The sequence below is a fragment of the Dipteris shenzhenensis genome, chromosome 33, assembly GCF_047967505.1.
Source record: "Dipteris shenzhenensis isolate YYH24624 ecotype China chromosome 33, Dip_SZ_1.0, whole genome shotgun sequence".
In the NCBI taxonomy this organism is placed as follows: Eukaryota; Viridiplantae; Streptophyta; class Polypodiopsida; order Gleicheniales; family Dipteridaceae; genus Dipteris; species Dipteris shenzhenensis.
The window spans coordinates 40146510-40290688 of record NC_141628.1 but is presented as its reverse complement, the minus strand read 5'-3'; the positions used below and the strand labels follow the sequence as shown (position 1 = coordinate 40290688).

The window sequence follows — 144179 nt, the reverse complement described above, 5'->3', positions numbered from 1 at the left end:
GTGTTTTGAGTGCTTTGAATTTGTTTACATAATATTGCGCTGTGGTTAGAGAATCAGACCGAATCATGTTGTGTGTTTCTACATTTGAATTGATGTTGTTAAGGATTTAATTGTTGCAGACATTCTAGTAGTGGTTGCCAAGGTCTTTCTGCAGCAGAATGAAGAAACATAGAGGACCCAATTGTGGCAACATAGCAAATAGGTTTTTTTGGAGGTAGTTCTTGTAATCAATAGAAGTTCTCAAGTGTGTAAAATCATGAAAACCTATATTTGATTGAAGAAGTTCAATATTTGTATCCACGAGAGCATCTTTTACTTACACGTTCTCCCTTGTGTTTGACCTTTATGCATACATACCCGTGCGAAAGAAAGAACTTGTCGTACCAAAATTTTCATTGTTTTAAAGAAGAGGTTTTCAATTGACATTGCGAAGCAGCGATCAACATTTGTAAGTTCCCAAAAAGTAATACTTTGGTAGGATGTGCATTCTAGAATGTTGTACTGTCGTTGATGTCCAAAAAAAAGTTGTGGGTAGGCTAGGTCTTCACAAAACTTGTCTTTGAATATACTTAAGGGTGAGAAACCTTCTGATGGAGCTACAACAATAGTTTGATTTTCAAAGTCCACAACTTGTTGACTTGCATATAATCCATGTACTAAAGTATCTATTACATGTTCATCTTCTTCTTCTTCTGGAAAGGATTCTTGCATCTCTTTTTGCAAATCATTTTCATGTTGTTGTATATTTTTAATGTGATTTTCTGAAAGATGAGTTATTTGAACGTTGAATTGTTTGTATAAAGGTGTATGTAGTAACTCCATTAAGGACATCATAGTTAAAGTTGGTCGTACAACACCACTCATGTAGCTATGCTTGTATGACAACTTGCGTTTAATTGCTACTGCAACTGTGTCATTTTGGTCTATGAACCTAGGTAATATGCTTTGAGCTCTATCAATATCTGCAAACACATTCAAAACACTTCCATGCAATCCATATTGACCTTCATAAGAGAGCTCATGAATTTGTGCGAAAGGTATGCGAATGGAAACTAAGCGTGCTTCTAGTTTGTTTAGTTTGCTTGTGGATGTTTGGATTGGAGTCATTTGAAGGTTGTTCTTGTTGAGCAATGGCATCTTCTTCTTTTATATATCTTTGTAGCAAAGGGAACACAACAAATTTTTTTGTGTTTGGTTTGATGATATTTTGATTCCATTGTTTAGAAGGAATATTGCCATATCTTCTTTAAGTTTTTTTAACTTCAAGGAAAATTTGAGTGACCCACAACAACATGCAGAACTAGGAGTATCCAAGATTTTCTTGTAATATTGTTGGCGATGTTTATTTTTGGTTCTTTTTCTTTTTCGACATCCAACTCTTCCTCTTGATGGTAATTTTTCTATTGCAGGATTGTCTTTGACTAAGATAGAAGTAGGACCAAAGACAATTCTACGAAATTTGTATATTTTGTTTAAAGTTACTTTCATTGTATAAGTAGTATTGAAATTTGTTTCTACAAGCAATGAAGCAATATCTTTTGCTTGCAAGCATGGGCTTTCATGGACTATTTGTTGTAATTTTTGTTCATCGTCTATCTCCATGTTTGGTAAGCACGTTTTTCATATGAACAAATGAAAGGAATAATTGTATGGACATAATTGATTTGGTCCAAAAATAAATGATGTCTACATTTTCAATTATTTGATCCTACAACAAATTTGCTTTCGATGTTTATACCATTGTAGCAAAGCAAGGCAAATGATGTACCAAAGATTAAGTTAAAGCGCTTTAGAATGTCAACTATTAATGCAAGAGATGATGAAGAGGTCTCTACATGTTTTTTTACATTTTCAATCGTGAGAAAGTCTTTTTGAGAAATTGATTGGAAGATTTGCCAAGGAGTAGGCAAGTTTTTACGATCCGAAACAATGCTTTAAAACAAACAATTTATCAATTGGTCAAATGTTGATGATTTTATAAATTGAAGAATACAGTTCACAACATTTGTGTTGGTAGGGTTTGCCTCAATAAATTGTTTGTCTTTTGATAGTTGTCTTTTTTGTAGAAGTACTTCAACATCCATTTCTTCTAAACCAAACCAAAGTATTTATGCACTTCAAAATAAATCAAAGAGGAAAAAAAATCAACAATATGGAAGTACAAAAGTAATAGTTCTCAAAGAATAATTCTTTTATCATGCATTTGGCTCATAAGCAATTACAAAGCCTGAGCTATTAATAGTGAAGCTTCCACTAGGCTTGCAAGTTTTGAGCTTCCCACGAGCCATCATTAGATCTTCTTCATACATTTGAATGAAAGGAATACCTAAGGATAGTATAATATCCATGTATGGGCCCCTTACATGAACAGGAACTTGTTCACCATTTCGTTGAACAATATCACCTGATAAGCTAGGAACTTTTTCAACATTTTGAGGTCCCTTGCAAGAATAGCAATATGGACAAAGAGGGTCTCTGCTCACACGGAATCCTCCACAAGTCTCGCACACATGCTCCACAAGATCGTCATTTAGATTTGTGAAGTACAAAATTCCAAATATCTGCAATTGTGTAACAAACTATAATTTAGAACTTGCTGGAACTAGAAATTGGAAAATGATAATAAGATCATATATACCTTGGTTCCATAACCTAGTTGAGAGACTTGACTAGTGAATGCTAGCTGTGAATTATCCTTGGTAGGTCCATCCGGCACATCTGCCAAGATCATAAAGTCAAAAATACAAATAGTGTTTTTTGCCTTTAAGAATGACACATTCTTTAAGATGTACATAACCACACCCTCATTGTTGAATTCTTGCACCAATTGAGTTAACGTAGATTTTCTTTCATTGACAAAAGATAACTGCACATTGCATGGATGTTGAATTTAGGTAAATGTTTATTTTGTTTTACGAAACAATAGTTTAAGATTTCAACCTGCTGCAGCTCTGTCCTCATCTCGTGGGCCGTCCGCAACAATGATTTGATCCGCCATGCCTTCTTCATTTTCCACTTTGATAATCACAATGGCAATGGTCTCCATCACATTTGAAATGCTCAACTTTCCAAAATTAATCATTTCTGAAGCCTAAGAGACATATGTGCATATGGGACGATCTGGCCACAAACGTAGATTCCCTTTAAAAGATTCTCCCCTAATGATGCAAGTTGTTGCATCCATAAGTAAAGAGAATCTACATATCCCACCTTCAGTTGGACCTCTCAAAACAATAGAGGCTCCTTCTAATCTATAGAATTCTCCAATTTGTAAGAAATTAACAAATTGGTAGATATAAGTGGAAGGAATCAACAAAGTGACTGTGTGGGAGCAAAACCTATCTGTTAAGTCTCTCTTCAAGAATATGGGATACTGTGGATAAGCTACTTTGTAAGTACCGTACTTGCAAAGCAATTTCCCGTCAAAGAGAAATCTATAAGGAGTGCAATCTGAGAGTTCAGTTATCCCAAGCAATACAAAAGAGTTTCCCCCTCCCACAAAATTCTCCTTACATGGAACTATGGCTTTGGCTATAGAAGGACAATTGTGGGGTAAGGGTTGCACATTCACAACATCATTACGTCCACTATGAGAGTTAACTTCGCCATTTTCATCTTTGCATAACAATTGTTTACTTGCTGCACTATCAAACGTGAAAAAGGTAAGAATTTACAATAAATATAATTATAAAGATAAATTTACAACAGAATATTGATGCATTTTTTAAAGAGTGCATTAAACTTGCATAATATAATTATTGTCACAAACCAACACAAATTAAGTAGGTTGAGTAAAAAAATAAGTTTTTAAAATTTACAACATCAAATTAAAAAAATATACTAAATTGGCATGTCGTTTACTTTTCAATATTTCAAAGACTTCTTATAGTTCTCATCGTACTTCAAATTCTATCTTAAAATACAATATTGTCAAACAATCAATGATTATGACATTTTCTTCTCTAATTTAGGAGATGTAGCTTTAGGTTCTCCATGGTTTGGTTTCCTAGGCACATTTGTGCGCTCAACATGAGTTGTTATAGTTGACTTAAATTTAGCATATTTTGGGTTTTCATGCACAAGCCTCTTCACTGTCTAAAAAAAACAAATAACAATTAATTGCGATTTTATTAATTGGAAATTAAACATATGCAAAGAAAAATTACCTTGTGCATATGCTTCTTGCACCACCTCCTGGAAACAATGCTTCAATGAAAGTCTTGGCGTTTTCTTAATAAGTGAATTCTTCAAAAGATTTTCTTTTGGAGGCTTACTAGGACTACCAACAATAAAGGGAGTTGATCATGGGCTAAGAGGTGATGCACTTTTGTCTACATATGAACAAGCAGAGGCAGCAGGTGTACCTAAGCAAATAAAAGTTGAAATAAAGTAAAATTTACATTTAAAAATAACCTTAATCAATGCTAACTGTTGCAAATGTAAATTTAAAATTTTTCATATTATAGAAGATCGGACTAAGTGAAAAAAAAACAAAGTTTGCATTTCGACCAAAAACTCTGAAACCCTTTTGATGACAAGCCAAGCTGGTACGTCAGAACTCAGAACCTTTAAAACCTAGAGGCTAGAGAGCTAACAATGGATTCTGTGGACAGTCCTGAGTCCACAGTCCAGTAGTTTCGCCTTCTGTAATTGCAAGTTCGCAATTATAGCAAAATCAAGACCCAGCTTGCGCATACGATTTGAAGAAGTGTTGAGCACGCACAATAACAATAAGCTAAATGCTGGATGAGTATGACTTGCGCAACAGATAAAAACAAAGGTATGATATCGTACAACTGCACAACAACGAAGAATTAGCAGAGAGAGTACGCGGCCATCTAACTAAGTGCTCGCTCTTTCACGGACGTGAATCCCAATGCGTACAAAAACAAGGCAAAGTTTCGTTTGTGCAGGAAAAACCCAGAGAACAATATAAAGATGGACGACTGTGGGCGTGCAATTGTGGGAAGGATCGCAAATTCAGAAATGTAAAGATGTTGAGCAGGTGCAACAAATACAAACAGTGGACCTACGATACCGAGAACCAACTGGACGCAGGAGAACTTACTACCATGCAGGACCAATTTCTCGATCACCGAACGAGATGTAAGAGACCCAGACCGTGCGGGTCGCATGCATTTACAGTGGATGAAAGCACTTACTTTGACAACGCGATCGACACGTTCAGCAGCGAAAGGTTTTGCGTTAACTGTAGTTGATGGAGAACCCACCGCATCAGAACAAGCTTTTGCCAAACCTGCAATCAAACATACCGAAATATCAGAACGAAAAGAAGTAATGAAATACGTTCGAATAGAAAACCAAAAAATGAAGACGCTCAAGGAAAACCTTTCGCAAAAGCACTGCTATCAGTTTCCATATAGTCTGTAGACGCTTCCATCTCACGCTGACTGAATTCGAAGAAATAGAGCACACTAGAAGATATTTCGTCGTCCCCCTGTTCGCGTTTATATAATGGCATAACTTTTAATTTTAGGTAACAAGGAGTCCGCGGTGATAAATAAAGCCACAAACACGTTTGCATGTTCCAGCAATTACACCTCGCATTGCATCGAAGCTGAATCGATGATGGATTGACGAACAAGAAGACAAATATGCACCGCAACAATTCCTCGAATTCACATCTCCGAATTTTTGAAATCTGCCTATTAAAGATTGACCTTCTGCTCGTGTAGTGAAACGGAGCTGGACCATCGCAGAAAAATGAATCCGCAGGCTTGGGAAACCGCAGAACGAAGGAAAAGCCAAACCTCTTCAATAACTTCGTTACGTGGACCATCGAATAACCGTGACGCTGAACGCATAGCTTGGAGGCTGGAGCAAAGAACAGATTGAAATTTGGAGGTGCGAACATCGAAGCATGTTGGGCATGTTGGACGTCCTCACCCATAGGTCTCACCTCTCAACTATCAGTGGGACACGTGTCACGCTCAATAATGCATGCAAGACGTGGGCCAATAGCGATGATGCAAAGTGGAGTTTAGGCCAATGGAATTCATGCATGCATGGCAGAAGTGTGGGCCAATCGCATTTACCAAGAATGACACGAGTAACGTCACCAATCAAAACTCTTCAATTTAACAAAAATAAAAAATTGGCTAATTTCTACTTTGCATATTCGTTGCCATTGCTTAGGCTACCCCGAGGGGCAGGCCAAAAATAGTGTAATGCTAGGAGAAGTATACGATGGCAAGGCTTGAGGTGCCTTATGACCACCCAAAAGAGACACTACACCCTCAGCAATTTTGTGAAACCCACAACTGTTCTTATCTGCTGAAAAAACAGTACTGTTGAAAAGAACTCTTTTAAAATCCGAAGATGGGAAAAACAAAATTCCATTACGGAAATTTTTTCATCAATGCTTTAGAGGATTATGTGTTTCCACCACCTTCTGCTTCATGTTCTTGTGGCATAAGTTCTTGCTTTGCTTACAGATCATCACTACGGCACATGTTCATGGACCTTTTTGCTCCTTTGCAATCAGTCATTGGATGCTTAATATTCACGTTGACATCACCGCTGCTGCAAACACTACTCTGTTTTTGTGTGCAGATTCTTTCACTCTAATTAAATGTTTTCTTTTGCTGCAAGTGTGCTCTGCTCCTTATTTGTATTGCAAGTGCATCCATAGTCATTCCGTTGCCAACAAATCATGTCCTAATTACATTGGTTGCTGATCGTCAGCAGTACAACTTAATTGTACCTCATCACACGTCAAATCACTGTTCTTGACATTTTTACTAGCAACTCAACAAGAACGCATCAACTGTCAAGATTCACTCCTTCAGAAACAAGTCTACACTCCTACTATACGTTCTCATGTAGCTCCTCATTCAAGACTATATATATATATATATCTTTGTAAGACTGGAATAAGTCCAATCATACAAATTTAGATTTTTTGTTGTTCTAAAGATCAAAAATCTACACAGAAAATAAAAGAGAAGGAAAAAGAGGTAAACAAAAACTTTTAAGAAAAACAAAAGGAAGACATACTTTATGTCGTCATCAGTGCCCGGGTTTCTAAAGACTAATTGCTCTTTGTGGGCTCTATTTGCATCGCATCCAAGACAGGTATATATGAAGATCTATCGCAGGTCTTAACTACTTATGATCACATCCTCTCAGATCTCTATACTGATCGTGTCGACATCAGATGCCCCCTTTACACTAGCAACTCTTAGCATTTTCTTCCCTACTTTCTGCCTTTGCAGATCACGATGCTTCTCCGCGCACCTGTCTCAGATTAGAGACTTTGGGTAGCAAAAATCCTCTTCTGCAAATTTCAATCTACAGCATCTTCTCTTGTAGGTTTCAATGTAGATCTATGCAAGTCTCATTCAGTCTAAGCCACAAGAGAAGACAAAAACCTATGCTAGTGACAAGTTATTCTCTGAGGAGGTTCATGAGGTAGCATTTGTGTCATCACATGACCCAGCACAAGGAGTGGTACTCCACCTCAACCCAGTTTCTCTATAAATGGCCGTAGCTGTTAGCGACAATTCCAAGTGTGCAATCAAAGGCAAATGTCAGATTCTGGTTTCTACATGAAACAAGACCCTCTCAGAAGTTTTGTATGTACCGTCCCTTGCAAAGATTCTGTTGTCAATGTCCTGTACGGCCAGGAACAACATGAAAGTGAAGTTCGATGACAAGCAAAGGATTATATCGGGTCGATGATCTAGAGTCCAAGGCATAGTATGGCATGGGTAGTTCAGGCATATACCAAATACTACTTCGGTTGAAAGGGATGGTAATAGGACTTCCTAAGCTGTACATGCATTCTTCAATATGCACAGCATGTATGGAAGAAAATAGAGTAGGGAACCATTTCCTCAGAGCCAGCATTGTGTCTTAGCAACATTCCAGGATCTTCCCCTGACTTCTGTGGACCCATGTCTACAAGATCATAGGGTGTAGAATTATATTTCTTGTCATTCATTGATGATTTTCACTGAGCACGATGCTGTAAACTAGAACTTAATGTACTACAGAAGTAGCCACATTTATTCACTTGCAATGGCAATTTTTTACTGCCTCTCCCCCAAAACCCCATTTTTTATTTTTACAGAACCATTGTTGTTCTGTTCCTTGTTCTTCACATGTAGAGCACCCTTTTGTCAACTGGGTTTTTATACAAAGTGCGTGTTCTGTCCAAGTTACACTTCTTTGGGGTAGAGCCAAAATATATTATATTTTTTTATAAAAGCACTTAAGTCAATTTGCACAAACACAAATAGCTGGAAACTTCTATTGTTGCAAATCATAGAGACCAGGTCATTGAAATTTAAGCTATATGTAGCATCGAGTGCATAATTATTTGACAACATCAGTCTCTGACAACAACAAGCAGCACAAGTTCTCTTCGCTCTCACAAGCTCCACAAGTGGTATCAGAGTGTTGGAATGTAGAGGACATCTCCCCACCTATGAGCCCCCATAAGAGGCGAACAAGAGGACCTATAGCAGGTAAGTATTGAGAGGGGCTACCACTTGGGCAGCACCAGTAGATCCTTCTTGTGGGTATTTTAGGGCAGCCAATGATGTCACCCTAGGCAACTCATGGGGCTACCAGAGCTGCAACCTTGTGTGCTACTATGCAAGCCTGCATAGGCCCTCATAAGGTAGATGGGCTGGGCAGGATGTTTATGTTGGATGCGGACATGCCTAAATTGAGTGTAGCAATGTTTGCACATGGGACCGGTGTAGTTGCATATATTGATATCTGGCACAAATGCATTGGTCATGTTAATGTACAGTGACTTAAATTAATGCAAGCCCAAAATATTGTTGAAGGATTGCCTAAGTTCAAGGTTGCAAAAATACATAAGGTATGTGAAGCCTGTCAATTTGGAAAACAGGCAAGGAAACCATTTCCTAGACGTGTTCAAGAGAGTAAGAGGCCATTGGAATTAATCCACTCTAATGTGTGGAATACTAAAGCTGCATCTATTGGAGGATGTTATTATTTTGTCACTTTTATTGATGACTACAACAGAAAAGTTTGGGTGTATTTTATGAAAAAGAAAAGTGAAGTGTTTGGGCATTTCAAAGCTTTTAAAGCTATGGTTGAAAAAGAAACAGGCTTCCAAATAAAATGCCTAAGGTCAGATGGAGGAGGAGAGTACGTCTCAAATGAGTTTGCAAGGTTCCTGCAGGAGCATGGCATAAAGCAGTAAGATTCATGCAGTCATACCCCACAGCAAAATGGACTTGCAAAAAGGAAAAACAGGCATATTGGAGAGGTATCTCGTGCCATGTTCAACGAAAAAGATATGCCAGACTATTATTGGGCTGAAGCAGTTGCTATAGCAGTCTACATAATGAACAGGGCTCCCACTGTAGCAATACATGGCATGATGCCAAAGGAGAGGTATATTGGTATATTTTTCATTTGAAAGTTTTTGGTTGCATTGCCTATGTTCATGTGCTAGATGAGTTGAGATCCAAGTTGGATCCAAAAACTGAGAAGTGCATCTTTATTGGTTATTCTCTGTAGTAGAAATGGTACAGATGCTATAACCCTTCTACTTGTAAGTTTACAGTGAGCAAAGATGTTTTTGATGAAATGAACAGCTAGTATAAACTAGTAAATGTGATTGATGATGTAGATGCATAAAATGCTAATGCTACATAGAATTCACAGCAGCAATCACAACATATTAGTGGACTTGTAGTGTCCTCTAGCAGTGGTTTACATACATTGCCATGGATAGGCAGATTGAGATCAGGAGGATCTCCTCAAAGCAATGCAGATAGTGGTATGCAAGTATCACGAAAAGAAAAAGAGGAAGTAGATCAGCCCATGATTGATGTGAATGCAAGTCACTCTTATGTGGATGGTGAATCCAGTGGTTCAAAACAGAGCCTTGATGATGAGTTGGGTATTCCTTTTGTTGTTACACCTAGAGTAAAGAAGACAAGGGATGTTTTGAGAGCACCTGGTAGTGAGCCTATTTTGCGCAGGTCTACCAGAGTTAAGCATCCTGTGGATAGGCTGAAATATGATGGTTTACAGCCATTCACTATGCCTATATGGTCAAAGTGATACATGAACCAGAACCCACTTCTTTTGAGCAAGCCATTAGAAAAGAAAAGCCATGGATGAAAAAATGGATGCCTTGGAAGCAAATGCTACATGGGAATTGGTGCCTGTGCCTAAAGACAAGAATGCAATTCGTTGCAAGTGGGTTTATAAGGTGAAGCACAATGCAGATGGTTCAGTGAACGGATACAAGGCAAGATTAGTTATCAAGGGGTATGCACAGTCATATGGCATTGATTATGAAGAAAAATTCAGTCCGATTGCAAGGATGGCAACCGTAAGAGCAGTCATTGCTATGGCTGCATCAAAGGAATGGTCTTTACATCAGATGGATGTAAAGAATGCCTTCTTGCATGGTGATTTGCAAGAAAACGTCTATATGGAGCAGCCACCAGGTTATGTTCATACTGTTCATCCTGAGTTTGTTTGTAGGTTGAAGAAAGCCTTGTATGGCTTGAAGCAAAGCACCCAGAGCATGGTCTGACAAGATAGGACAGTGTCTTGTCACTATTGGCTTTCATATTTCCAAGGTAGATTTCTCACTTTATGTGAGAAAAATAGAGAAAGGCATTATGCTGCTTGTCATTTATGTTGATGATTTGATCATCACAGGTGATAGTGATGAAGATATGCTTCATGTGAAAATGCTATTGAAGCAAAAGTTTGAGATGAAGGATTTGGGAGAGCTGCGTTACTTCTTGGGCATTGAGGTGATTAGATCCACAAGTGGGATATGGCTCTTGCAAAGGCAATATGGATTGGACATGCTGTTTAAATATGGGATGACAGGCTGTAAACCTATTTCAATTCCTTTGGAGCAGAATGTGAATCTGGCGCAGATGCAGATGAGCTCCTGGAAGACCCTACTATGTACATATGCATAGTAGGAAATTTGATTTATATGACTATTATTAGGCTAGATTTGAGCTATGTTGTTGGGTTGGTAAGCCAGTTTATGCAGGCTCCAAGGAAATCGCATTTGGATGCGGCTAGACGCATACTGAGGTATGTGAAGTCCACATTGCAGTATGGAATATTTTATGAGACTGGGGTTCAAGAGTGGGGTTCAGATACAATTGCATGGATACACTGATGTTGATTGGGCTGGTAGTATTTCTGATAGACGTGTTCTCTTTTGGGAGTGCTGCAGTCACTTGGAGCAGCAAGAAACAGCCTACAGTTGCCTTGTCGAGCACAATGGCTGAGTACAGGGGTGCAGCAATGGCTGCATGTGAGGTAGCTTGGTTGCATAAGCTACTTTATGATATGCATCATTCTACAGATAAACCAATTGTCATTTATTGTGACAACATGAGCAGTATACACTTGGCAAATAACCCAGTCTATCATGCTAGAACAAAGCACATTGAGGTGCATTATCACTATGTGCGGGAGAAGGTTCTAGTAGGTTTTATTGATCTAGTTTATGCTAGCATAGAGGATCAGGTAGTTGACATATTCACGAAGGCATTGGGTGCAGAAAAGCTGTGCAAGTTCAGAGACCTACTTGGTGTGTAGGAATTGGGATTGAGCTCAAGGGGGAGTGTTGAGATATCGAGCTCCACTCGTGATATGCCAGGGTGACCGTTGTGCATTATGTCACTGACTTGTTAGCTGCAGATGCGGTTGGTACACTGCCCATGAATAATAGCTGGATGACACCTATCTTTATGTACTCTAGTTAGTGGCTCAGTTAGTATGCCACCTAGGTTAGCTGAGTTTGGTTTGAGACCCACATATAGGGTTCACCTATTCCTTTTGTACTTAGAGAGAGTTCTTTTGGCTTACACAACTAAGAAGATGAAAACTATTTTCAGCCTCCACCTTTGCATGTATTCCCCCATTGTGTATGTGAGAAAGCTGCAAGTGAGAATCCTTCCTTCTCTCCCACTCTCTTCAGAGGGACACTGCTAGTGTTGAGTAGCACAAGTGAAGTGGTGCTCTACTATCCTAGAGAGAGGTCTTTCCGAAACATTTGAAGGAGCTAGTGAGAGGACTAGGAGGTACTTGAGGAGAGTGGAGAGAAGACTTCGACAAACCAAACTTGGTATAAGAAGCATTATGTGCGACGGCAGTTCACGAAGTCCTCAATGCGAGCACAAAGTGTGCCCATTGCAGCAGTTGCCAGAGCAAAAGTAACTTCATCGACACTCATTAACTTGGATCAATAGGAACCCTGGTGGCCAGCAGATCCGAACTCTGAAGAAGAAGTGCAAAGCAGAGAACAAGTGAAAGAAGAGGGTATGAAGGATGAAGGCTCCTCAAGGACTCATCAAGGTCAAGGCACCCCCTCTCCTCCTCTTACAACGATGTCTTCATTAACCACCACTTCTGTAGGAGAGGTACTCCCTCTACTCCCGACTCGACCTGTGTTGGACAATCTGCTACCTCACCTGTTATGCATAGCTCTGGGTTCCTAGCAAATATTTCTTCCACATCTATCCCACTCAGGGGTACTTTTGCTCCGGCCATGCCTTTACTTGCCATGAAGGTTTCATCCCCCTTTCCATCAACACATGTGCTGCCTTTTCCACCACCTCCTTCCTTCCCTATTGCCTACTCATCCATGACTTCAACTCCGTCCCTCTCTTTCCCTAATGCTCTCCCATCCTTTTTAACCCCCACATCTTCTATGTTCTCACCCTTTCCCTCTGCAAAATCGAAGCCCTTCGCGTATGCGGTACCATATGTGTACACTTTCTCTATGTCTACATCAATAGTGACTTCCCCATTGTGGTCCTCCACATGAGGAGCACCTGCACTCACTACAACTCCATCGGGACTCCCTACAACTCTTGCATCTGCTTCAACCTCTCGGGTGCGGATGGCCATTCTCAATCCTACAAATAGAGCTAGACTTCTTGAGCTACTCAACAAGGTCCACGTGAAGACTCAAAAGTTCAAAGGCCACCTCCTTGAGGATGCAGAAGCTCATGTGAGGAAATTCCTCACAACATGTAGAGCTAAAGGTGTGGAGAATGAGCATGCATTCCTTCACATTTTTCCCTCATCATTGGAGGATCTGCGGATGTATGGTACAGTCAATTTCTCCCTAACCACTTCTAGAAGTGGACAAACCTAAGGGAGGAATTCTTACACACTTTCAAGTTGGAAAATTCAAACACATGATTGTCCAAGAGTTATCCACTGATACCATGAAGCCTGGCGAAAGTACCTTAGAGATGTACACAAGGATGATGGTCCTGGCCATGAAGATGTCTGTGCCACCCAATGATGCCGTCATGAAGGGGTGGTTTTAAAGGCTTTTCCCTCCACCATTGATATAAGGCTGGTTGACAAACTCCCTGAGCATGCCTCAATACAAGACTTCCTGAGGGAAGCGATGAAAATGGAACGGTCCCAGTTAAGTTTCACCTTAACACCCACCCAGACCACCCAACTTCTGAGACAAGAGGGCTCACAGGCATGGCAACAACTCAAGAAGGAGTTAGAAGAAATCAAAGAAGGTCTAAAAGATAGAACAAAGGTGGATGGACCGTCACCCTTTGAAGCTCAGATAAGAAGTGGTCTCTGGTGCACCAACTACAAGGGTTCTGACCATGGCTACTCGGAATGTCCATTGAAGCGTAAGGTACCCACCCCGACCTCCTTTTGCACATTTTATGAAATTCATGGACATGATGCCTCCGAGTGTAGGTATCTTAAGGGGTTGAGAAAGCTTCTACCATAGTATCCAATTGGGGAAGCTCTAGTGGCTACAATCAACAAAGCTGCACCGACCACTTCGGGGCCAGTACCCCTAGTTTTAGCCCCTGTGAAGGCACCTGAACCACCTACCCATCCTACCATTCCACCTCCACTACTTCCTAATCCTCCTTTGGTCCAGCCTGCTACTCCCAATCAGATTGGGGCTCCATACTTCTATCCTTTTCCCTACTATGCATAGTATCAACCACCTATGTCAGGGGGTGGATATGGATCCCCTTATCAATGCGGTCGATGGGGTGGGTTTCAAGGTGGACGTGGAGGTGCAGGCTGAGGTACCAACTACCGCACACCAATCATGTGCTACAAATGTGGCTAGTACGGCCACTACTCAAATGACTATACACAATCGTTCAGGGGACCTTCTTGTACACAATGTAACACAAATGACCACTACACCAGAGATTGTCCCAATGGCAGAGGGGAATCAACATTGCAAGTCAACATGGTTGATGTAGTAGTGGCGAGGGAGGGTGACAAACCCCATTTGATTGGTGCAGTGTTGGGGGCTATGACAAGGTCACAAAATAAGAGTGAAAGTAGTAAGGATGACTCAACATCAATATCGGAGGCCTCATCAGCAACTAGTCCCAACTCAGTCACTAGAGGAGCATCCCCACCTCCTTCCTCCAAGGTGGACAGTGGGCACAGGATTACATCACCCTTGTCTTCTCCTGTAAGTGGATCAGAAAGAACCCGAAGGGCTTCACAGCTATCAAGACCTATCAATATCTCTAAAAGTACCTCAACTCCAAGTGAGCAGTCTATGCCTTCAAGGTACCAGGAGATGGTCAGGAGTGCCACCAAAGATCTTCAATCTAGTTCTGAAGATGAAGGCATCACACCTCAGTTCCCCTCCCACATCCAGAATAGTGAGGTTTGCAACGGAAGTGACAACTTTAGGACAAAAACATGAGAAGGAGTCACAGGCAGGCCCGTCCACTTTCCACTCAAGAAGCACAATGAACAAAGAGAAGGAGATGGGGGTGAAGCCCAGTAGTGCCAAAGAAAAGGGGAAATGGATGATGGAAGAGTCACTGCAGGAAACATTGATTGAGAATCCAGAGTCACCTTCTCTCCCTCGTGTGAGCTTTGACCCTCGACTAGAAGCTCGTCGGATGAAGGCACAAAAGGCTACTGCTACTATCCAGCCCTATTTTTTTATTAAAGACTTGATGGATTTTAGGCCCAACATTACCCTACGATAACTTTGTCTATTGTCTCCACATATCAAGCATCAAACTATTGATTCTTGAATCGCATGCCAGGAGGTCACCAAACAGGGCAGGCCCACACCAAAGATAGTAACAGTTCAAGATGTGGTGACACTAGACAATTGATCAGCCTATGCTTCCATCACATGTGAACAAAGTCCCAAACTCACGGTGGAAATCAATGGGGTGGAGCTGAAAGATGTCTTCGTGGATGGTGGGGTAGTCATGAACATCATGCCGAGAGGTACGCTCCAACAACTGGGTTTAAAATTGACAACTGATGTTCATTTTTAAGTGCGCATGGTAGATCACGCAAGGTGAAGCCAATGGGGGTGGTCAAAGGTGTTCACATGAAAATTGGGGGAGTTACATTCTTGTCCAATTTTATCGTACTTGATATGATGGAAGGTGATCAAACATATCCCCTACTTCTCAGTAGACCATGGTTGCGATCAGCAAGGGCCATTCAAGATTGGTCAAGTGATGAAGTTTGGTTGCCTTTGGGATCCACATCCCTGGAGATAGACATGGTGATTGGTAGGGCTCATCACAATCCTGTGGAACTTGGGGAAGAGGATTTTGAAGAAGAATTAGGGATGGTGGACGAGGAGCAATGAGCACTTGGGGATTGGCCCATACGAAAAGAAGAGTTGGCCTATGTGGAAGACTCACCCTTCTAGGATGAAACTTATGCAACAGCAACACGAGATGATGGTGAGAGTTTGACGTACTTGTTGGAACATGTTGGACCCAATGAGGAAGAAGCTATCATCTTGGATTGGATGGGGGCCCTAGGGTCCTTAGCCATCAATATGGTGGAGTTATGCCCAGAAGAGGATCCTAAACCCCATCTTAGTACTTCATGGATGGTGCAAGAGGTAAGCTAAGAAGCATCTTCACTTGGTTTGGCTAATCCAATGTATGAACGGATACCTTCTAGTCTTTGTAATAATCCCCCCATGTATCAGCGGATGATGACCACAAGTACCAGACAAGGTGGTGGAGAGGTTAGCGGGGTGATTCAAAGCCAAGTCCATGACTTAGCAATGGAGACACATGACTCGTACCAAGAAAAAGACCATGTAGTAACAACAGAGGATGAGGAATCTGATGAGACTATCAATGCCATATAGGAAGATGATGAACTGGTTGAGCATAGTGATGGTGCTGAAGGAGACACAGATGGTGATAGTACAACTGGAGACACTCATGGACCTACAGACCCACAGGATCCCTCCTATACCGAAGAACAAGATGACCACATAGTGACGCATGTTACCCGAATGTAGTTGGTGCTGGAGATGACTCTTGGAAGGATAGTTGACTCCATTGTGCATCCTATCCAACCTAGGAGGGACCAGGAGGCAGGACAACTGGAAGGAACCGTTCACTTTCATACTGGAGTCTAAAACTTCAAATGTGACGAGCAAGCCCATAGCATACATGGAGAAGAAGATGTTGTAGACCTTGCCCTACTTGACTTATACATGTCAGAAGCTAACCTTCCAATGACACAAGACGTTCTGAAGCTATATATGAGGTGGATTGACTACCGTGTAGACGAATGGTCAAGCAAAGCACAAAGAAGCAAAAAGAGAATGGCACCAAGTGCTTCCTCCACATCTCAACCATTTCAAGAGGACACCCAGCCATCCTTTTTGAGGTCTTGGATGGAAGAAATAGCAAGGGATTTCCCTTTAGATGATACTCCTATGCGCCAAGCAGTGACAACAAAGGAACCGGACAACTCCACTTCAACAAGTATAGCCCAGGTTGACCAAGCCCATTGGTGGTATCTCAACATTGGTACAAAGGATCAACCACGACATCTCAAGGTAGCAAGTTGGGTTTGGGAGCATGATTATCTCCTTGCTGCATTGTCTGATTTCTTCCAAGAGTATGTTGATGTCTTTGCCTGGTCATATAAGGATTTAAAGGGAGTACCTATTGAGTTCATGGAGCATCACATCGATATGTATCCGGAAGCAGACCCAGTGATCAGGGGACCATATCGCATGAATCCTAACTATGGCAAGGCTGTCCATGATGATATTCAAAAGACAGAGCAACCGAGGTTGATCTACCCTGTTGAATACTCTGAATGGATTAGTGCTTCTTCCTTGCCTTGCGAGGGGTTCTCCTTGGCCACACGTTGGGATAGGTTCCCTCTCCCCTTCACTGACAGGGTGCTAGAAACTATAGCTGGTCATGCTCTATACTCCTTCATGGATGGGTACAGTGGGTACAACCAGGCATGGGTGTGAGAGCAAGATCAGTTGAAGACCACCTTCATCACCCAATGGGGAATGTATGCTTACTGAATGATGCCCTTTGGTCTATGTAATGCACCGGCAACGTTTCAACATCTCATCACCAAACTCTTCCAGGAGAACATCGAACAGTTTCTTGAGGTATTCTTGGATGACTTCTCGGCATTCAATGGTAAGAATGCATCTCATCTCGACCCTATTATTCAAACTGATCACATCATTAAGTTGAGGTGGGTTTTTGATAAGTGCAAAGAAGCTAGGTTGTGCTTAAATCCTGACAAGTGCTTCTTCCTTGCCTTGCGAGGGGTTCTCCTTGGCCACATTGTCTTGGCTAAGGGAATGACTATGGACCGTTGTCTTGGCTAAGGGAATGACTATGGACCCAGCAAAGGTGGAGGTGATACTGACCTTGCCTATTCCTCTCACCCCCTGAGAAGTCAGTTCCTTTTGGGACATGTGGGTTATTATAGAAGATTCATTCGATCCTATGCCAACATAGCAGTGGCACTTATGGAACTCCTTTACCAAGAATAGTCCTTCACCTGGTCCGCACCTCAACAACTGGCATTTGAGAATGCCAAGGACCGTCTAGTGAAGGCACCCATCTTGCGGCAACCTCAATGGGATGTTGTTTTCCATGTACATGTAGATGCAAGTGGACTGGCAATTGGCACTATATTCGTCCAACCGGATGAAGAGCACAAACTGGACCTACCTATGTATTTCGTGAGCAGGCAACTCAACGGAGCAAAAAGAAATTATAGCACCACTGAACGCGAGGGTTTGGGCATGGTCTATGCCATGACAAAGTAACGGCATTATCTCTTGGGCAATAAGTTTACTATCATTACTGATCATCAAGCTCTTAAATACTTGCTGAACAAACCCACACTTAGGGGCAGACTAAGCAAGTGGATACCTCTGTTTCAAGAGTTTGACATTGACATCCTAGTGAGAGCAGGACGATTGCATCAACCTGCAATTGAATTGTCAAGGATCTCTTCAGGTGAAGCAGCCATAGGAGTTGATGATGACCTTCTAGATAAGGGCCTCTTCCGTGTCGATGTCACAGTACCAAAAGATGGCAGTCTATTTGCGATGGACTGCTTCCCACCATGGTATGCAAACATTGTACATTTGTTGTCCACAAGTGAGTTCCCCAAAGGACTGACCCCGCCACAAAAGTGGAGGCACATTGTTTAGGCTGCTCCTTTCAAACTAATTGCGGGTCAGCTGGAAAAAGACGATATTTTAAGGCAGTGTGTGCTCCCTCACAAAACACAAGCCATCCTTCAAAAGGCTCGCTTAGGAATGGGGGGAGGCCATATGGCACTAGAGGCCACGACTAGAAAGATAATGCGCTCGGGGTTGTGGTGGACAAAGCTATTCCAAGACTGCTATGCTCATGTGCGCCACTATGACTCACGTCAAAGAGGTAAACCAAAGCCTGCACAGCGCGAGTACCTTTCCCTTCAACCATCCAGCCCTATACCACCCTTCTATAAATGGGGATTGGATTTTGTTGGACCAATCTCTCCTGCCACTTAAAGAGGGAACAAGTATGTCGTGATTGCTACAAACTACGGTACCAAGTGGCATGACAGAAATCTCAGAAAGAGGGAGTTCAAAGTTGGTGACTTGGTCTTGTTATATTTGAGTAAGTTCCTAAAGCATAAACCTAAGCTCATGAGTGGGTGGACAGGTCCTTTCTACATCACCACATTATTCCAAGTGGGGTGTTGTACTCAAAGTCTCCGGGACTCCCACCAAGAGTCACACCTGGGTCACATCATGGTTACCTCAGCAACATGCCAAGTTGTTAGACCTTGGTCATACCTAGTCGCATCGTGTTCACATATGTTCACATCTTGGTCACTCTGGAACAAACATGGACATGACTTGACATGGACATGACTTGGCATGACTTGGACATGACTTGACCTGGACATGACGGGTATGACGGAAGCAATACATGACTGAAGAGTGCCAAACCTCAACCTTGACCCACCATGGTCAAAGTTAATCAGAGGGAAGTACACCTATTGGTGCACATGGGAAGCAGTCCAGCTGGTGCAATGGTGCACATGGGAAGCAGTCCAGCAGAGTGCATAGGCACACAGGTGGTACTCGTTGGTGCACAAGGGAAGCAGTCCAATAGTTAAGAGGTATAGGCGGTGCACCAACCCTCGCAACCAACTAGTGTTAGGAGCGCATGGAATAGATAGGAGAACACATGGAGCATGGGGTTCACTGACCTAGAATAGGCTGGAGTGTTGCAAAAGCCATCAAGTGCAGAGCGGCCCACAAATAGTGGAATGGCTAAGGATGGCTAAGGATGCAAGAAGACATCCAATAGGAAGAAGGAAAGGAGATTGGCAGTGGGGGGTGGAGCAGAGGAGGAGAAGATGAAGAGGGGGAAAGGGGAAAGGGGGAAGGACATTCTTGCAGGGGCGGGAGGCATGAGTGAAGGAGTGAGAGGCTAGAGTCAAAAGAGCTCGCCTCGTGTGTATCTTCTCTAGGTGTATCAGTCATCTTGCTTTCTAATGAATTATGCTACTCCCCATCTCTGCTCGCTACTCTAAAATCTCTTTCTGTTGTGTTCTCCTCCCCTCCTCTCCCTTCACCTGGTACAATGGACCTGTGTCATGTGGTTGAAGTTCTTTGCCATTTATGTCGAGGGTTGTCTTTTATGATGTTGTTCCGCTTTGGTCTTCTTCTTGCTCACATCACTTCAGCACTTGTACCGCTTGCACATTGTTAACACCATCTACTGCTTGCACATAGTTGACACCATCGACTAGCATTCGCCTACGTACCATCAATTACACTTATGGCATGTCTTACTCGCTTCTCGCACCAGTGGCCCTAGGCCTCCGGTAATAGTTATGGAAGTGTTTGTCTGAGGGGGGGTTTCCTAACACTTCCGAAAGTATTACCGAAGGCCTAGGGCCACTGGTGCGAGAAGCAAGTAAGACATGCCATAAGTGTCACTGATGGTACGTAGGTGAGTGCTAGTCGATGGTGTCAACTATGTGTAAGCGGTAGATGGTGTCAGCCATGTGCAAGCGGTACAAGTGCTGAAATGATGTGAGCAAGAACAAGACCAAAGCGGAACAACATCATAAAAGACAACCCTCGACATAAACGGCAAAGAACTTCAACCACATGACAGGTCCATTGTACTAGGTGAAGGGAGAGGAGGGGAGGAGAACACAATGGAAAGATTTTAGAGTAGCGAGCAAAGATGGGGAGTAGCATAATTCATTAGAAAGCAAGATGACTGATACACCCGGAGAAGATACACACGAGGCGAGCTCTTGACCCTAGCCTCTCACTCCTTCACTCATGCCTCCTGCCCCTGCCAGAATCTCCCTCCCCCCTTTCCCCTTTTCTCCCACGTCACCTTTTTCCTCCTCTACTTCACCCCCCGCTGCCAATCTCCTTTCCTTCTTCCTATTGGATGTCTTCTTGCATCCTTAGCCATCCTTAGCCATTCCATCATTTGTGGGCCGCTCTGCCCTTGATGGCTTCCGCAATACTCCAGCCTATTCTAGGTCAGTGAATCTCGTGCTCCATGTGTTCTCTTGTCTATTCCATGCGCTCCTGACACTAGTTGGTTGCGAGGTTGGCGCACCACCTATACCTCTTAACTGTTGGACTACTTCCCCTGTGCACCAATGAGTACCACCTATGCGCCTATGCACTCTGTTGGACTGCTTCCCATGTGCACCATTGTGCCAGCTGGACTGCTTCCCATGTGCACCAACAGGTGTATCCCGTGTACCATTGCACCAGAACTTCCCTCTTATCAACTTTGACCATGGTGGGTCGAGGTTGAGGTTTGGCACTCTTCAGTCATGTATTGCTTCCGTCATACCCAATTCATGTCCAAGTCATGCCAAGTCATGTCCATGTTTGTTCCAGAGTGACAAAGATGTGAACATATGTGAACACGATGCAACTAGGTATGACCAAGTCTAACAACTTGGCATGTTGCTGAGGTGACCATGATGTGACCCAGGTGTGACTCTTTGTGGGAGTCCTGGAGACTTTGAGTACAATAGATCCCCCGCCACTATCATTCACCATCCCGGTGAATGATTGAGGGTCTGTGTGAGAGAAAGTTAAGTATAAATTACAAATAAGAAAGTGACCTTGTGGCTAACATCCCAAAACTGAAAAGAAAGGGCTCATGGCCTTACAATTGTAAAACTGAAATAAAGCTGGCTCATGGCCATACAACTCCAAAATTCCTTTATTTACATGAGAACTACAGAATTCACTGATGGAGGGGAGGGGGGATGCTATCGTTGATGGAGGGGCTGCTGTAGGAGAATTCGCTGATGGAGGGGAGGGGGGACTGCTCTCGTTGATGGAGGGGCTGCTGCAGGAGAATTCGCTGATGGGGAGGGAGCTGCGTATGGTTTCGTTGGAGGGGGACAGCCATGAAGACACAACCAAAGAGAGCCAAAGTTAGCAAGGTAAGCCAAAAATAGCATGAGTGGGTTGTAAGATGCGATGGATGAGCTGATCCCAAGGATCTACACTGAGTTTAGCCAAGTGCTAAATATAGCATTGGTGGGAATTGGGAGGTGAAATGAAGGACCTACGTTGAATTTGACGGAGGTAAGATGAAGGACCTATGCTGAATTTGGCGCTAAATATAGCCCTGGTGGGAGGTGGGAGGTGAGGGAAGAAGCGGTGTGGGCAAGAGGCAATATTTGAATGAAAAAGGTGGGAGGCAATATTTGAATGAAAAAGGTGGTAAATTTTGAATTTGAATTATATACCTCCTATATAGGCCAGTGGACGAGTGTGTCATAGGGGTGAATGAGGGTGAAGGAGGGATGAAGAAGACTAAGCCTAAGGCTTCAATTGTTAGATTTAACGGTAGGAACTTCGCAAGCTGGGTGAACCAAGGATGAACAAGGGGTGACATTGGTGTGCACATGGGTGACTGAGGGGTGAACAAGGAGCGACAAGTGGTGACCTAGGGTGAACAGGGGAGGAACAAGGGGTGACATAGGGAGGAACTTGGGGAGGTGACATAGGAATGAACAAGGGTGAACTAGGAGTGAACAGGGGTGAGTTGGAGGTGAACCTGGATGACCTAGAGGTGAACATGGGTGACAGAGAGGTGAACATGGGGAGATGAAATAGGAGTGAACAGGGGTGACCCGGAGGTGAACATGGGTGACCTAGAGGTGAACATGGGGAGGTGACATAGGAGTGAACATGGGTGACCTAGGAGTGAACAGGGGTGACTTGGAGGTGAACATGGGTGACTAGTGTGGTGACAAGACATTGAAACATGGCCGGTGCATTGCATAGACCAAAAGGCATCATCCAGTAAGCATAAGTTCCCCATTGGGTGACAAAGGTAGTCTTTAACTGATCTTGCTCTCGCACCCGAACCTAGTTATACCCACTGTATCCATCCATGAAGGAGTAGAGAGCATGACCAGCTACGGTTTCTAGCACCCTGTCAGTGAAGGGGAGAGGAAACCTATCCCGACGTGAGGCGGTATTCAAACTCCTATAGTCGACACAAACTCAGAGTTTGTCACTCTCTCTTTTGGGCACCGCTACAATGCCACTAAGCCATTCGGAGTAGTCAACATGGTAGATCAACCCTGCTTGCTCCATCTTTTGAATATCAGCATGGACAACCTTGCCATAGTTAGGATTCATGCAATATGGTCCCCTGATCACTGGCTCTGCTTCTAGATATAGATCGATGCAATGTTCCATGAACTCAGTGGGTACTCCCTTTAAATCCTTATATGACCAGGCAAAGACATTGACATACTCTTGAAAAAAATTAGACAATGCAGCAAGGAGATAGTCATGTTCCCAAACCCAACTGGCTACCTTAAGATGTCGTGGTTGGTCCTTTGTCCCAATGTTAAGATACCTCCAATCCTTGGCATGGTCAACCTGAGGTATGCTTCCTGATGTGGAGTTGTTTGGTTCTTTTACTCCCACTGTTGGGTGCATAGGAGAATCATCCAAAGAAAAATCCCCCACTACTTCCATCCAAGAGCTCGAATAGGACAGTTGGGTGTGAAATGGTTGAGATGTAGAGGCAGCACTTGGTCCCTTTCTCTTTTTTCCTTTTTGTGCTTACTTGAGCATTCCTCTGTATGGTAGTCCAACGTTGAGTAGAACAAGGTCCATGACATCTTCTTCTCCCTGTATGCTATGGGCTTGCCTTGAAGGTCTGAAGTTCCAGACTCCAGTGTGAATGTGGATGGCTCCTTTTAGTTGTCTAGTCTCTTGACCCCTCCTGGTCAGGTTGCACAATGGATTCAATAACCCTTCCAAGAGTCATTTCCGGCACCGCCTACCTTTGAGTGACATCAGTAAGTAGGTGGTCATCCTCTTCTTCTACAAATCCATGAGTGTCTTCTCCAATACCATCATTGTGCTTAGCCAGCCCATCATCTATGTGGTCATCCTCTTCTTCCACAAATTAATGAATGTCCTCTTCAGTACCATCATTATGCTCTGTCAACTTATCATCTTCTTGTATAGCATCCTCTTCCTCCTCTGTTGTGACCCCATGGTCTTTTTCTTGGTGTGAGGCATCCATGTCGTGTGCCTCCATTGCTTCCATTGCTACTTCATGGTCTTGTCTTTGAGTCACCCTGTTGGCCTCCCCACCACTTGGTCTGGTACTTGTGGTCATCATTCGCTGATACATGTGGGGATTATTAAAAAGACCAAAAGGCATCCGTTCATACATGAGATCAGCCAAACCAAGTGGTGGAGAGGCTTCCTGGCTCACCTCTTCCACATTTTGTGAAGTACCAAGATGGGCTTCAAGATCCTCTTTTGGACACAACTCCACCATGTTGATGGCTAAGGATCCCAGGGCCCCCATCTAATCCAAGATGACAGCTTCTTCCTCATCTGGTCCAGCATGTTCCAACAAGTACATCAAGCTCTCACCATCATCTCGTGCTGCTATTACATAGGTTTCACCTTGGAAGGGTGAGTCCTCCACATAGGCTAGCTCTTCTTTCAATAGGAGCCAATCCCCAAGTGCCCATCACTCCTCTTCCACCCCTTCTTCTTCAAAATCCTCTTCCCCAAGTTCCACAGGTCGGTGATGAGCCCTTCCAATAACTATGTCTATTTCTAAGGATGTGGATCCTAAAGGCAGTTGAACTTCATCACTTGACCAATCTTGAATGGCCTTTGCTGAGCATAACCATGGTCTACCGAGAAGTAGAGGATAAGTCTGCCCACCCTCTGTCATATAAAATACGATAAAATTGGACAAGAATGTAACTCCCCCAATTTTCATGTGCACCTTTGACAACCCCCATAAGCTTCACCTTGCGTTGATCCACCATGCACACTTGAAAATGTACATCAGTTGTCAATTTCAAACCCAATTGTTGAAGAGTACCTCTCGACATGATGTTCATTGTTGCCCCACCATCCAAGAAAACATCTTTCGGCTCCACCCCATTGATATCCACTGCGGACTTGGGACTTTGTTCACATGTGAGGGTAGCATAGGCTGAGCAATTGTCTAGTGTTGCTCCATCTTGAACTGTTACTGTCTCTGGTGTGGGCCCGCCCTGAATAGATCCCCTTTGGCGCCCTCTTGGCATGTGATTCAAGAATGCAATAGTCTGATGCTTGATATGTGGAGAAAATTGACAGAGTTGTCGTAAGGTGATATTGGGCCCAAAATCCATCAAGTCATCCATCAAAGCATAAGGCTGGACACTAGCAGTAACCTTTTGTGCCTTCATCCGCCGAGCTTCTGGCCGAGGGTCAAAGCTCACGCGAGGGAGAGGAGGTGCCTCTAGATTCTCAATCAATATTTCCCGTGGTGACTCTCCCATCACCCATTTCCCCTTTTCTTGGGCACTACTGGGCTTCACCCCTTTTTCCTTCTCTTGCTTCATTGTGCTTCCTGAGTGGAAAGTGGATGGGCCTGCCTGTGACTCCTCAGATTTTTGCCCTAAAGTTGTCACTTCCGTTGCAAACCTCACTATTCAGGACTTGCGGGAAGGGAATTGAGGTGTGACATCTTCATCTTCAGAACTCGATTGAAGATCTTTGGTGACATTCCTGACCACCTCCTGATACCTTGAAGGCATAGATTGCTCACTTGTAGTTGAGGTAGTTTTAGAGCTATTGATAGGTCTTGATGGCTCTGGGGCCCTTCGCGTTCTTTCTAATCTAGTTACAGGAGAGGATGAGGGTGATCCATTCATGTGCCCACTGTCCACCTTGGAGGAAGGAGGTGGGGATGCTCCTCTAGTGACTGAGCTGGTATTAGTTGGTGATGAGGCCTCTGATATTGATGTTGAGTCATCCTTACTACTGTCACCCTTCGTTTGTGACCTAGTCACAGCTCCCAACACTGCACCAATCAAATGGTGTTTGTCACCCTCCCCCGCCACTACTACATCAACCATGTTGACTTGCGATGTTGATTCCCTTCTGCCATTGGGACAATCTCTAGTGTAGTGGTCATTTGTGTTGCACTGTGTACAAGAGTGTCCCCCGAATGGTTGTGTATAATCATCTTGGTAATGGTCGTACTCGCCACATCTATAGCACATGATGGGCCTGCAGAAGTTGGTACCTCTGCTCCACATCCACCTCGGAACCCATCCCATCGACCGTAGATATAAGGGGGTCCATATCCACCCCCTGACATAGGTGGTTGATACTGTGCATAGTAGGGCAGAAGATAGAAGTATGGAGCCCCAAATTCACTAGGAGTAGGAGCTTGGAGCAAAGGAGGATTAGGAAGTAGTGGAGGTGGAATGATAGGATGGGTGGGTGGTTCAGGTGCCTTCACAGGGGGCTGAAGCTAGGGGTACTAGCCTTGAAGTGGTCGGTGCAGCTTTGTTGATTGTAGCTACCAGTGGTTCTCCAATTGGATACTCCGGTAGAAGCTTTCTCAACCCCTTAAGATACCTACACTCAGAGACATCATGTCCATGAATTTCACAAAATGTGCAAAAGGAGGTCGGGGTGGGTACCTTACGCTTCGATGGACATTCCCAGTAGCCATGGCCAGAACCCTTGCAATCGGTGCACCAGAGACCACTTCTTATCTGAGCTTCAAAGGGTGATGGTCCATCCACTTTTGTTCTGTCTTTCAAACCTTCTTTGATTTCTTCTAATTCCTTCTTGAGTTGGTGCCATGCCTGTCAGCCCTCTTCTCTCAGAAGTTGGGTGGTCTGGGCGGGTGTTGAGGCGAAACTTAACTGGGACCGTTCCATCTTCACCGCTTCCCTCAGGAATTCTTGTAGTGAGGCATGCTCAGGGAGTTTGTCAACCAGCCCTATAGCAATGGTGGAGGGTAAAGCCTTCAAAAACCACCCCTTCATGACAGTGTCATTGGGTGGCATCGACATCTTCATGGCCAGGACCCTCATTCTTGTGTATATCTCTGAGAGACTTTTGCCAGGCTTCATGGTATCAGTGGATAACTCTTAGACAATCATGTGTTCGAATTTTTCCAACTTGAAAGTGCATAAGAATTCCTCCCTTAGGTCTGTCCACATCTGGAAGTGGTCAAGGGGAAATTGATTGTACCTTACATCGACAGCATCCTCCAATGATGAGGGGAAGATTTGAAGGAACGCATGCTCATTCTCCACACCTTTAGCTCTACATGCTGTGAGGAATTTCCTCACATGAGCTTCCGCATCCTCATGGATGTGGCCTTTGAACTTTTGAGTCTTCACGTGGACCTTGTTCAGTAGCTCGAGAAGTCTAGCTCTGTCTGCAAGACTGAGAACAGCCATCCCCACCCGAGAGGCTGAAGCAGATGCAAGAGTTGGAGGGAGTCCTGATGGAGCGGTAATGAGTGTGGGTGCTCCAGAGGAGGAGACTACACCAACAACACCTCCTGTGGAAGACCACAATGGGGAAGTCACTACTGATGGAGCCATTGAGGAAGTGTACACAGATGGTCCTGCATATGCAGAGGGTCTCGGTGTTGTAGAGGGAAAGGGTGCGAACATAAAAGATGTGGGGGTTAAAAAGGATGAGAGAGCATTTGGGAAAGAGAGGGACAAAGTTGAAGTCATGGATGAGTAGGTAGCAGGGAAGGGGCGGGGTGGTGGAAAAGGTAGTAGGGTGTGGATGGAAAGGGAGATGAAACCATCATGGCAGGTAAAGGTATGGCCAGAGTAAAAGTACCCCCCAATGGGATAGATGTGGAAGAAGGATTAGCTAGGAGCCCGAAGCTATGCATAATAGATGAGGTAGCAGCTTGTCCAGATGAGGCAGGAGTAGATGGAGTGAGTCACCACTCTGATAGAAGAGGTGGTTGATGAAGACATCATTACAAGAGGAGAGGGGCTGCCTTGACCTTGATGACTCCTTGGGGAGCCCTCGTCCTTCATAACCTCTTCTTTCACCTGTTCTCTGCTTTGCACTTCTTCTTCTCCGCAGTTTGGATCTGACCACCAGGAGTCCAAGTCAATGAGAGTGTCGATGAAGTTACTTGCTCTGGCTACTCCTCCAATGGGCTCACTTTGTGCTCGAGTTGAGGAGTTCGCAAACTTACATCGCATGTAATGCTTCTTGTACTGCGTTTGGTTTGCCAGAAGTCTTTTCTCCGCTCTCCTCAATTACCTCCTAGTTCTCTCGCTAGCTCCTTTAAATGTTTCAGAACTACTTGGCATAAGACCTCTCTCTAGGACCCAGGATCACCACTTCACTTGTGCTACTCATCACCAGCAGTGTCCCACTGTGATCGCCATAAACTGTCTGAGGGGGGGGTTCCTAACACTTCTGAAAGTATTATCGAAGGCCTAGGGCCACTCGTGCGAGAAGTGAGTAAGACATGCCATAAGTGTCACTGATGGTATGTAGGCGAGTGCTAGTCAATGGTGTCAACTATGTGCAAGCAGTAGATGGTGTCAACCATGTGCAAGCGGTACAAGTGCTGAAGTGATGTGAGCAAGAAGAAGACCAAAGCGGAACAACATCGTAAAAGACAACCCTCGACATAAATGGCAAAGAACTTCAAGCACATGACACAGGTCCGTTGTACCAGGTGAAAGGAGAGGAGGGGAGGAGAACACAACGGAAAGAGATTTTAGAGTAGCGAGCAGAGATGGGGAGTAGCATAATTCATTAGAAAGCAAGATGACTAATACACCCGGAGAAGATACACACGAGGTGAGCTCTTGACTCTAGCCTCTCACTCCTTCACTCACGCCTCCCACCCCTACTAGAATGTCCCTCCCCCCTTTCCCCTTTTCCCCCTCTTCACCTTCTCCTCCTCTACTCCACCCCTCGCTGCCAATCTCCTTTCCTTCTTCCTATTGGATGTCTTCTTGCATCCTTGGCCATCCTTAGCCATTCCACCGTTTGTGGGCTGCTCTACCCTTGATGGCTTCCATAACACTCCAGCCTGTTCTAGGTCAGTGAATCCCATGCTCCATGTGTTCTCCTGTCTATTCCATGCGCTCCTGACACTAGTTCGTTGCGAGGGTTGGTGCACCACCTATACCTCTTAACTGTTGGACTGCTTCCCCTGTGCACCAATGAGTACCACCTATGCACCTATGCACTCTGTTGGACTACTTCCCATGTGCACCATTGCGCCATCTGGACTGCTTTCTGTGCACCAATAGGTGTATCTCGTGTACCATTGCGCCAGTACTTCCCTCTGATCAACTTTGACCATGGTGGGTCGAGGTTGAGGTTTGGCACTCTTCAGTCATGTATTGCTTCCGTCATACCCAAGTCATGTCCAGGTCAAGTCATGTCCAAGTCATGCCAAGTCATGTCCATGTTTGTTCCAGAGTGACCAAGATGTGAACATATGTGAACATGATGCGACTAGGTAATGCGACTAGGTATGACCAAGGTCTAACAACTTGGCATGTTGCTGAGGTGACCATGATGTGACCCAGGTGTGACTCTTGGTGGGAGTCTCGGAGACTTTGAGTACAACAGGGGGTGTTTACTTGGCCACCTTGGAAGGGAAAAGGTTAGCAACACCTATAAATGGATCAAGGGTATGGAAGTATTATGTTGAATAAGCATATCTCTTATGGTGATTCTTGTATTACCCTTACTTTAAATAAATAAATAAAAAGGGGGTGTTCTCTCTCCTTCACTTTGGTCATAAGATGACAATCTTCTGAAGTATTATGTTCAATAAGCTTATCTCTTATGGTGATTCTTGTATTACCCTTGCTTTAAAGAAATTAAAAAAAGGGGGTGTACTCTCTCCTTCACTTTGGTCATAAGATGGCAATCTTCTCATTCTTTTCACCCTATTACCCTGTTCTACACTTTGGTCATAAGATGACAATCTTCTCATTCTTTTCACCCTGTTACCCTATTCTAGGTAACCCTGTCATCCCCTTTCAAGCTCTTCACTCTTGTCACTAGTCATCCCAATGACAACCTGTTCACCCTCCTTCACCATGCTCACTCTTGTCACCCTACTTCACCATGTTCACTCTTTCAATAGGTCATTCCAGTGACATCCTTGTCACTCTGCACTGGGTCATTCCAGTGACATCCTTGTCATTCCTTGTCACTCATCATAAGATGACAATCTTCTCATTCTTTTCACCTTGTTACCCTATTCTAGGTAACCCATGTCATCCCCTTTCAAGCTCTTCACTCTGGTCACTGGTCATCCCAATGACAACCTGTTCACCCTACTTCACCATGCTCACTCGTCACTGGGTCATTTCAGTGACATCCTTGTCACTTTGCACTAGGTCATTCCAGTGACATCCTTGTCACTCCTTATCACTCTACTTCACTGAGCACTCCAAGGTTCACTTTGTCACCCTGCTTCACCATGTCCACTCTTGTCGCTGGGTCATTCCAATAACCTTGACACTCTCCACCATGTTCACTCTTGTCACCCTGCTTCACCATGTCCACTCTTGTCACCCTGCTTCACCATGTCCACTCTTGTCACCCTGCTTCACCATGTTCACTCTTGTCATCTTGCTTCACCATGACCACTCTTGTTGTCACTGGGTCATTCCAATGACAACCTTGAAAAACTCCTTCACCATGTTCACCTCCTTCACCATGTTCACTCTTGTCACCTGCTTCACCATGTTCACTCTTGTCATCCTACTTCACCATGACCACTCTTGTCACTAGGTCATTCCAATGACAACCTTTACACCCTCCTTCACCATGTTTACCTGCTTCACCATGTTCACTCTTGTCACCCTGCTTCACCATGTTCACTCTTGTCATCCTACTTCACCATGACCACTCTTGTCACTGGGTCATTCCAATGACAACCTTGACACCCTCCTTCACCATGTTCACCTTGCTTCACCATGTTCATTCTTGTCACCATGTCCACCCTTGTCACCATGTTCACTCGTCACCTCATTTCCCATGGACTCATGTCCCTTGGTCTTGCAATGATCACTTTGCCATGTCCCTCTGTCTCCATCATCACTTGGTCACTTGGTCTTCCCAATGACATGCTTGTCACTTGGTCATCCCAGTGACAACCTTGTCACCTTGTCATCCCAGTCACAACCTTGTCACCTTGTCGTCTCAGTGACAACCTTGTCACCTTGTCACCCCAGTGACAACCTTGTCATGTTGGTCCTAGTGACAACCATGTCACCTTGTCGTCTCAGTGACAACATGTCACCTTGTCATCTCAGTGACAAACTTGTCACCCGGTCGTCTGAGTGACAACCTTGTCACCTCATCGTCCCAATGACAACCTTGTCACCTCGTCGTTGTCTCAGTGACCACCTTGTCACCTTGTCGTCTCCATGACCAGCTTGTCACCTTGTCCTCTCAGTGACCACCTTGTCACCTTGTTGTCTCAGTGACCACCTTGTCACCTTATCATCTCCATGACCACCTTGTCACCTTGTCATCTCCATGACCACCATGTCACATTGTCGTCTCCATGACCACCTTGTCACTTTGTCGTCTCCGTGGCCACCTTGTCACCTTTTCGTCTCCGTGACCACCTTGTCACCTTGTCGTCTTAGTGACCACCTTATCACCTTGTCATCTTCGTGACAACTTTGTCACCTCGTTATTCCATGAAAACTTGGTCACCCCCTTCTCAATGGGTCCTCCTCTAACAATCTAGTCATTCCAATGACACCCTTGTCACCCTCAGTATATCATGGTCTCTTGGGACAACTTTCACTATTTTTGGCAACTCTTGCTCAAATTGGCGAGAACTCGCTATGTTAGGCAATCTCTAGCTGATTTGGGATAAAGTTGGCTATTTTTATGCACCTCGCTATTTTTAGCTCACCCCCTCTATTTTAGCCACCGCTCCATCTTTGAATGCTTTTCTTGCATCATTTGGCAGCCAACGTTGCTCCTTTCTCTTCTACCACATCTCCCTCTCCTTGCACCACTTGCTCCAAGCTCTCCCTCTCCTTGCGCACTTGCTCCAAGCTCTACTCTCTCCTTGTGCCACCTGCCTTCCTTCCCTAACCTCCTCCTCTCTTCCTACGCAGCCCCCTTTATTCCTATCAGCTCTTCCTCTCTTCCTACCTATGCCATCAGCCCCCCTCCATCTCCTATGTAGCCCCTACACCATCAACCCCCCCTCCATCTCCTACGCAGATCCTTCCCTCCCTTACCTCTCTTACGCAACCCCCTCCTCTCTCAAACTTCTCCCTCTCTCGCCTCTCCAACAATGCACTCCCTCCCTCCCTTGCCTCTCCAACACCTCCCCCTCCCTCCCTCTCCATCGCACCCCCTCCCTCCCTCGCCTCTCCAATAGCTCTCCCTCCCTCTCCATCGCGCCCCCTCCCTCCCTCTCCTCTCTTCTCCATCACAAGCCCCCCCTTCCCTCCCTCTCCATCGCACCCCCCTCCCTCCCTCACCTCTCCATCCCTGTCTCGCCTCTCCTTCGCGCCCCCTCCCTTCCTCTCCTCTCCATCGCAACCCTCACCTCTCCATCGCACCTTCCCTCCCTCCCTAATCTCTCCATTGTGCCCCTCCTCCCCTTGCCTCTCCACCGGACAGCCCCCCTCCCTGCATCACGTCTCCTTTGAATAGCCCTCCTCTCTCACCTCTGCATCGAATAGCCCCCCTCTCTCGCCTCTCCATCAATAAACAACCCCCCTCTCTCGCCTCTCCATCGACAGCCCCCACCTTCTTGGTTCTCTGTTGCATCACGGAGCCGCTTCCACTCAAGCAAATTCATGCCACAATCACATCCTAAGTGCAAGCCTTGCCTACTGAAGGACACTCCCTTTACGCCTTGAGCTCGCACCCGCGGGTCTTCTCCCCTTCCCACGTAGGATTCCCAAGGCACAGCTTCTAGGAACTCCCCTGAAGACATTCCACGTCCAAAATGCCCTCAACCAGACATCATAGTGATTTCGGATGAGGATCGTTTCCATCCCTCACAGCAGGCTTCACCCATCTCCTCTCACAGTGCTTCAACATCTAGTTTTGATCACGGTGGTTCGGACTACTCTCCTCTAGCAGGATCTGAAGCCCTCGACCACACCTCCCCTTCTCGCCCCACATCAACTCATTCTAGGGTGAAGGTGGTATACAAACTTCTGCTCGATCCCAATCTCTCGCTCTCATCTATCTTCATAATTAGCCTCCATGCACACATTTGATGCTACCAATTTTGATGAAGCCATACCACATAGTGGTAATGACATCCTTATGGAAGCGCACACCTACTTAGTAGACTTACTAAAGAATAATGGATTTAAGGGATTTAAATGGCAAAAACGTACTCTTATCCTTACTTAAACAATTAACCCTCCCTTCTCTTTTGATCTATTTTTGCATATCAACCTTTACATCTTGACTAATGCATTTGTCAAAGTTGGTAGTTTTATTGCCAAACAAACCCTAGGAATACCAATGGGATATTCATGTTCCCCATCTTGGTGCAATATCTACCTTCTCAAATTTGAGATTGGCTTTGTCAAACGACTAACAAAGCTCAAAAGAGGGGACATTGCGGAGGCTTTCCTTTTTTCATTCCGATATATTGATGACCTTAACTTTTGTAATAACCCCTTCATCACCCAATGCCTTTACCCCAATCAACCTCGGTCACATGACAATGCGATGTGGATCTAGCCGCTTGATGTTATTAAGCTAAAATCCACCTCGCATATGATAGGAAATATTACCACTCACACCACTTTTCTTAACACTTCCTTCACTTTAATGAGACCTTTCATTGGCCTTTTTACCTCTTGTATTGCCTAGAAAAAGGATAAATTACAAGTTCCAAATATATCCTTTATTCACCTTCATAGCAATAGAGCCTTAGACAACTACTACAAAGTGTGCATCTCCCAAATTATACCTATCATTTATTCTACTTCAGATCCATCCCTTGCATGGCTAGACATTTTAAAGATGATTCATCTCTTTTGTGCTAATGGATTTCATCGACATAAGATCCAAAAACTTATTTTCAACTTCATTGCTACCAACAATTTTCTTGGCACTCGAATTAACACTTCATGATGGGTATCCTATGTGGCATCCTCCCAAGGTCAGGGAGGGTACACACACACACACACACACACACACATACATATGCACACACAAAAGGTTTTTTTAACCTTGAAAATCGTTATTGGAGAGAACTAGGATGGGACATCTTTGCAAACACGTAATGTACCTATTGATACTTTGATAGTACATTTCTAATAATTATTTTTGGAATTACATACATGAGCCAGTCCAAAACTTGTTATGACGTCTTTTTGACAATCTATTCCTCATGAAAATAGATAATGCTTCTAAGTATCTTTTCGTGATTGGGGATTAAATCCAAAACTCATGTAAAATCTTCCCCTAGCCCTACAACAGTCCTACACACACACACACACACACACTTTTTATCCCACTCATACCTCCTCACACACATACAGATGAGTTTACACACACTAGCGAGTCCAATGTCTTTGACAAGTCCTAATCCAATCCTCACATGAATTTAATGAGCAAAAATTTCTTCTAACGTTGTTTGGGAGTTAAAACTCATGTGATTTCCCTTCTTCCCCTATCCCTACTCCTTACCCCCTTGCTTATGGTTCTACAACAGTGTATGCCACCCTATGGACTTGTGGAGGAAACCTATGGGTTTTGACGGTATCTAAGAACTCATAAATTTGAACATTACTTGAGATTCTTTTGGATAGATCAAAAGATGGGAAAGGATGTCATCTTTGGCCTAATATCCAGTGCATATGGAGGACATCAATTGTAGGGTGGTGCTACCTACTACTATAGAACTCCCTCTCCCTTCATACTATTGCACCATTCTCCCTACTCCTCTACTCGACACTCACGGTTACTCCTCCACTTCCAAAGCTTTCCCCACCACCAATGGCTTCACCTCAGGTATGTTCGATTTCACGATGCAGCCTCTCTTGCTTATTCCTTCCCCTCATACTGCTACCTACTCGCTTTCTATGTGATTATGCATGGCTTGGAACTCTGGGTGCTCATGTTCTCTCCCACGATCCCTGCTACCACAATGCTGCTTGCTTACTGCCAAGATCTCCTACTGAGTCGTACCCTCCTATTTGCTCCTTCTGACGTGTATATGTTGTGCGACAATCATATGCTCCAGACCTGTGCATGTCCTGGTCGCCTTGTCTACCCACCTTTGTCACATTCCTGCGCAAGGTCTAGCTGCGCCACTCCTAGTGACTCATGTCCCAAACTTGGGATTGTAGTGCAAGGCTGATCCCTTATGATGTCTTTGGTCTCAACACCTCGCAAGCATGGGCACCTCACCGGCCATCCTGCCATGCGTAGCCGTGAGTGCAACTGATGGTTGCTTCTCACTGATGCTTATCGCCTCCTTTTTGTTAAAAGCGGATGGCTTGGCCCTCCGAATTCCCTCCAACCCGCCTACAGTCCTCACGCACAGATTTATATGCATGCTCCTCTCAACCTTCGTTACGTATACCACTAAGTACTAGCTTCTATGTAACGTTACATTTAATGTTACATTTTTACTTAGCCCTTTAGTTATGGTTATCTAACTTTCTAGCTTGCGTACCGTTCTTTTGTTACAAGGGAAAGCTTCTTTTCAGACTAGGTTGACCTACTCATTAGTTTATTTAATGTTTCAAGAGCGTAGTCATTAAGTTAGGTAGTTAATAATAGAGTAGTCATCGCCTTATTTCCTTCAAGGTAGTTATTTGCCTATGCCCCCCAACAAATTTCTTTTCAAGTAATTTACTCTAATCTCTATTTTTAATCCATAAGTTATGTACTTCTTGGGCCAATTAGAGATGTCTTATGTACTTAGTTGGTTAATTAGAGACGTCTTTGTATGCATTTTGAGAGACATCCTTGTGATAAAGATACTCGTCTAGTGCTTGTAGCTTTACGATTATGTGTACGTGCAAACTTTTTTTCTTGGCCACCATTTTAATTTTTTCACATACTTTTGCATAAATACTATGATTTTTTACAATGCTATAGCGGCAAGTTTTCCCTAAATAGATAATGGATAGTTTTTTGTGGGGTTATAATTTTCCTTATATTGGTATAGTGGGCACTTTGTAGATAATTGTTAGTGTTTTAATGCTTACTTACCATATGTACTGATGACGAATGTATGTCTCCTTTTTAGGACAAATCTGGTACTTGTGCCCCTCGCAAGACGGCCCGGATGTCCATTAACACAGATCGTACCATTATTGCCTTTGTCAATAAAAAAATGAAGGAAGCTAGAAAAGAAGGATTGATATTGCATCATGCTTACACAATTGCTAGAACACGACCCTACCTTCCTCAGAAAACCAATAAATGTTAAAGTAAGATTACACTGGTCGTGACCTAACTTGAGCTTGTCTCTTCCATGATCTATTGAGATACTTTTTTTGCCTACCTTGTTTGAAGCATCCCCCGTTGCAACATGCACTTGCCATAAGTTTTTTTGCTCTAATGTATTCCCCGGGTCGAGTCACAAGTTTTTCATGTGTAAGCAACTACTTGTTATTTGTTGCTTTATTATAAGTTCCTAACGCACTGATGGAGTTAATCTTTTCATGCCTCGTCTATGGAAGGCTAGATGATTTTGTTTAAATACAATTGTCCCTTCTAGTGCCTCCTATTTGCAAAACTAATTATGCCTCCTCTATGGAAGGCTAGGCCATTGCCTTTTTTATAACATTCTATTGCCTCCTACATGGAAGGCTTAAATTATTTTTTTAAATCATGCCTCCTTTATGGAAGGCTAGGAACAATTTGTTTTCAAAATAATTATCCTTAGTAATGCCTCCTACATGGAAGGTGAGCACATCCTGTCACCTGTGCCTAAATAATTCATAATACCAACTAAGCTATGATACAATTTAATATGCAGATGTATGTCTGGATGGGCCTCTTACCTTTTACTTGGAAAGCTTACCTTTTTTATGCCTCTTCCATGAAATGCTAGGTCGCTGTATTTTGTTACAAATTTCCTTTTTAATGGCGTTCTCTGCCTCCTATATGGAAGGCTAGGAAATTAAGTTTCAAAATTATTGTCCTTCCGAATGCCTCCTAAATGGCATGCTAACACTTCTGTCTTCAACATTTCATGATGTCCCCCTAGCCTTTATACTATGTAATGTGCAATTATGAATGTGGATGTGTCTCTTTCTCCTAGGTAAAGCAATAACAAGCTGGGGTGTGCAGGCATTACCTGTCTACCCATTTAAAACTTTGTGTTTCTAACAACTGGTATTCTCTGGATGGTGGTGGGTAAGTGGACCTCGACCATGGAGTATTGGACACCTGAAAGATTCAACCTTGATTTCTTGATGTACTTGCAAGATTTATGTACTATTGGAATATGTGTGTGTGTGTGTGTATGCATATGTGAGGGAGTACAAATTGGATAAAAGTGTGTGTGTACCCTCCCTGACCTTGGGAGGATGCCACATAGGATACCCATCATGTGGTATCCTGCCCCGCACCAAACCAAGATAAGAGTGGGGAAGTGTTAATTCGAGCGCCAAGAAAATTGTTGGTAGCAATGAAGTTGAAAATAAGTTTTTGGATCTTATGTCAATGAAATCCATTAGCACAAAAGAGATGAATCAACTTTGAAATGTCTAGCCATGCAAGGGATGGATCTGAAGTAGAATAAATGATAGGTATAATATGGGAGATGCACACTTTGTAGCAGTTGTCTGAGGGTCTATTGCTATGAAGGTGAATAAAGGATATATTTGGAACTGGTAATTTATCCTTTTTCTAGGCAATACAAGAGGTAAAAAGGCCAATGAAAGATCTGATTAAAGTGAAGGAAGTGTTGAGAAAAGTGGTGTGAGTGGTAATATTTCCTATCATATGTGAGGTGGATTTTAGCTTAATAACATCAAGCGGCTAGATCCACATCGCATTGTCGTGTAACTGAGGTTGATTGGGGTCAAGGCATTGGGTGATGAAGGGGTTATTACAAAAGTTAAGGTCATCAATATATCGGAATGAAAAAAGGAAAGCCTCCGCAATGTCCCATCTTTTGAGCTTTGTTAGTCGTTTGACAAAGGCAATCTCAAATTTGAGAAGGTAGATATTGCACCAAGATGGGGAACATGAATATCCCATTGGTATTCCTAGGGTTTGTTTGGCAATAAAGTTGCCAACTTTGACAAATGCATTAGTTAAGATGTAAAGGTTGATATGCAGGGTTAATTGTTTTAGTAAGGATGAGAGTACGTTTTCGCCATTTAAATCCCTTAAATTCATTATTCTTTAGTAAGTCTACTAAGTAGGTGAGGGCTTCCATAAGGATGTCATTACACTATGTGGTATGGCTTCATTAAAAGTGGTAACATTGAGGTTAGTTATGAAGACAGATGAGAGCGAGAGATTGGGATCGAGTATAAGTTTGATAGTATGACTAAAAAGAGTGCACTCTCTGACGGAGGGTACCTTGAGAGAGGTCCTTGCATTTCCGTAGTGGGAACCACATTTCACTACTATGAAAATACGGCTGAAGCATGGTAGCCTCACATTGTAAGGTTGGACCTATTCAATGGGAAATATAAAAAATCCTAGTCCACATTTATGGAGGTGTCTTCTTCATAAATGAGTCCTTTGACAATAGCAACATTAATGTCCCATTATGTTGGAAAGGGAAGAGATGAATGTGAGAGTTTGGCAACATTCCAAATGGGTAAAGGTCTAGGTTGAGCTAATGCTAGATAAAATGAATCTTCTCATTTTTTCTGGAAAAAAGAGAGTATTATGTTGAGGTAATACTAGATAAAGTGAAGTGGCACACAGGTTTTGATGAGCTGGTAGCTCGTTGTGTGGGGCAGACTTCTTCTCTTGTCATTTGTAGCCAAGTAACATACTACTTCTTCTCGTTGCCAGATAACACACTATTGCTTCATGCGCGAGCTTATTGGCCATTGCTGCTTGCCAAAATTTCTTATTGGTCCATGGATTCATGGGCAAGGTAGAGATGAGAGCTTCACCTGTAGGGTTATTGGTTGCTAGGTGTAGACGACGTCACGCGCAAGGCTATTGGCCATTACAAACCGCCAAGATTTTCTATTGGTCCATCGATGCCTGACCGACGCATGGGCAAGGGGAGGGGTAGGCGGGGGAATCGAGAAGGGTTCCTTCGTTCTGCGGGGAATAAGAATGGTGAAATCGTTCTGAGCCACATCGACGAGCAACCGGGGAGTGCGGTGTTGTCGCAGGACAACAAGGGCCAAGTGGAGGGGGGCCACGTGGTGGGAGGGGAGGGGGGACAATGGGTGCACGTTGTCCAAACACAAGGGGAGCGTGACACACTCTGATTTTCTTTCTCTTCTTCTTCTTCTTCTTTCTTGGGATTTGTTGAGAGGACAGAACTTTGTCTCTCTCCATTTCCCAAAAATAGCTTCAAATCCATTCTGTTTGTCGGATTTCCGTCTGTTCTCAGTGTTCTCTCTCCCTCAATTCCGACACTCTTTCCTCACTCTCGGCTTCTCCGCCGCTTTTCCTGGATTCCCTCCGTCGCCTCACGCATTTCCGTCCCTTAATCCGCTCCCAAAACTCGCACCGGACAGCGTAGTTGCCTCCCCTCGCTCTCTTGGCCCATACGACATCATAATCGATAGTGGTTTCCATTTTAATCTGTTGCTCCACCAGTGGCGGATTTTCGCACTGTCACCGCTTCGAGCAGACATGGATTGTTTAAATATCCTGTACGTGATTTTTGTTCTGGGTTTTGCACTTTCGTCGGTCGATAGTGTCGTGCGTCGTCGATTATTCGAGCCTGCTAGGGCTCATTCTATACGTCTTGAAGACTGCATGGATGCTTGATTTCTCATATGGAATTAACATCATCTGTTACAGGGAAGCTAAGAGTTCTTGGGGAACATTGGTAGACGCTTGCATTTCTGTGTTGCTCGTGGTTTTCGGCGGGACTATGTCTGGGCTTACCTTGGGTCTTATGTCGCTGGATCTTGTCGAACTAGAGGTCCTTCAAAGAAGTGGCTCGCCTCGAGAACAAAAACAAGCAGGTGTGTTGGCTATTGTCTCTACCCTGTCTACAAGTAACCTGGAGCCCCTCCAAATCCGATGTTCAAAGAGTTCTAGAAGAGAAGAAGTAGTGGGCCGTTGCATCACTCGCACGAATTTAAAGAAGGCAGAGGGTATCAAATCCGGTTTTTATATCGAAACATCGCAGGGCCTTTATCATATTCATAACGCTAGGGTAATTTTTAGCGTACATCAAGGAGCTAGCTACTTTTGGGACGAGAGGGCTTCTTGCTGGCCTGGACAATAGTCTCCATTTCTTGTATATACAGAGATTGTAGTGCTCGCCACCCGATTATAGAGGGAGTACGTTATAGAGATCTGGAGTTCTCGTGAGACAACACTTCGTTGAACAAAATTTAACAATCGTTCTTTTGATTAAACTTTGAAGAAAACATCTTGACAAAATCAACATAAAAAATCATCCGTGCTTGGAGCATTTATGCTTCTTTCACAAGTCCTACAAACCGTACAGATACTTCGGGGGTAATATTCACAGGGTCCATCTTTACCTTGTGACTTCAAGGGCTATGTGGCAGTATCCATTCTAGAGCGGCAATGATACCCGTGTCAATTCCAGCAGGTGCAGACGACATCTCTTCTCTTTAATTCTTTATTCAACATTTTTGGGTTAATCTCAGTCACTTCGACCGGCGGATGGTTTCACTTAAATCCTGGGTACTTATGGGTGCATCTTTAAGATGGCACTGCACATAAGGGTACAGGTCTTGTTCATAAGACAAAAGGCTGAAGCTCTTTCAGAGTTCTTGGAAGTGAAGCAACTTGCCAAGAATCAATCCAATAAGAAGACAAAAGTGCTAAAGGTCAGACTGTGGAGGTGAATGCAAGTCAAAAGTCTTTATTGAGTATTGAAAGAGCCCAGGTGCAAAGTGCAAAGGTTAGATAGTGGGGGTGAATACATGTTTAAGTCGTTAGGGTATTGCAAGACTCAAGGTGGAAAGTGGCAATTCAGTATTGCTCACACATCCCAGTAAAACAGAGTAGTTGGGAGGAAGCATTGACAACTTGTAATGCGTAGGCTTAAGGGGGAAAGTTTGCTAATGACTTTCTGCTAGAAGCAGTCAACACGGTGGCCTACACCTCAACTCTTATAAGAGAATTGTAGGCAACCTGCATGGCTGCCATATGTCTGAAGGAGTGCCGAGTGTGGGGGGTCCCAATCCCCCGTCTCCTAGCCACGCATGCCTCTCTCTTCCGAAAAATCCCAGGAGGGATATGAGAGAGAGGGTTTCAAGTGCCATTATATTCAAGGATGTCCAAAGTCCCCATATGCTTTTGGGATTAATCTTCTCAAATACATGTGTCACTGCTGCAGTTTTCTGCCTTGTGGAGCAGCAGGGAGGCTAAGAGATTGTCTAGAGGTGCCACCGTGCCTCAGCATTGGCTGCATGCGAAGCAACAGGGAGGCCCATCGATTTAGCAGCCTAATCTGCAGATCACCTTCCCGGGTGAAGAGCAGTCCATTTCAGAGGTTCATTCAATGTGCCTTGTGCCTCATCCATTGGCTGCAGATGGAAGGAACAAGGAGGTCAAGGATCTGGACACAGCAGTACCTCACCGTAGGTTGCAGATGGAAGCAGCAAGCAGGTGTGTGAAGGGCGTCTACTCAGCCCAGAGAGCATGCAGGGTGACAATTTTGAAGGGGAGGAGGTAGGAAAACAATTTTGTGGGGCCAGGGGTCCACATCTAGGCAGTACCTTATCTGCTAGATGGTGGCCTTCTGTCACCTTTGTCCAAGTATTTGTCCATCTTGGGTGTAATACATATTTATTGTTTCTACTCTCACGTGCATGGTTCATTAACTGTCTGCATCTATCTATATCCACTCGTGTACACAATAAGGCAAAGGAGTGAGTTTTGAGTCAGCACTGTATGTTTTTGGGCAATGTTTTTCACAATCTTTCGCTGCAGGAGTGTTGGCTATAGCATGTAACCTCTGCCTAATATGGTGTTAAACCCCGGAGGAAGACTCACAAGTGCGGGAAGCTCGAAGGTGAGAACCTTTGGAAGGAGATCTCAATTCAGGCTTGTACAAATTATCTCCTACGTGTGAAGGACAGGTACCCTTGCGAGGAGGAGAGTGATTGCGTATTAGACAGGTTTACTTCATTTTACTGGTCCTCACTCCACCTCCAAAGCCATTCACATCCTTGTCTTGGCCAATACACTACCCATCCCAAGCTTTGGTGACTTGGGAAAGCTTGATGGTACAAGTAATCCGTTCTGGAAGATGAAGGTCCAGGGCAATGATTTGGGAGATTATGACGGGAGTGGAGCTAGGTTCAGGACATCAAGAATGCTGAAGGGTAGGGGTGACACCAACAGATCCTGATGCAGTCAGAGATTGGTACTGCATGATGTAGAGGCCCTAGCCAGAATCATTGGTACAATTGCAGGCTCGGTCCTCCCCATATTTGGCTTGCAGATACAATGCTTCAAGCATGACTATTCTAAAGGACATGTATGAGATCAACAACATAGCTAAAATACTTGATCCTGAGACAAAATCTAAACATACATATGGATGAGGGGGACCCAGTACAAGAACACATCACCAAGATGAAGGTAGTAATGGATCAGCTCTCAGTAGCTGGTTAGCAAAAAAATTTGTTTCAAATAGCCATGCTTTTTGCTTGGCATGCTCCCTGGGAGCTACACAGGTTGTGTAACAACCATGATTGTGGGGCAACGGTCAACATTATTTGCATTTAAGAGCTAGTGCTCCTGCTCCTGCAAAGGAAGTTCGACGAGTCTGAGGTAGGAAAGGGCAAGCCCAACAAGAAGCGAAATACCAAATCTGATAACGAAGATGACTCTTCAAGTAGTGGAAGCAAGGAAAAGAAGAAGTGCTGTCCTGAGACCAGCCAGGGCATTATGCAAAGCATTACAGAAAGAACAGAAAAGGAGGATCCTAGTCAAGAATTATAGAGGAGTCAAAGGCAACAGCAAATGTGGCAACAGAAAACAGGAAAACTTTTCTTGGTGACAACTCCAAGTGTGCCAAGATTAGGTCTGTAGGTTCAGGTGAACCTGTTCTTAAGTTTGACATTGAGAGATGGCTTGATGAGTTAGAGGGATTAGAGGCCTTTGTGAAGGTGGAAGGCAGTAATGTTTGATTAGGATGTTCTGAGAACAAAGCTAACGCCAATTGCAAAAGGGTGGTGTTTTTGTGGAAACTTAAAGGATCAGAGCTAGAGGGGTACAGGGACACTGAAGATGGAAGTACAGGCTTACACATGGATGCTGTGGATTTCCTTGGGAGTTACCTGGCTTGTCATCAAAGCAAGCGTTTGTACGGGTGGGTCAAATGATATGAATATTCCCTTTGCATCTATTCAGAGTTTGGTTGCTTGTATTGGGCATATTGTTCGCCATGTGTTTCTCAGGACTTGAGAGAATGGAAAGAGAAGACCTTCCTGGCAAACAGAGAGGGAAGACTCATTGTGGAGGTCATTGTTGCCTACTGCATCACTATTGTCAAGAATGGTGACGATTGCTTCGAGGAGCATGACTTGTTGACATGGACAGCAGTCTCAAAGGCTACTTGGCGGCGGATGCTGGAAGAAACAAAGCAAGTTACTCTTTGCTTAGTTCTCAACTCTGGCTTCTTCTCGAGCAATTAAGATACTCATTTTCAAATGTCATCGTGGACAACCTAGCATAACAAATGGATGTGGCTCATAGAGTTATAATATTCTCGTATGGAGTACTGACACAAACTCAGTATGAAGACTTTGGATAAATGGATGCTCAAGTATGTGTGGGTGTGTGGATTTGTATATGTGAGAGCATTTTTTATCCTATGGGCTGCATCCACTGTTGGGCGCTGACGACGTCAGTGGGGATGTCATAGTAGCTAGTCCGTGCTATGCGTGATGGAGTTCAAGAAGTAGGAATGCATGCATTTCGCTAACCTCGGTTTAAGTGTTGGAATTTGTTTGTGCAATGTGTAGGACCCAAGAGAGTGAAAAAAGGACCCAAGATTACAAAAAGTAGTTCCCACAAGGCTCTAAAGCAAGGACAAGGCGGCACTCTTTGCCCACAAGATTAGAAAGGCACCTAAAGCCTCCTATTTAGGATGAAAAGCCTAAAAGCTTGGCTTTATGTAAAAGTAGCTTTTAGAAAGCAGACCCTAGCTTTTTGCTAGGCCTAGTCTATAAAAGAAAGGCTCGAGGACTCCTAGATGTATTCAGATTTGTACTCAGCTTCATGCTCTTTTTAGAGCCAATTGTATAAAGTATTTTCTATTGCAACAAAGACCTTCGGGGGGGTCCAGCCCTTATTTCTGGGCCCTAGTGCTGGGTTTTGTTATCTCTCCCCCTCCCAGAGCTCTTTCTACTGCTGCGAATTGTGTCTTCTCCTCCTAGACCAAATTGCGATTTGTTCCAGCTTCATAATCTTGCAATGATTGCACATGTGTGTCCAAAGAGAGATTTTGCAGCGATTTCTGTTCCGGCCATCTGAATTTGCTATGATTAGGATTTCTAGCCCTTCAATTTGCTCCAGCAAGGTGATCTTAGTATTGGTAAAGGTTTCAGTGGTATTAGAGTGCGGTTTTGCTACTTTCCTTGGTGGCAATGGTCCAAAGGCTCCCCGAACTGATCTGAATAGACTTCCAGCAGCGGCAGGCGCATGATGTAGGTGCAAGATAGCTGTGTGGGATAACAACGAGCTTCAAGACGTCACATTGGGCTAAATTCACTTTATTATTTTGAGTATTTTGGCCCATACTCCAGACTAGTGGTTGAACCATACAACCAAAAGCCACACCCACCCATGCTTCATCGTGCATCGGGCCGGCTTCCGTCTTAACTCGTAGGCGTTTACCTCCTTGGAAGGAGTAGGAGTTTTGCAGTTGATTGCTTCAGGCCCAGTCAAGTTTGATTCAGTGGGTTCAATTTTCCATCTCCCACATCATGGTTTTAGAATGAGGCATCGCAGCTACAAGACAGCCCAGTAAGAGATGTCCTATTGCACCTGATGAAGATCTAGATGAAGAATTCATAAAGGGAAGAATTGAGAGTTCCGATCCCTGAGAAAGATACCTTGATTTCAGCACGTGTTCAAGGAGATGATGTCTCAGCATGTTCCATCGTCCCATCGGGAAGGAATTGATCGAATATCTCCCTCAGTTTCTAAAGAATCTCCTAGGCAGCATCGTGCCTCAAGAAAGCGTTCCCACAGTTCTCCTTCAATTCAAAGGTATTCAGATTCGAGGAAAAGAGGAAGGAGCTCAAAGCCTCATAGAAGACGAAGCAGAAAGCACGGACAGAGATCTTCCAGCTCTAGTCCATCTTCATCCAGTTCCTCTTCATCCCGAGAGCATTCATCTTCTGGGCGCAAATAGAGGAAGACCAGATCAAGATGAAAGGAATTCAAAGAAGGAGGTGAGTCTGCAAATTTTCTACTTTTGATGGAAGCTCTTGACTTTAGAGGAAGACCAGATCAAGGCGAAAGGAATTCAAAGAAGAAGGTGAGTCTGCCAAATTTTCTACTTTTGATGGAAGCTCTTGACTTCATCCGATAGTTCGACATAGCTTTATCATGGGAAGTCAAAATTGAAGATTAAAAGTCTCCATCTTACAAGCAATGCCAGAGCATGGTGGGGAGCTCTTTTAGTGGTAGATGAAGCACCCAAGAAGTGGAAGAGTTTCAAGAAGCAATATTTCGAGCAATTTTTCCCAAAGAATTTTTATGATAATGCATATACAACTTGGGAGGGTGTATCCACCATGACAGCCACGGATACGGTTGAGACTTGCAATCAGAAGTTCTTTTCAGCATACCTCCAGATTACTCCCTTCAAGGAAATTTCAGAGAAGACAAAGATGCGGAAGTACCGGGCTGGTCTACATCCAAGTATTCACACCCAAGTGAGCATTGTACGCAAGACAAAACTGTGCGATTTAATGCACTCAGCCCTAGTGGTTGAGGAAACGAAGAAAGATTTGCTATGGACAATGGCTGCCTCAAAAGGCAAAGATGGAGACACCTTTAAAAGAAACATAACCCCGGCAGTTCAGGGAGAAAGACAACTCCAGTTTTAGAAGCCGAGGGGTCCATTGAAGCCCTACAAAGGAAAGCCGAAGTTTTCACCAAAGCAAATAGAGGCCTTCCAAAAGGAGGGAAAGTGTTTCAATTGTGGAAAAGAAGGGCATTTGGCTGCCCAGTGCCCTGAAAAGCCTTCGGGTTTGAGGGAGCATAAAACACCAAAAGAACCTTAAAAGCCTTTGGTGGCAGGAATCCCTGATATGTTGGGAAGAGCTATTGATTCAGAAGCTCAAGAACTTTGTCTCCCATGGGGTAAAGCAAGAGACTAGAATGATTTGATCTTTATTCGATCCAGGTGCTGCAGATAATTTCATATCAGAAGATCTAGCTTTGAGGCTAGAAATCAAGATTGAAGAGTTGGGACCAGCTCTAGATGCAGAACATGTTTTTGAAGGGAACCAGTTAAAGTTACTCCATTGATTGGAAAACTCAGACTTCATATTCAGGACTATGTGGACCGTGAGGAGTTCTATGTTTCACCCCTCAAACATCATGATGTCATTTTGGGTATGCCATGGTTCCACAGAAAGGAAATAAATTTGGAAACCAAGGCAAGAACACTCTGTTTCATGCACAAAAACAAAGAGCATAAAATTTTGGCGAAAGAAAGAGGCGAGACAATCCTAGTTGTATCTAATATTTCTTTGCTAAGTCAATAAAATCAGCTATTTCTGCGTACTTTGTTAGAGAGAAGAAGAAGAAGAAGAAGAAGAAGAAGAAGAAGAAGAAGAATATATTATCGTCCTCTGAAGACCAAAAATCGGCCTATGGGACCTGAGCAATACAAAATCCTCGTACACAAAGACTTTTCCCTTGGAGGGGAGGGTATTAAGAGAAACTACCTTTATGTCTTAGGTGAGTTCTTGTGCTTGAAAAGCTTATAGACAAACGTTCCTAAAGCTGGGGGTGACCCGCTATGTAGCATATCAGAGAGAGAGAGAGAGAGAGAGAGAGAGAGAGAGAGAGAGAGAGAGAGAGAGAGAGATTTTATCAGAGTCTTGGGAAGACCGATGGGTCTATGAGACTGAAAGAAAACCTGGTACAAACCACAGTAAGGGTGGAGCTACTAAACGAGCATCATCACCCGTTCTGAGTCCTAAGTCTGATCATACATACTCATGAATGAAGGCCGTGAGGCATCTCTGATCTAGGTAGGCAAGGAATCTGAAAGGGGCCCGAAGCCGTCTCTGAAGAGACAGTGGTAGCGACCTCGGATCTCGTAGTACACTGGGCACTTGAAAATAAAATGCTCCTCTGACTCAATCTCCTGACAGTCGCACAATGTGCATATGCGATGCTCCCTAGGGATTCCCTCTGCTTTGCCGCTCTCTATGCGGAGGCGGTGTGATGATACCCGAAACTGTTCGATGGAGATCCGTAGTGAGTGAGGCATGTGTAGCTCAGTGTACCCCGGTGGTGTGATGAATCCCTCCTCCGAAATATGAAGACAGTGATCTCTGTAGAAGCTCAGCTTCACTGGAAGCTCCCTCGGCTCCAACCAGGTCCTAAAGGTGTGTAGCTACAGGGGATCCTCTCGAATGACCTGGTTGGTGTGTGGCCCGATCGGGATGGTGGGTGGGAGTGCCGGGGAATCATCCAAACTGTAGTGAAAAGCTCGTCCCCCTCTGCTGCCAACCTCATGGAGGAATCGAGAGCCAACCATGGCAACCTCTGTCTCCTTGATGTGCAGTCCCCATATGATCTAACCCGGTGTAGATATGTGATGGTCTGAAAGGCTGAATCTAGCTTGAGTGGAGAAGCACCAAACTCGGCCTGAATGATATGATGTGGTAATAAAGATGGTTTCCCCCGGATCATCCGTGAGAGCATAAGGATTTGCAGGTGCTCCACCCGTGTCCACTCTATATCTGACATGTCAAGTCCCCAACAAGGGCTGCCATACATACCGGCTGGTCGGACCAAGGAGTCGAAGAGAAGAGACTTGGTCCGAGGGTCTTGGAAGTGGGAGTGGAAGCATTGTCTCTCTAGCTGAGCCAGTGAGGCGTATCCCCTGCTCAGTCTGGCTTGCATCACCGGTCTCATCGTGAAGATCGGGCCGGAGAAGATGACCCCCAAGTAAGTGTATGAGAATACGATCTCAATTGGTGACCCACCAAAAGTGAACTGCTTCCGGTGCATGTTTGCTCGAGAGGTGTTAAAGATCATGACCTTGGTCTTGCCAAGGTTGGCCTCCAAATCATGGGATAAACAAAAAGCCTGCAGTGCATCCAGGTGTCGCTGGAGCCCCTCGGGTGTGGATGTGCCACGTCATTTGCATAAAGAAGAATCTTGATGATGATCCCGGCAAGTGAGCAACCGGTTCCTCTAGAAGCCCCCTGAAAGTCTCAAGCTCGTCGATGTAGAGGCCAAATAGGGTTGGTGATAAGGGACAACTGTTAGAAATGACCCAACAGAGGGTACGCACAGCGGAAGACTGATAGTAATGCCGAAGAGCTCGCACAGTGTGCGTGTGGGATGTGGAATCACAAACTTCTTTACTTAATGTGCATAAAATAGATGTGTAGACTCATCAGTAGACAATGAACCAGCCAGATAGAGAAACCACCAAACTAATATATTTCCGTCCAAAACTATGGACACAATACAAAAGATATAGATCTAGAGTCCCACCAATGGTGTGGTCCTTTGATCTTACCACAAGGTCCTTCTCCTATCTGCCAGTAGACTCGAGCCCGCGTGCTCCACCTCGAGCTTCTGTAGACTATCCGTCCAGATCCCTTCCACCTTGCTGTCTTTGCACCAGCCTAGGTGGGCAGCTCTCCCAGCTCTTAGTCTGCAGCTCCTTGTGCTCCCTTCACCTCCTGAACATAGGCCCAAGGGAAGCTCCATTGCTGCTCCTATCTGCCAGCTGTTTGCTGCTGCAAGTGATGATGAAATGAGGCAAGTGCCTCTCCTTTCATAGGACACAAGGCCCTTTCAAATGGACCGACCAGCCAGCTCCGACTGGGCCGACCGGACTGACCTAGTTGGCTCAGCCCAACCAGGTCCATTAGGGCCCTTTGCTGGCCCCTTTCAGTGCGGGGTGCAGCCCATAGGACCCGCCCTTTTCTAGGCCCTTCGCAGGCCCCATAACCTGTCCGTACACCTGCGCTCCTGACCCGCCTGTACCGCACCTTTGCTCCAGCTCTCTGGTCATTTGCATCTGCTCTGTACCTTGCTTCCAGCCCTCCGTACTGGCCCGTACAGTTGTGCTGTCCGCCTGCACATCTGCTGCAGATACTTGCAGCCCAAAGACCTCACTCCAGGCTCTCCAGGATGCTCTTGAGCAGTGCTGCCCACATGACAGCCTTGCTGCTGTCCATGTGGCAGCCATCTCTTCACTCTTGGCTGTGAGGTGCTGCCCATGTGGCAGCCCCCTCCCTTTTACTTCTCTGGGCATCTTCTGCCCTAGGTCTCCCTCCCCCATGCGCTCATCATATGGGGGCTTACAGATGGGGAGGTGACCTTTCCAATAACAACCCTGTTTGACCCCTATGGTGCTCAAGATCTCATATGTCCAACCTGCGCCTGTCGGAACTCGGCCTGAGACTCTCTCATAAAGTGCCATGACTGCCCAGATGATCTCTTGGTCAAATCCCAGTGCTTGTAGGCTTGTGATGAGTCGAGCTCGAGGTACTGTGTCAAAGGCTTTGTGGAAATCCACAAAGCAGCAATATACCCTCTCCTTCCGTGATCTGGCCTCCTCTATGACACTCCTGAGTTTGAGTATGTGATCCATAGTCCCATGGTCTTGCCTGAAACCGGCTTGATTCTCTGCTTTGAGTCCTCTCATCTCTTTGGACAGGTTGACCGACGCATCCAATACTGAAAATGCTATTGAAGCAGAAGTTCGAGATGAAGGATTTGGGAGAGCTGCGTTATTTCTTGGGCATTGAGGTGATTAGATCACCAAGTGGGATACGGCTCTTGCAGAGGTAGTATGGATTGGACATGCTGTCCAAATATGGGATGACAGGCTGTAAGCCTATTTCAGTTCCTTTGGAGCAGAATGTGAAGCTACGTGCAGATGCAGGTGAGCTTCTGGAAGACCCTACTATGTACAGACGCATAGTAGGAAGTTTGATTTATATGACTATTACCAGGCCAGATTTGAGCTATGTTGTTGGATTGGTAAGTCAGTTTATGCAGGCTCCAAGGAAACCGCATTTGGATGCGGCTAGATGCATACTCAGGTATGCGAAGTCTACATTGCAGTATGGACTATTTTATGAGACATCACATGTCCAATCATGATAGTCCTGTAGTTACTCAGGTCCATGGGATCCCTTGCCTTGTGGATGGGGATCATAGTTACCAGCCGAAACGGAAACGGAAGAAATGAAAGAAACGGAAACGGAAGAAATGGAAGAAACGGAGTTTTTGGGCCCCGCCGAAACGGCAATATAATACAATTTATGTATAAAAATTTATTTTTCATACATAATATAATTATCAATAGAGTGCAAATCATACATAATACAAATTACAATTATCTGTACTTGAAGCTTCAGCCTTCAAGCATCAATTCATCATTCATGCCTCTATGATTCTAAATTCTTGAATGATGCTTCAATAATCTGAAATCAACATGTATGATGTATCATGAGTCATGACTAACAAGTTTGGCATTACAACTTACAAGAATCTGAAATTTAGAAGTTTGAAGTACTTTAAAGTTTAAACTTAGCACACAAGTTGAAACTTGAAACTTGAAACTTGAAAGTATCCAATGTCCAGACTCCATAGATGATCATGATTCATGATCCACAAATTTCATGATCATGACTCATGAGTCATGTAAGACTCAAAATAAAAGCACCCATGGATGATATAAAAAAAAGCAGCAGGACTACTGATCATCTGCATCATCCATGGACTCCTCGTCATCGTCATCCTCTGCGTTCTCAGATAAGCTTGAGGCATCTGTGTCACTGTCTGAAGAAGAATCATCAACATCAGGATCAGGACCATCGGGTGTAACTGAAGTACTAGCACCATCTCCAGATGGTTGAGTGTATGATCGTGTGTGGTGTGCTGGTGCGGACAGCTCCTCATACAACATGGTGTATATGTCCAGCTCCTCCGGTGGGATATCTAGTATGGCCTTCCTCTTCTCCACGTCCACCTTGTCTACATTCACTTGGCGAGGTTCGGGGCAGCTGGCGGCGAACTCAAAGAGACGGAGGTTGCAATGACAAAACACCAACCGCTCCAATTGAGCCGTGCTCAATCTGTTCCTCTTCTTTGTGTGAAAGAGGGCCCAAGTGCTCCAGTTCCTCTCACAAGGACCGGAACTGCAGTCCTGTGAGAGAACACGTATAGCAAGGCGTTTTTGCCATAAGCCAATTAAGCAGAGATAAGTATGAGGAACTTGATAACTTTAAACATATTTGTAGTAGATAAAACTTCAAATTACTTAACGACTAAGCTCTAACTAGTGGCGTTGGAACTTGTCTCTTAGACTCTTACCAAAGTAGGAGTACAGTTGCCATATTTCTCCCACCAGGAGACAGGTTGCAACCGTGTCTCTCGGAGCCTAGCCGTAGGTCGACCAAAGGAGAGGCTGTGATTGCGGAACAATAGAAGTTCATCCTCCATTCTTTGTTGCATCTCCAAGTCACCACCCGTCCAATTTTGTAGATACTGTTGCATCCCCTCCTCCAACTCGTAATTCTCATATTGCTCTTGACTGCGCCAAAGCAGATGCAATACATGTGCCACCGCATGGATTGGGCGGTGAAACCAATTCCACCGCTTATTCCATATAGCATGGATGGACTCAGCCCTAAATCATGCCACAAGAAATTAGAATGCATTATGCATGCAAAATTCATAGACTATAGATAATAGTACATACATAATATATATCTGAAAATTCTAGGCTTCATGATAACAAATTGCAATTTAGTAACTGCAATAATTATACATATTGCAAAAGTAAAAAGTCTTACTTATCAGGCGATAGGGAAGTGTTTCTGTTGAGGGCCTCTCCAATCTTGTCCATAAACTCATACAAGAGCCGAATGTACTTTCCTCCATGTCCGTGATGCGAAGCACCGTGTAGATAGGATTAATCGATTTGATTAATGCCTCCGCCTGATTCCACCAAGACTCATCCATGATCATGCGAAAAAATTTGATAGACTTTGCTTGGCCTCTATCATCCCAATCTCCCCACTCCCAAGACACAACCGTGCGCAACAAGCCCTGGCGCACTCGCACAAGCCTCTCCACCACTATGAACATGTAAGCAAACCTTGTGGCTGGAGGTTTCAATAGCTCAAGGTCACTGTAAGCCCGATAGATGCTGAGGACTTTGGGTCTCTTTGTGACAAACTTCACGATACTGCGGGCTGTGGAGAAGATGGCATCAATCCAAGGTATCTTCCCTAGGTCCTCGATCAAAAGATCAAGGCAATGTGAGGCACAGGGTGTCCACACAATCTTAGGGAACTCATCTTCTAACATGGCACCCATTGACACACAATTGCTGCCATTATCTGTCACCACCTGCACCACATGCTCAACACCTATCTCCATAATGGCTGCCCGTAAATGCTCCCAAATATATAACCCTGTAATCACTGTACCTGCAGTGGAAGCGTCTATGGCTCTCAAGAACATGGTTCCCTTGCAAGAAGACACTAAAATATTGTACACATTCCTCTTGCGTGCATCTGACCATCCATCGCTTAAGAGTGTGCATCCATATATATATATATATATATATATATAAGAGTGTGCATCCATATATATATATATATATATATCCATATGTTTTCCAAGTCTCTTTCAAGGGCTTCATTTGGTCTTCCACACATTCCCTCTCTCTTCTTAGCTCGCTTGTCCGCAAGGCCTCATATGTAGGCCCTTCCCATTCATACCCAATGCGGCTTACGGCTCTCATGGCCTTCATCGTGTAGTCTTTGCCACATGAAAGGGTATTGCACACTGTATGAAGAGCTTTGTGAGCTCACTAGTGGCCTCCTTCACTGCTTGCTTTTGCAAGCGTGCTTGAATGCTAGACCTTTGCAGTGATCCTCTTTTCCCCGCACTAGCATCCACACTAATTGATCCATGTGGCAAGGGTGTTCTTGTAGCACTAGGACCCGCGCTCGATGTAGTTGATGCCCCTCTACTTCTCTTTGCAGAACCCAATGTGCTGGCATCATCCAATGGCTCAGTGTCAACAGTCTCTTCTTCATCTTGCAGCCCTTGTCCTCCACTTTTTGCAGCTAAGGCTGCCATACGCACACGCTTCCATTCTGTTAGGCCACCTTTCACTGGAGTAGGCACGAACTCACAAGGTCCTACATCCTTGCTGGGAACACCTGCTAGATGGTCTTTCACCCGTGTGACAAACCCCGTTTAGCTTATGCCGCAATAGTTGCATCTCCACTTCTTGGAGCCACCACCTCCTTTATAACTATCCAGGAGGGAGACATGGACCCAATAAGCATCTCTCGGCATTGAGGAGGATGGAGAGGTGAGATGGAGGATGGAGAGGTCACAAGTGAGAAAGGATGGAGAGGTAGAAGGAGGATGGAGAGCTCAGAGGTAAAAGAGGATGGAGAGGTGGAAGGAGCCTGGAGGATTAGTAGTAGAAGTGAAGGAGGATGGAGAGGAGGAGGATGGAGAGGTTACAAGTAAGATGAAAGAGAGGATGGAGAGAAGAAGGATGGAGTCTGGAGAGCAGGCTGCCAAGCTGCAGCTTGCAGGATGGAGAAGATGGAGCAAAGGATGAAGAGGATGGAGAGAGAAGGATGGAGGTACAGAGTCCAATAGCAAAGGATGGAGGGATGGAGAGAGCTTAGAGAAGGTGGAGAGAGCAGCAAGGATGCACAGGAGGAGTGGAATGGGCAGGAGGCGGCGAAAGATGAAGATAGGCAGCGAAATCACGTCTTTTAGGGTTTAGGGTAAATCAGGTTTTACGAAACGGCGTTTTCGTTTCGTCGTTTCCGTTTCCGGCCACGAAACGGCCGTTTCGTGCAACTATGATGGGGGTGATGGTGTTGAGTGTCCAAGTGCGGGGGAAGCCCAGGCAAACAGTGTCATTGAATAGCTTTGCTAGGATCAGGGCTAACGTGTCGATCCCATATGCGATAAACTCAGTGCATAGCCCCTCATGGTCCTTAGCTCGCCCATTGTGCAGTTTCAATGTCGCGTCCTTGACTTCCTGTCATGAGGGCGTGAAATTCTAAGTACTTTAATCTACTATAAGACCGTGACAACTTTGGTTTTAAAAGTCCAAGGTGGGCTTAATAATGTGTAATTAAACGCGGCATGGTGCCTAGCACATAAGCGTAATTAATCCCTAGGCCCAAAGGCATTCCAAGGAATTAAAAGAGTGGTTGTTGGGAAATGATGATGTGGCATTTTTAATGGGCCCCCTAGAGGGCCATGTACCTTTAGTGGCCCCCCTAGAGTTCCAGGTGGCTCTAGTGCCTTCTACATGCTCCTTTGCCATTCCTGGACCTTCCTGGGCCTTCTAAACTTCACATGTGTGGTTTTCTCTCTCATCTTCTTCCTTTGTTGAGATTTTGGACTGGTTTTTCAGCCTCCTCCAGCTGAATTCCGTTTTTCTTCATAACTCCTCACCCGTTTGGATTCCTCGACTTCCGTTTGGCCCGATGGCTTCCCCCCTGCCTCCCCTTCGTAGTGATATGCTTTTCCCTCCTGCGTTTGGTAGAATGGGCAAAGCTGAGCACTTCTTTTGCTGGTCGAATTTGCAAAAGTGACTTTTTCTGGACCTTTTTGCTTCTACTGCCTCCTGGGCTTCTCCTCTTGCAAAGCTACAGCTTTCTGTTGAATTTCGAGTAGTCCCACGCGCTGGTTGACTGGTTTTTCTCAATTTTGGAGGACTTTCCAGCGATGAAACTTCTCCAAAACCTTCTCAATGCATTCCTCTCTGAAGCACCCTTCTTTTGAGCCCAAGAACTCCCATTTCTTTGCGATAGAAGTGCTTCTTTCGCATTTTTCAGTGGAATTCTTGCTAGTCGGCTCTTGTAAATGCTCTTTCTTCATGCCTTTGCACTCCTCTTTGGCTGAGAATGCAATTGGGCATTGGCTACTATGTCCTCTTGGCGATTGAGGACTTGGTTCGAGTTTTCAGGGCTTGGTGAGTTGTGATTTTGCTGCTGCAATTTCTTTTTGCCATAAGCTATTGGTTGGCCTCGTATGCCGCCTCTTTCTTGGCTCAGAGGTGCCCAGGCAGTGCTACATGAGTCATTCTTTGGTTGGGTACTTTGCTGATCTTATTTTGGAGCTTTGAAAAGCTTTGTGAATACATCTGGAAACCACTCAAAGAGAGTGCAGCTGGGGTGCAGTGTGATTGCATCTGGACAGCCAATGGAATTGCACTCGGAAAAGAGAATGCCTTTGGATTGAGCCTATGGGTTAAGTGCTCTTATGTGATGGTGTTCTATGCTTGAAAGCCTTGCGAAGGCTTAGTGAATTGGGGCTGCGTGCTCAGTTGCAGGGAAGGTCTCCCAGATGCAACTTGTAATCATTTCACAGTGAAATATAAAGAAATACCGAAAGGGGCACCACGGTGTTTGGGGCCAATCAGGTGCACTTGTCTATGTTTGTTGAGTAGGGGCATTCTAGATCCATCCCTTTTTCAGTGGTTTTGTTTTTGAACAAATGGGTAAATGCCAAATGGTGATCATGCAATGGTTAATGGTTGTGATATATGCTTTGTGAGCTGTAAATAAGTGCTGAAGTGATTAAAGGTTTAGTTCCACTGCCCTCTGAGTGATTAGAGGCCGGTTCCATTGGTTCCGTTGCTGGGATACCACACTCTTTCTCAAGAGGTGGGCCTCGGTAGTTTGGTGGAAGGATATCGTTGCTGCACTTTTTGATAGCTGAATATTACAACCATAAACATGGTGAGTACCCATGAGCAAGAGAGCTCCACAACTCCTCAAAGGAGAAGGCAGGAAAGCCTTAATGATCCAGCTAGTGTACAGTTGCAAGGAGCACAACAAATGCCTTTTGAGCAGGCCACACATGAAGCTACAACTGAGCTCAACGGTGATACTAGTTCTAGCAGTGAGTCAGATGATGCTACTATGTTGAATGCACAACTTGCAAGTGCAGTGACTGCTTTGACTCAGTTGGCTCAAAATTTGGCTCAGATTGTGCAAACAAATGCCAAGAAGAAGAAGAAATCAAGAAAGCACAAGCACGGAAAGAGTGAGTACACACATGCATCAGCTTCTCATGGCGGACCGCACACTCATGCATCAGTTTCCCATGAGGGACAGCCATAAAAAATGACTCAGAAAGTGACTTCCAAGAGAGAGGAATCACCCAAAAGAACACTTGAGAAAGAGGTACAAAAAGTACAGCCAGTGCAACAGTATGAGCAGCCAGCACAAGGCCTTGGTTTGGGTACTTCTACTCCTCAAAATAATAATGTGCAGTCCAAAAATGTGGCTCAACCACCTCAGCCATATTTGAGGCAGCAACCTGAATATTTTGGTACAGATTCTATCTTTGATGCTATGTTGATTTCACCGCCAATTGGGCATAGAAAGCAAGCCATGTATGACAATGTGGGAATGCAGCCAGGCATGCAAGCCACATCATATGCTCCCATGCCTAATGTTCAGCCAAGCATGACTCTCCCTAGTGAAGGGAATGCTGCAAATATACAGCCATCTTTGGGACAGCCAATATCAAATGTATATAAAGAATTTAAGGATGGTGGTTCTCATGTCAAGTTTGAGACATATAATGGAGTACAAGACATGTACAAAGCCCTCACATTCCTTCAACAGTTTGATGCTGCATTTCTTGGGGGTTTGTTTACAGAAGCATCCAAGATGAGGAAGTTTGTCACATCTTTGAAAGGCAATGCACTTAAGTGGTACACCAATCTTATGCTTCATGGAGATGCACCTGTACTTGGCTGGAATTTAAGCAAGTGTTCTCTTCTACTTGGCTTACTCCAACTTTTGAAGTTGAAGTACTTTCACACTGGCATGACTTGTCATACAAACTTTGCAAGAATCTTGATGATTACACCCAGAGGTTTTGGGATGTTTTGTTGCCATTGAGCTCTTACAGGCATGTTTCTTTGAAACAGCAAATAGAGAGGTACTGTTGTGGTTTGCCTAGTGAGCTACGTGATTATTGCATCAAAACCAAGGTGGGTTCTATGACTCAATTAATTGAGAATGCAAGGACAGCATATGCATGGATGCAGGAGAAGAATTTGGGCTTTATGTATAGAGAAACGATAGGGTTTGCAGTGGAGCGATAAAAAATAGACGATACTCAGACAGGGCTGAGGTGAATCAGAAAGATGATTCCATGTAGAGAAACTGTAGACGTGTAGCTCGATGATGATGAAGATGATGAAGGGCTGGAGCTGCCCCTAGGTGGTGAGGAGCAGATTTGGAGCAGCAGCTGGAGGTCCAGGGCTAGATCTGGAGAAGAGGAATAGAGGGGCAGAGGATGGAGTAGGCAGAAGAGGAGCAGATCTGGAGTAGGAGGGGCTGCAGCAAAGAATGGTAGAGGTGAAGAGCAGCTGCAGGTCCTGTCTCAGAGAATGAGGGGGAGAGGTAGTCTTTTATAGGCTTGACCCAGGCAGTCGGCCAGCTGGTCGGTGGGCTGGTCGGCCAGTTCTGGGTCGGCCAGACCAGCTGGTCGGCCTGAATCTGGCAGATAGCATGGCTCTGCTGGCTGCTGGTTTGTTTGCCCCTAAATTGGGGATTGTAGTTGCTTAACACCGCCTCTCAATTGCCAATTTGGAGGAGCAGACATTGTGTGCTTGGAGCGTCGTGTAGAGATGTTGACGGTGGTGGTGGCAATCCCTGCGAAATGCCCAAGAGATGCAATGCAAAAAAAAATGTAGAGAAGGTCACAAGAGGAGTGCCCTTGCAAGGGAATTGTTCACTTCCTCAAGTGCCTGAGTTACACTTATGATCAGCAGAAACAAGAACACCGTGAAGCTCGAGAAAATAAGCCACCCCCTCTCACCGCCGAAAGGTGGAGGGAAAAGCAAAGGTAAAGAACAAATATCTCGTAGCAGCACTGATAATCCAGAGATGGTGGGATTCCCCCAAAGGAAGAGATCGGACCTGAACGGTGAGCCAGTGAGTGCCCGATCTTGGACCTCGGGAGAGAGGAGTCTATCCCCGCCTGCATGCATGTAGAACATTCGAAACATCAAGACACATCTGAACAGAAAGGATCCCGCCTAGGGAGAACTTGTAGATCCTGGAAGTTGATGCCAATGGAGATCTGGTAGAGGTGAAGGATCATGACCTCCTTGTTCGAAGGAATGGGGAGTGTCAAGCCTGAAACCGAAAAGGGAGGGAGGGATGGGAGTAGAAGATGGAGGTTAGAAAGGGAGGGAGGGATGGGAGTAGAAGATGGAGTTTAGAAAGGGAGGGAGGGATGGGAGTAGAAGATGGAGTTCTCTCCCGTAGTAAATGCGTGTCAGAGTTAACTATCCCGTCAACCTGACAGCCGTTGACTCGTGGCCTTAGAGCTATTTTGTTGACCATTGCTATCTCGTTATTCCGCCGATTGTTGCTCTACCAGTATTCCACTGCCCAGTGTGATACCTTACCCCCATGCCCGTGGTCATATCCATATTTTGCAAACCATGGTGTTATGCCTATCATGTTGCCCATTGCTATTTTTATTTCGTCGATCGTCGTCGTTCGCGATATGCCTATTTTGTTACCTGGCGCTATTTTTCATCCCCACGCCCGTCGCCATAACTATATTGCCGACCGGTACGTTGATCATTATCCGGCCAACCTCCTTATCTCATCGCCTGTTGTCTTAACCTTATCCCTATTCCCGTAGGGATATCACTTGTGTCTTATCCCACCAAACACATGGCAAGATTTATCCCGCTGATCATCTTACGATACGCCTACTCCACCACCTGTCGCTATAATTATCCCACCGCCCGTCACTATACGAGTATCCCACCATCCGATGTGATACCCTATCCCTATGACCGTCTCCATAGAGATATCCCCACGACTGTTGGGATACCTCTGGGGTAGCCCGAGAATTTAAAAAATTCCAAAACCTCAGTTTAGCCTGTGCGCGCCTAGTTAGAGGTCTCCCACATGCACTTGAGTGTGAAGATAGTGGGAGAGAGGGAAGGAGTCTCACTTGCGGCTTTCTCACATACACAATGGGGGAATACACACAAAGGTGGAGGCTGAAAACGTTTTCCTCTTCTTAGTTGTGAAAACCAAAAGAACTCTAGTACAAAAAAATAGAAGAACCCTATATGTGGGTCTCAAACCAAACTCAGCTAACTAAGGTGGCATACTAATTGAGCCACGAACTAGAGTACATAAAGATAGCTGTCAATCAGCTATTATTCATGGGCGGTGTACCAACCGCATCTGCAGCTAACAAGTCGATGACATAAATGCACAACGGTCACCCTGGCATATCACGAGTGGAGCTGAAACCGGCCTCTAATCACTCAGAGGGCAGTGGAACTAAACCTTTAATCACTTCAGCACTTATTTACAGCTCACAAAGCATATATCACAACCATTAACCATTGCATGATCACCATTTGGCATTTACCCATTTGTTCACAAACAAAACCACTGAAAAAGGGATGGAGGCTAGAATGCCCCTGCTCAACAGACATAGACAAGTGCACCCGATTGGCCCCAAGCACCGTGGCGCCTCTTTCGGTATTTCTTTATATTTCACTGTGAAATGATTACAAGTTGCATCTGGGAGACCTTCCCTGCAACTGAGCACGCAGCCCCAATTCACTAAGCCTTCGCAAGGCTTTCAAGCATATAACACCATCACATAAGTGCACTTAACCCATAGGCTCAACCCAAAGGCATTCTCTTTTCCGAGTGCAATTCCATTGGCTGTCCAGATGCAATCACACTGCACCCCAGCTGCACTCTCTTTGAGTGGTTTCCAGATGTATTCACAAAGCTTTTCAAAGCTCCAAAATAAGATCAGCAAAGTACCCAACCAAAGAATGACTCATGTAGCACTGCCTGGGCACCTGTGAGCCAAGAAAGAGGCGGCACACGAGGCCAACCAATAGCTTATGGCAAAAGAAATTGCAGTAGCACAATCACAACTCACCAAGCCGTGAAGACTCGAACCAAGTCCTCAATCGCCAAGAGGACATAGTAGCCAATGCCCAATTGCATTCTCAGCCAAAGAGGAGTGCAAAGGCATGAAGAAAGAGCATTTACAAGAGCCGACCAGCAAGAATTCCACTGAAAAATGCGAAAAGAAGCACTTCTGTCGCGAAGAAGTGGGAGTTCTTGGGCTCAAAAGAAGCGTGCTTCAAAGAGGAATGCATTGAGAAGGTTTTGGAGAAGTTTCATCGCCAGAAAGTCCTCCAAGACTGAGAAAAACCAGTCAACCAGCGCGTCGGATCACTCGAAATTCAACAGAAAGCTGTAGCTTTGCAAGAGGAGAGGCCCAGGAGGCGGTAGAAGCAAAAAGGTCCAGAAAAAGCCACTTTTGCAAATTCGGCCAGCAAAAGAAGTGCTCAGCTCTGCCCGTTCTACCAAACGCACGGAGGGAAAAGCATATCACTACGAAGGGGAGGCAGAGGGGAAGCCATCGGGCCAAACGGAAGTCGAGGAATCCAAACGGGTGAGGAGTTATGAAGAAAAACGGAATTCAGCTGGAGGAGGCTGAAAAACCAGTCCAAAATCTCAACAAAGGAAGAAGATGAGAGAGAAAACCACACATGTGAAGTTTAGAAGGCCCAGGAAGGTCCAGGAATGGCAAAGGAGCATGTAGAAGGCACTAGAGCCACCTGGAACTCTAGGGGGGCCACTAAAGGTACATGGCCCTCTAGGGGGCCCATTAAAAATGCCACATCATCATTTCCCAACAACCACTCTTTTAATTCCTTGGAATGCCTTTGGGCCTAGGGATTAATTACGCTTATGTGCTAGGCACCATGCCGCGTTTAATTACACATTATTAAGCCCACGCTTGGACTTTTAAAACCAAAGTTGTCACGGTCTTGTAGTACATTAAAGTACTTAGAATTTCACGCCCCCGTGACAGGAGCTCGATATCTCAACATAGGAGTGATGCTCTCCGTACCTATGGCCTCCATGAAGAAGCATGATCTTTAGATCACCAGAGATCTGGGGTCTTTAGATCACCATCGCTCTGATACCATATAGAGAAACGATAGGGTTTGCAGTGGAGCGATAAAAAATAGACGATACTCAGACACAACTGAAGAACGGAACTAAGAAAACATAGTGCCTGTCGGTAATATGAAAAACTGAATACAAGAACCTCAAGCGGTTGTGTCTCAAGGACTGTGGCTGAGGTGAATCAGAAAGATGATTCCATGTAGAGAAACTATAGAAAAGATAGCAACAGAGGGAGCGAAACGCAGTCATGCGTGTAGCTTGATGATGAAGGGCTGGAGCCTCTCTGCTGACGAGGATAGGAGCACCACATCATCAGCGTACATAAATATCTGGAGCAAATAACCGGCAAGAGAGCAACCATCACCTCCTGGTATCCTTATAAAAGTCTCAAGCTCGTCTATGTAGAGGCCAAACAAGGTCGGTAAGTGGACAACCTTGTTTGACCCCAGTGGTGCTCAGGATCTTCCATCCTCCCCCTATTCGAACCCTGCCAAAAACACTCTCATAAAGTGCCATAACATACCAAACTATCTCTGACCCATACCGCAGCTCCTGTAATTGCCTGATGAGGCATGCTCGAGGCACTGTATCGAAGGCTTTGCGGAAATCCACAAAGCAGCAATATACCCTTTGTCTCTGTGTCCTAGCCTCCTCTATGACACTCATAAGTGTAAGGATATGATCCATGGTCCCGTGGTTATGTCAAAAGCCTGCCTAGTCCCTACATCTTTGCATAGGGACTGACCTCCATATCTAGCACCGAAGCATATATCTTGGACATGACATGCCTGATCATAATGGTCCTGTAGTTACTTGGATCCATGGGATCCCCTGCCTTGTGGATAAGTGTGATACTGTTGAGGGTCCAAGTACGTGGGATCGAGACAAACTGCTTCATTAAATAGCTTTGCAAGGATAGGGGCTAGGATATCAATCCCGCATGCAACAAACTCGGTGCATAATTCCTCATGATCCTTCGCTCGGCTATTTATGAAGCATCATGACCGCATCTTCGATGCCTTCCTTAATGGAGAGAGTGCAAGAGGTAGGTCGTGGTGTGTGCGAGAGTTCAGGTGTGGGCTGGTCGAGGATGTCATAAAGTGTGCGGGCGTAGTTGTGCCAAACTTGAGTGTCTGTGAGTGGTGAGGGGGGGCGCCATTCAAGAAACCGTCGCCAAAAGTCTTTGGGATTATTACTGAAAAGAATGTTCAGTAATTCATCCTTGTTTTGGTGGACAAAGTTTTGTTTCTTTTGGCGAACTAGATGGCGATGCTCACGTAACATGCCTGGTTCACTGGGTAGGCCATGTTGGGATTCGAATCGGAGTTGTCGGCGAAGAGCTTTACTTCCACCGTCATACCACCTATTACATGGCACAGACCCTAAAGGCAGTGGATGGTTGGAACGTGTGGTGTACGGAAGGCATGAAGGGCAGCTTCGTGCAGTGATCGGCTAAATCAATGCGGCTCGGTCCTCTAGGAGGGATATATGGTCGATATAGTGAGTAGAGTGTAGAGCCGTGCAGAGTATATGGGTGAGAGGGTGTGGTCAAAGTGTATGTCGTGATAGGTAGTGTTGGAGGGAGGTGTGGTGAGTGGTAGAGCAAGGCAGTGAGTGGTGATATTGAAGAAGAGATATGTCCAGGTGGTGATGACGAAATGGAGAAGTGTGTGATGTGTGATGTGAAGTTAAGGGATCCCAAGATATAATCAACTACCCTAGACCCTCCTCCATGTGGAAAGCAAGTGAAGCCGTTGGAGGAGGGCCATCGCTCAAGACCATTATAGATAATGAGATCGTGTGCTGTACCTAGATCCAGTAGTGCATGTCCATAAGAAGTGATATGGGCCCGTCTATGAGCAGACACTCGTGACATGCTAGCGTCAGCAATGTCTACGTTGGGAAGTAAAACAACATCCTCTCGAAAATCCAGTAGTGGCAGTTGGCGTGCTCCTGTCCTCATGTTGAAGTCCCCCACTAGTAGAACATCTCTGCGGCTTGAGAAATCCATGATATCAGGGTAGAGGGATGTATATGGTGATGTCTCAGCCTCCTCCATATCTGCCCTGGCAAAGTGTGAGGTCTCTGGTGGGAAGTAGCAGATCGTTATGAAGAGATTACGGCTAGTGATGCGTCGTAGTCGGATCCAAGGAAACCTAGAATGTGGATCTCTCCTCTCCATTGATATCGCCCCAATAAGAGACTCCCAAGTGTATCCACTGACCACCGGTAAGGGGAGCTCTGAGCTCTGATGCGTCCCTGTGTAGAAGACTATGTCTTCTCCTGTGTATGACTCCGAGAAATTCCGAGGCTCGGACCAGAGGGTACCATTACAGTTCCAAACGGTGCAGGCAAGGGTCTCAATATCCTGAGTCTCATAGACCCCGCCCCCTCTGTGGAGGAGCGATCAGGTGGTCAACGGGGTCTGGTGATGAGGCGTCCATCCCGCACTACTGCCCACTTCCCATCATGTAGCTGCAAAAGAGTTCGTGTCTCCTCTATCTGTAAAAAAGTCAAGTCCTCATCCATAGATATAGTGGGGTGATCATGTAGAGCTGATTTACGACGCAAAGCTGCCGGGCGTGCCTGAGTGTCTCTGAAACGTATAACAAGAGGCTGCTCTCTGTTGGGATCTCTCCCCACTCGCCATGCTCCCACAATAGTATGGTCACCACGAAGGTGGTCGTGTGGCCCATCGGTGCAGTCTCTATCCGTGGGATCCCTCGGACTCTCATATTGAGAGCCTTGGTGGCCCTCTGCTACTGCTCCAAAAGGGTAGCTGAAACAGGCTCCCGCTTCACCACATCTACCCATTTGGAATTCTCTGCTATGGCCGACTGCATGGTGGCTATCTGAGCCTCCACGACTGCTGCAGGTGTACCCCCCAAGGCTGCGTTCAAGGAAGAAAACTCCTTCTTGAGCTCCATCATGTCCTGTCTGAGCTCCTGGATGAGATTGGCCTACTGCTGAATAACAGTCACCTGCTCCTGGGTGAAACAGGCCTGCTCTTGTGCAAACCGGGTCAACTCCGCTTCACGTGCCCGAATGCTATGTACTTCTATGAGGGGATTCTAGGAGAGAATCCCATAGATCTAGCGGGTCTGCGAATGAGTAGCTTGGACCTCTCGGGATCTCGGATTGGTAGAGGCCTGGTGCAAAGGTAGAGAAGTGGGGCTGGATGGTAGATGGTGAGCTGGTAATGTGAGCAGAGAGTGGGGATATAAATGATGAGGGGATTCCAGTAGAGTACTGGAAAGAGGGCTGGCTCAGAGGGAGAGGTGAGAGGGAAGAGAAAGAGTACTGTAAACCAGTATGCGAATCTGGGAGTGGGTGATCATTGATGGAACGGTCGTCAGTGTAGCAGTCGATATGGCTGTCGAGGTAGAGGCTCCTGCTGTAACTGTCGAAGTTGATGATGAGGATCCCATGGTGGAGGCGGGTGGTGGTTTTGTTCTCTTATGTTTTCTGAAACTCTTTGCTTAGTCACTTCCTTCCTTTCTTCTTTCTGGGAATACAATCGTCCTTTTCCATAACTGTTGCATCTGAAAACAGCAAGTCGTCTACCTCTCTCAGATCATCATCGCCCCGAACATCCCTCCTACTGAAACCAATATGCAGAGTTAATGCTATCCTTCCATGCCACATAATTCCCTGTTGAGGAACTCCCAGAAGCAATCAGCAATGACATGCACTGTCCAATGCTAAAGCATTGCAAACCAGTCCCAAGCGACCATCCGGGGGAAAATGCAGGAAAGACAGCACGTATCCTAATGATGAGGTTCCTAGCAACAGATTGGCGAGCGTATTTATCATGAACCCCATGTCTTATGCTGTTTTCTATCCCAAAGCTATGCATATTCCCTCTTCTCCTGAGTGCCATACTCCTAGCATCGAATATCCAGTCCAGCCACTTGAAACGTTGAAGAATGTAAGTGTCAAGTTAAAGAGGATGTTTCTTTGGGGTGTTTAGACTTAATGTCTGTAGGCAATCTTGAGTGGATCTTTTTGAGAGTCTCAACGTCACCTAAAGCCTTTATTAAAAGTCTGATCTGACGCCCAAGGGGTGGACTTTATTGAATTGTCCAACCTTATGAGTGACTATCATGAGATTGAAACTGCTCTATGTTGTGTTTTTAGAGGATGAGTTTGGGCATGTTCCTGGATTCATCTAGATATATTTACTTGAGACAAAGATCTAGTGTTCGAGCTTGCGCTTCTTTGATCTTGCAACTGCTTCAATCTATAGTCTGAGGTTATGCATAGCGACCAAATTGGATTACGCGGAGTCCTTCTCCTTGTTCTTCCATTTGCTAGAAGGCGTATGCTTTCACTGAACATGAAAAAGAATGTGGAGGAATTGCACGATGAGTCTTTCAATCAGGGCTAATTAGGGCCTGTGTGTAGATTCCTTCAGGAATTATGTTCATTTGCATTTTCAAAAACTTGAGGGATCCGAATCTATGCAAGTAGTGGTGTATGCGTATGCATATAGTTATTGTATAGGCTTATGCACAAACCTGCACAAACAAAACAAATTTTCAGAGTTAGGCTGACATGTTATCGTATCACCTCCGTCTATGACTTATACTAACCATATGTAAATATTTATCTGCAGCATCCATTCTTCCCGTGGTTCAAAAGCAGCACCAGCTTTTAGTAACACTTCTGTTATGCAATGCTATTGCAATGGAGGTATGATGGTTCTCTTTCTCTGAAACTGAGCCTATTTGATTCGGTAAGGCTTAAATTGTGCTGATTTGAAGATGTGCCTTCTACCAGGGTAACTGTTCTGGCAGTGAATGCACGTCTTCAAGTCTAAATTGTTATTCATTTTTAGATGAACCTTTTAAGAAATTTATGTTTTCTACCTAGGCATAGCCAGCTATGTGGGTTTGTCTTGATGTTCCCACAGCAATTAAGGATATTGTAAAGGCAGAGGGAGACATGAAAGTTTCATAGATTTAGATAGGCTTTGGTAGGACAGTGGTACTGGTGAATTGTATTCTACGCAGATTATAATGTGATGAATCTTGTAGATAAACTGGATTTATCATGCAGGCTCTTCCGATCTTTTTGGATAACATCTTCAACACTGTGGTTGCTGTCATTTTGTCTGTCACATTTGTGCTGGCTTTTGGAGAGGTATATAATCTCACCTCTGTTGATTCTTGTTTTCAAGTTTTTAAGTTTCAAGTTTCATGAATTTTCGATAAGTTTTTGACATGTTTACTTAAGCCTGAGCCAATGCCATTTTGTGGGATTGATGGGAGATGAAGAAACCACTAACAAACAGATTATGTCTAATGGTAAACTATAAAGGATCCGCTGCGCTACAGAGGCATTAATGGCCTTATGGTCCTGAATGATGTAAAGAAGAGCTGTCAAGGAAAACTTATAGTCCATGGGTGCTCCCTTATTACTATTTGTTCTCTTAGATATCTTGCCATTTGTGGGACTGATGGTAGATGAAGCAACCACTAACAAACTGATAGTTTGTCTTGTGATTGCTTCAGAGATATCCCACTGCATAGATGTCATCACTAGTAGGGATAAGCCCTCATGGTGCCAAGACATACTCATAGATATGATACTTTCCTCTCAAATGCTTGAGCTCAGTACCTAATGCATTGAGATTTCTTACCTTCTCCTACGACTTTATTTCTAGCTGTAAGATCAATAGATCATTGTATTCGTTCAAGTCTAGTTATAATCTCGTTTTAAGAGGGTATCAAAACTAACTGGTCCATAAGAGCTTGGATTGACAGTGTTATTACACTTGAGGAGGATTCAATTCTTTAGAGTTCGAATTAAGTTGAGCATTTTATTATTGTACACTTTATACTTGGTAGGCATACTTTGAAATACATCCAGAGAACAAGTTGGGTGATTGTGATACTTTCGGTTTTCTCAGCCACTTCAAAGACTTCAAGATTCAGCTTTAAGAATGGCGATTGGGGGCTTTGATGTTCTTCACCTTATATCTGATTTTAGTTCTGCCGAGTAGAGGAACTTCCCTATCATTCTTCGGTATGCTTTAAATAGTCTTCTCTTTTTAAAAAAGATTCCAAAAAACTTAACAGACAAATCCACCAAAATATAATGACTCTCTAGTACCCAGGTTGAGTTTAAGTTGAGCTTTCCTCTATTTTAGTTTTGTGTTTCCTCTACTTTATTAGAGATAATCACATCAAGGAATGTTTTGTTGGTGATTACCTTTAACTATAGTCAACCAACAGTTAAGCATACAGCCCTATTGCCAGTTGTGGCAAATGCAGATGCAACACAGAGTATCTGGATGTATGATGCCATAGGTATAATCTATGGTGTACCAGGCCAACACAGATTATCCATCAACTAGCTGGGACCATCTGCATTACTTATTGGTAGCCTAACATGTCAATAATGTTACTAAGTGAAACATAGCTTTTACGAAGGCTGCTAACAGTGACTACTTTTAGGGAAACTATGAAACTGTATAGTAGAAATGACAGAGAGGGAAGTAGCGATGAAAGGATAGATCACTCTTACCTGAAGAGGGCATGGGATTTAGCAGCTCCCACGTGGTTGGCTAGCTTGGAGCTAGGTGCAATCAATCCTCCTTGCATGTGCAGTCAATAGGCTGATGCTTAGAAAGTACCGACTTTCATAGAATGAAATGTGATTGCGTTGGTGTTGAATGCCCTGAAAGTACAGCGGAAGCCCCTTATATAGTTTTAGAAAAGTGGGCTAGCACCGGATTGCTTATGGGATATTACAACCACGTGGCAAGCCCTCATAAAAACCTAGTGTTACTACTTAATGTACAGAAAAGTACTAAAGTAGCTACAATTAGTGGAACCCTTTATTGCTAACAGGGCCCATTGTCTAGCTGACTGCTACCTTAGCATGCACTACTGTTACGATCTCCTCCTACTTATAAAAATTTTGTCCTCAAAATGGACACAAGTAATACAACGGAGTAGGGGAATAAACATGCTCATGTACTGTAACCAGTTGTGGATGGAAAGGGATCCAAAGCTCAAGAGATAGGGAAAATCCTGCATAATATTCTCAGGCTGCCCTGTTGAGTCTTCCTCTGGTAACCATTTTGACTTAATGTAGTACTCCACCAAAACCTTATTTCTGAGGATTTTGTCTCTATAGCCCAATATCTTTTCTGGTATGTACTCTTTTTGCCCAGATTCATCCATAGGAGGCAATTTTTCTGCAATTGGAATATCTGCTCCCACATGCTTTTTAAGCAAGGATATATGGAATACATCATGGATCTTGGTGGAAGGAGGCAGGTCCAACTGGTAGGCTAAATCACCGACCCTTTTAAGAAATTTGTTGCTCCCTTTCAGTGAGGCATACCTATGCGTGTGCAGTCTGAGATATATCCACTCGTCCTCCTGAAATTCACCATACCTTCTTTTCTGATCAGCATACTCCTTCATTTGAGATTGTGAAGATAATCTTGGGCCAACTGTAAGATGACTTGCATTCTGTGCACCTCATGCATGCTGATCAAGAAGGATTTCGTTTTGAATTGTAGAAGGCAATTTGAAGGATTTGGTTTTGACATCCATACAAATGCCTTGTGGAGTTATAACAGAGTTCTGCTAGGCACAACCATCTGTCCCAGGACATTTGTGTTTCAAAGCAAAAGTGCCTCAAGTACTCTTCCACCCACTTATTGCAGTTTGGCCATCTGATCGGGGATGGTATGCTGTGCTAGGTGCCAATTTTGTTCCTATTTGTGAGAAAGATGCTTCCAAAAACCACTCAAACTTTGCATCCCTGTCACTTACTCTCTCTTGTTGGAGAACATTCAACCTGAATATGTTCTCCACAAATTGATTGGCCACTTGTGAGGAGGTATAAGACTGGGCTGTCTTGGTCATCCTATCTTCAACCACAAAAATACTGCTCCCATCCCTGGGCAGACCAGTAATGAAATCCATGTTGATTCGTGTCCACTTACCTTCAGGAATAGGTAAGGGGTGTAAGAGACCTGCGGGATGAATGTTTTCAGTTCTGTTTTCCTGACAATGCTCACAGCTCTTGACATAATGCACTACATCCTTCCATAACCCCTTCCAATAAAAGCTCCGTTTCACCTCGCCCAGCCCAATGTGCCCTGCCATGGGAAAACTATGCATTTTTGCCAAAATCAGATTCTTGAAGGAGGAATAAGGAACCAAATAAACTCTGTCCAAGTACCATAGGAGTCCATTCTTCAGGTTATACTGTGGGTAATCCATGCAATGTAGGTCGTGAAGGGCCATAAAAATAATAGCAGACTCAGGGTGTTCCCGATACTCTTCCAAGATATCATGAGTCCAATCCATATAGACTGCATGGCCTTGACATGACCACAATCTAGATAGAGCATCAGCTATCACATTCTCTTTCCCTCTTTTATATTTGATATCAAAGTCATACCCTTGTGCAAACTCCAACCACCTTTGTCTAGAAATACCTCAATGACATATGGTCTGTCCTTACCTTAAAGTGGCTACCATATATGTAGTGATGCCATTTGTTGATAGCATGTAGCTAGTCCCTGCTATGCATGATGGAGTTTATGGTTTTCAATCTTATGAGTGACTATCGTGAGATTGAAACTGCACTATGTTGTGTTTTTAGAGGATGAGTTTGGGAATGTTCCTGGATTCATCTAGGTATATGCCATTTGTTGATAGCATGTATGATAGCAAGCATCTCCTTATCATTGGTCGCGAATATTTACTCCTTATCACTCAGTTTCCTGCTCTATAAGAAATTACTCCATGACCTTGTTTGAAAACCAGCTCCTATATTGAGGCATGGTTACATGATGTATTCCGCTTTGAGCTTGCTCTCGCGGGTTTTTTCTCTTACTTAATAGAAGTCTCTTTCTTGAAAAAAAAAAAAACCCAGCTCCTATGCCTTTTCCACTTGCATCCACCACAAAGCTGGACATGTCAAAATTGGGGCTGTCATGAGGGCTTTCTTAAGATCATTGAAGGCTAATTGAGCACAAGGGTCCCATACAAAAGCTTGCTCTTATAAGCAATTACTCCATGGCCTTGTTTGAAAACCAGCTCCTATGCCTTTTCCACTTGCATCCACCACAAAGCTGGACATGCCAAGATTGGGGCTGTCATGAGGGATTTCTTAAGCTCATTGAAGGCTAATTGAGCACAAGGGTCCCATACAAAAGCTCCTTTCTTGAGCAAATCAGTAAGTGCAGCTGCTCTTTTGGCATAATTCTTGATGAATCTTCTGTAAAGTGATGTCAAGCCAAGAAATCTTCTTAACTGAGTGAGTGTAGAAGGGACTGGCTACTGTTTAATCACTTGTGCCTTGGAAGGATCCACTGAAATACCTTCAGGAGTGATAATGTAGCCTAGGTATTCCACCTTTTGCACCATACAAGAGCACTTGGAGGGCTTGGCATAAAGTTGGTGCATTCTGACAGCCTCCAAAACTTTGGCAATATGCTGTAGATGATCCTCTTTATTCCTATTGTATACGAGGATATCATCAAAGGATACCAACACAAAGTTGGAGAGGTAAGGACAAAGGATTAAGTTCATCAAATATTGGATGGTAGCAGGGGATTTAATGAGTTCAAAAGGCATCACTTTGAACTCATAATGCCCTCTTTCCGTTCTGAAAGCAGTTTTATATTCATCACCCTCCTTAATTCTTAGTTGGTGGTACTTTGACCTGAGGTCTATCTTAGAGTAGTATTTAAATCCCTTTAGTTCATCCAAGAAGTCATCCACCCTAGGGATTGGGAATCTGTTTTTAATAGTGTCATTTTATTGAGCTGTCTATATAGTCAATGCATAGTCTGAAAGCACCATTGTTCTGTTTCACTAGAGAAACAGGGGATGCAAATGGGGATTGACTATGGGTGATGATCCATACTAGACGACTTCTGGAAAGTCCCCAATATGTTTCTCCTTGGAGTTGTGTTTGGGCTCATATAATTCTGCTAGCTGCATAGCCCATCCAAGGACTTGGGCCTAGATATGAAGCAATAGATGATTGTAGCCCATGTATAAACCTGATCATCCTCTTCTTATCATTAACTCCTTTCACAAAAACAAGGAGAGGTTCCAAAATTGTTTAATATAGTGCTTGACTGAACCATTCTGCGACAAATCATACCAATGGCACACATATTGATCCACAATCAAAGGTGAGGGAAAGGTAACAACTCCTCCCATGTAGCCAAAGCGGGTCTGAGTCCACTGTCAACTTCTAATGTAATGCCTCCACCATGTGTGAGCATATTTCTCAAGATGTACTGCTGCAAACTGAAAGTTGGCAGCATCATCTCTAGGGCTTAATTTGAAGTAATCCTCCAGCTTGCTTAGCCATTCGTGTAACTCATTAGTTGAAGTAGTCTCCCCCTTGAACTTCTGCAAAATAATATTGTCCTTATAGTCCTTGCCGATACTTGATCCTTGTTCCATCTCCTTCTGAATAAATCTATGATGTATCACGCTCAGATGTATCATCGAGGAGGCGAGGGCACGGAAGCAGAGGGTTTATTGCTGCTTTGTGGATTTTCGCAAGGCATTTGACACGGTTCCGAGAGCCCGCCTCATACGGCACCTACGAGATTTGGGTTATGACCAAGAGATCATCTGGGCTGTCATGGCACTTTACGAGAGAGTTTCAGGTAGAATTCGTGCAGGATCTGGATGGGCAGACGAGATCATGAGCACCATCGGGGTCAAACAAGGGTGTCCTTTGTCGCCTACCTTGTTTGGCCTCTACATTGACAAGCTTGAGACAGTGATGCAGACACAGGGGGGTGTAGGTTGCTCTCTTGCGGGCACGCTGATCTAGATATTGCTCTACGCAGATGATGTAGCTCTCGTCTTCCTGGGCAGAGGGGCTCCAGAGACACCTAGACGCACTACAGTCCTTTCGTGAGTCTCATGATTTGAAGGTCAACCTGGGTAAAACCAAGGTCGTGATCTTCAAAACATCTCGAGCCATCATGCGTCAGGAGCAGTTCACATTTGAGGGGTCACCTGTTGAGATAGTTTCATCATACATTTATCTTGGGGTTATCTTTTCTAGACCCAACTTCACTATGAGACCCGCAATGCAAACACGCTTGAGCAGAGGGCAGACTAGAGAGGCAGTGCTTCTGCTCGCACTTTTAGGATCCACGCACCAAGGGTTTGCTTTTTGACTCCTTGGTTCGCCCAACGGGGATATACGGTAACCCTTGTTGGGGGCCAGACTTGTCGGATACAGAGTGGACCCATGTGGAGAGGGGCTGCAGGTTCTCATGTTATCACGGATGATTCGTGGTAAGCCATCCATTCCTCATCAGATCATTCAGGTTGAGTTTGGGTCACCTCCTTTACAGCTAGATGCTGCATTTCAGGTCATCACGTACCTGTACTGAGTTAGGGAATATGGGGATTACACCTCGGGGCGTAGCAAGCTACCATGGATAGCTCTATTCTCTTCTGTGGCACTTGCAGCAGGCGGGACTAGAGGTGCTGGTATGCACGTACAGAGAGATGGTTTGAGCGACTGGGGCTTCACATGGATAGACTACCTCCCTTCCAGTACAACATGGATGCTCCGTTCTCTCCCCTCCTATCACACGAGGTCAACCAGGTTATCTGTGAGGATCTACTACAGCTACACACATTTCGGACCTGGTTGGGACCGAGTGAACTCCCAGTGAAGCTTAGCTTCTACAGAGATCACTTCTTACATATCACAGCGGAGGGTTTCATTGACCCACCAGGATACACACAGATTCACCTACCCCACTCGCTAAGAATCTCTCTTGGGCAGCAGTTCCGGGTCTCTTCACACAGACTTCGCATTGAGAGCGGTAGAGCAGAGCGACTACCCAGGGAGAGGCGCCTATGCACACTGTGTGACATGCAAGAGGTTGAGACAGAGGAGCATTTCATCTTTAGGTGTCCTGTTTAGTATGAGATCCGAGGGCGTTTCCATTGCCTCTTCAGGGATAGCTATGTTAGAATTATAGATATAATTCAGCAGTGACCAATGTAATTTAATAAGCTAGTTAGGGGCACTTTTTTCCTCCTTAAGAGGTTTTTTCCCCTAACCATAGTTAGTGCACTAACCATAACCATAGTTAGTGCACTAACTATGGTTAGTGACTACTAAGGTTTTGTCACTAGGACAAAACCTTATCTCTCGCTCTTTGAGTTGTTCTCTTTACACTCTTCTATTGCAACTCAGCTCTCAAGCTTTCAGCTCTCAAGCTCTCACTCTCTTGCTCTCTCTCTCTCTCCAATCTCTCACATTTGGTATTAGAGTAATTGATCCTGCTCCTTGCTTCTTCCCCGTTCAGCTCCAGCCTACAGCCCACGCTCCTGCTGCTACCTTCCGTACCTTCAGTACCTTGCCGTACCGTACCTGCCGCGTCCGTACCTGCGTGGCCGTCGTACAGCTCGTCGTCCGTACAAGTGAAGCGACGTACAGTCTGCATTTCCATTCCGTACAGCGAATCTTCAGCCGTACAGTCCGTCGCCAGACTGTACGGTTCGCCGTACAGTTCCGTATGGCTCGCTGTCACCATTCGCACCTGCACGTACCTGCTTTCGTACTTGCCGTACGGTTCGCTGTCACCATCCATACCTGCGCGTACAAGCCATACAACAGGTCATTGTCCCTACTTCCGTATAGGCTCTGCTTTCGTACAGGTCCTGATTCCGTACAGTCTGCGTCATAGCCGTACGGTTCTGTGTAACTATCCGTACAATATGTACTTTGTCGTACATTCGCACGTGTGGGAGATCCGTACGTGCTTTTTTGTACTCAGTCGTACATTCGTACTTGGTCGTCTGTACTCACTGTACTAGCAGACACTTGCAGTTCTTTGCTGTCATTTGGGTATTTTCAGGTTCTCAGTTACTTGCGAAGCAAACATTGCAGATAGATCTGCAGATTTGGTCTGAAATTTGGGGCTCTTGGTCAGAAATTGCAAATTTGGGGCTTTTAGTGAATTTGCCCCTTCCTGATTGCAATTTCAAGCTTGAAATTTGGGGCTTTCAGTTTTGCAGTACAATTTCTTGAAGAAATTTGGGGATTTTGTGATTACACAGCAATTTTGCAGTAAAATTTGGGGCTTTTGCAGACAGAGGGTAATTCTTGCAACATTTGGGGCTTTTGATCAATTTGCCCCTTTCTAGTTGCAATTTCGGGCCTATTTTGGGGCTTTTGTGTTGGGAGAGCAATTTCTGGAGATTTCAGCTCATACTGCCTTTCTTGAAGTGTTTTGCAGCACTTTTGGCGGATTCTGGAAAGTTTTTGATGCTTGGACAGATTTCTGACAGTGCAAGTATAGAAATCTGAGTTGCATTTACAGCCTGTCCTTGGCTGTGTTTTTTGGGAGTTGTGCATTCCATTCCCAGTAAGGGAATTCAGTTTTGTATCTGCTTAAATCTCTTTCTCAGATAGGGCCCAGCAAAATCAGAATGACTTCCAGTTCGGTGGTCTTTCACAGGAAGACAAGTTGGATGGTACCAACTTCTTCCTCTGGAGTTTTATGGTACGCAATATTCTGATTTCTCGCAATTTATGGGATTATGTGAATGGGGGTGAGATCCGACCATCAGGTATGGCACCTAATACCCCTCCTTAGCAAGGAGGTGGAAGAGGTCGTGCACAGGGTGCAGCTGCAGAACAAGTTGTTGGTGCAGCTATAGCCACTACTCCAGATTAGAAGAGATGGGATTCACGGGATGCCTTAGCTTTGTCATGCATCTCTCTTTCAGTGAAAAGATTTATCATTCCGCATATCCGGTCGTGTAAGACCTCGAAGGCAGCGTGGGATATTTTAGAAAGCATATATGCAGCCCGGAATGATGCAAGGGTATCTTTCTTGAAAAGAGAGTTAAGTAATACACATATGGAAGAGGGTGACTCCATGTCAGTCCACCTCACAAAGTTACAGGATCTCAAAGAGTAATTATTGAACATAGATGAGATTATTCCTGATTTAGAGATGATTACTACCACTCTGAATTCTCTTCCTGAGTCTTATCTCAGGTTTCATACCTCGCTGAACGTATCATTGAGGGGGGGTGCAAATCCTCTCACTTTTCATGAGTTGATAGGACTTCTGCTTCAGGAAGAGCAGACCAGGAAAAATTTGGCTTCACGTGCAGGTGAACAAGCTATGCTCTCAAAGTTTAAATAAAAAACAAAGGGACAGGCAAAGACATCAGTAAATCAGCCTTCTAGTGGGTCAGGACAGCCTTCACATAAGGCTAAAAATGATGCAAGTAAGCCCAAGAAGAAGGGTTTTTGTCACCACTGCAAAAAGCCAGGTCATCACATTGCAGAATGCAGGAAAAGGCTTGCAAAAGAGAAGAAAAACAGTTCCGGTATGGCTGTTTCACGGTATGGCTGTTTCAGATCAGCTCCTCATGCATCTGACAGTGGGGATGCTGCAGCCAACTTTGTTGTACAGGATTATGCCTTTTTATCTTGCATTTGAGATTCTAGGCTGGCTGCTCCAGATGCTCGGGATAGTACAGCCACTTGTAATGATGATACATATGCATTTTTGACTTGCAGTTATGACTCTTCTACGGATGCATCTGCTTTCAGTGTCAATGAAACACTGAACACTTGGTATTTTGACAGCGGTGCATCCAAGCACATCACTTCTAGGACGTGTCTTTTTACTTCCTTGCATCCACCTCCCGTTGGTAAGAAAGTCACTTGTGCCAATAACTCATCATATTCAGTACGTGGCACAGGAGATGTTGAGCTTACTGCCATTGATGGCTCAGTTTTCAGACTTTCAGATGTCTTATATGTGCCTGGTATCACCAAAAATCTTCTTTCAGTGTCCACTCTTAACAGAGCTGGATTTCAGGTCATCTTTGAGGATGACAAATGTGCTGTCCGAGACAGGGAAGATGATTATGCCTTAAGATTATCTGGTACTCTGCTGCGTGGGCTTTTTCAGCTTGATCTTTTTGAGAAAGGAGCAGCCCATGCTCTTGCAGTTTCTACCCCTACTGCTGCCATACAGAATGCAGAATTATGGCATGTCCGATATGGCCACATGCACTACAACAGCTTGATGACACTTCAGAAGCATTCTATGGTTGATGCATTGCCACCTCTTGAGATACCTCCTCCACATGCCTGTGAAGAGTGTATTTTAGGCAAGATGCATAGATTTCCCTTCAAAAGGGATGGTTCAGTTAAAGCTGTCCGCAAATTACAGCTTATACACAGTGATGTCTGTGGTCCCATGAGGACTCCATCATTGCATGGTCATCTCTACTTTGTTACCTTTATTGATGATTACTCCAATTTCACTTGGGTCTTTGGGCTGAAGCGCAAATCAGAAGTGTTCATGGTGTTTAAACACTTTTCAGCCATGGTTGAAAATGAAACCGGACAAGATACAGACATTGCGCACAGATAGAGGTGGGGAATACTTGTTTGCAGATTTTGATGCTTTTCTGAAAGGCAAGGGTATTGTGCATCAGCTCACAGTGAGGCTGACCCCTCAGCAAAATGGCAAAGCTGAAAGGAAAAGTAGAACTCTCATGGAGATGGACAGATGTATGCTGAAAAGCAAACACATGCCTCACAAATTATGGCTTGAGGGTCTGATGTGTGCCAATTACATTTTGAATCGGGCTCCCACTAAGGCTTTAAAAACAAAAACTCCCTATGAGGTCTGGAATGGGAGAAAGCCTTCAGTGGATCATTTCCGAGTCTTTGGATGCCTTGCTTATGCTCATGTGCCAGTTGAATTTAGGCACAAGTTGTCAGATAAAGCCATTAAGTGCATATTTGTTGGGTATAGTGCAGAAAGCAAGGGGTACCGTCTCTACAATCCTGCTACACGCAAGATCATTGTCAGTAGAGATGTGATTTTTGCAGAAAATTCAGCTCACACTCAGGCTGAATTTCAAATGCCTTCTTCTTTAGAGGATGTCTTTGAGGGGTTGCTACCCATTGCCTTGGGTTCCCCTGCTGATATTTCTGATGCAAATCAGAATTTACAGCCACCTCCTGATGCTTTAGTTCCGCCACAGGATGTCTTGCCACCTCCACAGGCAGTGGAACAGGTGGTGCAGCAAGAAATTGCAGACATACATGCAGCAAAAACAGTCCCAAACTGGCTATTACAGACTCTCAGGGAGAGTAAAATTGATGCTCCGTTACTTGGCAGGACTCGCAGTGTAGCAAGGCACATGGAAGGTGCTAATTCAGTGGAATCAGCATATGCAGGTACTCTTCTTGATGAGGAGGAGCCTGCCACATTCGAAGAGGCAAAGGACAATGTGCATTGGATGAATGCCATGCACGATGAGTTGCAGTCCATTGAAAAAAATCAGACTTGGGATGTTGTAGACTTGCCACTAGATAAACATGCCATTGGCACACGATGGGTTTTCAAGGTCAAACAGAAGCCAGAGGGCTCCATTGACAGATACAAGGCAAGGTTGGTTGCTAAAGGCTATGCTCAGAAAAAGGGCATAGATTATGAGGAGACATTCGCTCCTACATCCCGGATGACCACCATCCGATCAGTTATTGCAATGGCTGCACATTTTGAGTGGAATGTTCATCAGTTGGACATAAAAACAGCCTTCTTAGATGGAGACTTGCTGGAAGAGGTGTATGTCAAACAACCTCCAGGCTGTGAAATTACAGGAAATGCACTTCAAGTATGCAAGCTAAACAAAGCTTTGTATGGGCTGAAACAGGCCCCTCGTGCATGGTATGCCAAGATTCATGCCTTTTTGACCAGCAAGGGGCTGCACAATAGTCCTACTGAGAGCACCCTCTACATCAAGATGGATGGGGGGGAAATTTTAGTCATCCTTCTTTATGTCGATGACTTTCTGCTCACAGGGTCCAATGAAGACAAAATTGCAGATTTCAAAGCTGATTTGCAGACCAACTTTGACATGTCAGATTTGGGGCTGCTTCACTTTTATTTGGGGATCCAGTTCTCTCATGAGACACGTGGCACTGTTATGTCTCAGTCCAAGTATGTGCAGAAACTCTTGGACAGATTTAACATGCATGATTGTAAGCCCATAGCCACTCCCATGGAGCCGGGGCTGAAACTCACAATGCATGATGCAGGAGAATTAGTTGATGCCACACTTTACAGTCAGGCTGTTGGATGCCTCATATATCTCTGCAACACTAGACCTGATATTCAGTTTGCAGTATCTCAAGTGAGCAGGTACATGCACAGCCCAAAAACTATGCATTGGCAGGCAGTTAAGCGCATCTTCCGTTATTTGCAGGGCACGAAGTCTTTTGGCTTGCTATTTCCCAGGGGGGGTGACTTGCACATGCATGCCTACAGTGATTCAGGTTGGGCTGGTGATTATGACACTAGGCAGTCCACTAGTGGCAATTGTTTCTTTTTGGGTAAATTTTGCATTTCTTGGCTAAGCAAGAAACAATCTACAGTGGCTACCTCATCATTTGAAGCTGAGTACAGGGCAGCTTTCACAGCAACAGTTGAATGTGTCTGGCTGCGACGTCTATTTGCTGATCTTCATATGTCTTTGGAGGGTCCTTCTCCAATTCTCACTGATAGTCAGAGTGCCATTGCAGTGGCAAAGAATCCAGTGTTTCATGCTCGCACGAAGCACATTGAGGTTCACTATCACTACGTCAGAGAGAAGTTGCATGCAGGAGAGATCAGTATGATCTTTGTGTCCACACATGACAACATTGCAGATATTTTCACCAAAGCACTACCACATGAAAAGCTTGAGGCATTTCGCAGTGCCCTAAACTTATATCCGTTTGGTGATTGATCAGCCTTGTACATGACATTGGCACTGCAGGGGGTGTTAGAATTATAGATATAATTCAGCAGTGACCAATGTAATTTAATAAGCTAGTTAGGGACACTTTTCCCTCCTTAAGAGGTTTTTTCCCTTAACCGCAGTTAGTTCACTAACTATGGTTAGTGACTACTAAGGTTTTGTCATCCAAAACCTTATCTCTCACTCTTTGAGTTGTTCTCTTTACACTCTTCTATTGCAACTCAGCTCTCAAGCTTTCAGCTCTCAAGCTCTCACTCTCTTGCTCTCTCTCTCTCACAAGATCATTCTAGCAGAGTTCGGCGCCTCACCCCTACAGCTTGATGCGGCTTTCCAGGATATCACTTATCTCCACAGAGTCAGGGATTTCAGCTCCTCCGCCGACGGTCGCCTCCGCCTACCTTGGCTAGCCCTATCCTCCTCTATGGCCTTATCCGTTGATGGGGACCAGTGATGCTGGTATAGTCGTCTTTCCAGTTGGTTCACTTGACTGGGCCTCGACTTAGACCGGTTGTCTCCTTTTCAGTACAGCCTCGACGCTCCACCATCTCCCCTCTCCCCCACTGACCAGGAGGTCAACCGGCTCATTCGAGCGGATCTGCTTCAGCTCCACCCCTGGCGGACATGGTTTCTTCACTCCGAGCTTCCTGTGAAGCTCGACTTCTACCGCCAACACTGCCTCCAGATCTCACAGGAGGGCTTCATCACACCTCCGGGTTACACACAGCTTCATCTACTACATGCGCTCTGGATCTCCCTCGGTCAGCTTAGGGTTTCATCACACCGATTACGGACCCACGAGAGGGCCGCCTTTGCCCACTTTGTGACTTGCAGGAGATCGAGTCGGAGGAGCACTTTGCTTTCAGATGTCCTATCTATTATGCCATCCAAGGCTGGTACCACTGCCTCTTCCGCGACGGATTCGGCCCCCTCCCACACATGCTGCAGTTCTCGGATCAGTGATGCCTAGCCGCTTTCTTACATGAGATGACTTGCCACCGAGATACCTCTCTCCGAGCACGGCAACACGTGCAGCACACACAACGTGAGGACACCCAGTGGCCCATCACTGATTTCTTCCAGTCACAGGATACCTCTCCTCAGTCTAGCCGACGACGCGGACGTGAGCGAGAGCCAAAGCCACGAGAGCTGCGCCAGCGGACAGACTCGCACATTCGGGTCCATGACATCTCGTCTCTACTCTCTGCGCGTCCCACCGGGGTTACTGTTGCCCTCATCCACAGGGCCACCCGCCCCCCCTCCCACGACCGAGCTCGACTAGGCCGCGTGACGTCAGAGGCCAATCATCTATCGCAGGGTTTTTTCCGGCCTCCCATTTGACGGCCCCTCTATGATTGATTTCTGATGATCACCACCTGCACATATATTTTGTATCTCCCCCCGGCCCCATTTTTGGTGCCCTCCCCTTCTTTTTTGTATCATCTGGAGGTTGACACATATTTTTTGTATCAGGACTAGACACACCGTCCTTCATAACCTCTTTTTTGTAGAAACGGTTGGCTGGCCCGTTTTGAGACCGCCACCGTTATGCTCATTGTATCAGTTATCTTTAGTCTCATAGACCTTCACGGTCTTTCGAAGACTTTAATAAACTTTCTTTCTTTCTTTCTCTCTCCAATCTCTCACAAGCTATGGGATTTTGGCCCGTTTCCTCTCCTACCCGGACCAGTGGTGTTTGGCAGGTTTCATTCATGAGGCACTTAGACACCGCGAGAGGATACTCCGAGCACGGAGACAGGAGCAGAATTCTTTCTTGGTTGATCCCTCTCAGAGCTCTATCATGGAGTTCTTTAAGCTAGATCACATGGACCCCCACGAGATGAGGCCTCCACATGACCGTGACCCGGAGCCTGTGACCCGACAGAGGGTCGACACACAAATCACACTTGGGGACATCCCCTCCTTGTTTCGAGTCGGAGCCCGACCGACGGGGGTCACAGTAGCCTTGGTCAGACACAGAGCTACGACTAGGAGACGTGCCAGGACCGCAGCTCTCTATTGCCGACTTCATGCCTCCACTGCCTCATCCATCCTGATATTTTGATGCCGCTGATGATGATGATGTTGAGATTGATATATAGTCGACCATGGACATGACTATGTTGTACTCTAGGACTTAGTACTGCCATTTTGCATTTTTGCATTTTGCATTGGTATGGATGCTCGTTTAGTAGCTCCACTACCACAGCTTGTTGTGTCAGGATTTTCACAGTCTCATAGACCCATCGGTCTTCCGAAGACTTTAATAAACTTTCTTTCTTTCTCTCTTTACGTATAGTCTTCACATACTGTGTGAAGGTCATATCTTCTCTCACATCAGGGTCTAACTGATTGTAGGAAATAGTTGTCGAGACAGAAATTCACCTCTCTTGAGGATGCTTCATATACTTTGGAAAAGCTAGGCACACCATCAGGGCCTGTTCCATGAGCTGGACTATATTCTGAACCTCTAGTATGAGAGATTGTTGTGGATGTGCCCTTTTGGCTTCAGCCATGAACTCACACTTGCTTGGATTCATTCAAGTCTGACCGAGATCCATAGGCCTCTTAGGTTGCCCATCCTTGGCACACTCCTTTTCTTTCTCCTCCGAATACTATTTCAGCTTTTGCATTGGATGACCAGCCTCATCCTTTACGGATGCCCCACTTGGGGCACGCGATATGTGTAGGTTTTACTGGGAAAGGCTAGAGACTATTACATAAACGTTTTCTGATAGGGGAGTCAGGGGTTAAGGCACAGACACCCTACACCATCCTACTAGCCGAAACATGTATGCTACCTCTAGAGGGGGAAGCATTATGTGAATTCATGGCTTAGCTCAACAAAGTTGAGAAGATGGATGCCAGTAGGATATAGAGAGGGAATGGAGTGGATGGAAGCTATATAGATCATGGGATGGCACAGAGAGGGAATGGGGTGGATGGAACCATGGGGTATAACAACCGCTGATATACCAGAAGATGCATGTGAAATAAGGGAGATTGTGATGCAGAAAATGCAGTTTTATAAACAGAAAATTGACCCGTAAACAAAAATGCAGTTTTATAAACAGAAAATTAACTAAATGGACGGCTGTGAAGTGTACAAATACCTTGCGGAGTACATATCAACATTTAAAAGGCTAGTTTACATGATCTCAAGCTAGAGAGGGGCAGATGGGCAAGACCCAGATCCCAGAGAGGAAAGAACCTGCAAAATCTGCTCCATAGTGGAAGTAGAAAATGAACAGCATGTACTTTGTAGAGCCTATGCACACATCAAAGAAGGCTATGGGGACAGCAGAGATCTTAAATATCTGCTGGAGCGGCCAACTAAAAAGCTAGGAAGCTACTTGAAAGAGATTTTGGAACATCGTAATAAGGTATTGGGTCTTAGCACACAAGCTAGCCCAACAAGTACTCAATACATGGCAAGTTTGTAATATTTTCTCTCACTAGATGTAGGGATCGCTATTAGTTGATAGTGATCGCGAGTCCCATAGATCCCAAAGGGTCTCCCGCGGACTTTAATAGTCATATCATATCATCTCTCTCTCTCTCTCTCTCTTTCTCTCTCTCTCTCTCTCTCTCATGACCCGGTTCACCTCGTGGTAGGCTGAGCAGAATCGATGGAGCCTCAAGGCTCTATTGAAACGGTGGTAGTCTATCCATATGTAGTCGCAAGCCCTCAAACCATTTGGGTGCCCGAGCATGCCAGCTCCTCTGATCCCCCTTTACCTCCAATGCAATGGATGAAGTCAAGGCCAGCCATGGCAATCTGTGCATCGCATTGCCTAAGTCCCTAACTCTATGGAGGTAAGTGACTTCCGGAAAGACTCATCGAGCTGTAGAGGGGTAGCCCAAAACTTTGCTAATAAAATATGATGTAGGACCGATGTCTTGCTATAGATCATCCGATCAAGAAGCATACCCTATAGTCTCTCTATGTAGGACTAGTCTGTCTCCGAGAGAGAAAGAAAGAAAGAAAGAACAAAGTTTATTAGAAGTCTTTGAAAGATTGAAGGTTCTATAAGATTGAAAGAAACGTGATACAATGAGCTGGAAGGGTGGAGTCTCTAATCGGGCATCATCACCCACAATAGGCACAATATATGCAAATCATAAAAGATCTAATATATGAGAGAGATTTGGATCCGTGGCTAGGGTGGAAGCTCAGGGGGCAGTGAGCACTGACATTGGTTTGTGAGTGTGACCTGCTGTGGTCTCCTAGCAGCAGCCCTACGTCTGACAAGAGGCATTGTAACTCCTATCGGTCCTAGCCCTGATCTAGTGAACATGGATGGAAGATCCCCAAGCATGACGCGTGCGTCAACCCGTTGTTGAGTTTGTCATGTCGTTGGCTTTGGATATCGGCCTCATTGACTACGGGTGATTTGCGGGTCCATACGATCTGGCTGGGAAAACTGAGTGATCATGCTCTGGATAGAGTCTGGCTGCATGCCCTGATCTCGCCTTTGTATCTTGAACAAGTGCTCTTTGTGTCCAACGATCTCATGGATGAAGGGGGCAAGGCATCTCTATTTTGGATAAGAGAAGAAGCTGGAGAAGGGTTCGAAACCATCTTTGAAGAGACAGGTACAATGACCTCGAATCTCATAGTACACAGGACACAACAGAGAGACAAAGAGAGAGAGAGAGAGAGAGAGAGAGAGAGAGAGAGAGAGAGAGAGAGTTTATTAAAGTCTTCGAAAGATCGATGGGTCTATGAGAGTGTGAAAATCTTGATACTACAAGCTGTGGTAGTGGAGCTACTAAACGAGCATCCATACCAATGCAAAATGCAAAAATGCAGAATGGCAGTACTAAGTCCTAAGTACAACATAGTCATGTCGATGGTCGACTATATATCAATCTCAGCATCATCATCAATATCATCATCATCATCGGCGGCAGCAAGATATCAGGATGGATGAGGTAGTGGAGGCATGAGGTCAGTGGAGGCATGAGGTTGGCAATAGAGTGCTGTTGGCTACTCAGAGGTGCGGTCCTGGCACGTCTCTTGGTCGTAGCTCTGCGTTTGACCAGGGCTATTGTGACCCCCGTCGGTCGGGCTCCGACTCGAAACAAGGATGGGACGTCCCCAAGTGTGATTTGTGCGTCGACCCTCTGTCTGAGCTGTCGGGTCACAGGCTCTGGGTCACGGTCATGTCGAGGCCTCGTCTCGTGGGGGTCCATGTGATCTAGCTGAAAGAACTCCGTGATAGAGCTCTGAGAGGGATCAGCTGAGGAAGAAGTCTGCTCCTGTCTCCGTGTTCGGAGTATCCTCTCGCGGTGTTTAAGTGTCTCATGAATGAAACCTGCCAAACACCACTGGTTTGGGTAGGAGAGGTGCTTGAGTTGCCGTGTCACTGGCTTTGGGTCCTGATCATGCCTAGGACCTAGAGGTGTGATCTTCGTATGCCCTGCTCAATATAAGTAGGTAATGACCTGAAATGCTGCATCGAGCTGCAATGGTGAAGATTCAAACTTAGCTTGAATGATCCGGTGAGCAACTGATGGCTCACTGGCAATCATTAGTGATAGCATAAGAATATGTAGTCGCTCCACATGAGCCCACTCAGTATCTGACAAGTCCGGCCCCCAACAAGGGCTGCCCATCCCTGCCGGTCGAACCAAAGAGTCAAAGAGTAGACATTTGGTCCGAGGGTCCTGAAAATGTGAACGTAAGCGATACCTCTCCAACCTGGCTAATGAGGTCCGGAAAAGATAATCCCCAGGTAGGTATATGATGAAACAATCTCAACCGGTGACTTGTCAAAAGTAAACTGCTCCCGATGCATTGTGACCCGAGATGTGTTGAGATCATGACCTTGTTTTTACCAAGTTTCACCTTCAAATCATGTGACTCATAGAAAGACTGTAGTGCATCTAATTGCCTGAATCAAAGTGTCGGCAAGAGAGCATCCAGCCTCCCCTAGTGTCTGCATGACTGCCTCAAGCTCATCGATGTAGAGGCCAAACAAGGTGGGTGATAAAGGACATCCTTGTTTTGACCCCAATCGTACTCAGAGTCTCATCCAGCAACCTGACATGTCCTCTATGCCCATGCCCACTACCTGCCTTTTGTTTACTACGTAGAATGTACGGTTGCACTTCGCCGGCTCCACAACCGGAAAGCACAGGATCATGAGGTGCTATAGACAGATCATTTTGCACATGGGCAAGAGGTTCTAGCCCCGATTCTTGCACAGATGTTCAACCACGCAGTTTGTCACGGCTTCCCACTAGCATGGAGCAGCACCACTATCGTACCGATACTCAGCGTAGGAGATCTCATGGACATTGGGAACTATCGCACCCTCATGATTGGCCACACATTGGCCAAGATCTATGGTGGATCGGTACTAGAGAGGGAGATCAGCAATCATAGAGGCACAGGGGCAGCGAGCACTAGGACAGGCAGAATTCAGGAGGCAGCACTCTAGTCTACACGACATTTTCACTTTGAGGGCTATCATTGAGGTTGTTGGCTCTGAAAACAAGGTATGCCGGCTGAGAAAAGCCCTTTATGGGCACCCCGGGCATGGTATGCTAAAGTTCATGCACACTTACTGTCCCTTGGTTTTCAGAATAGCCCCACAGAGCCCACTCTTTATGTCCGTGGGAGTGGATCTGATTTTCTAGTGCTGATTTTATATGTGGATGACATGCTGATCACGGGCCCTGACACTCAGCATATTGCAGCTTTCAAGGCTGATTTGCAGCAAGCTTTTGAAGTGTCAGACATGGCACAGCTGCACTATTATTTGGTCATTCAATTTGCTCATGTTGAAGGGGGTATCATAATGTCACAATCCAAGTATATTGGACAGCTCCTTGATCGTTTTTAGTTTGAGGATTGCAAGCCAATCTCTACTCCAGTGGACCCTGGCTTGAAATTTTCGGCTCATGATGGGAGCCCACCATGTGATATCACTTTTTACCAGTAGGCTGTTGGATGTCTCATTTACTTATGCCACACGAGACTTGACTTACAGTATGCAGTATCCCAGCTCAGCAGGTTCATGCACATGCCTAGTTCACAGCATTGGTAGGCAGTGAAGAGAGTCTTTAGATATCTCAGAGGCACTCAGGATTTAGCATTGGTAGGCAGTGAAGAGAGTCTTTTATGATGATCAGGGTTCACTTACCATGCATGCTTACACGGATGGTGACTGGGCAGGTTGTTCCAACACAAGAGTGTAACATACCGCCATCTGTTTTTTACTTGGCAGTTCATGTATCTCTTGGCTAAGCAAGAAGCAACCAACAGTTGCCTCATCCAGCTGTGAGACTGAGTACAGGGCAGCCTTCACCGCTACAATAGAGTGTGTCTGGCTTTGACAGTAACTTACAGATCTTGATGTTCGCCAAACATCCTCCACTATGGTCTACACTGACAGCGGATGCGTCAATTTTACGAGCAAAAACCTATGAGCAGGTTTATATGAGCGTGTTTTTCAAGAGATTTTAAAAATAGTATTTCTTTAGGAAACATGGTTTACACTTTTATTTTCATTAGAACTAGATCCCTTTATCATTAAAAAAACAGACTAGTCACTCATTCATCTTTACATAACATAAATCTTCTTATTCATAGACATCCTTTTGTACCCTTGTTATTATCTTAAAAAAGTATTGAAAAATAATTCATTTAAGAAACGTCCCTCATAATCACTCTCAATATAATAATATTATACATAAATAATTACTTATTAAACACATTTATATCATATGGCAATATCTTTCAAGTGTTTTTATAGTATTAATAACAAGATATTTATGGACATGTTTCTACAGAAGTTTAAATTACTGTAAATAAGTATTAACTTGGGCTTATATATCACTCTCATAAAATACATGTAATATTTAATACTATATATGCAAGGTTTTCCAAAATATAACCCCATAGATGTGCTCAAATGGGGTTTTCCGATCAATTTGAGTGGCTGAATGACTATATTTGGACATTGGATGTGAAAGTTATGTCACTTTTAAAAGTGTTGTCCAGTAGTTTCGCCAGCGAAACTACCTTGAAAGACCTTGTTCAAAGGGGTTTCGCTGGCGAAACTACCTTGATGGCTTGCTTCAAGGAGTTTTCTTTGGAGAAACCCTTTCATGAAGATAGGTTGAGAGAGGTTTTTCAATGTCACCCCCTATTAAGTAAAAAGTTGTAAGAAGGATCATAAGGGAATTTTCATAGAGAAGTCTACTCTACATGTGGATTTCTTCAAAAGCCATCCCATTATGTTCTCACCATTCCCAAAGATTCACATAAATATTCGTGTATAAAATAGGCAATCATATAATACTTCTCATATTTCTAAGTGAAACTATGTTTTCTTCTGATCCATTTTTGTCATATTTTTGCATAGTTGGAAGCTCTTTTTTTCCTTCGCTCGGACGCTCGGAAGATTTCGCTTGGAAAATGCTCGTCCCCATTGACAACTAGAGTGCTTTGGCCATTGCGCGTTATCCAGTGTTTCATGCGCGTACCAAGCACATTGAAGTTCACTATCATTATGTTCGAGAGTGGTTGTCAGCAAGAGACATAGAGTTGTCCTACCTTCCCATAGAGGACAACATAGCAGATATGTTTACAAAGGCACTTCCTCGTCCTAAGTCGAAGTCTTTGGACAGGCTTTACACTTGGTTCCCTTTGTTACATGATCTGGCATACTTTGATGAACATGTGCCATGATGACCAAAAAATACCAAGTATTCTGAGACGTTTCCAGAATACTTCAGCCCATACCATGGAGGGGGGTTTGTAGGCCATCTTCTCCCGGTCGTATTGATTCCCTTTGGGCCCTAGTATGTGGCATGTAGCTTTAGTTATTGGCACTTAGGTCACCTAGTACTTTTAGTGTCTTATGACACCTAGTACTAGTGGTACCACTAGGACACTAGGTCCTAGGGTTCTCTTCTATAGTACTTTGCACTTTTATTTTTATTCTACTAGTTGATGTGACGGCTTCCACTTCTTACTCCACTCTTGTGCATCCTTTTGCTTCCGTGAGCCTACAATAGAGTGCTGTCGGCCACTCATGGGTGCGGCCTTGGCACGTCTCTTGGTCATAGCTCTGCGCCTAACAAGGGCTACAGTAACCCCTGTCGGTCGGGCTCCGACTCTAAACAGGGAGGGGATATCCCTAAGTGTAATTTGCGCGTCAACCTTCTGTGTGAGCTGTTGGGTCATTAGCTCTGGGTCTCGATTGTGTTGAGGCCTCGTCTCATCTTTGATGCATAAATCTTGGACATGACATGCCAATCATAATGGTCGTGTAATTGTCCGGGCTCACGGGATCCCTTGCCTTGTGAATGGGTGAGATAGTGTTAATGGTCCAAGTGCGTGGAAATTCCAAACAAATAGCTTCATTAAAGAGCTTTGCTAAGCTCGGGGCTAGGAGGTTAATGCAATGAACTCAGTGCATAGTCCCTCATGATCCTTCGCTTGACCATTATAAAGTTTTATTGCGGCATCCTTTACCCCCCCCTCAGTGAAGAGGGTGTAGGATGTGGAGTGTGGCATATGTGAGAGTTTAGGAATGATAGCTTTCCTCAAAGGAGACCGCCCGAGACGAGGGGTCACTCTGAACATAGCTCAGCGGATCCAGAGATCGAGGAGACCATGTCTCCCTCCGCCACCACATCTTGAGGCATCCAGATAGATGCAGATTCGAGACATTTTGCTGGTCATAGAAGAGCCACCACATTGCAGGGTTTCGAATTCTGAGTTCTAGTTCTACCTCTCACCCTAGGTCACATAGAAAATGATATGATAGAAATGATATGACATGTTTTGTACTTGATTTTGCTTGAGCTATTGAGCTCTTTATTTATGTCAACAGAGTATGCGCTTTACACCAGCCCTTGTGGCTTGTATGAGTTTTTCCCTTTTGGTGTATTCCACACTTCGTCCCATAGGCCCGCGAGGCATCCCACGGACGTTAATCTTCTCTCTCTCTCTCTCTCACACACACACACAACAAGGGAAAAGAAGTGATGCTTGAATGGACAGAAGTTGTTAAACAGGGATCAGGAGCTCCTTAAAAAGACCTCATTTCTGATACACTAGAGGAAGAGAAAAGAAGGGCCGGTAAAGCAATGAATGCCCTAGTTAGAGGCTTCACAGTGGGAGACACCCCAATGGCAAATGCCGAAGCCTTATTTGCCAAGATGGGAGTCAGCCTTTACATGCGAGGCAGCTTGGAGAGTAGGGAAGACGGAGATACCAACAAGACCCTTAGTGCTGAATTTCTAGACTGCAATAGATAGGTCCAACCTTGTGAGCATGGGAGCATCGTTGAAGGGGACCAAAATCTACTTGGATGATGACCTCACCCTTCTACAACAGGAGCACAAAAGGGAAGGCATGACACGTGTAATGGCAGCAAGGGAAGCAAGGAAATGGGCTGCGTATAGGGATGGCAAAGCGATTATCCGGGAAAGCGCTGACAGGGGGGAGAAGGGAGAAGGGGAGAAGGAAGAAGGGGAACTATGACGGTGCCAGAGACGGGATTGCACAAAACAAGCTGACTATGGCTGGGAACTGCTGTAATGGTACCCTTTGGTTCGACCCAAGTGGCTTCTCGTAGACATACATAGATAGAGACATCATCTTCTACACTGAGACACATGAGAGCCCAGAGAGAGGGCTGCCCACATTGATAGGATACACTTGGGAGTCAGCTCATCGGAGAGAACTGAGAAGAGATAGTGGAGTACAAGGCTCTGGAGACGTAGCTGTCCTTTTCAAGGCACAGTTGAGACCACTCATATCTGTGGTACGAAGAGAGGAACATGCACGTCATATGTGGATACGAGTCTAGTTGCTAGATGCTTGACCGATCTTCATTGTAGTATGCTACTTCCCTCCAAACATGTCATCATATGCTCATGAGGCCACTACAGAGGCACACTACACTTATGAGACGATACATGATGATAGCATAGAGTTCTCCAGACAAGGAGACACCCTCCTTCTGGGGGACTTCAATGCAAGGACAAGGGATAGGCAAGTGGGCTTACTAGACTTCACATATGAGAGAGACCCCCACATAATTTTGGAGTTAGATGCAGCAGAGCTTGGGATCCAGAGACATTATGCAGATACCTCACATGTGACAGCATACAGGCGACACCTACTTGAGTTGAGAGCTGTCCACGATCTCATCATCTACAATGGCCTTCACAGAGTGCCGTCATCTAGGGGATTTACCTATTTCCCACATGGAGGCGGGACTAGCATAGTGACTACCTACTGGGCCCATTGGCTTTGTCTCACGGATACATGACCTCACTGTTACCCCCCTGCCCCCCCTCCCCCCCCTCAGAGCTGACCCCTCATATCTGGCCTTCTGTGTTCTTGCTACTATGCTAGCTACAAGGAGAGCTCCTACCACAGCCCGTACCCAGATCCACTTCGACTGTGCCCTTCATACTGTGTATGTGAGTGACGTAGCCAGAGAGCTTCCGACCCTCTTGGATGATGATTTAGACCTCGTCCACACTTCAGGCATCGTTGTCACAGTGATATAGGATGCTGCCACCAGATCCTTTCTTACAACTCGATCTGCAGGGGTACAAGATGGGAAGATGCCTCAAAACCCCTGTTTTGATGATGAGTGCAGAGAGATGCAAGCCCACCTCACATGGGAGCGATCCTCAGGTCAGTTGACGTCATATGAGGCACAACAGATCTTTCAACGGCTGACACGCCGCAAGAGACGAGCCTTACTTACACACAGGATAAATGAGATCATAAGATCGTTTCGAGGAGGAGACCCAACCATTGGATGGGGACTTCTTTCGAAGGAGAAGCCACCCATTCACATTACTGATCTGGGATTATGGCACACTTATGCATGCTCCTTATACGATGTCCAGAGGCAGACACCACCAGACATGTCCTCTATGCCCATGCCCACTACCTGCCATTTGTTTACTATGCGCACTTCGCCGGCTCCACAACCGGAAAGCACAGGATCATGAGGTCCTACAGACAGAGCATTTCGCACATGGGCAAGAGGTTCTAGCCCCAATTCTTGCACAGATGTTCAACCATGCAGTTTGTCACGGCTTCCCACCAGCATGGAGTAGCACCACTATTGTACCGATACACAAAGCAGGAGACCTCATGGACACTGGGAACTATCGCACCCTCATGATTGGCCACACATTGGCCAAGATCTATGGTGGATCGGTACTAGAGAGGGAGATCAGCAATCATAGAGGCACAGGGGCAGCGAGCACTAGGACAGGCAGGATTCAGGAGGCAGCACTCTACTCTAGACCACATTTTCACTTTGAGGGCTATCATTGAGGAGGTGAGGTCCAGACATCAGAAACTCTACACATGTTTCGTAGACTTTCGAAAGGCCTTCGACACTGTCCCATGATCCCATTTGATAAGAAGACTATAGGAGATGCAGATTCCAGAGACGCGGATCTGGGGTGTGATGAGCCTATATGAGTATGTCAAAGGTAGGGTCTGTGCTTTTGGTGGTCTATTGGATTGGGTCGAGAGCACAATTGGGGTGAAGCAGGGCTGCCCTCTCTCACCGACTCTCTTTGGACTCTACATCGATGAGATCACATCCTTCATAGATTGCCTAGGGGGCAAGGGTTCATTACTTAGTGATCTCCTCATACAGATATTGTTGTACGGTGATGATATAGTCCTTATATCCTCTTCAGCGGAGGGGCTGCAGAGAGATCTAGAGGCCTTGGAGGTGTTCTGCAGATAGAGAGACCTGACGGTCAACCTGGGGAAAACCAAGGTTATGGTCTTCAACACCTCATGAGCAGTGCTTCACTGACTTAGTTTCACTTATCATGGCGAGCCAATGGAGATACTGCAGTCATACACATATTTGGGAGCAGTCTTCATAGGACCCAACTTCACGACGTGCTTTGGCTCAACTAGATCTCTCTGCAGCCCCTCCGCTGAAGAGGATATAAGGACCCAACTTCACGTCGTGCTTTGGCTAGACTAGAGCGACAGTGTTTCCAAGCGCACTTCTAGGATCCAACGACGAAGGGCTGGCTTTTTGACACACTGGTGCGACCGACTGCCATGTATGCAGCACCCTTCTAGAGATGCGATCTCCCGAGGATAGATTGGAGGAGCTTTGAGCGACTATAGGTGATGATGGGTTCCGGGATGATTCGGTGTAAGCCCTCAATCCCACATGAAATAGTGTAGGCAGAGTTCGCCATGACACCTCTCCAGGTTGATGCCACCTTTCAGACAATGACATTCATTGACATAGTCTAGGACTTACCTCACTGGAGACTTTCGAGGCTGGCCCTAGAGTCATCTAGACGGCTAGCAGAGAGTGGGGCAGACACGTGGTATGCACGCATATTTGCATGGCTTGCCAAGCACAGTATCCAGATGAACAAGCTTCCCCTGTTTCAATATAGCATGGATGCGCCTCCTGAGATGATCCCACGAGATGAGATCAACCGTATCATATGGTTATACCTACTCCACCTTCATACATCTCGGACTTTGTGGGGGGGGGGGGGGTGGGGACTAGGAGCTCCCCACCAAGACCTAGTTCTACCGCGACCACTTCTTGAGAGAATTAGAGGAGGGATTCATGATCAGACCCTAGTATCTCAAGGACAGAGGAGTCTCCCATGCACTGAGGATTGCCGTTGGTCAGATGCGGGTTTTGTCCCATCAGTTGAGGATCAAGGCAGGGAGAGCAGCAGGTATACCCAGAGAGCAGCGGGTCTGCATGCTATGTATGCTGGGGGTGGTTGAGATAGAGGAGCATTTTCTTTGTGTTTGCCCAGCCTACAATGAGATTCGGGAGGGGAGTGGGTTCGGTCCTCTATCACGACTGATCCATTTCCATGACCAGATCTGTATTGGGCTCTATCCGATGGAGATGCATCGGCACAGGGAGACTATTGTTGACATAGAGGTTGACCCGCACAGCAACGCGTCACAGACTTCTATACATTTGAGTCAGCCCCAGGACATAGTGGAGTGGAGGAGGAGGAGCTAGCTGACATGAGAGCAGTCTGGATTAGCAGCCAACACGATATCATCGAGAGAGGGATGCAGAGACCACATGCGAGACAGAGTCACTAGAGCACATTCTATTGAGGTCCGACCTATCGTAGCTTTCCTTAGGGGGGACCGACAGAGACGAGGGGTCACTCTGGACATAGCCTAGAGAGTTCAGAGAGCGAGGAGACCATAGCGCGAGACAGCTCGATAGACGCAGACACGAGATATCTTTGCAGCTCGCTAGAGAGCCATCGCTATGTCAGTCTTCGATTTATTCTGTTTCTGAGTCCCAGCTCTGAGACGGACTTGTTTTTCAGTTTGTACCGGATACTGGATAGATTGATCTCTCCCCGTCGCACTGCACCCTCCACCCCACTGAGTTCTTACTCCACCTATCATGATTACGCTTCGACCGCGACCACTCACCTACTTACTATGGCCGTCTGTACATACTGCTCGCATATATTGACTTCATATCCCTATTAGAGGACCGTGCTGCCTTGGTCAGCCGCTGACTACACGAGGCTTCCCTTCACACTTTCCCTCCCGCTTCACAGCGTCTGGAAGATTGTTTTTGGTTTCGAATCTGAGTTGACGGCGTAAAGCCTTACACTTGGATCTCAATCGAATGTGCTTTAGTCGCTCTCCGTGTCACGGGTTGCCTTTGCAATACTCTCTTGGCAATGCACACTGATCTGTCGTAGCAGGGTCTCCTTGTGTCGGTGCATCTCAAGTAGATAGAGCCCAGTGTAGACCTGGTCATGGAAGTGGATCAATCGTGACAGTGGACTGAACCCACTTCCATCCTGATAGAGATAGTGGTATCGCCCTTGGATCTCGTAGTAGGTTGGGCAGGCACAGAGAAAGTGCTCCTATGTCTCAATCACTCCTAGTGTGCATAGTATGCAGATCCGCTTGCTCTCTAGGTATGCGTGTTGCTCTGCCTGTCTCAATCCTCAACTAATGAATTGGAACGAGCATCTGCCCAATGGTGATCCTCAGTGCGTGTGAAGACTCCTCTGTCCTCGAGATATTGGGGTCCGATGATGAGTCTATCCTCCGAGACTCTCAAGAAGTGGTCATGGTAGAACTAGGTCTTGGTGGGGAGTTGCTGGTCTCCCCCCCAAGTCCGAGATGTGTGGAGCTGGTGGAGATCTAGCCGTGTGATATGGTTAATCTCATCAACTCAGGGGGTGCATCCATACTGTATTGAAAGGGAGGGAGCCTGTCCATCTGAATTTCGTGTTTGGTAACCCATGTGGATGTACGTGCATACCACGTGTCCGCCTCGTTCTCAGCTATTCGTTGGGATGACTCTAGAGCCAGCCTCGGTAGTCTCCATTGGGGTGAGTTCTAGACTCTATGAATGAATGTCATTGTCTGGAAGATGGCATCCATCCGTAGTGGTGTCATGGAGAACTCTGCTTGTACTATCTCATGCGGGATTGAGGGCTTGCTCCAAATCATCCTAGATCCCATAGTCACATGTAGCGGCTCGAATTTCCTCCACTTTGCTATCGGTAGGTCACACCCCCATATCGATGTTGCATACATGGCAGTCGGTCGCATAACATATCGAAGGGCCAGCACTTCATCGGTGGATCTTGAAAGTGTGCCTGGAAGCACTGTCTCTCCAATTAGGCTAGAGCACCCACCCCCGTGTGAGTCGTGCATGGGCTGCATGTGTTATAGTGAAAAGGGGTCTTGTGAAGACTTCTCCTAAAAAGGTGTAGGACTGCACTCTCTCCACTGGCTTGTCTCGATAAGTGAAGCTGAGTCGACGGAGCACTACATGTGAGGTGTTGACGACCATAACCTTGGTCTTCTGAAGGTTGACTGCCAGGGAAGAGAGAGAGAGAGAGAGAGAGAGAGAGAGAGAGTATAGTAATGTCCACGGGACAGCAAAAACCTGCTAATACATCTGTTTAGGGAACGCGCAGAGCAGCTCCCAAAGAGTGCATAAACCAACTCTGAATTATCATAAGGGGTCCCTTTCAGCTTGTAAGATTGGCAAAGGAGCTTAATGTGTGCTGAGTGCAATAATGGCGTGCCCTTTAGAGTGACGAATATTAGTTGTGGAATCTGTCCCATCTTCATCCTCGTCTTCCAGCCATGTAATACCAGGGGGGGTGGCTGCTTTGATTTTTCCCAAAGTCTCACTGTGTGTATCCTCCTCTTTTGAACCAGCCTTTAGGAAAGCCTCCTCTTCTAATCTTTAGTGCATTGCTGCGTTTGGCTTCATATTCCTTGATCTCAAACTGAATGTGAGTTTTATTTGCTTTTGTATCCGCAGTAGCCTTGCAGCTCTGCATTACCTCGTCGATTACGACTTCTTCAAGAAGCTCGATTCGAGCATCCATGGAAATAATGAGCTCCTTCTTGGCTTCTTGGATTTGCTCTCGAATCTCTTGAATTGGGTCAGGTTTGCCCTCAAGAGTGGCCAGCCTGGTTTCAACCTTGCTGAGCTGGTCCTTCAAGGCAGAATTTTCTTCTCATAGCTTGTCGATCTTTGCTAATAGGAACACCTCCCATGAGCTTGAGCTTGAACTAGTTAACGGCTTTGGTTTGTATTACCAAAGCATTGGCGAAGGATTTACATGGCATCTTGCTTGTGACAAGTTGGGGAGACATCTGTGCCAATGGTGGATATGTCGAAGGGCCATGTCTCAGCACTAACCGCCATGGCCTGGATGTGCCCCACACCAAGCTAGGTGTTAGGGCAATGAGGTGGGTGTGGGCAAGCAACAGCAGAGCCAGAGCAGACAACAAAGAGCAAAAGGGTGGGAGGCTTGTATGGGAGGGGCTTGGGAAACGCGAGTGGAAGGCATGAGCAAAGTGAGAGGGAAAGGGGCGAGCTGAAAATGACCGGAGCTGGGCGATGACTTGTTGGAGAGGAGATGAGTGGAGACTGTTGGAGCAGGTGTGGAAGTCAAGTGTTGTAGAGTTGGTGATACTTATCCGACTCCCGCTTCACTTGTGTCGAAAAACCACTTGAAATGACCTCTTCTTCCTTCTCTTTTACCCTTTTTTCCTTGTTTTTATGCTGTAAACTGGTACACTCCGTTTGGGGCCTGGGCTACTTATTTTGAGTGGATTGGAGCTCTAGATCCCGTTATAGGGGGCACTTGATGGGTGGAACACCCCCTTAAAATCTTGTTCCGATTTGACTTTTCGTTGGGGAGAACGGGGGGGGGTTCTTTTCCTCATGGTTTAAGGGTTTTAAGGGTCTATTCGCACGAGGGAGTCACCCCGTTAGGACACCCGTTCCCTGTCCAAAGACCAAAAAAATCAGAGAAATCCCTTACCTCAAGGGCTCCAGATTTCAGGGTTTCCAAGATCAGAGAGAGCCTTTGTAGCTAGCCAGCCTTCCGTCGGCCTTTCAGATCTCGGTCAATCCACTGTTTCACGTGCAGGTCTGACGGAAGGCCGTCCGGATTTCGGTCAATACACTGTTTTGTGTGCAGATGTGCAAGTCTTATGCTGTGGGGTTGTCGCTTGCCTTGCCTCTCGTCCGGCTCTCCACACACGTCGCCTTCCTGCGGCGCTCTCCCGCTGTGCCTCCCGTGCGGTCTCCCTTGCGCGCTACCTTCTCGTACATCTCCCTTCCGTGAACGCTGCGTTGGCTGCTGTCCTACACGCTTGCACCCTCCCTCGTGCTTGCTTCTTCTCCTTCTCTTCCCGTCCCGATAGTGGATCGTCAAAGCTCTGATACCAAATGTAAAGAACTGATTTCTCAAGAATGCAAATGTGTGCAATGCATGCAGAATTTGAATGCCAATTGGCCTTCCAATGGGGAAGAGCACCCTTGTGAGAGTATTTATTTCTATTTCAACCTACATGCAAGGTGGGAGAGAGATGGCGGATGAATGCAAGGTGAATAGAGAATGCTACGTGAGATTCACAATGAAAGGGTGAGACCCTTTCATTAATGTCTCTTGAGATCACTCAAGTTCCATCTTCCCATTTACACCTGCCCTCATCCTATGACCCATGCATCTACCATTTAATGCACCTTAGTGCACCCTTCCCTTCCTATTGCCCCTAGGACCTAGACACATGTGTGCATATCTTTATTAATAAAATAAGTATCACATGTTCAAATTTGATGCCGTCTGAAGCGGTAGCTGCAGCTCGACTAGTTCTATCTACTCAGATGATCCACCACCATAACAAATCGCTCGGTGTCCATCATAAATACATATACATGTTACACCATTGGTGTATAATATATAATAATGTTTTAATGTCTACCAATCGCGGATTAGTGATTTCTCTTGTCATGACAGATGAGGCGATGGAGGCATGAAATCAGGGATAGAGTGCTATCGGTTGCTCACGAGTGCGGCCCTTTGACGTCTCCTTGTCATAGCTCTGCGCCTAACAATTGCCACAGTAACCCCCGGCGGTCAGGCTCCGACTCTGAACAGAGAGGGGATATCCCCAAGTGTAATCTGCCCGTGAGTCCTCTATCGAAGCCGTCGGGTCACTGGCTCTTGGTCACGATCATGTTGAGGCCTCGTCTCGTGGGGGTCCATGTGATCTAGTAGGAAGAACTTCAGAATAGAGCTCTGAGAGGGATCTTCCACCTACGAGAGGATACTTCAATGGTGGAGACAGAAGCAGACTTCTTCCTACCTGACTATCTCATGGGTGAAGCCTGCCAAACATCTCTGGTCTAGGTACGAGAGGAATCGGAACAAAACCCTAGAGCTGTCTCTGAAGAGGCAATAGAATCGCCCTCGGATCTCATCGTAAACAAGGCACTTGAAGATGAAGTGCTCCTCCGTCTCAACCTCCTACATGTCACATAATGTGCATATGCGCCTCTCCTTGTGTAGGCCCTCTGCTCTACCGCTCTCGATACGAAGTCTATGTGAAGAGACTTGGAACTACTCGAGAGAGAGAGAGAGAGAGAGAGAGAGAGAGAGAGGGAGAGAGAGGGGAGAGAGAGAGAGAGAGAGAGAGAGAGAGAGAGAGGAAAGAAAGAAATTTTATTAGAGTCTTCGGGAAAGAGAGAAATTTTATTAGAGTCTTCGGAAGACTGATGGGTCTATGAGACTGAAAGAAAACCTGATACAAATCACAGTAAGGGTGGACCTATTGAAACGAGCATCATCACCCGTGCTGAATCCTAAGTCTGATCATACATAATCAAATACATCTGGATGTAACAATGCAAAGAAAAGGGCTGGAGCAGAGCGAAATCTTCCATATGTCATGTCCCCCTGGCTGGTGCATAGCCGATGATGGGACGCTGGTGCTCGTCAAGGGGTGCCGTGCGTCTCGGTCTCCTGGACGAGGCTCGACGCAAGACTAGAGCCACCGTGACTCCTGTGGGACGTATCCCAGGTCTAAACAATGACGGGAGGTCCCCTAGAGTGATCTGTGTCTCTTTGATGTCTCGTGTGTCGTGCTGCGATCATCGGGTCGGGGTCTCTGTCACGTCGGCAGCTAGAGACTGGACGATCAATGTCACTCGATGGGAAGAACTCTGTGATCCTGCTCTAAGAGGTGTCTGATGATGTGGCGAAGCCCTGTCGTCTGAGTAAGTACTCTCTATGTCGGACTCCCTCGTGAATGAAGGCCGCGAGGCATCTCTGATCTGGGTAGGCGAGGAATGTGGAAAGGAGCCCGGAGCCGTCTCTAAAGAGGTAGTGGTAGCGACCTCGGATCTCGTAGTACACTGGGCACCTGAAAATAAAATGCTCCTCTAACTCAATGTCTTGACAGTCGCACAATATGCATAAGCGATGCTCCCTAGGAATCCCCTCTGCTCTGCCGCTCTCCATGCGGAGGCGGTGTGATGATACCCGAAACTGTCCGATGGAGATCCGTAGTGAGTGAGGCATATGAAGCTCAGTGTACCCCGGTGGTGTGATGAATCCCTCCTCCAAAATGCGAAGATAGTAATCTCTGTAGAAACTCAGCTTCATTGGAAGCTCCCCCGGCTCCAACCAGGTCCTAAAGGTGTGTAGCTGCAAGAGATCCTCTCAAATGACCTAGTTGGTATGTGGCCCAATCGGGATGGTGGGTGGGAGTACCGGAGGGGCATCTAAACTGTACTGAAAAGGAGGTATCCTATCGATGTGGAACCCTAGTCTCACAAACCATCTGTGAGTCCGTGCATACCAGCATCGCTCGTCTCCCTGTGCTGCCAACCTCATGGAGGAATGGAGAGCCAACCATGGCAACCTCTGTCTCCCTGATGTACAGTCCCCATATGATCTAACTCTGTGTAGATATGTGATGGTCTGAAAGGCTGCATGTAGTTGGAGTGGAGAAGCACCAAACGCAGCTTGAATGATGTGAGGTGGTACATACGGTTTCCCCCCGATCATCCGTGAGAGCATGAGGATGTGTAAGCGCTCCACCCGTGTCCACTCTATCTCTGACATGTCAGGCCCCCAACAAGGGCTGCCATACTTACCGGCTGGGTGGACCAAGGAGTCGAAGAGAAGAGCCTTGGTCCGAGGGTCTTGGAAGTGGGAGTGAAAGCACTGTCTCTCTAGCCGAGCCAGTCAGGCGTATCCCCTGCTCAGTCTGGCTTGCATCGCTGGTCTCATCGTGAAGATCGGGCCGGAGAAGATGACCCCCAAGTAAGTGTATGAAGATACGATCTCAACTGGACCCACCCAAAGTAAAAGTAAACTGCTTCCGTTGCATGTTTGCTCGAGAGGTGTTAAAGATCACGACCTTGGTCTTCTCAAGGTTGATCTCCAAATCATGGAATAAACAAAAAGCCTGCAGTGCATCCAGGTGTCGCTGGAGCCCCTCGGGTGTGGAGGACAAGAGTGCCACGCCATCTGCATAAAGAAGAATCCTGATGATGATCCCGACAAGTGAGCAACCGGTCCCTTTGAATGTCCCCATGAAAGTCTCAAGCTCATCGATGTAGAGGCCAAACAGGGTCGGTGATAAGGGACAACCTTGTTTGCCCCTATGGTACTCAGGATCTCATCTGTCCAACCTGCGCCCCTCCATCTCTGTGACTGGGGTCCCTCCAGGTGCTGCTTTGAGGGTCCCGAGCTCCTCTCGAATTTGTGGATAAGGGTGCCTTGCTCGTGTATAATGCGGGCTTGCTCCTGGGTGTATTGGGCCTGCTCCTGGGTGTAATGTGTCAGCTCTGCTTGACGGGCCCGGGTGTTGTGTATCTCAGCTAATAGGGAGTCCCAAGCATCTGGCGGGGGCCTAAGATGTCCTGGTCCAGGTGGGAATTGGATCTCGAGAGGGGTTGGAATGAAGGTGGGCTGCTGAGGTTGTACTGAGGGTGGGGACAGTATGATCTGGGCAGGGGAGTGATATGTAGGAGTAGCGAGGTCAGACGAGGCGATGAAGGGTGGCTGATTGAGAGGTAGAGGTGATACGAGGGGAAAGTACTGAGGAGCCGTGGCTGGTGGGGCGAGTGGTGAGGCTACTGGAGAGGAGACCTGTGATGATGATGCAGGAGAGGGGGAGGAGAGAGGTGGCGTAGACGGTGAGGCGGATGATGGTGGTGAAATAGTGGTGGTAACTATAGAGGTCGAGGATGTGGTGAGCGGCATGGGCTTTGGGTGGGCCCCTTTCTTCTTGGCCGCGGTGCTGTCCACTGTCAAAGTGCTCCGGTTGCTGCGTTTGTTGAAGTCCTCTTGATTGAGTTGCCTTTGTGTTTTCGCCTTGTCACCGTTCCCCTTCCCCATCTCCACGCGTATGCAGATTTGGATCGAGGGGTCTCCCGCCTAGTCTCATGTCCTCATCCCCTTGTTCCCTTCATTATGGGGGCAAAGAAGGGACTGCAGGAGGTCGAAGCTGCTGTCCCCCCCCGCTCCCCTTGGAAGGGAAAAAAAAAACCGGGGGGGGGAGGGGGGGTAGCGAGGGGGTACGGAGGGGATAGCGGGGGGGTTAGCGGAGGGGGTAGCGGGGGGTAGAGAGGGGTAGCGGAGGGGGTAGCGAGAGGGGTAGCCGGGGGGGGGGGGTGTTTTGCGAGGTAGCGGGGGGTAGCGAGGTAGCGGGGGGGTTAGCGAGAGGATAGTGAGGTAGCGGGTGGGTAGCGAGGTAGCGGGGGGGTTAGCGAGAAGGGTAGCAGGGGGTAGCGAGGTAGCGGGGGGGTTAGCGGAGGGGGGTAGCGGGGGGGTAGGTAGCGGAGGGGGTAGTGGGGGGTAGCGGAGGGGGTTAGTGAGGGGGTGGTGGGGGGGTAGCAGGGGTAGCAGAGGGGGTAGCGGGGGGGGGGTTAGTAGAGGTAGCGGGGGGGGTAGCAGAGGTAGCGAGGGGGTATAGATGGGTTAGTGGAGGGGGTAGCACAGGGAGAGAGCAGGGGGTAGCGTAGGGAGAGAGAGGGGTAGCGCAGGGGAGAGAGAGGGCTAGCGGGAGAGGCTAAGGGAGCGGAGAGAGATGTATTAACGTCTGCAACAGGCCTCGCGGGCCTATGAGACAAGGTGCAAAACCAAAGGGTAGCTCATACAAGCCACTGAGGGCTGAAGCAAAGGGCTCACTAAGACCCTTGTTGAAAGCTAAATTGCTAAACTAGTGAACAAAATACCATAGTAAATAACAGAAGAGTATTGGGTACTGCTCAGGTTCCATATATCCAGTACCTGCTCAGGTTCCATATATCCAGGTAACCTGGTGGCTCTTTGATGAGATGTATCATGTGACGAGCTCTCGTATCTGTGTCTGTCGAGCTGTCTCTCGATGCGGTGGAGGGTGTGGTCTCCTTGATCTTTGGATCCGGTGGGCTACGTCAAGGGTGATCCCTCGTCTTTGGCGGTCACCTCTGAGGAGGGTTGAAATAGATCGAGCCTCGATCGTGTGTGCTGTGGTCCCTCTCTGTGTCGCACGTGGAGTGTGTGTCTCCTTGTCTGGCAGCATGGTGGTGGGCACTCCCACAGCTAATCCATGATTTGCTCATCTCATCAAGCTCCTCTCCCTCAGCCTCACCGGCAGCTGACTTAGATGCATAGATGTCTGTAACAAGTGTTTGTGCTTTGTTGATGTCGGTGACCGGTGGCATCAGTCCCTGCTGCTCTCGAGCCTCTCACATCAGTATATCTTTCTCTCGTCCCATCTCAATCAGAGAGAGCCCCACACAAACCTGATCGGGAAAATGGATCAGCCGTGTAAGTGGACCAAGCCATGCCCCTCCTGAAAGAGGCAGTGATATCGCCTTCGGATCTCATAGTAGACTGGGCAGATACATAGAAAATGCTCCTCTGTCTCGATCTCCTCCATCTGGCATAGTGTGCAGATACTCTGCTCTCTGAGTATATCTGCAGCTCTGTGTGTGTGTGTGTGAGAGAGAAAGAAAGAAAGAAAGAAATTTTATTAAAGGTCCACGGAAGGCCATACATGGCCTATGGGACACAAAATCATCCGAAAGGAAAATACATCATCAACGATGCGCCAACTAGGTGGCCTCATCGTAATACCGCTAAGATGCCAAAAATGGCTACAAAAATCCTAGATACAAAATGAAATGAAATAGAGTACCAAAATTGCCTAGATACAAAATGTAAAATATGGAATATGAGGAACATCGTCTTCCCTAAGGGGTCTGTGATCCAAAGAAATGATGGAAGTCATGGCCATCGACCATGCCTCCTGCCATGAGTGTGAAGATCTGGGCAAGTGTCAAATGGGCTGCTGGCGGTGCCAAGTCTCCATGGAGCAATCTCCTCCGAAAATCTGCCATCATCCTCCGTCGTCTAGAAATAAAGCGACGGGTACAGTTGACAGACTTTATACATTAATAGTTATGTATGTAGTATTTTATTACCTTACGTATTATGCATTTTACATGTATAAATAGAGCATGTTTCTAGGTGAAGTCATATCATATTTAAGGTACATTTCACAAAACTTTAATGGTAACACTGGATGTATGAGTCAGCATGAGATTTAAATTTTAATCAATAATCTGTCAGCAGTATGAAGGCTGGTTATGTTGTGGAATAGGACACAAAGGTAATAGTGATGAAGTGTTGGAAAGAGTTGGCATTATGACTTTTGATAGAGATACCAGTCTTTTTTTCCTTTATGATGTTTTGGTCCTTATTTAACAATTGTGCTTGACTGTGTTTTTTTGCTCTGTATAGATTATCCCACAGGCAATATGCTCTAGGTTTGGGCTTGCAATTGGAGCAAATTTGGTTTGGTGTGTTCGGGTCCTAATGATAATTTGCTTTCCAGTTGCTTATCCTGTTGGAAAGGTAACTGTTGCCTCTGACATCCTATAGACCAAATGTATGAAGATTGGGTTTTCCCCTTGGGCTTGAATCTTTTTCTAGAGGTCCCTCAAATGAATAATTATTCTGTTTGTGTATGTGCTTACATGTTCTTAATGTGGCAGAAGATATGTTGTTTGTATGTGATGGTGTAGAAAGAATGAACAGAATGAACTTCTAGATATAAAGTTTTAAATAGTTGACAAGGACCAGGAAAGGTATGATGAATGCAGTTATGTGAACCAAGTTTCATCCATTCAGTAAAATTACTTGTTTGTGTTTTGACATAATTTCAGCCTTCCTACAAACAGCCAAACTGTTGGAAAACTTGTACTTTTAGGGCTGTTGTTCCTTATTCTCAAGATTGTTATTATTGTATTGTGAAAGCTAAAAAATGCTTTAGGCTATAACTTATGATACTTTTCGCTTTGCAATGCCTTGAATCAGTCTTTGCGAAACAATGTGTTGATGTGTCTGCAACCTGTTCTGCAGTACTGGGAGTCTACATTTTGAATTGCAACACTTTGCCAAAGACTTCACTCTTTTTGTCAGTAGATCATATGCATGGAAATAGAGTAAATATCAGGGGTACAGAGCAGTTAATGCCAGGAAAAGGTGACCTGGGCTATACAGATGACAAAAAAAGCAGCTGTACTGTCATGGCAGATTATTATAACAAGATGAGTGTAGGGAGAATGACAACAAAGCTGACGTAAGCTATGCGCTTGTAGTGAGGGGAAGGGATGTCAGAAGGAGAAATTGACTTGTAGCAGGGGAAATCCTGACGTCTGAGTTCATTGTTTGCTTAGAAAGAATTTCAGCTGGGTGCTAAGAGCTTTACACCATAAAGGTGACTTTTCAGTGGTTACCAGAAATGTTTCAAAATTTGAAATATTTTGGAGTTTTGAAACATTTCAAAAAAAGGAAGTTTCCTTTAGGCATAGTAAATATGCACCGTATAATCCCATAGGTCATTGAATTGCAAAAAAATATGGCTGGAAAGAGGTTGAAACATGCAGCAGTGTATGCTTGGAATTTGACATGCGCAAAAAGTACGCTTGCAAAGTGAGACTCGAGGAAGAAAAGCTCAAACTTGAGACTTGGCAGGTCGAGTACCAAGTCTGTGTTTCCTGTTTCTTTGCCTAATGTGGAAACAGCTTGAAAAAGGTCCACAGTATTAACCAAAGTTGGCTGAGGATTCTTCATAGCAGATCTTCTGAAATGTGGGACAACATCCATGAAATCCTTTGAGCACGATAATAAAAATACATATTCTGCTCAGTTTCTTATTTTCCCACAAAAGATTTTGTCACAGATCACCTTTTTAAAATTTTATGATCTTTATATTATAATCAAATCTCTGCCTATTTGTCTGTTTGGAAACTGCATGCAAGTTCACATTTCTAAGATTTGAGAAATTTCTGTGTGTCTTCAGTTGTTGGATCTTTTGCTAGGGCATAATGATGCGGGTTTATTTAGGAGAGCTCAATTGAAGGCACTTGTATCCATTCATGGGAAAGAGGTATGGTACATAGAATAATGCGAAGGTCCATGAATTGTTGTTGATTTGCTCTGAAATCATCCCTATTTGTATCTGATGTTATTATTTGTCCAACTGCCCCAGAAAGTAACACTATGTTGCTTTCTAATTCGTGATTGTGAGGGAATGGAGATGAGAGTAGGGTGCAAGTCATTAAGAATAAACGTTCAATTAAGATAAAAGGATCTCTCTTGCTCCAAATTCCCCTCTCCACAATTCATATTTACTTAAAAATATTTTTTTCAGAGATGGTATGACAGAATAACCAAATTTCCAAGGATTTTCTCTAAAAGTTGTCTGCTGTATTGTTAAGATAGGAAGGGAAAGGTGGGGAGCTTTCTCATGATGAAACCACTATTATCAGTGGAGCCCTTGATCTAACCTTGAAGGTAATCATAGAGGCATAGGGTTGTACTTCTTGCCAACCAAAGTGTGGCATATATACCAGGTACTACTAGCCAATGACTAATTTTGTTGTAATTGTTGTATGTTTTTCTCTTGTTGTTTTGTTTAGACTGCAGAAGAGGCCATGACACCTATAGAGTCTACCTTTTCGCTGGATATTGATTCCAAATTAGATTGGTTCTCTCTCTCTATCTCTCTCTCTCTCTCTCTCTCTCTCTCTCTCTCTCTCTGTCGCTCTCTCTCTCTCTTCTACACATGCACACGCACAAAGAAAGCTCCTTCCTATAGATTGCATTGTCGTGGTTGGTAGCACCATGAATGAATGTCAAAGAAAAATGCTATCCTTATTCCTAGTGTTCATGAAAAATAATATTAAGTCATGGTTGGATATATAGTTGTAAGCTCACTGTTTACTCATATTAAATCTTAAGAGATTTACCTGTTAAGACTTAAAAAGATTGCTTCAATCATGCTCTTATCTCTTGATGATAAGAATTTGGACATTAGAAAAGACGATGTTCTATATTCTCTATCCTAATAGGTGGCAAGGCCAGGGATTCATATGGACTCAGAGATTTTATCATTGATTTGCTGCAAAACCTGTTTAACCTTACAAAGCAGCATGATTTCCCAAAAGAGTGGCATGCGAATCAGAAACTTTTATTTGCCAGAGGAGATAGTTGTTGTAATGATGGGCCGAATCATGGCTTAGCTTTTGCTATCATCTGTAGCCCTCAATTTATGAGGGGGCTGAGAGAAGGGAACGAGAACAAAGATATAAATCTGATCCAAGAAGGCATATATTATTTTGGATAATCTAGTTAGATTGAGAGGTTGGATGGAGGGACGTAGACGCCATGGACACTATTGTTGTTTCCTATTGTTGTTTGTGGACTTGCTATCACCTGTAGCTATCAATTGATAAGGGGTCTGGGCTCATCCCAGAAGGAATATAATTTTGTGGACCATCTAGTTAGATTGAGAGGTTGGATGGAAGGATGTACACTCCGTGGACACTAGTATTGTTCCCTATTGCTGTTTGTGGACTTGGAAAAAAGGTGTTCGATATGTTTCCGAGAAAACCCTATTGAAAAAGGGTGGAAGTATTGGGGGTTCCAATGAATGAATAAGCTTTTTGGAAAGACACTTGAAGTTCTCTAATTTGTATCAGACTCTATCTCAGCTTCCAATGTACACATATCTTGGTGATAATGTTTTAAATGAAGGGCACTGGCTCAGACTGTTGGGTCTGCTTGGTTCAAAATTATTGTCTAGGATCCCACTGTAGCTATCAATTGATGAGGAGGCTGACAGAAAGGGAATGTGAACAAAGGTATAAGTCTGATCCAAGTAGGCATATATTATTTTGAATAATCTAGCTATATGGAGAGGTTGGATGGAGGGACGTAGACTCCATGGACAGTAATGTTGTTTCCTATTGCTGTTTATTGACTTGCTATCACCTGTAGCTATCAATTGATAAGGGATTTGAGCTCATCCAAGAAGGCATATAATTTTGTGGACCATCTAGTTAGATTGAGAGGTTGGATGGAAGGATATAGACTCCGTGGACACTAGTATTGTTTCCGACTGCTTTTTGTGCTTGAAAAAAGGTGTTCTATATGTTTCCAAAAAAATCCTATTGAAAAAGGGTGGAAGTATTGGGGGTTCCAATGAATGATTAAGGGTTTTGGAGAGACAGTTGAAGCCCCGTTGATTTGTATCAGACTCTATCTCAGCTTCCAATGTACACAGATCTTGGTGATAATGTTTTATGAAATGAAGGGCACTGGCTCAGACCATTGGGTCTGCTCGGTTCAAAATTATTCTCTAGGATCCCACTGTACTTCTCTGAGAGGGTACCCTGACATTCTCACAGCTATTGTGCATGATCTCGTAGCTTGCCTAGCTTTAGGACAATAGCCATTGCTTGGTCCTACAATTTGATCACTGTGATCCTCTGCCCTTGCACCTTGTCATCACTGGCTCAGACCATTGGGTCTGCTCAGTTTAAAATTATTCTCTAGGATCCCATTGTACTTCTCTGAGAGGGTACCCTGACATTCTCACAGCTATTGTGCATGATCTCGTAGTTTGCCTAGCTTTAGGACAATAGCCATTGCTTGGTCCTACAATTTGATCACTGTTATCCTCTGCCCTTGCACCTTGTCATCTAAGATATCTTTATCTTAAGAAGGGGGTTTGAGTTGGAGTACATCATCCTCTTTTATAGTGTAGAACAGGGGTAGTTTGCCCACCATGTGACTGATAGTAGTGAACCTAAGGGGGACTCTAGTTTGGAAGAGCTGTCCTGCTAATATGCTGGTTTGTGTGGCATAGTCTTCAGTCAGGCTTGGAATGGCTGCATGAATCCCCCCTATTTTACATCCTACTCGTCTTAGGTATATATAGGGAGTTCCAAGACCCTAGGAATTGGGCTGGTCTACTATCCCACTGCACTAGTTGATGTCTGTGTTGGGACAGACGGAAGCAAGTGCTGTCTCAACTGGCTTGTATTGAGAGAACTCTCTTGTAAACCACATGAAGCAATAGCACAACAACTGGTCTGGGCGCATTGTAACACCTATCAAAGTATCGGTATTTGAGGTTGCTGCCTTACACTATTGTCCATGCATGTTAGCCCGCAGTGATTCAGCTCATAGGGGGGGCAAAGATACTGTACATGGTATACATGGATTTACGGACTTTGCTAGGGGTTTTGAGGGTGAATAGGTCAGGTTAGTACAATGGCGCGCAAGGGGCAAGCCAAAGCATTAGCATTGACGAGGTAACTCCGACTCTTAAGAACTCTACCTCTTAAGCAATCTAGTTCAGTGGCCTATATGCGACTTGGCTCAACGAGAGCACAGATTCTAGATCGAGAGGTTCCCACCCTTGGCTTGTTTGGTAAAAACGTGATTTTATGCATGGTCTTGTTCTCACACTTATCCATAAGGTGTAATGTACGGTAAGCATCCACTATCCTGGATGTACCTCAGCAGTTTAAGGGCGAATTTGGCTTCAAAGATTTCTTGCATAGTACAAGACGATTTAGTTCCTATTGGTTGTGACAAGCAATCATGCATTGCATGATGGAGTTTATGGTTTTCAACCTTATGAGTGACTATCTTGAGATCATAATTGCACTATGTGTTGTGTTTCTGGAGGATGAGTTTGGGCATGTTCCTCGATTCATCTATCTATCTATCTATATGTGTGTGTGTATCAAGATCCTCACAGTTGTAAAGTTTTGAAATGCCCATAAAGAACTTCGAAATGCATAATACCTTTGATGTACTTGAGGATTATTTTGGCTCCCTGCGAATGGATGGCCTTAGGAATGGCATGTGCTAACTGACAATTCGCTACATACGAAATCGTGGCCTGATGGTTGTAAGATTAATCAATCTGCCCATTAACTGCTTGTAGGAAGTGGCATTCACATTCGGCTCATCCACGTCAAGATGCAATTCAATCCTGTCTTCATGGGAGTAAAAATCGGCTTGCTGCCTTGCATGTGGGGTTTCGGCAAGCCTTTAGCATACTTTGTATTACCGACAAAAATGCCCTTAGCTATGCCAAAGATCTGTAGTGAGCTGTTTGGATGTGGAACTTGCAGTTATTCTCTTAATCACTTTCCCATCAAATTTGACCACCTGAGCCCGTGAATCTGTTAAGTGGATACTTTATGGAACATTTACGGTTTGTAAAGAGGACATCATTCCCATCATCACAGATAGCTGAATAGGAAGCAAGTTCTTTCGAAGGCTTGGTACATACTTGATATTCTTCAAATACTTCATTTTCATGTGAAGCCGACACTGGAATTGTGTCATTACCCTTGATTTAATCTTGTAAGCATTTACAACTTCTACCATACCCCTTGTGGATTTATCTAAGACTAAAACAAATCCCCCTGTCTTGTCATGTGCTTGCTAATACCTGAGAACCATAATCTGGAGAAGTAGATTCTTAGAGTAAGCAACTCTCATCTGATGCCTTGAGATGTTTATGCCTAGGCTTCGTTTGAGAAGCATCACCATAGTAATCGTAGACTTGTAAATCTTCTAACTGCTCAGTGGACTGTTCATCAGATTCAAGAGCATTCGATGGATATCCCAAACCTGCATGATCAAATGATACTATAGGGCACTCAAACGAAAACACATTTGGCATAGCTTGTGGTTGCAAACAAATATCACCATCTTGAGGTGCATATTCATCATCAAACTGGCTGTGCATCCAAAGTCATATCGTGTTCAATAATCATACCACTCTTAGCAGAAAAAGCATGTGCACTACATTGGGTTAAGAGTTAGTTTCCCAAAGCATGTGCACTACATTGGGTTAAGAGTTAGTTTCCCTAATGGAGAGCAATGAGACATACACTTAAATGCTGAAGGTGCTGATTCTTGCCACCAAAGACACTGAAATCATTGTTGAAAGCATGCATGCATGTTTGCATAAAATCTCGAAAAAACTTAGTATAATTCTCTAAAGGTTGCCAGGGCATTTTTTAGGGCCGAAATTCATAAGTTGGAAGCAAAGGCTCCCCACACTGTTCCATAAAGAGATGTTCTAATGCATAAATGGATTGTTCTGCTCTGCATTTATGGAAATATCTTGGACTACATGTGCTTGCTGTGCTTGACCTTGATATGCCTTCTTTTTTCTGCATTCCCTTTCATAATGCCCCACTTTCCCACATAGTGACACTTGCTCTCACCCCTTCATTGAGCGGAAGCTGCCTTCCTCTTCAGTTGTCAAAGTTGATCTCTGGATGGGTGGCTTGATCACCAAGGCATACACCTCCTAGCTTCAGATCTCACCTTCCTTTGGAACCTTGGCTCTAAGATCTTTCTTCCAGGCACACCATTGTCTCTCTGACACCATGGCAGAATTATATTGTGTATGCAACGAAGGAATGTCAAGGACCAAAGGAAATTGTAATCCAACTTCAAGCAATACCTTGTACACAAACATATGTAAAAGATGCTAAGACCTGGAAGGTAACATGCAGCAGAACAGCCAAAATCTTCATGTGTAGATAGATGACTCAACTACAAAAGCTGCACTTCAATGGGCTGCTGGGGGCTAACACAGAGAAATTGCTCTGCCTCCACTTCCATAACTTCCCCCAAGAATTTGGGGATCTCTCTTTTGGTTCAGCTTCGATGCATTAGTATTGGAGACAGTCTTTTTAGCTCTTGAACCAGAGCAGTCTTTTATATTATATTTTCGATTTGGAGATACATAACACAGAGCAGAAACCTTGGTTGCTTTTGTTGAACACAATTGCTTCCCTGGGATTCTCTTTGCCCAAAGTATGGCACTCCCTTGTGCACTGGTAACTGCTCTCACTGCTCTCTTCAGGTTGCTGCTCTGTTCTAAGCACTCACTTGTGCTCTCCTAGATAGTGTAGGTCTGCACCAAGTAGTGCCTGAGGAAACCTCACTGACTAAACTGATTTGCCCCTCAAAAGGGGCCTTATATGGTCCGCAAAGCCCTCCTCGGTCAGCCAATTGGTGCTCACATCTGGGACGACCAGATTTGGCTAACCAACCCCAGGTGACCAATACCCTGTACAGATTGCCGACTGGCAGTCTAGAGACTGCTGATCTAGGCAGTCTCTGCTTCCTATAAATGGCCCCGCATTGCAGGCACCCTGAGCTGGAGGTATGCCAGCCCATCTGCCCTACGAGGGCCTATGCAGGCTTGCACAGCAGCACACAAGGTTGCAGCTCTGCCAGCCCCATGTACTGCATCATTGGCTGCCCTAAAATACCCACAAGAAGGATCTGCTGGTGCTTCACAAGTGGCAGCCCCTCTCAATCCCTACCTGCTACAGGTCCTCTTGTCCTCCTCTTACAAGTGGGAAGATGACCTCTACTTTCCAACACTCTGATACCACTTGTGGAGCTTGTGAGAGCGGAGAGAACGTGTGCTGCTTGCTGTTGTTGAATAATTATGCAATCGATGCTACCTATAGCTTAAATTGCAATGACCTGGTCTCTATGATTTGCGACAAGAGCTTCCAGCTATGTGTGTTTGTGCAAGTTGAGTTCAGTGCTTTTATAAAAGAATAAAATATATTTTGGCTAAACCCCAAAGAAGTGTAACTTGGACAGAACACGAACTTTGTATAAAAGCCCAGGTGACAAAAGGGTGCTCAACGTGTGAAGAACAAGGAACAGAACACCAATGGTTCTGTAAAAATGAAAAATGGGTTTTTTTTTGGCAAGAAAAGTACTTCATTAAGTATGAATAAAAACGGCAGAGCAAGCTCAAGCGCGGGAGTACATCATGTCAAGCATGAGAAAAAACAGCTCAGAATGAGCAAACAAAAATCCTAGGTGGTGGCTGAAAATGCCACCTCATCCTTGAAGGAGAGTCAGAGAAGAAAGGACAATCCTTCTGAGAAAGGCAACCCTCCTAGCAGTAGCAGTCCTGAAGGTTCCCTGTATGTTCGCCCAAATGGGGGGGGAAGGGGTTTTGGGGTAGAGGCAGTAGAAAATTGCCATTGCAAGTGAATAGATGTGGCTAGTTTACAGCATCCTGCTCAGTGGCAGCGGTAGTCACAGTGAGAGGTTAAAAAGGATATGGCAGAAACTGAGTGGAAAGCTAGCTTTTCTGGAAATATAGAATATAATTTTAATCCGTCTTGTTTATTTTGGAAATTTCTTTGTTATTCTATACTCTTTAATATCGTGCTGGCTGTTTCTTTGTTGCTGTTATGCCTGGAAATAACTTGAAACTTTGTTTTAAGATTATAAATATCAATAGATGAAACTGTGTTGCAACATTGATTTTACAGGGAGGCCATGGGAAGGATATTGGCCACTGGTCACAGTCGTGTTCCAGTCTATTCTGGAAATCCTAAAAATATCATCGGACTGCTGCTGGTACAATGAGTTGATACTGAAATGGTTGTAAATCTTTAGCTGCAGTGTCCCTGAATATTACCCTTTTAATGTTTCTCCAACCAAGATGTATCCTGCATTCTTTGCCAGGTAAAAAGTCTGCTAACTGTCCGTGCTGAGGCTGAGACCCCTCTTAGTGCTGTGTCTATCAGGAGAATACCACGGTACATGTTAGAACATTCAATGGACATCATTAAAAAGCTTATAGCATGAGGCAAAGTTGGTTTCACCAGCATGCCATCTGTCATCCTTTCTACCTTCTTATCATATACACATTGCAACATATCATTTTTCTGTTCCATCTAGTAATTTTGGGAATCTGTAGAGTGCCTGCAGATATGCCATTGTATGACATACTCAACGAGTTTCAAAAAGGACAAAGTCACATGGCAGCTGTAGTGAGAAGGAACGTGGTCAAGAAGCATACTACGGTGGACAATCATGACAAGAATCGAGCATTAAATGAGGATTCAACATCAGATGATGCAGAGACAAAAGAAGTTACTCAAGTAGACACCAGCATAAATGGGCCTGAATTGGAAATTTATGTTGATAATCGACTACCTGATAGTGCTCTAAACTCGGTTAAAGATGATGCACAGGACCAGGCAACAAGGCAAGCAACTGTAATGGTCTCAGATGATCTAGAAGAGGGCGAAGTCATTGGCATTATCACCCTTGAAGATGTTATTGAAGAGCTGCTTCAAGTAAGTTTTAAAACTGTCCTCATTCGCTCTGTGACAGTACATTGTAGCTTGATGTTATATGAGGTCATGGTATCTCAATTCTTAGATTATACTTTTGATATTCAGAAATAAAAGGCAGGGTATTAGGCGCTGAAGTAGATTCACCGCTTGACCCTTTTTTTCAAGCTCCACACTATGTGAGAGGGTTAAGTTGACTGATTGGAGAGGCTAGGGAGTGCGTACGGTAAGGTGGAAGCATGTAGGAGACTGTGGAGGAGGCTGGGCTGAGTGGAGATAGACAGACGTTGCTTGATGACTGAGTGTAAAGTGAGGGGATGAGGAGGTTATATAGATAAGACGAGGCGGTTTGTAGTGGCGGTTAGATCTGTCCACAAACCACCCTGGACTCTTGCAGAGAAACTCCCTCCAGATTCAATCTAGAAGCCGCCTATGTAGAACAATGTAGAACTACCTCAGTGACCAATCTAGAACTATCTAAAAGCCGCTTAGCATGCCTTATCACGCTTCCTGAAAACAGCCTCCTTTGAGATGGAAAACCTCCCCACAATAGTGTCCTAATGTCAGGGCATAATCTTCCGTACAACTTTTACCTTTTAGGTACTTACATTATTATCTCTATCACTCCCCAGGTGCCTGCCCCTAATCTGGGCAGAGCTATCACACGAAGAGTGAAAGAAATAGAGAAGAAGCCCCGCGGGCAAGGCCCACGGATCAATCTAGATGCTTGAGCTGGAAGACGTGCGCCCTGAGCTAGAAAGGTTGGCAAGCGGGGGAGTTTACCTTTACTTCACGGGGTATATTCTCCTCCATGGAGGAGTTTAAAGAATTTATGGTCTATGAATGCGGGCTTCCAAGAGAATCTTACACATCAAGATTTCTGGGCAAAGGTTTCTTCCTGCTTCAGTGTGTCTCGGAGGCAATTAGAAGCGAGCTAGTGGGGAGAGGATTCCAATTCTCTAGTGCACCTGTTCTGGTCCTGCCCTGGTCCTTGGACTTCAACGCCAATCTGTTTCTACTCCATGATTGCTCCATATTTCTTTTGGTTGACTGCTCACAGAGGACTACCGATAGGTCCTTGGTTAGAGCAGATGAGGGTGGATGGGTACTGTGAGAGCTGCATAGTGGGGGTCTTGGAGACGATTCTGCACTGTCTCCGGAGCTGCCAGAGTGCTCAGAGGATCTGGCTAGGCTTGGATGCAGACTATCCACCCAGAATTTACCTGGGGCATGGCGGCTGACGGACGGGGCCATGCCTTCATGACAGAGCATTTGTTGGATCGAGCTGCATGAGGCGATCCTCCTTTCCTGACATCGTCCTCCCTTGGCTCCTGAGGATGGTGTGTGGGAGACAGTGGCCGCATCATGGCGTGGAACATTTGGGTTACGCATTGCAGCCTAGTGAGGGGAGGTCATCGAGTTCCATCAGGGGCCACTCTGGTTGCTATTTGGTAGGATATCATCTGCACTCTAGGTGGGCTGAAAGGACGATTTTTTCTTGCCAAAGTGGGCCAGCCAGCCTTCAAAAACTTGCCATCTTGGGCAGATGATGGTGGGCTGGGCCAATATAAGAAGGGCCTCCTCTCCCTTATTCCACACAAAATCCCATGCTCTGTTTCTGTACCTTCTCCCTCCTTGGTGCAACAGCCCTCCTCCCTCTCTACAGCAGCCACTTTCACTCTCTACAGTTTCAGCTTCTCTCTTTGCAGAAATCTGCCCCTTTCTTCACCTCTGGAGCAGCAGCAATACCCCTTTCTCTCCCCCCTGTGTGGAAGCAGCAACAACACTCTCTCTCCATGCCCACTCTAAGGTTTTCTCTCTGCTCCCTGCATTACTTTTTCAGAGTTTTTCTCTCTCCAGCCCCAAGATCCCATCCATCTAAGCAAGAGGGGCTGCAATTTGCACCAAGGGCTCCATAACCAAGGGAGCAGAAGTGGAAGGGGAGTTTGAATCTGAGATTTTTCTATTTGCGGTACATTTTTCGCATTAGGATTTCCTCTCGTGCATGCAACTAATGTGGGATGAAATTGTGATTGAGGTACCCATGGAGTCCAGTGCCCACTACTTAAGTTTTTGAGTCATAACTTCTGTATAGCTCAGCCTAAGCACTTTTGTCCTACAGTTGTAAATAAGACCTTTGTCTATGTCCAAGTCAAGAGTTTGAGTCCAAGGTTGTGATGCATTGCATCTTGGTCTTGTATCTCCATTTCAAGCAATAAAAAGAGCTTGGAAGAGAGGGGGGGGGGGGGGGTGGGTCTTAGTTCAAGTGCAAATTTCAAGGGGTTCTGCAAATATCAAATTGTGTATATCTCTTGGTTGCTATTCTCAATTGAGCTGTTCTACAAACTCTCATTTATGCAACTTCCATTCCAACATGATCTCTTAGTCTACAAAATAAATCTGTAAATTCCTTCGTCTAAGTTGTTCAAAAGCACAGGGTGGTTTCATTGTTATCATTTTTTGGTTATTTTAAATAATTTATTATGCATATATTTGCTTTGGGATGCTTTTGACCTGCAATTAACACTTTAAAATATGGTTCTATATAGGAAGAAATTGTCGATGAGACTGATGAGTACGTGGATGTGCATAAGAGGTATGCCTAAATCTCTTTTTGCTGCAAGATTCCACAATTGATGGAATTCACAAGAATATTTAACATGGCTGATCATGTGTGTGTGTGTGTGTGTCTGTGTAGAGAGAGAGGGAGAGAGACATGTACCATTTGCTGCCCCTAAAATAAAGTTACATGGATTTTACCGAAACAAAAGTGTGTGTAGAGAGAGAGAGAGTGTGTTGTGTGTGGAGAGCCTCAACTCCGGCTATGGTGATGAAACTTCCTGTCCTGCTGTTCTCTCAGCCCCATGTCGGCCTCTAGAGCACTTTCCCCCCTCGTTGACAATTCTGATGTCATCGCATCTCAGATACACTCTTGTATATGCTGCTGCGATTACTTCAGAGCCCTGTCACAGGCCTTTCTATTGCTGCGCTCCGAATCCAGGGACCCTTGGCTAATTGTGGGACACCTCCGTTCAATCCACTCCTCTGCTGCGCTGCTTTTCTGCTCTCTCTTCGCCCTCATTTCTCAGCTCTTTCCGTTTGCGTTGAAGTTTAGGACCTGTTAGGAAATTGTTCTACAATCCTTCTATCCCCCTTAGTTACAGCCTTGATCCCCACCTTCTTGATTTCGCCCTCTCTCTCTCTCTCTGCAAGTACGTCCCTCTGCGCTATGTTTTTTTGGCTAGTTCTTCCTTTGTCTACTTCGTTTTTGTCTTATACCTCAGATCTCTAGTTTGTTTCCTCTTCAGTTTAAGATGGCAGCATATGGATACGAGAAGACTTTCAGGAAAGGATATGTTTCCAATCCATTAACAAATGGGAAACGAAAGGACAGCCAGGGATTTTGCCTGTCAGAGAACCAAAAAGAAACTCCCACTGGGAAAGCTGAATGACCAAAAGCTAGAGATTCAACATGCAAGACTAAATGACGAATCATGGCAGCCCATGGTTGAGAATCTTGCAAAAACTGTAGCATGAGTTTCTCCTTATGGGCAAGAATGTGCAAATGGATATTGAGAATATTAAGACCTCCATGCATCTTTGGAGAACAAAGCTGCTGTACCTGAAGCAAACGCAAGATTTTTTTGCCATGGTGAGAACATCAGAAGATTTTCAGAACCTCAGACATAAAAGAGGCAAGATCAGCCTTGCTGAACATAATAAGAGGCAAGTAGAATTGAATATACGCCATCAGAATAGATTGCACAATTCGAACATGCAGAGGCCAAGTTGCCAATTTCCAATACTCCAGCTTTTTCTTGAGAGCTGCGAGAATCCAATCAGATTGTTGATGAGGAGAAAGTGTCCAACTCAAAGGATAACCAGGATGACGAACCAATCGAGATGGTGGGATGATTTCTCCAAGCCATAAAAGAGAGTGCCATTCCTTGGAATGTAAAGGCAACAATTTTGATTTCTGAAAATTTACATGAAGCCCGGCAGCTAAACCATATAAAGAAAGAGCTTGCATTAGCTCAGAAAGATCCTACTCTATATTGTGGGGAGTGAAAAAAGAATCATCTGCATAAGCTTGAGCAAGCAATGGTTTACTGTCATGAATTTCCAAACCATGTAGCTTATCCGTAGCTACGAGATGATCCATATACTGAAGCATGGGGTGCGTGGCTATAGCATACAGGAGCGCACTAAGTGGACAGCCTTGACGCACTGAACAACGAAGAGTCCATGCTTTAGAGATATCCCCAGAAAGAACGCAAGCAGTTTGACTGTCACTATAAAGCCAATATATGATATGCTGCAATTTCTACCCAAATCCCAAAGCATGCATTGTCTGAGAGATGAAGTAAGCCTTGGCAATATCAACTTGCAGTAAAAGAACATCCTGCTCTGTGTATTTGGCAAACTCAATTCCAACATAAGCATTTGCGATATTATCAGTGATATGCATGCGAGGAACAAAACCTTATTGTGCAAGATGTAAGCCATCATGCAAGTATCCTTTAATACGATCAACCACCATTTTAGTGATGATTTTATAATTGACAGGCATAAGAGAAATGGGTCGCCAATTAGCCAATGATTCACAAATCTGCTTTTTGGGAAGAAGCTTTACTAGCCCTTTTTTTCCAAGAAACTGGCATATGTTGCTGTTCCTAGGCATGGTTGATCATACGCAGCAAAATGGGCTTGAGAAGGAGAAGATCTCAATATTCAAGAAAAAATTCCACTATAAGGCCATCCCATCCCGGAGATTTCCATTTACCACATGATTGAACAACAGTGGGCAATTCTGTTTCAGTGAAAGGGCATTCAAGCTCAAGAGCTTGTGCACGAAACAATAGGAAAAACATGCTGTAGTAATTGAGTCCGAGCTGCCAATACTGCCGGAGAAAGAGAATCAGCCTGTCCAAACTGCCTGGAAAAATGATGAGCACAAGCTGCAGCAAGTTGAGCTCGAGAGGAAGTCCAATGTCTATCAGAAAGCAGAGTACGACAAATATTGGTAGCTTGTCGCTTATGATGTAAGCTCTTAAAAAAACCCTTCGACGAGCAACCTTTATCCAAGAAAGCTCGCTGACAAGCTCGTCTCCCATTTGGCAATTTTTCTATGATCATTACTTTGCAAACAATGTCTAGCTTGGCATAAAGATGTGCTTTCTTCAAGAGACAAAGAAAAAAAATGACTGAGTTCATTCAAAGACTGACATGTAGATTTTGCCCGAGCAACCATATCCCTCAATGTTTTGAGAAATTTTTTTTCATAATCGCAAATAACTGATTGCATACGAGCAACAAATGCATCCCATCATGAGTCACGAGTCATGATGATGAAATTTGTGGATCATGAATCATGATCATCTATGGAGTCTGGACATTGAATACTTTCAAGTTTCAAGTTTCAACTTGTGTGCTAAGTTTAAACTTTTAAGTACTTCAAACTTCTAAATTTCAGATTCTTGTAATGCCAAACTTGTTAGTCATGACTCATGATACATGTTGATTTCAGATTATTGAAGCATCATTCAAGAATTTAGAATCATAGAGGCATGAATCATGAATGATGCATTGAAGCTTGAAGGTTGAAGCCTGAAGCTTCAGCCTTCAAGTATAGATAATTGTAATTTGTATTATGTATGATTTGCACTCTATTGATAATTATATTATGTATAAAAAATAAATTTTTATACATAAATTGTATCATATTGCCGTTTCTTCCGTTTCCGTTTCGACGGGGCCCGGAAACTCCGTTTCTTCCGTTTCCGTTTCGGCTGGTAACTATGGTACGGACAAGCACCCGTAGTGTGGGAGCACAAGGGCTGCCGCAGGAACCAAGAAAAGGAGCAGGAAGGGGCGCGCAGGATGCTGGCTGCAAGCTGTTCTCTCCTCTCACTTTTTTCTTTTTGTGAGAAGAAATCTTTTATTGCTGTAAAATAATTACAATAGTTACTTCAAAAACGAAGTAACTACTACTCAACTAAAGATCTCAGTATAAGCTGTATACACATCTTGATCAATCAAACGAGTCTGAACACAATCGTAGAATGATTGCTGCAGAGATCGTTTGAAAAAAAGGAAGGATAAAAATAGTGGATCACCAAAGACTCTATGATTTCTGTCCATCCATAAAGTCCATAGTGTCCAGTAGCGCACCCATATAAAAAATAAATCAAAACCCTGTCTCGCTGGATGAAAACCAAACAACCATAAAAGTCTGCCAAAAGTAACAGTAGGAAAGCTCGCTTGAAGCCTCTGTCGGATGAGAGCGATGAAATCACAAGTATGTGGACAGAACCAAAAAATGTGAAGCACAGATTCAGTAGAGTGCTGGCATCTGTGACAAACAGCCGGAGCAATATGTCTGTGTGCGAGTAACTGGCCAGATGGAAAAATGCCAAGGAGAACTCGCCAAAGGAAAAGCTGTTGCCGAGGAGGGACTTTGTAATGCCAAAGGAGACGCAGCCTTTTTCTCCCCACTACTTCATTGGGCGATCCATATGCCAAAGAGTATTTGCTCTGTGAGAAATCCAAGGTGGAGGTGATAACACTTTGTACAGAGATGACACTGTGATATGTGAGAGCTTCAAGGGACGGGCGTCTGAGGAAGAAGAGCTTAAAATCCAATCCTCAAGCCTATTCTGAAGTTCCAAACGAGGTACCGGCAAGTACGGTTGAAGCATTGCTGAAATCCTATGCCATAAAGGACGATAATGAGCTCCCAAGCCGTATTTGCTAGCAGCCATAGAAAAGGATAAAATTGTGCCATCATCCTGAAGTACATCCGCCACAGATGAAATGCCTTTGAAGGAGAGAAAATAAGAACGTCTGGGTTCTTGTATGGCCAAAGGAGGGTGGAATACTTTAGACCAAAAAATAAACCCTCAAAGAGTTTCCCGACAGAGAATCTTTGCCATGCCATTCCAAGTGGGATAAGACATGTTTCCAATCAAGAAGCAGGCGAGAGACAAAAGGGCAGCCTTTGATCTTGCCTTGGATAGAACCAAATAAGAAATCCCACTGGGTAGGTTGCCAATGCCCAAAGGCAGAGGTATGAATATGTAACAAGAGAGAGCGGATCATGAAAGCCCAAGGCTGATCTCCTTGCATAAATTGCATCATCATTTTCCCTCTGCGAGCAAGTAAATGCATTTGAATATTGAGAATGTTCAGACCCCCGTGCATTTTTGGAGATCTCTCCTCTCACACACACACTCCACTACACACACACGCACTACACTAAATGTTCTCTCCTCTCACACACACACTCCACTACACACACACGCATCGTGCGCGCACACATTTTTTTGGTGAGAATTTTTGGCTTTATATTACAGAGTCAGCATCTCAAAGCAAGATGTACTCAAATACATCAAGATAAGATCTCAATATAGGACAAATATACATCTAGACCCTGTTTGCAGGCAATCATAAAAAGATTGCTGCAAAGAGTGCCTGAAGAAAGAGTAAGGTGAGAAAATTGGATCACCAAAAACTCTACGATTTTTGTCTTTCCACAGAGTCCAAAGTGCCCAATATCTAACCCAAAGAAAAAACAAATCAAAATCCTGTCTAGGTGGGTGAATCCCAAACAACCAGAAGCATTTTCCAAAAAGAAAACTTGGAAATTTGGTTCTCAAACGCTGGCGCGAGCACACACACGCACGCATGTAAACACACGGTGTTTGAGTGCCTAGTAAATCACTGCTATGCGTGATGGAGTTTATGGTTTTCAACCTTACGAGTGACTATCATGAGATTGAAACTGCACTCTGTGTTATGTCTTTAGAGGATGAGTTTCCTAGTAAATCAGTTTGCACTTCTTGCTTGGCTCAATTCAATGAATCTTCTACTTGCTAAGTTTAGGGTTAAACCCCTTGGCAGTGTCATGTTTACTCAGTTTGAAACCTGTGTTTTTGAGACCTATGTCAAATTGAGTGACTGCTGGTTTGTGTGTTGCATCCACAAGAGACCATTGTAGGCCATCCTTTGGTGGTTCTAGTGATGCCCTATAGGCCATGGTATGTGCTTGTAGGCATAAATACACTTATAGTGTTAGTGTCTTTTAGGCCACATAGGACACTTAGTCCTATGTGACACCTAGGACACTTAATCCTAGGTCTAAGTACTTGTACCTTGTACTCCTTTGTTTTTGATTATCTAATCCAAGTTTAACGTGACGGCTAAGGCTTGTGCTATGTTTTGCTATCTGTACTCTCTCTCTCTCTCTCTCAAGCGATCCTACAATGGTATCAGAGCTGGTTTTTACTCGTCTTCCTGCCCCCGGACTCCCTACATCACCTTCTGTACGGACTTTCACACAGGCCCGTACTGTGCCGTACATCTTTCGTACAAGCATACAGAAGGTCTCGTACAGTCCGTACATACTTGCGCCATACATCCTGTTTGAGTTTCGTAAACATACCTGAGCAGCCTTACAGAGGTGAACATGCATCGTCGTACTTGTCAGTACGTTTTCGTATAGGTATCGCACCTGCATTCGTACAGATTCGTACTTGCCATCATACTTGCGCATTACAGCTCCGTACCTGAGCAGGTGTACAACTCCGTACTTGCCCTGCATACTTGTCCGTACTGCAAGCCGTACATGCATGTGGGAACGTACTGTTCCGTACAGTTTTCGTACTAGCGTACCATTGTACCTGCACCAGCTCCGTACTTCAACCGTACAACTTCAACCGTACATCGTACAGTGCAGTTGATCTGTACTTGATCCGTACAGTTACTGCACACTGTACTTGAGCTGTCCGTACAGCTAGTACATCTTTCAAGGTCCCCGTACAGGTGGTTGCACGTGCAAGGTTACATTCTGGACATTGGTATTTTTTCGGGTCTTCAGTTCATTTCAGCTTCTTTGGTTGCAAATTCCTGCAAGAACATTGGGGCTTTGGGATTTGGTCTGCAATCTCTTCTTGTTTGCAGTACATTGGGTCAGATTGTAGGACAGTGAGTCACTTTTGTAGGACATTGAGTCAGATTTGCATACATTGGGTCACATTTGCAAAAATTTCAGCAAAATTTGGGGCTTTTCTGCATTTGCTCTTTTTTTGGGCCTATTTGCCCTCAATAAATTTGGGGCTTTTGCCAGATTTGCTGTTTTTGCAGTGAACATTGCCTGCTACAGTCACATTTGGGTCAGATCTGCATTTGCCCTTTAATTTGGGTCGGAAATTTGCAGATATTTGCTGTCATTTTTGGACAGCCAGCTTTTTGCAGTAATAGCCTTGAGGCTTTTGGGTTTTCAGGTCTTTTTCAGGGTATCACATTTGCTATGGCTGGGAACAATCAAGATTTATTTGGAGTTCTTCGTGAAGATGATAAGTTGGATGGCACCAACTATCCGATGTGGTCTTATCTCATGAAACATATTCTTGTTGCAAAGCATTTGTGGAATATTGTTTCTGGGGCTGATCTGAGGCCAGCCAATGCTAGAGTGGTTGCCTCTACTGCTGGTCCTTTTGCAGGGGTTACTACTCCTGATGCCTCTTCCTCTAGCACTCCTGCTGCTGCTCTTCCAACTCAAAAACAGTCAAGATGGGATGCAAGAGATGCAAATGCACATTCATGCATTGCTTTATCATGCAAGAGAATCATTATTCCACACATCCGGTCTTGCAGGACAGCAAAGGATGCTTGGGATAAATTGGCTTCTCTCTATCAGATTCGCAATGAATCTCGTGTTGCATATTTGAGTAGGGAATTACAAGTCGTCAGTATGAATGAAGGTGAGTCTATGGATGCATACCTGACAAAGGTCAAGGACCTCATGGAACAGCTTGCCAACATTGATGAGGTGGTGCCAAATTCACAGCTTGTCAGTACCACATTGAATGGACTACCAGATACATATCAAGGGTTTGCTACACCCCTTCGATTAGTGGCCATGGGTAATCCAGACCACTATTCTTTTGATCAGCTAGTGACTTTGCTTTTGCAGGAAGAGCCAAGTCCCGATCATGCTTTTGCTTCACAGCAGACAGGAAGAGGCAAGGCTTCCAAGCCTATGGGCAAGCCAAAATCTGCGCATAGCAGCTGCAATTCCTCCCATGCATCTAAAAATACAGCAGATAAGTCAAAGAAGAAAAGATGCAACTATTGTTGCAAGCCTGGACATGAAATTTCAGAGTGCAGGAAGCGCATTGCTTCGGAGAAAAAGAAAGCAGGATTGAAAGTTAATGCCTCACATGCTATTGAATCCCATGAGCCAGAAGATGCTTCACATGCACATGCTCTTCAGGATGATTGGGCATGGGCCGTCCATTGCTCATTTGATCCCTCCAAAGCTGATGCATTCTTTACTGCTAATGATGCTCAGTCCTGGTACTTTGATAGTGGTGCTTCCAAGCATGTCACATCTTGCAGACAGTTGTTTCATTCTTTAGCTGATGCACCTCGAGGGGGGACTATCACATGTGCTAATAATGCTTCATATGCTGTTAAAGGAATTAGAGATGTGCAGCTCACATCCATTTCAAGCCATCCTGTTACTCTGACAAATGTTCTTTTTGTGCATGGAATTCAAGTCAACTTGATTTCAATTTCAGCAATTGCCACTGTAGGTTTCAGAGTTATTTTTGATGGCTACAGATGCCTAGTTTATGATCTTCGTGATGACAATGCCATAGTTCTCACTGGCACTTTGCAAAAGGGGCTTTATCACCTTGATAATCACTCAGCTGCACTTTCTATTGAAGCATTTGCAATTTCAGATTCACAGCTTGCTGAAACTCATCTTTGGCATGAGAGAATGGGTCATCTCAATTATAGAGCTCTTGCAAAGCTACATTCACAGCAGATGGCAAATGATGTACCTCAAACTCACACATTTCCAAACATGTGTATGAGGGTTGTCTTTTGGGTAAGATGCATTGGTTTCCTTTTCAAAAGAACTGTCCAAAACTCTCACAAAGGAAATTGCAGCTAGTATACAGTGATGTCTGTGGCCCAATGAGGACAAATGCCATTGGGGGGTATAAGTATTTCATGACTCTCATTAATGATTTCACAAGATATTTATGGGTATATTCTTTAAAAGCCAAATCTGAAGTTTTCTTATGCTTTCAGAGATGGCTGAATATGGTTGAGAATGAATCAGGATGCAAGCTTGTCACCCTCAACATAGATAGGGGGGGAGAGTATATGTCAAAGGAGTTTGATGCATTTCTGTCTTCACGGGGCATTATTCACTCATGCACTACTCCTTACACTCCTTAGCAGAATCCTGTTTTTGAAAGGAAAAACAGGTCCACAATGGAGATGGCCAGATGCATGCGTAAGGCCAAGTCTTTGCCCAATAAATTTTGGCTTGATGCAGTAATGTGTGCCAACTATGTGTTGAATAGATCACCTACACGGGCATTGAAGACGGTTACACCTTATGAAGCATGGAAAGGAAGGAAGCCTTCACTTTCACACATGAGAGTTTTTGGGTCTCTTGCATATGTTCATGTACCATCTCAGCTGAGACATAAGCTTGATGACAAGGCAATCAAATGCATATTTATTGGTTACATCCAGGAGAGCAGAGGGTATTGGTTATATCAACGGGATACTCAGCAAATTGCAGCTTTCAAGGCTGATTTGCAGCAGATTTTTGACATGTCAGACATGGGACAGCTCCATTATTATTTGGGCATTCAGTTTGCTCATGTTGAGGGGGGTATCATGATGTCTCAGTCCAAGTATATTGGACAGCTCCTTGATTGTTTTGAGTTTGAGGATTGCAAGCCAATCTCTACTCCAGTGGACCGTGGCTTCAAATTCTCAGCTCATGATGGGAGCCCACCATGCGATATCACTCTTTATCAGCAGGCTGTTGGATGCCTTATGTATTTATGTCACACCAGACCTGACTTGCAGTATGCAGTATCCCAGCTCAGCAGATTCATGCACATGCCGAGTTCACAGCATTGGCAGGCAGTGAAGAGAGTCTTCAGATATCTCAGAGGCACTCAGGATTTAGCCCTCTTCTATGGTGATCAGGGTTCACTTACCATGCATGCTTACACGGATAGTGACTGGGCAGGATGTTCCAACACCAGAGTGTCACATACTGGCAATTGTTTTTTGCTTGGCAATTCATGTATCTCTTGGCTCAACAAGAAGCAACCAACAGTTGCCACGCCTAACTGTGAGGCTGAGTACAGGGCAGCTTTCATCGCTACAGTAGAGTGTGTTTGGCTTCAAGAGTTACTTACATATCTTGGTATTCGCTAGACATCCTCCACTATTGTCTACATTGACAGCCAGAGTGCTTTGGCCATTGCGCGTAACCCAATGTTTCATGCGCGTACCAAGCATATTGAAGTTCACTATCATTATGTTTGGGAGCGGTTGTCAGCAGGAGACATAGTTGTCCTATCTTCCCACATAGAACAACATAGCGGATATGTTTACAAAGGCACTTCCTCGTTTCAGTTCGAAGTCTTTCGACAGGTTTTACACTTGGTTCCCTTTGTTACATGATCTGACATCCCTTGTACATTCATAGGTGGCTATATCCTTTTGGATGAACATGTGCCACCATGACCAGAAAATACCAGGTATTCTGAGACGATTCCAGAGTACTTCGGCCCATCCCATGGAGGGGGGGTTTGTAGGCCATCCTTTGGTGGTTCTAGTGGTGCCCTATAGGCCATGGTATGTGCTGTGTAGGCATAAATAAAGACACTTATAGTGTTAGTGTCTTTTAGGCCACATAGGACACTTAGTCCTATGTGACACTTCGGACACTTAGTCCTAGGTCTAGGTACTTGTACCTTGTACTCCTTTGTTTTTGATTATCTAATCCAAGTTTAACGTGACGGCTAAGGCTTGTGGTACGTTTTGCTATCTGTACTCTCTCTTAAGCGATCCTACACCCATGGCATACTGAATTTGTGACTTGCAAATACCATGTTTGTTTTGCCATATTTCAATGTCCACACAAAGATGCAATACGTCTGAACCTGTCGTGCCAAAAATGCTCGACAAATCTTTGAAGTAGCAGAGAAGCCTCTAGACAAGGAAAACTTATGTATCTTATGATACCAAGGATGGGAATCACATGTTTTTTACTTGTAATGAAAAACCTCTCGATTATATTTATTCTTGTGAAGATATATCTATAATGTTTGGAAGGTTTTGGGCTCTATTTTTGGAGGTACATTGAGAACTGCAACACTCCGATGTACTTCAGTGGTTTTCTTCTTCGAGTGAACTCTTCGAGTGAACTCTTGAAGCATGAGCAAAAGATTCAAGAACTGATAGTTATACTTTTGGATTAAATGTCTGATGCGAGCAAAACCATGCTGTAAATGCATTTTGGAATGCTCTTCAAGTGTGAGATGTCTGAAGTGAATTCCTTGGAGTGTGAGATGCCTGAAGCAAATTCATCATTTTCGTCCGCCATGTGTGGTTAGATTCTTGGCTCCTAGGTGTTTTTCCCTCCTTGTCTTTTTTTGGATTAAAAACTGGAGCATTACTCAACTCAATGAAACTTTCTTCAAGCTTGTTCGAGGTTTTCATCTTCCCATTGAACTTCTAGACGACGACTTTCTTTCGGATTGTCACTGGTTGTTTGTCCAAAAAGTGTTATGGCTATAAATTGCTCTCAGATTTTTGCTAGTGATAATGGTACACGACATGAAAATGTAACATGAAAATAATGAGGTGACAGTTACATTTGCAAAAGTTGGTGGTACTTGCCTTGTAGAAGGTCTGAAGTGTTTAAGTTCAAACATAGATAATGTAGAGATGTAGTACTTCTCATTACAAATTTGATTCCCTAAAGTCCAAGGGGAGACGAGAGGGCAGTTGTGTGCTATAGGCCCTCCATATTTTGCGGGATTCACCTTGCTTGTATACTCATCTCCTTGGTACTTGCCATACATTTCATGAACTAATCGCAGAACATATTTTAATGCTGCATGTTTTTATCTGCAGAATAAGGGTTGCGGCAGCAGGAGCAGCAGTCTCTGTGATTCCGCACAGAGCTTCTTCAGCTGCGCGACTGTTGACTGTAAGAGTGAGTGTTAGGTTCACACAAATCAACCTAAAAGTGCAAGCATTCATGAGGACCTGGGGAGTTGCAAATCTCAGGCTCTTTAATTAAGTGTTTTCTTCTTCTTGTTGTCTTTGCACAGTCTGCAAGGCATGCAGCACAAAGTCAGAAATATTTGGGAGATGTTTCAAGCAAGCCTGTTAAGGTGTCCGTTTCGAAAAAATCAAGTAGCCTCACACAGCCTTTATTGGAGAAAAGATAACACGAGGCTGCATTTCTTTGGTTAAATTTTGTTGGCTGAGAAGGGTATTCTGTGGTGAGTTTTTTCTTCTTCACAATCTGAAGATCTCTGTGATTATATGCCTTAGGATATTGCAATGCTCTTGGAAAATAGTCATCCAACCTGCTTTACACCCTGTTCCGAATTACATACTTGCCCTGAAATTCCATGAGCATGACTAAGTTCTCTTGGATAGTGAAGCTGTTATTCCAGTGTATGATGAGTTAGGGATCAACAATATAGAGTGAAGCTGAGATTCCCTCAAACAACGAAACAACAAAACTAACTTGGAGGTAGAAAAGAATTATTGTTCTCCAATGATTTTGGTTATCCCATAGATCTTGACAGATTTCCAGTGAACTTCGTAGAGCACTTAAATCTTTCTCCATGTAATTTTTCTATGAAACTCAAGGTATTTCTTTGGCCGCGTAGAAAAGTATCATTTCTCCATTTTTCTATATCTTGCCAACCATTTGACTGGAACTATCTTTTCTCCCGAAGATTCTCTATTGCTGCTGGGATACGGACGTGCCCAGTTGTTGACGAGCATTAATCAAAAACCATATTTTCAATAAAGCAGGATATAAATGCTGATTTTGGTACCTTGAGGCTACTTGCAAATGTTGGCTAGTTGATTTATTTGTATTAAATTGGCTCTGTGGAGGCATTTATCAGCCAATAGTTCTTAAGGTGGAGCTGAAGAGGCAAAAATAAATAGAAGCAGATATCCTTAATGAATAAATTGGAATGTCAATAACATTAAGAGTTTTTCAATTACGTGATGCACATAGTTTCCTAAACTGGCTTTCACAAATCTTTGGGTATAATTATCTAGCATAAACGTTGATAACTTTGTCCAACAGGCCTCGATTTAGTATTGATAATGGCTGAATGGGTCATTCTCGAACTTCTAAATCACTCATTTTCAAGATTCTCCAAAACTAAATAGAGAATAACTCTAATCTTTCATTTAAATTTGTAAATTAACACAAAGACAAATGTGCACAAATTTTAAATGCCATACGGTTTTGGTAATATTTTAGACATAGAAACTCGCTGATGTTTAGCAGTGATAGCTAGTGCTCACCTTCATTGGATAAGCCTGCGCTTACTTTTGGAGAACTAGTGGAAATTAAGCATGTTCAGCTGTGTATAATTCTATCGGTTTTGACCTGTGGCTATTTATGGGTGTTGTAAAGTAACTAAGGTGTGAGTTTATGGTTCAAGCTATGCAAGGAAAGGTATAATAAAGTTGGATACTTGTCCAAAACGCTTGTGCATGAGCATTGTAAATATTCTTAGCTATGGATTTATCTAATATTTTTTATAAACTCAAAGCTTCTCTATATGTGACAATTGCCCTCGTTAAGACATAAGTGTTTTGCACCTCAAGCTATTTTAATCGTGATACATTTCCATTTGCTCAACTTTTGTCAGATCTTCTTTGTTATGCCTTTTTAGAGCAATTTCATGCACACATTGAGGCATTTGTTGTGAATAGTGAGGCTGTATTCCATTGTTTTTTGGTGCTTGCTGCTCGAAGTTGTGGTGGCTAATAGTTTTGGCCAACTATTATCCAGGGAAGTGAGAATGCTACTCGACCAACAAAGTTCTTTAGGGTTATGTAGGCGGAGATATAGAGTAACCCGTGCTCCCAGAAGGAGAAGTTTCTGCATATCAACTCAAGGCCTTGTATGTATCTGATTTTTGCAAATGTACTGATTGCATAATTGGGCATATACAAGACTTGGAGACTGCACAAGATGCATGGGACACATTGAAAAGGTTGTATAGCAGCACTACGAAGGCTAGGAGATGATACTTGGCATAGAATTGAGCAAAGTGGCATAATTCCTTTGAACTTGCAAAATGGTCCATTAAACTATTTATCTGATGTATTATATGTGCCAAACAAGTATTACTAAGAACTTGGTTTCTGTTGGTCAAATGGTATACCAAGGATTGCAAGTCAAGTTGAAGTGAGTTTATTAAGGACTGGTACTTCTATAATAACGATGAGTCACAACTATAATGACGTTAAGTTGCTACACGAATCCAATGCTAACGTCAATCGTTGCATTAATGCTAATGTTGACTTGCTACGTTACCAGGTTCACTATATAAGTAGGCATCCTCATTATGTAGGTTTTCACTTGGTAATGTATCGAATCTCTGTCGAAATTTTCTTTGAAATTTCAAAGCATGCGAAAGCTTCCAAAATCACTCCAGCTATCGCGCCTACTTCATGTCATCCTCTTCTTTACGTTCTCTTAGAGCCCAAGAATTATTATCTGTCGACGAGCTCAACCAAGCAACAAAGCCTCTTTAGCCTTCCCGCCTTCTACTGCTTCCTCATCTTCCCCAATCCTTTCTATCCCTCTCCCTTCTCAAATAGAACTGGATCCCTAAGGACAACATGCTACTCATGAGCATGAGCCATCTGCCTAGTAGTCCACTACACGGACCCTCAGGAAAAGAAGAATCATAGATACAGAGGATGTCCAAAACTACTCCGGACATGCGATGCAGGTTACTTGGTTCGCCCTAGTAGGACCCAAATGGATGGTACGGCTACAGGGAGTGGTTTTCACTCATAATATAAGCGCAATGCTAAAGATCACAAGCTTTACTACCACAATGTTGAAACGTACCAGGCTCTTTAGGACCCAGAGGTGGTACCACTTATCTAAGCAAGGGCTTGCACATGGTGGCCAACTGGCTTCCTTGCCACTTAAATCTTTGCCAAGTGATCGATTTTGTGGACAAGTTCAATAACTCGTCACGCTCCACCATCTCGCTCCATGTGGATGGAGAGTATGATTATGACCAATTTACTACAAAGACAGTCTGCCAAGCGTTTAGGCTCCCCTATGTTGTCAAGTTATATGTGACATTACATGGAATGGAAAAGCGGCTAGAAAGCCTGGTCGAATACAACATGAAAATTCATAGGGGTGGCGCCCCTATCAGTATGATCAAGAATGCAAGCCCTAGAGGCAAGGGTGGCCCAATAGGTGCAACTGATCGAGTGGCTGCATGTAGTAATTCAAAAGAGGCAGCAGTAAATAGTCATTTGCTACTTGGTGGCCACCTAGCCCAATACCTTGAACGAGGTATTTTCTCTATTAGGATGCATAAAGGACAATTTAGCCTACAAAAATTGTCATGTTTCGCCCTCTAACTCATTGATATATGTCAATAGAGGTATTGCCGCTCGCTACCCATTTTTGCAATTCCTTAAAATTGGGGTGTTCCCATCTTACCCAAGAGGAACCAAAAGTGGATAACCTTAGCTTGAGACCCAATGGAATTCTTGTAATAGGAGCGTCCATCTTACTATGGATGATTATTATATTGCTTTAGAAGATCCAAGCTTGGAATCCACGTGAAAGATAAGTATTTTTTGTTTAAATAGTACCTAGATTATCATATCTGGTGCAACATACTCCATGGTGCAATAGTTATACTCGATTGGTGTCGACATTTGTTTATCTAATAGATTGGGTAGTTTGCAATACTATGGTCGTACAGATGGGGCATATCTCAATCTTCAAACTCTTGGACTGCAGTTGCTCATTTAGAAGTCCACGAGAATGTTTTTTTTCTTTTTGGGTAGTTTGTAGAATGGCTCAATGGATTGGAAAATACTTCAATGAATCACTTGGGTAGGTGCTAATAAATCTACCAATGAATGACCTAATCTAGTGTAAATTAATGGGACCAAGAATCTCATTAATTGTCTCAATTTTAGGTAGCTCAATCATTATGCCTTCCATAGAGATGTCCTTGGAGAGAGTAAGGCCAAGCAATATGTTGAGCTTCAAACAAAAATTTCATTCTACTAGATTTAGAGATATTGTGTCAAGTTTTAGGTCTATCCCTATATACGTTATATGTATTGGTTTGATATTGATCACATGAATTATGCCTTCTAGTAAATCTAGTTTTGAGGCTACCAAAAATGTTCCAACATTTTTTATGGTAGTAATAATGAGATTGCCAAGAAATATCTCTAGCATCTAAGTTTTAAAGTGAGAGAATATATCCTTTAAGAGCTAGAGGTAGAGAGGATGAGGGCTTAGTGATGAGGTGTAGGCCATTTGGATTCATCCTCTCATAGTGAGGGGCAGAGGAAGGATAAGGGCAAGGTGCTAGGAGTTATGAGATGCATGCTAGCTTGGATAATTGTTTGCAAGAGGCCTCTAAGACCACTAAATTTTCTATAAGCCTCCACTAGTATGTCACAGATGCCAATGAGGGATTAGTCTAGGACAAATAGAGGAAGGCATTCTTCAACCAAATGCATGCCCTCCTCACAACTAGATCCAAGGATGTCTTTCTTGAATTTCTTAAGCATGAAAGTGGAAAAAGAGCATGTTTTCAATCAATTAGAGAAAATAATTTTACATGTTTTTAATCAATTCAAAAAAGAATTCTCTATGCCTTCAAAATAGTTTCTTAGTGAAAGTGAGAGACAAAGTTAATGTCTAGCTAAAAGTATACAAACTCTTAAGGATAAGAAAGAGGTCATCCACAAAGTAATCATAAACACTCCTGCATAATTGAAATGATTAGAATCTTATGTGAAAAGAGATTCATATATATATATTTAAATAGATTTGTCCTTTGGGAAAGTGAATCTCTGCCTCAGATTAGCTTTGATGAAACTGTTATAACAGTGACTATGCACTTAGGACCATCTAATTTGCATGCTTGGATTAGCATTGAGTCAAAATTAGACTATAAGAACAATAGGAAATCACACTGTTAAAATTTTAGAATTCATAGTTATAATGCCTACAATGACTGCACTCAAGAGCATCTAGTTTGTAGACTCAAATTTTCAAGATCCACATTGCAAACTTAGGACCATCTCATTTGAAAGATCCACATTGTTGTACCATCCTTCAATTGGACTGATGCCTATTCCAATTGGACAACTCTAAGAGACCATCTAATTCTCAGGCTCGGATTTTGAAGATTGACATTGCAATAATCGAGACCATCTAATTTATAGGCTCAGATTTTCAAGGTCCACATGGACGGTTGAAGTTCATTTGGTAAATTATAGCCACTGGGTAAACACCTCTCCTCCATGAGATCAATCATGACCATCTAAATTCTCTATCTTAGATTAACTTGCATTAGACTATTATAACAATGAATGTCCATCAAGGCCATCTAATTCACAGGCTCGGATTAGCATTGAGTTAGAATTAGACACTTAGAATTGTAGAATTTCTAGCCATAATGCCATTCAAAATGGTTACAATTTTCAATTTGCTAGTTTTCTTTCCATTGAATTATTATGATCTTGGCTTTGATGACCAAGAAATTCTCCCATGGCAACCATCTAGCTGCAGGTCATGGGATTTCGAGTTCAAGAAATATACACCAGTGGCCAGACGATTATGTATATGACCGCCTATGCTAGGCTAGGCTACCAGCAAGGTGGGTGCTAAATAATATTTGATTGGAACTCTTTATGTGCCACCGCTCCTTCCCCCTCATCTCGACAAGGTGTCGTTGAATGGGTTGGATTTTTTGATCATAGCAAAATTTAGTGGTGGGTTGTGTGATCATAGCAATGATAGGCACCAGAGTCGTATGAGCTAGCTTAAGAAACCAAGGGGAAAAGAGTGGGAGGGTGGCAAGTCTTCCAAACCAGCTATTTAAAGGACTAAGGGGATAGAAATAATTTACCATACCCAATAAAAGCCCTCTCTTACCCCTTCCACGCTCTCAAGCCCTGTTCCACCCCTGTGATGAATCTTTTGCTGCAACCCCCATACCTCTTTTGCATAATACTGCCCAAGTCAAGGGATCCGTTACTTGCCTTGGCTCTCTATCCTGTAACATAGCACCACCATAGACATGACCAGGGGAATTGCAAGATGGGGATCCAAGGGAAAGGGTCTTGATGAGGGGCTTCAAGAAAAGGATGGATAGAATTGTTGTTGTGTTATGAGATTGCCATGTAGAGGCAGAGAACCAACTCCTAGTAGAGCACACAAGGCATAGGTGCCCTTCTTCTAGCTCTCCTACGCACCCGTCATCCCTACCATTCCAAAAGGGAGTGCTTGAGTCAAGGAACAAGGAAGCCTTTCCATTTTCCTCATGACGATGTTGGAATGCTTGAGCCAAGGCTTTTCCATTTCCCTCATCTTCTAAGACACTTTGGTTGAGCAACTTGGAACAAAGTGTCCCATAAGACAAGGGAAATGGGATACTTACATTCCATTTTCAGTTGAGAAAGTACCGAGAAGGTGTAAGAAAGTGCTAGCAAGGGGAAAAAGCTCAAAAAAGTGACATCAGGTCCCACCACCATGGTGGTGTTGAGTGACAAGTGCTAAAAGAAGTGCCATAAAGATGTTGTGGCACAAGTGCAAACAAGTTTCTCTTTGCTCTGGATGTAATCTCTTCTTTTTTAGCTTTATTATAATACTATTATCATAAAAATTGTTACTTTGGGATAGTAAAAGTGGTTCTCAAGAAGCACAAATTTCTTTCATTTTTAGTTTACCGTAGTAACCAAGGTGGTTGTAAAATAGGCAATTTTGTGAATTGTTACTTTGATAGTGAAAATGGTTTTAAAGAAGCACAAATTGGATACTTTTGCCCTCATTTAGGATTTACTACAACCAGTGCAATCGTTGCATGAGCAATTGTTGTACTAAGAAATACATTTTCCTTGGTTTAGGATTTACCGCAACCAGTGCAGTTGTTGCACAAGCAAATTGTTTCTCCAAGACCCAGCACCTTGGTTGTAAGGAAATACATTGAGAAAAACACAATTAAGCTACAACTAGAGCGACCATTGCAAAAGCAATTGTAAAACTATTTTTACTATTACTTCGGTAGTGGAAATGGTTCTAAAGAAGCACAAATGGCATACAACTAGTGCAGTTGTTGTATAAGGACTAAATAGGACTAAAGTAGCTCCAGAATAGGACCTACATTTTCCTTTGATTAAAACTAAAATATCTCCAAAGAACAAGCACGGTATGTGAAAGGAAATACATCCAGAAAAACACAATTAAGTATAAAAAAATGCAATTATCAATATGGCCCTTGAAGGGTCCCCTTTAGGAACAAGGGCCATATAGACATGCCATTGGACAAATATGGCATGTCGATATGGCCCTTGCCCTTAAAGGGGACTCCTCAAGGGCCATTTTGACTTGAAAGGGGACCCCTCAAGGGCAAGGAAATGCCATTTTCTTAGTTTAGGATTAAATACAACCATCACTAAAATAACTCTAGGGACCAGCACAGTGGTTGCTCCAAGCCAACATCACCACCTTGAAGCATGGCGATCTAGGTGGTTGCACAAGGAAATACTTAATACTAACTAAAATAACTCCAAAAACCAATGTGGTGGTCACTCGTTCAAAGCCAACATTTTGCTCCATGAGGCCCTCAATGATTGCCGAGTTGTTAGTTTTTATAAATTGTCTTTGGATGTAGATGTAATCTCTTTGTTCAATTTTTGCACGATGAGGCTCTTAGCAATTGTTGAGTTGTTATAAAGTGTCTTTGGATGTAACCTCTTTGCTCAACTTTTTCTCTCAGTAATGGCTAAGCTGTTATACTCATCGGGTGTAATCTCCTTTGAAATTTCAATATAAGAAATACTATTTATCGCAATCATTGCTGCTTGCATTTGTTGTTGGTAGTGATCGTTGTTGGTTATAGTCGTTGGACAAGAAATTGGCACACAAGGAAATACATTTTTCGTGGTTTTAGGACCTACATAGAGACATTGAGGAAGGAATTATATGGCTAAGGATGATCTGCGGAAGAAGATGTTGACCTAGAAGAAGAGATTCAGATGAGGACCAAGAGAGGAACTAGACAAACAAGAGTGGGATAATTAGACAATTACCATAACAAGGGTGGGATAATCAACATGATGAGAATGGGATGATTACAATGATGATGATGGGTCAAATCATCCTTATATTATGCTCATTTTTAGAAGCATTTTTTGTAGCTTAAATTAGGAATTTGGGGGTCCACATAAGTACCCAATGGAATGTAATATTTTGGGACTTTTGAGGAGGACGTCTAGATTGTACTTTTTTGGGATGTATTGTACTAGTTACAATGACTCATTGCATACTTTACAAATGTTGTAAAGAAGGGAAAATGGTGAAATACTTCCAAAGGGAAAGTGAAAATGAAGAAAGACCTGCAAAGGAACCTCAATTGTGTTTTTCTGATTATTATCTACTTTGTGTCTTGTATCTCAGTTAGTGTCATTTTGTTCTAATGTCTATTATTTAGCCCTAGTTTAGCAATCAACATACAACACCCAAAATCTCAAACTTCTTACCATAACATAAAATTATACATATGAAATAAAAATAGATCTCTATAAACAAATCTCACATTAAAAAATAAAACTATGAAAAACTTTACATTAAAATTTTATAAAAAACAACAAATATAACAAACAAAATATGAACATTAACACATATGATAAAATATCTAACAAATCCCAAACATGATAATATTGATGGATATGATACTTGATCCCATTGTATATGAGCATGCATGGGTTATCTAAATGAGAGTGTGTGAGGTATGCCATGCATAAGCTTGCTTTTTGTAACTATCTTATTTTCTAGATGGTAGGGAGTCAACTTATGTCATGCATCGCTTTTGTTTTTGTAATTTGTCCTTATTGTAGCATAACCACCATTTAATATATGGTAAATTTAATAAGTATATAAACTATTTGGATTTTCTCCTTTGATAATATATAAATGGAATTTTCTTTTAATTTTTAGTGAAATAAGGATAAAAATTTCCAACAATGTTCACGTTAAACTACACTTTTAGATGCTGCTGAGGATGATGCTATTGGTGCTGACTTTGATTTTGTTGATGATGGCCACTTTTCTAGTATGATCTACCTCTACATCTGCCTTTGCCTCTGCTTCTGTCTGAAGCTGTGAATGCCTAATCATTAGAATGACCTTTGTGTGCTTGAATGGCCTGAGTCGTGAGTTCTTCACCAAGTAGCACTGATTAAAGTTCTTCCAGTGTTGGAATTTGCCGTTGGATGGCAATACTCTAGACTAGATTCTCGTATCCCTCTCCTAGTCCATTCAGGATGACTTGAACCATTTCTGCGGGGTTCATAGTCTCTCCTGCTGCTGCAAGTTGATTATTGTAGTATTTTATGCAGAGTACATAAGCATGACCAGTTTCACTGCTGTTGTGGAGACTCTGGTTGATTTGGTTTCTCAGTGTGAGAATCCTCGATGTGTTCTTAGACTCATAGAGAGCTGCAAACATATCCCATGCTTCTTTTGATGTCTTGATTGTGTTGAGTTGTCCTAGCATGACATCTTGTACATTCTGCTTGATCAGGTGATAGGCATACTTATCTTTCTTATCCCATTCTGCTTGAGCTCGGACAATGGTAGGATCTGCTACTGGTGCAAAAACTGTTTGTGTAGATGTAGATCCCGATGTAGATTCTGTTGCTGGTGCTGTGACAATAGATGGAGTAGAGCTACTGGTGGGTAGATTGTCCAATGGTCTAGGTGTATACCCATCGACATACTCCCATTTGTCCTGAAGCACAAGAATGGTCTCCATTTGGTATTTCCATGTACCGTAATTGGAGTTGTCTAACTTAGCAGATGCCTCCAGATTGAGGTTGCTAGTCGACATGGTGTAAGAAATGTACTCAAAAGTGTCGTGAAGATCTGTGTATGAATCAATTGCAAATATAATGATTATGCCAAGTGAAATTTCTGAACCGTCGGTGAAGATAGAACTACAGTATGTAAAATCTAATCTGTATTACAAGGCTTGTGGCAATGATGACGGGAATAGCCAAGAGGCTTTACAAGGCTGAAATGATGTGCACGATGCCGTGAGATAGCCAAATAGGCTTTACAATGGTGGCATGTGTGTGTAAAATCAAATGCTATCTGCCCACTGAAACAATCTGCAATGCCTCTGAACTTTGAAGTCTACTCACTGAACTGATGAACGTAAGGTTTCAGGTAATGTAATGATGTGAAACCGTATGTGTGTATGGATTGACTCCGAGTAGGTACTAGTCAAGAATTTTGAGCATGGCTTAGATTGGCAACTTGGGGAAATTCAAAGCGTCCCCTCTATGGCGATCTAGTCTACTCTGTTCTAGATCTAAACCAACCGTCGATCGATGAAAGAACAGCAAATAATTCCTTTTCTTTTGTTCTTTTTAAGTGATGGGTCAGATGTGTCGATGTAGATGCAAATGTGCGTGAAGGAAGTGGTTTTGTCGACGAGGCTCAAATGTGAGTGTAACTTGCGTCGAAATGTGCACGTGATGTGACGAGCGTGTAGAGCACGAAAAGCCAGCGACTTACCTTTTATGAGTGCCCTCAAATTCTTCTTGGATCAAGAGATATGACTTGATGTAGGTGGAGGGGCAAAAGGAGTGCAAATGGTGCTCAATGATGATGTGTCACTGTGTCACATGCAGTGATGATGTGGCACTGTGCTTAGTAAGAGGTGTGCCAGTGAAGCTCTGTGCTGAGGTGGCAGGAGTGGTCACATGAAGTGATTGTGAAGCATTATGTGTGCCTGCAGAGGTCAGTGCTAACTGGACAGCTGAGGTGGCAGTGTTGAGGTAGCACAGATGATGATGTTAGTAGATGATGTGGTAATGTTGACGTGGCTGGATGACATGGCAGTGGTGATGTGGCCTGATGACATGGCTTATGATGTGGCCTACCTAAGTGGCACTGATGACATGGTAGCTGAGCTGGGTGTTGATGTGGCAGATAAGGGTGACATGTCACTTGATCAATTGGATGATGTGGCAAGTGGATAAGTGCCACGTGTCAGTTGATTGACCACACCTCTGTGTGGTGACCCTTAGGATAAGACCTTGCCATGTGTCCATCGAAAACTCCCAAAGAATCAATCTTTCCTAGTTAATCCCATAGCCATGTCAATACTCTAAATTCCCAATGCTATCTCCCATAGCCAAAATACATACAAATAAAACTTAATTCACGACAAGTGGAAACCTAATTAAGTCTGCCAAGGTGAACAAGCTACTGTGACTTATCAAGCAAAAAATTACCACCCATTGACAATGGGAGACCCAACAATGGACCTAACAAGATCAATGAATGTAGATTTGTGATCATAATTATCGGGCTCTCACATCTAGCTACATCGACCAATCATATTTTATCTTAATAAATAGGGAGCTCACATATGTACTTCCTTTAATCTAAGAGCTCACAAAACCATAATTTAAAATGTTATAAAGGCCATAAAATGAATTATGTAAAAAGCTCTTTATAGTCTATTTTAGAAAAGGACAAGAGGGCACAAGATATCTCCAACTTTGTCACATCATGAACTTTATGTGGCTATTTGAAATAACCATCATAATCTATACTTTTCATAATCACTTCTCCTTATCCAACCATGAAAAATCATTGTCTTGACCCCCTCCTTAATCCAGAAGGATTAGACTATTTCATGCTATGAGTTGACAAAGAATTAAGAATTAAAACATGGCAAATATATATATATATATACCTCTCATTGGTCGTATCATTAGACCTCTCATCTTCCATTATTAATTCTGTAAAGAGAATATATCTGTTGTGACAACAAGGTGCCTCTCTTTCCACACCAACCAAATATAGGGATCACCCAAGGCCCTCCTAATGTCGTCTAATTTCCACGGCATATAGAGGTCTGGGGTTCTCTAAACAAGACTGTGCATAATATAAGAGGTGGTCCATTGCTTATAAACATTGCTTAGTGCCATTACGATACCCATTCAAAGCATTATTTTTGTTAACGTACTCAGTCTTCTTGTATGAAAGAGCAGGTTACGTAGAAAGTGAGCTAACTCTAAGCTATATGGGAGCAAAGAGGTCCCACGTCCCTATAATATATGTAGACCAGTAAGCCTCTATAGTTCCTCTATGCTCATGCATGGGAGGTTTTCTGGGTGCAGAAAAGGTTGCTAATGCTCCCAACACCGGTAGAGATGGAGCTCTACTGTATGCAACCGATTTTTCGAGCATGAGCAGTCGCCTATGCTGGGTCGAGTAGTATGATTACGAGCATGAGCCGTCGTCTGTGCATGGTAATTAGAAGCTGCACAAGTCTAGAGCCGTTGCTGGATGGGAAAAGTAACAAAAATCGAGCACGAAGACGATAGCCATTACACGTATCTGTTCGACTAGTGTCTTCTGAGCCGGGTGTCATGAGTCTTCTAGGCTTTGGTCTTCGGCTCTCTATTGGCTACGTTTATCCTGGATGTAGAAGCTCTTCATCTCGTAGTATACGAAGGTGCCGCCCAGCACAGCCATAGCTCCCTCAGAGCTGCAAGTAGTTGTCAATAAGGTCTCCAAATGGGGTCCAAGTGCCCGAGAAGTTCCTGCCTTAGAAACATACGAACTGCTGGCTTGGTATATCGTCGTGTTCCTCAGAAACATAGCTGGGCACTCCGACAGACAAGCACCAAACATTCACAAAAAGGTGTAGTAGCTCAGTTCAACATAAGCGTCTGGTGTTTCCACCAGCCTCTAGAACGTTCAAGTTGATCAACAAACTGCTACGCATGCTCCTAGCGTCATGCTCGGGCGAAAAAGTGAGAACAAGGTGAGCATAAATTCGGTCTCGTGAGGAACAATGAGCGTATGAATTATGGGCTAGCAAACCGTCGTGCAGCTTTGCAGCTGTAATGAAACGTATATCCAGAGAGGTATTGAAACCTCTAGCAAGAGAGGCAGCATCCTGTCCTCGTGAGACACTGATCAGAGCCGATAGAAAGTCATTCGACTGCTCTGTCATATCGTGAAGCCACAGTTGGAAATGGAGACCATCCAATCGAAAGATTTCCTTCTAAGGAGGTGTATCTCGGGAGTTCGGTTGATAGCTCAATACTTTCAAGAGTCGAATGGGCAGTGCAGCTCAAGTTCCACCGCTTTCCAAAGCTCCTTGAAAGTGTGTAGTGGCGTGGTGCTCAAGACCTTCACCTTTCCAAGCTTGAACTCTTTACTCTTTGCAAGCAAGTAGATTACACGGGCCCGGGGGGACGTATCATGTATTATACAAATAAAAGTAATACACTCTTTTCCACGTTTTTCTTTCAAACCTTGCCTAATAAATGCACACTTAATTTGAGCTGTACTCTAAGGAATCGTATTCCTCCATCCATATCTTGGATAAAATTACTATAGAGGGAGTAACGACAAGTGGATGAGGTCCAAGTGGTATGTCTATATAAATATTTATGAGGTCCAAGTGGTATGTCTGTAAAGAAGTCCTCATAGTCGTGCATGATGTAAATATAATCATGTCACTAATCATTCATGTTTTTATAAGGGGATGGGACAAATGGAACAAGTGAAGTGTGAATACTCTTCCTTCGATATAAAAATGAATCAAATCGAGTGAACAATTCCCAATGCTTACAAATACTCTCCCCCATGTTCTTCTCACATGCATGTAGAGCCTTTCTGCCAATATCTGGGATAGATACAAACCATGTTGTAGAAAAAAGGTTACCAAAATGAGCCACACCCCTAGAAATCAAGGGTCCCCAAGGTGTGTGTGTGTGTGTGTGTGTGTGTGTGTGTGTGTGTATGTATGTATGTATGTAGAGAGAGAGATAGATAGATAGATAGAGAGGGAGAGAGAGAGAGGAATAAATAGAGAGAGGTACAGATGCAAAATACAAATACAAATATAGATATAGATATAAATATACATACATATATAGCTATAGGTACATATATAGACATAGATACACACACACACACATATATATGTATACATATACATAGACATAGACATGCATACATGCATGCACGCGCGTGTACACACACACATATATATAGAGAGAGAGAGGTGGTGTGGCTATGGTTATGGTTGTGCAGCCCTTGTACTCCGCTCCTTTGTTATCTCTTTGCCTCCAATTCCCCTCTTCAACTCCCATCCATGCCTTCTGCATGGTTGTGGCTGTGTGACTCGGTCACCCCTTTTTTACTCAATTCTTTGACTCTCCGATATGCACTTCCCTATTCCCATGGCTTCTCACTCCCCCTATCTATTTGAATCTCCCACGTGCTCTTCCTATTCTCTCTCTTCCTCACTCCAAACCCCACATCCATCTACTCCCACCCTTGCCCTCTCTTCAATCCTTATTTGACTCTTTTTTTGTTGGTAACCTTCGCACTTCACTCCTTGAGTCCACCACTTTGAGTTTGATTCATGCACCTACTCCCACTGCCAACCACACTCCCGCTTCTATGTCTTCCTTTTGTGTCACCATGGAAATGCAATCCTCTCACTTTACTCCACCCTTAACTCACATCTTTGAATCCTTCCCCTTTCCTAGTTTGCCACTCCCATTTGAGTGGTAAAATACTTTTTTCTATTTGAGTTTAATCTAGATGCCATATGTAAGGGAGGGGGTCTGAAGATGAATTGTCAAGAAAGCCAAGGCCAAAGAGCTACAATGATGCAGAGCTAAAATAGACATACAGTTGTATAAGAGGACACACATTTATGGATTTGAATCCAGGGAACCAATGAGGAAGAGAATATGGTCAATGTACTTGGGCACATCTTATAAATGTTGAAGATTTAATTCATCCACCCTTGGAAAAGTGTCAATCTCATGACATCACTTTTATAATTGTGAGCATGAGATAGCACATCAAATTTGCATTTCCAAAATCATCCATTACACATTGAATATTGTGTAAGCTTGAATAAGCATACATTGATTCTATTGCATCATCATTCACTTTAACATTTTCATCATGTTCCTTTGCACCATAGTATGCATTGTCTTCATCTTTTACCATATGTTTCTCTCTTATCACAAAAAATTTCATGCACCATCTCATCACCTTTTGTACCATTCATGAGGATGCATTATTAATGCTACCACCCCCACTAAGTTTGGTTATCTTCATATCGGTAAAAAGAAGGTTCTTGTTCAAGTTCTTGTAATTTTCCTTCTACCACAATTCATTAACAAATGAAAGCATCTCAAACATGTGTCTAGCTCTAGAATTTTGAGCTTGGGGGGGTCACTCATCATATGTAACCCTATCACGTGAGTTCAACAGAAGGATATTTTTTATTTCTAAAATTTACAGAAATAAATATACATAAGGGACTATTTAAAATAGTTTTGGGAAAAATTCACAGATTTGTATAGAAAAGGGGTACATTTTATTAATGAAAAATTTACAGATAAGGGATTTTAGAAATAGGCCTTGAACGCATGTGGTATAGAGGGTTTATACATAGTGACCCCCCCCGAGATTTTGAGCCCAACATTTATACTCACTAAAATATCCATTGGATGAATTTGGTCTATATCTCACATAATAAATGTGTTGTTGAATGTTCTACATTGCATCATATCTCTAAGGTTTTCCATATCTCCAACTTTGTAATCGATCTTAAATTTTAGAATTCGTGAGCACCTTAGAAGAAATAATTGCTAGCTTTTCATGACCAAATCTTATAAATTCACCTACTCCCTTGGGATCCCTAAAGGGTATAATAGCAAATTCCATAACTTCTCTTGATTGAGATATAAGCACATCCATGCCTAACTTAAATATAACATACACTCAACACATAATCTACAAAATTATAAATTTCATAGAAAATAAAGATACTAGCATACTAAGTAGTAAGTAGCATAAATTTTATAGAAAGCTAAGGCTCTTGCATACTAGGAACCAACTTTCACACTCACACTTTTCTAGTTTGGTTTGAAAATCATGCAGAGGTATTGGATTGTCTCCCTTTCAATAATGATGAGGGAGAGAAAAAAGAAAAGGGTGGTGTGGGGAGGTAAGCGATGGGGTCCTTATTTGGTAATGCTTTCCTAATGCTCTTGTGACAAAGAGGAAATCATTCCAACCAAGGAAGATTCCAAGGACGAGGGAATGCCTCCACCAATGTGTCAAACATTCAGTGCAACTACTGTCACAAGTTTGGACACTATGAAAGAGAACACTATGAAAGAGATTGCTGCAAGAAGCAGTACGATCAAGGCGGTCAATCCAGCAATAATCAAGGGAATTCTCGAGGCAGAGGAAATCATCGAGATGGACATTCCAGTCACAGTCATATTGCAAATGAACATGGAAATATGTTTCTTGCAAGTGAGAAGTTGCATCAGAATGATACAGTGTACCTAGACACTGATTTCAATCCCAAAGAGGATTAGAGTTATCAAGTCAACCAAGTGGAATAGGATCCTTGGTATATCGACAGTGGTGCATCATCTCATATGACAAATCATCAAGAATGGTTCATAGAAATGAAGCCATTAGAAGGACAGAAAAATGTCATCTACATAGCAGGAAATACACCAAATCCAGTTCAAGGGACAGGTGTTATCCCTATGAACAATTTCACTGGGACAAAAGGATTAGTCAAAGATGTGCTCTATGTTCCGAACCTCAGCAAGAACCTTTTGTCAGTAGGTCAAATGACGGAACACAATTACAAAGTCATCTTCGACGGTGATGAATGCACTATTAGAGATAAATCCAAAAGATGTCAGCTAGTAGCAAAAGGTGTTAAGGAAGGATGCTTATACATAAGCATGCCATGTTAGCTCAAATGCAACAGATGCCACTATCTGCAAAATGGCACAAGAGATATGGTCATGTCAACTTCAAGTACTTGTTAGATCTCAGGAATCAGAATATGGCAATTGGGATTCCGAAACTACAGTTTTTTGGAAAAGCTTGTGAAGCATGCTAGTTCGACAAACAAAAGAGAACCAAGTTTGTTAGAAGTACCTCTCGTGCACGAGGTATTCTTGATTTGATACATACATATGTATGGGGTTATGCCCAGACCCGCAACATCAATGGTTCACTTTATTACTTGACCTTCATGATGACCATAGCAGATATTGTTGGGTCTACTTTCTAAAAGAGAAATCTGAAGTGTTTTCCAGATTTCAAGAATTAAAGCCATGGTAGAAAACCAGACAGGCAGAAAGATCAAGGTCATGAGATCAGACAAAGGAGGTGAATACATGTCTTCAGCATTCATGAACTTTTGCAGAAGTCATGGCATACGAAGACAATTCACATGTGCAGATACTCCTCAGCAGAATGCAAGAGCTGAAAGGAAGAATGGGACTTTAGCAGACAGTGCTAGAGCAATGCTTAGTGAAAAGCATCTTCCAAATCAGTATTGGGTAGAAACAATAGCTACAACAAACTATTTGCTTAATCGGCTTCCTACCAAATTGATACAGGGTATGACTCCTTATGAAGCACTCACTGGACACAAGC

General features: G+C 44.2%; 1 protein-coding gene across 1 annotated transcript; it reads left to right on the top strand.

Moving 5' to 3' along the window:
- The first annotated feature begins 39061 nt into the window (after window positions 1–39061).
- Window positions 39062–127412, top strand: LOC147880106 (DUF21 domain-containing protein At4g14240-like). The gene is made up of 14 exons (XM_087372017.1): window positions 39062–39423; window positions 39575–39741; window positions 65585–65661; window positions 66028–66111; window positions 102864–102977; window positions 104428–104514; window positions 104850–104921; window positions 105047–105114; window positions 111752–111839; window positions 111948–112021; window positions 112183–112564; window positions 115111–115157; window positions 126521–126602; window positions 126721–127412. Exons 1-14 carry the CDS (start codon window positions 39404–39406, stop codon window positions 126838–126840), a joined length of 1482 nt encoding a protein of 493 aa, XP_087228143.1. The 5' UTR covers window positions 39062–39403; the 3' UTR covers window positions 126841–127412.
- Window positions 127413–144179: the final 16767 nt, after the last annotated feature.

Bases quoted from the DNA above. Each gene is read 5' to 3' on its own strand.
- LOC147880106 (XM_087372017.1), top strand. From the start codon at position 39,404: ATGGATTGTTTAAATATCCT. The intron at 105,115-111,751 runs GTTCTCTCTCTC...TTGATTTTACAG, and splicing joins ATTGATTCCAAATTAGATTG to GGAGGCCATGGGAAGGATAT. The intron at 115,158-126,520 runs GTATGCCTAAAT...TTTTATCTGCAG, and splicing joins TACGTGGATGTGCATAAGAG to AATAAGGGTTGCGGCAGCAG.